The sequence below is a fragment of the Delphinus delphis genome, chromosome 8 (genome assembly GCF_949987515.2).
Source record: "Delphinus delphis chromosome 8, mDelDel1.2, whole genome shotgun sequence".
Taxonomy (NCBI): domain Eukaryota; kingdom Metazoa; phylum Chordata; class Mammalia; order Artiodactyla; family Delphinidae; genus Delphinus; species Delphinus delphis.
The window spans coordinates 64,516,452-64,641,495 of record NC_082690.1 but is presented as its reverse complement, the minus strand read 5'-3'; the positions used below and the strand labels follow the sequence as shown (position 1 = coordinate 64,641,495).

Here is a 125,044-nt window from a genome sequence, read left to right as displayed (position 1 = left end):
CAAGTCATTGGCTACTACAAGGAAGTCACATAAATAAGAATGTGCTAGGGTTCCTCAGTCGTTTGCATTTCTCAGAATGCTGATGACTTCTTTCTGTGTTAGAAGCAAGTTCTGGTTTGAATAGAAAGCACACCCTGGCAGGGTAGTCAGCACCGCTACTTATGCAGTTGTAGACATAACATACTTGCCCTGTACTGGCTTTAAGTCTCGCTGAATTCCCAAGCATCACAGGTCCACCGGAATTCACCAGCCATGGAATATTGCAGACACTGTATGGGAATCAGGCAGCAAGGAACAGCGGACATGCATTTGCTCATACAACATCTGCTCATGGGCCTGTTCCTTCATTCCATCAGACTTCACTTATAAAACACAAGTTCAAAGATAAAGTTACTAAGAATTTTAAGGGAATTCTCTGGTGGTCCAGTGGTTAGGGCTTGGTGCTCTTACTTCTGGGGCCCCGGTTGGATCCCTGTCAGGGAATTAAGGCAAGCCCCACCAGGCAACCAAAAGAAAAAAAAAAAAATTAAAGCCGCAACAGCCCAGAATTAAACCAAGTTCTGAATACAGAGTCCTGTGCATAGGTAGAAAGCCCATGGAAGTCGCCCTGTAATAGAAGGAGGTAAGAATCAATGTTGACTCCAACTATTATTATATATCCAGTATAGACATTTGTAAACAGATGAGTGAGGAGTGAGGATGGAAAGGGAGGGAGAAGAAGGAGCAGAGGGACTAAAAGAAGCCCTTGGTGGGGGGGGGGGGGGGAGAGAGAGAGAGAACAACTAATGTTGACTTGACTTTCTAGTTCTGTGAGGCCCAGTTCTACTTCCTGTGTCTTGCTGTTGACCATCACCATGTTGGGCAATGCAGAGAAAATGCAGTCCCACTGGTAGTTCATACTGTGATTTGGGGTGAACTAGAAAAAGATGCCTCTTTCTTAAGATACTTTACTGCCATCTGTTGGAAAACTGTCGTAATAACTATGTGAATGAATAGTGACCACAATGAATGGTGTCTCTGGGGCAATGCTCTGTCTGTATAGTGAATGGTAGCCCTGCCTGTTACCCTCAGGGTCCCCAGAAGTCAGAGGCACAAATGGGGATAACTTACAACCTGAGCTTAGCAAACTTAGTGGGCGGCAGACAGGAGTTGAGGCAGCAGGCCAAGGGGTGGCCCAGGCACACCTCCGAATCATAGAGGCGTTCAGTTGAGAATCAAAACCAGTAGTTCCTCACTTTTAGTATTTATTTATTACTTATTTATTTATTTTATTATTTATTTTATCGGGTCTTAGTTGCAGCACGCGGGATCTTCGTTGAGGCACTCGAGATCTTCCGTTACAGCATGAGGGCTTTTCCCTAGTTGTGGTGTGTGGGTGTGGGTTTTTTCTCCTCTAGTTGTGGCACACAGGCTCTCTAGTTGAGACGTGTGAGCTCCGTATTTGTGGCGCGCGGCGTAGTTGCTCTTCGGCATGTGGGATCTTAGTTCCCTGACCAGGGATGGAACCTGGGTCCCCTGCATTGAAAGGCGGATTCTTTACCACTGGACCACCAGGGAAGTCCCCCAGGGATGTCTTTCTAATTATAGAGTCCCTGAGGTGGGAAAGCAGTAAAAGAACTCTCAATGATGCAGCTATTGGAAACTGTACTCAGGGCCAAGGTCTTCTCTGTAGAACTGGGTAAGCGGAAGACTTGAGAGAATGAGGGACCTACCAAGGTCACATCATCTGAGTGCATTGCAGAGTTAGGATTTTAACTCGGGTTTCCTGGCTCCTGAGCCAGGCTCATTTACAGTCCCTAGGCGTGGCATCTGCTTCTTTCTTCCTTCTCCTCCTTGTCTTGAAATTTCATGAACTTTTATTCAGACTCAGAAAAAACCCGAACCATTTCACATATATTGTGAGTATACTGCATTTAATAACAATCATTAATAATTCTTTTGCAAGCTCTACAGTTACCAGCAACCCAGTAATATCTCTTCCTTGCCCACAGAGTACATTAAACTGTACTCTTTTTTTTTTTTTAAAAACTGTACTCTTAAAAGAACTTCTTGGGAATTCCCTGGTGGTCCAGTGGTTAGGACTTGGCACTTCCACTGCCAGGGCCTGGGTTCAATCCCGGGTTGGGGAACTAATACCCCGCAAGCCGCAAGGCGCAGCTAAAAAAGAAAAAAAAAAGAGCATTAAAAAAAAAAGAGAACATCTCCCTATGTATGAATAAAGACAAAGTGTTCCCCAAATATAAACTAGGACATAATGCTCTGAACTTTTTTAGAAATTCAGTTTATTTTGATTATAGTTAATTCTTGATGTGTTAAAAGTCTTGTGCTGTTTTAATTCTGTCAATTCATTACTATAAATTTAATCATTTCAGTAATTAAATATTCTTAATTTTTCCATATGTAATTATTCTTATGTTTTTTGCCTATCATACTAAAGGCAAATTGATATAACCTAGAAAACTGATAGTGTGACACTATGTTTTTGTTTATAGTCAGCTGAAAAAAATACTAACATTCAATTGTCAATTGTACAGACTTTTCCATATTTTTTATTAAGGTATCATTTACAGAAGAATTCACTCTTTTTTTAAAAAATAAAGTTATTTATTTATTTATTTTTGGCTGTGTTGGGTCTTCACTGCTGCGCGAATACTTTCTCTAGTTGCGGTGAGCAGGGGCTACTCTTCGTTGCGATGCGCAGGCTTCTCATTGCGGTGGCTTCTCTTGTTGTAGAGCACGGGCTCTAGGCACACGGGTTTCAGTAGCTGTGGCATTTGGGCTCAGTAGTTGTAGCTCACGGGCTCTAGAGCGCAGGCTCTGTAGCTGCGGCGTGTGGGCTTAATTGCTCCACAGCATGTGGGATCTTCCTAGCCCATGGCTCAAACCCATGTCCCCTGCATTGGCAGGCGGATTCTTAACCATTGTGCCACCAGGGAAGTCCTAGGAGTCACTCTTCCTAGTGTACAATTCTGTAAGTTTTGACAAACATATACAATTATGGAACCACCATCACAATTAAGATATATAACGATTCCATCACTCCTCCAAAAACTTTTGAGAGCCCAGCCACAGTTAAATATATCTTCCTTTTGGGATCTGGTCCAAGGGCCTTTCACTTCCCCTCAGGAGACCATCTGGCCTTTCCCAGAAAGCTCTTGCTCTCAAGTTGATGGGAATAGCAAGGGTCTGTGTTCACAGTCTAAGGGAGAGGGCCGGATATAACACATATAAGGCCATCCACCCAGACTCTCAAAATGCTCTCAACCCAGGAGGACAGAAGGGAGGAGGGGACAGAGGGACCACCAGTGAGTCACTCCTAGGTTTGTCAAGAGCCAAAGGTACCCCTTTGCTTATCTGGTCTAGCAACTCTGCCCTGTCTCAGCCTCCTCAGATACATACAACACACACAAACATACACACACTACCCACAACACAATTGTTTACACATGCAAGTACACAGACACACATCTAATATATGTGAGTGCCTACATATACATTATCGACTCTATACAAATGTTCATTCACATACAAATAGACAGACATGTATATAGATAAACACATGCACATGCTCATGCACAACTTTTGGGAAAGTTGCATCACATGTGAACATTATCAGCAATTTGCTCTTCCTGTTGCTCCACTTCATACTTCCCCAGGCCATGGGGCAGCAGATGCTGCTTGATTGCTGACTCTTCTTTGGGGCTTCTTTGTTGCTGTGAGTTATGGTGGCTGAAGGTGATGTCTGATTTTCAACTGATCTAGGGAGCTTGTGTGGTTGAGAGACATGAGGAACCTGATACTGGTTATGAATGAGGTATTGGGGGCTGGTGGGGCAGCAGGACATGGATCAGTGTGCAGTGAGAGCTGACTGCCAGAGGTGGCTGTGGGTGTGTCACTCTACCCAGATGTATTTGTGTTTCTTGTCTTAAGAAAGCCCATACTGTGAAGCTTATGTTTTTCTGTATGATCAGTGGGATTCATTTCAGTTTGCACATGGTGAACTCTTCACTGAGCATTGGAGAGGAAGGGTTTTGAGAACCTCTGGGTTCACCAGCTGACCTTTCTTGAATGCTATGCTGTGAGCTGGGAGTGGGCGGGGTCTCGCTGGGTGGGGTCAGCCCTGTTAGTACAGATATGGACTGTCTCTGAAAGGATAAACAAGGCATTGCTGACATAGACTGTTTTGGGGGAGGGAAACTGAGTGGTGGTATCAAGACCCTGTGTGGTGAGATGCAGAGGGCTCTAGGAGTCCCCAGCTGTGGACTCTTAGAAGAGGTGCTGCATTAGCTGGGCCCCGAGGGAGGTCAGCAGGTGAAGGAGGGCAATTAATCTAATGTTAGCTTGGAGTCCAGCCTTGGCCCTATCTTCTCTTCAGAGGCTCTACCTGAGGCCAAGGCAAGAATGTACAGGTGGGAGGGTAAGGGGGGCTGTCCCAGCCTCCTCGCCTATATGGTGTGTCAGGCCAAGGTCCTCCCATCTGCCTAACCACTTTTCCCTTTCACCTCAGAGCAGGCTTAGTTTGGAAGGAGGAGGTAGGGAAGTTCCTGCTCCTGAGGTTTTCTTAGTGGAAGAGGCCATTGGCCCAGGGACTTTGGGATCCAAAAAGTTCTTTCTCCCTTTCAGAGGTACAGGTCTAAATTGGGTTAGCAGGGCCCCAATCTAAGGCCTGAACTTCTAGGTCGTTATCAGGCTCAGGTAGGGGCAGGGAGGTTTTGTATGTGTTTACTGACACAAATCAGAGAAAACGGGTGAGATGGGAGGTGTGGAGGTGAGACAGGCTAGGACCTGCGGCCTTGGACCCTTTGCCGCAGTGGTTGCACAAGGGACTAAAAATAACTGCATACATGGGCAGTTGGGGCAAATTATGTACAACAGGATACAAAAAACCCAAAAGCCCAACTGTCACTTCTGAGGTGTCAGGAGCAAAAGCAGGGTACGGCACATGATCCCTGCACACAGCACCACCAAGGGGGTGGGCAGATCATCCAAGCCACCCCTCCAGCTTGACCCCTGGACCCGCTCCTACCCTCACCCCATTTAAGGGGTCAACTCATTCCCCTCAGGGAGTGAGCAAGGGCACTTGTTACTTGTTTTCACTCCCTTGTGCTGCAGCATGAGTCCCAATAAAGCTTTGCCTGAATTTCTCATCTGGCTTCTTATCAATTTCTATTGATTAAAGAGTCCAAGAACCCGGGTGGGTAACAGAGGAGGAGCCACAAATAAGTGATTAACTTTGGGCTTTCCAAATGCCAAGGTGAGGATGGGTTATGGGTACTATGGTCCCAAACAGGGTGACTGCTGGGAAAGTAGTTGAGTGAGTAGTGAGGCTTGACTGGAGACAGACTGTGTGAAGGGGGATGTTGGAAGAATAATAGGATGGGTGCGTTGAGCCTGGATCATATAAAGCCTTAGCAGTCACACTAGGAAGAGTTTGTGCCCTACTGAGGATTCTGACTGGCAGGCTGTAGCATGACCAGAGCTGTGTGTCTGGCAGATTAATCTTGCTGTGTGAGTAGGGGAGACTAAAGGAAGGGGATGGCATTTCAAAAAGTTTTAATAATACTTATTTTTTGAGTAGATAATACATTCTTATGGTTCAAAACCCAAAAAGTACAAAACAATGTAAAATGAAACACTTCCCTTCTGTTCCCAATCCCTGTCATTCAGTTTCTGTCCCTAGAAGCAATAAAGTTTAACAGAATAATTTATTCTTCCAAAAATAGTATATGCATATACAAGAAAGAATAAAGTACATATTTCTTTTATTTTATCTTTTTTACACAGATGACAGCATATTACACACACCTGTTTTTTACATGTATCACTTTAATTCACACAACAAACATATGAGGCAAGTAATATCATTATCTCCATTTTACAGATGAAAAAATTAAGGCACAGAGAGGTTAAGAAATTTACCTAAAATTACAGATTTTGTAAATGGTAAAGTTGAGATTTGAACCTTGGGTGTCTGACTTCAGAGATCCATTCAGAGTTCCACTCAGAGCTGTTCTTTAATAAGTGACTTTGTTTCTTCTACATTTAATTTATTTATTTTTAATTTTATTTTTTTGAAGTATAGTTGATGTACAACATTATATAAATTACAGGTGTACGATGTAATGATTCACAGTTTTTAAAGGTTATAGTTCACTTATACTTAGTATAAAATATTGGCTATATTCCTTGTGTTGTACACTATATCCTTGTAGCTTATTTTCTACCTAATACTTTGTATCTCTTAATCCCCTACCCCTATATTGCTTTCTCCTACATTTTACTTGTATTTTCAGCTCAGATCTACTTTTTCATTTTTAAAAGCCAGCGTCCAAGAAGTAAATTCAGAACAAAGAATGATGACTTACCTTGAAATTTTATTTTATTTTTACTGTGGATTTTTTTCTCAATTTGAAAAATTGTGGTAAAATACACATAACATAAAAGTTACCATTTTCATCAAGTTTATGTGTACATTCAGAGGCATTAGGTACATTCATAATGTTCTGCAGCCACCACCACCATCCATCTCCAGAACTCTTTTTATTTTGCAAAATAGACACTCTATACCAATTAAACAATAACTCCTCATTCCTCTCCTCCCATCCCCAGCTCCTGGCAACCGCTTTTCTCTTTCTGTCTCTATGACTTTGACTATTCTAGGTACCATATGTAAGTAGAATCACACAGTATTAGTCTTTTTGTGACTGGCTTGTGTCTCAAAAAGACGTCGCATGATGTCCTCAAGCCTCATCCATGTTGTAGCATATGTCAAAATTTCCTTCCTTTTTCAGGCTGAATAATATCCCATTGTATCTATATACTACGTTTTACTTATTCATTCACCTATTGATGGACACTTGGGTTACTTCCATGTTTGAACTGTTACACACACAGTTTTGCACTTGCTTTTTATATTAGCGATATATCTTGGATTTTTTTCTGTATCAGTACCTAATGAGTCTCTTTTATTTTTTTCCTTGTCTTTTCTTCTTTCCTTGTCTTCCTGTTTTGTTTTGCAGATGCATAATATTTCAATATTTACAAGCTGTAGTTTCTTTAACCCGTTCCCTAAAGCTGGATATTTAGATTGTTTCCAGTTTTTTTTTTGGGGGGGCGGTGAAGGGGGTTTCTCTTACAAACAACACTGCAATACAAATATATATAATTTTGCAGTTAGTGTTGATTGAAGATACGCCATGACCTCATTCCAGCTTTCAAAGCAAGGTTTGGCTCTGTGAGTAGATCTGTGTGGACCTTTCCTAGGGGCTCATTTGCTCTGCTCTTGGGCTGATCTATTGTGATCATATCCTCCCTCCCTTTACTCTGGTGTTGCTTTTGTAAGGTACAGACTTGCAAGGTTAGCCCTGCTGTTCCTGCATTTCTCCAGGGAAGAACTACCACCCAAGGGAGTAATAAGGCAGGTAATCTGGTATCTTTCAAAATGATATTTTAAAAATATTTGTTGAATATATATTAAGCAAAGGGAAAGAAACTGATTTATTAATAAAAATTATATACTTTTTCTTTTATATTAAAAATAAAGGATTATTACATGCACTGTATATATCATTGTATTTTATATAATATGAATTTGTCTTTTTTCCCAGTTTTTCCATTATTAATATCATTATCCAGCAACACTCACTAAAGGTAGGGGTAACTTATAAGATACAGTTACAAAGTATTTTTCAAAACATGGTTAGTGATTTTCTGGATTTCGTGTAACCAGGATGTTTCACACTTTCAGTAACCTGTTCTTTTCCCAGCTTCCTTTTATAACTTTCTGAACCAAACAAGGGTTAAAAGTAGACAGAACTGTGCTATGCTTTACTCATTGTTAAAATTTTCAGAACCAATAGAATTTTCTAATGGATATTACGTGGACTGTGTGTGTGTGTGTGTGTGTGTGTGTGTGTGTGGTGTAGGTGTGGAGAGGGAGGGAAAGAGAGAGAGAGAGAGAAGAATGAGTGTAAGGTTTTTGGCATGAACTGAAAGCATGAAGTGCTTTCACTTACTGAGATGGGGAAAGCATGTGGAAGGGGCAGCATATTACGGGTGTAAATTAGAAATTTGATTTGGAATATGTTAACTTTGAGATGCCTCTTAGACCTCCAGATTGAGATGATAAGAAGTCAGTTGGATATACAAATCTGAGTTCAGGACAAGTTCAAGGCAGAGTTAATATATATGAAGTGCTTAAAATGGTACCTTACATATCCTTTTAAACAAGGCAGATCACGACACTCCTTTGTTCAAAATTCTACAGTGACTTTTCCTTTTATTCAGAGACAAAGACAAAATCTTTACAGTGCGGCTACAAGGCTCTCCGTGATCTGCTTCCCCTACCCCAACATATTCTACTTGGGTGATGGTAATGCTAGCTGCTATAACAAATAAACCCCACAGTACCAGTGGCTTCACACAATTGAAGTCTGTTTCTTGTTCACCAAAGAGCCCAGTGCGGGTATTCTTGGTCAGCTGGAAACTTTCCTCCATGTAGTTGATTCAAAGATCCAGGCTCCTCTGTCTTCTGTTTTGCCATTCCTTAGAACCTCATAATTCTCTACTTTTAGCTGGTGGAAGGCAAAAAAGAGAGAGGGAAGAAGCCTCATTTGTTTCTTAAAATTTTAATTAATTAATTAATCTCATTTGCTTATTTTTTAATTTCTTTTTTTTTAAATTGAAGTATAGTTGATTTACAATGCTGTGCCAATCTCTGCTGTATGGCAAAGTGACTCAGTTATACACATATGGACATTCTTTTTTTAATATTCTTTTACATTATGGTTTATCACAGGATATTGAATACAGTTCCCTGGGCTATACAGTAGGAACTTGTTGTTTATCCATCCTATATATAATAGTTTACATCTGCTAATCCCCAACTCCTGGTCCTTCTCTCCCCCAATCCCCTCCCCCTTGGCAGCCACAAGTTTGTTCTCTATGTCTGTGAGTCTGTTTCTGTTTTTTTTTTTTTTAAACCCCACATTTGTTTATTTATTTATTTTTGGCTGTGTTGGGTCTTCGTTTCTGTGCGAGAGCTTTCTCTAGTTGTGGCAAGTGGGGGCCACTCTTCATCGTGGTGCGCGGGCCTCTCACTATCGCGGCCTCTCTTGTTGTGGAGCACAGGCTCCAGATGCGCAGGCTCAGTAGTTGTGGCTCACAGGCCTAGTTGCTCCGCGGCATGTGGGATCTTCCCAGACGAGGGCTCGAACCCGTGTCCCCTGCATTACCAAGCAGACTCTCAACCACTGCGCCACCAGGGAAGCCCTTCCTGTTTCTGTTTTATAGATAGGTTCATTTGTTCCATATTTTAGATTCCACATGTAAGTGATATCATATGGTATTTGTCTTTCTCTTTATGACTTATTTCACTTAGTATGATAATCTCTAGTTGCATCCATGTTGCTGCAAATGGCAATAGTTCTTTCTTTTTTTATGGCTGTGTAGTATTCCACTGTATATATATCACATGTTCTTTATGCATGCATCTCTTGATGGACATTTAGGTTGTTTCCATGTCTTGGCTATTGTGAATAGTGCTGCTATGAACATAGGGGTGCATGTATCTTTTTGAATTATAGTTTTGTCTGGGTATATGCCCAGGAGTGGGATTGCTGGATCACATGGTAATTCTATTTTTAGTTTTCTGAGGAAGCTCTATACTGTTTTTCATAGTGGCTACACCAACTTACATTCCCACCAACAGTGTAGGAAGGGTTCCCTTTTCTCTCATTTGCTTCTTTTTTTATTTATTTTTTAAAATTTTGGCTGCACTGGGTCTTCGTTGTGGTGCGTGGGCTTCTCTCTAGTTGTGGTGTGCTGGCTGCAGAGCTCGTGGGCTCCAGAGCGCAGGCTCAGTAGTTGCAGTGTGTGGGCTTAGTTGCCCTGCGGCATGTGGGATCTTAGTTCCCCGACCAGGGATCGAACCCACGTCCCCTGCATTGGAAGGTGGATTCTTAACCACTGGACCACCAGGGAAGTCCCTTCATTTGCTTCTTCTTCTTTTTTTTTAATCATTTATTTGGTTGTGCTGGGTCTTAGTTGCGGCCGGCAGACTCCTTAGTTGCAGCTCGCAGCCTCCTTAGTTGTGGCATGTGAACTTTTAGTTGCAGCATGCACGTGGGATCTAGTTCCCTGACCAGGAATCAAACCTGGCCCCCTGCATTGGGAGCACGGAAGTCCACTGAGCCACCAGGAAGTCCCCCCTCATTTGCTTCTTAAATACACTAATCTAGCAATGACACACATAAAGTCCTTCACATATTCTATTGGTGAGAACCAGTCACATGACCAACATGTGAATGCAAGTGGGGTGGGAAACGTTGTCCCTGACCAGGCAGCTGCTTCCTAGGGACAACTCCACACACTGTGGAAGGGGAAACATGATTATTTGGTGAACTACAAGCCAACATCACCACACCTACCATCTTCTCCCACTCCTCCCACCCCCAACACTTCCCAGCCATCCTAACCTTCTTATTGCTCCTTGACCACTCCAGGCACACTTTTGCCTCATGCCCTTTCCTGGATTTATCTTCCCTCAGATGTCGACTTGCTGTCTCTCAGATCCTTCATTCTGAAGTGGGTGCCCCAGGTTGCCGCTTATTAAGAGTATATTATGTTCCAGATATTTAAAATTCCTTTCTTCATTCATTAAAAAAATTAATTTATGAATCTTAAAAGCAATCTTGTGGGGGGAAAGGTTGATTATTCTCATTCCAGAGAAGTTAACTGATGTGCCTCAGCTCATACAGCTAGTAGGAGTGGGAGTGAGGATTTAAACTGAAACTTAAAAGCATTCAGCTCTGTTTTTTTTCTCTGACTCTGGCAGAAGCAATCACTCTGCCAAACATATTTCCTACTGGGAAGGAGATCACTTTACAGTTGAGTATTCTGGGTCTCTGAGCAGTTACATTTCCCAGGGCAAATTAATACAGTCTTTCGTTTCTAACTTGTTTTATGAGTTGAGTTAGTGTGAGAGGTCTCCTAGCACCTGATCACCCTGGACACATTGGATAAAAAGTTTCTGGGCTTCAAACTGAGGATAATTAAGACTTTTTGAAGCCTCTTCTTCCACATGACTCCCAGAGTGATCATTCTAAGATGTGAGTCAGAGCTTGTCACTCCTCAGCTTTATTTTGTTTATTTTTTAAAAAATTAAGTCTCTATTTTTTTTTTAAATTTATTTATTTTTAAATTCTTGGCTGCGTTGGGTCTTCATTGTTGTGCGTGGGCTTTCTCTAGTTGCAGAGTGCAGGGGCTACTCTTCTTTGTGGTGTGTGGGCTTCTCATTGCAGTGCCTTGCACAGGCTTCAGTAGTTGTGGCACGCGGGCTTAGTTGCTCCGCAGCATGTGGGATTTTCCTGGACCAGGGCTTGAATCCGTGTAGCCTGCATTGGCAGGCGGATTCTTAACCACTGTGTCACCAGGGAAGTCCCTCCTCAGCTTTAATTCCTGCAGTTTACCATTCCTCTAACACAGGGTAAATTTACAGGGTAAATTCTTTAGCCTGGCATTGGAAGCCTTTCCTGCTCTGTCCCCCTCCTCTCTCCCTGGTTTTATCTCCTTTTAATTCTCTGTCTCCCAGAGAAGTGAATTACTTGTTGTTGCCTGTATGTACCATTTTAATCTGTCACTCCCTGTTGTTGCACACGCTGCCTGAAACATCCTTTCCTCCCCCTTTTACTTGAGAAATTCTTTTTGATCCTTTGGAACTCAGGTTGGATTATATCTCCTTCTGGAAGCCTTCCCTGACCATCCCCCAACCTGGAAAGATGCCCCTCTTCTGTGCCTTGTAACCATTTAGCTCTCTAAACCTCCTCTACTGTCTCTGCAACCCCAGCATGCAAGATAGGGTGAGGCATCACCCTAAATGCACTTTGTGAAGCTACCTTTTCTACACTTTTCTCTTACTAGTTCAGGCAGGTTACATACAAAGAGGAGCAGGTACTATGGTTCCAAGTGACATTGGCTGTGACCTCCAAGCCACCTCCCCCCCAACCAATACTTAAGAGAGGTACCCAGGAGAAAACGCAGGAGATAGCCCAGGGTCAGCCCTTGGGGAAGCCAGCTGCCTTCTAGGGCCTTTAGCAGCAGCCTGCTAGAGCAAACCCTAGGCACACCTCTTGCTGGAATAATAATATAATCTCTAATATTTATTGAGTGCCTTCTACTTCCAGGCACTATTCTGACTACTTAAACTGTATGCGTATTTATCTCATGTAATCTTCACAGAAAACATGACTGCTGGCTCCTGGAGATTGCCCAAGGTCACACAGTAAATGATAAAGTCCAGATTCAAATCTAAGCATTGTTTCTAGAGCCCATTTTAGTAACCACTATACATATTACCTTCTTGTTTTCTGATCTCCAGTTTCCTGCTTAGCTTCTGTAGGAAACCAAATCGCGGGGTCCCAACACAAGTAACAGGAGGCAAGTTTTTCTCCTCCTCATCTCCCACTTCTCTCAGGAGGACCGACTCAGGGATGGAACTGAGAATTCTCAGAAGCAGAAGGGGAGCTCCCAAGTGGCATGGGTCTCTGGAGGCTCTAGGAGAGAAAAAGGGACAGCCTGGTGCATGGGAAAAGGCCTGGCTGGACTGGGGGGGAGGGAGCGGGGACTAACCACGAGCCCAAGATTCTGGTCCAGGCTTTGTCTCTTAGACTCTATGTAACCTTGGGGAAAGCCCTTGCTTCTTTCTGAGCCTTAGTTTCCCCATTTGTAAGCCAAGGGTAAATATAGGGCGGGCAGATCCACCTCGGCCAAAAGAGGGGGAATCCTCAGCTCTACTCGGGAAAGGGCTGGGCGTGGACGTTAGGGAGCGGGGTCAGGGAGAAGGCGCTATCTGGGATCTAGGCCGGTGGGCTTCCTGGAGTTAGGATGAGGTGAGCTTCCGAGCTCAATCCTGCGACCCTATTGCTGTGACAGGGCCGGTCTAAACAGGAGATCGCCGGACCTCTAGTGGGAGGCGGAGCGTGGGCCAGGGTCCCGGCTCTGCGGGATGCGTCCATCCATCCCGCACCTCCTCTGCCTTCCCTAAAGGAGTCGCAGCCCCGAGGGGGTGGAGGTTGCGGGCGGCCCAGTAGTTGCCCGCCGCGCTGCGGAGACTGCCTGGGAAGCTGCGGCCAGCCTGCCCGAAGAGCATCACGTCATCTTTTCCGCGAGGCGCCCGCCCCCTCCCCGAAGGCGCCTGCGCAGGCGCGGTGGGAGGGGGCCGCGGTGGGGGTTCTCCTCAGCGCTTTACGCCCTTTTCCGGGCTACCTCCGTCCGCGGCGCTCTCGGCTGGCGGCGGCGGCGGCGGCGCGGAGGGGAAGGCGTCCAGGATGCGGCGCGGGGCGGCCCGGTGCCCCCCTGCCCCGTCACGGCAGCCGCGGCGGCCGCGGGGACCGGGCCAAGGCCGGGGGCGGCGGCCGGAGCCGCGGTAGCGTCGGCGCCGGCGGGAGGGGCGGCCTGAGGGCGGGCGGGCGCCCGGTGCGGGGGCTCCGCGCTCCGCACGGCCCGGCCCGGCTCGGCCCCGGCGCCATGAGCGGCGGCGGCGGCGGTGGAGGGGGCTCGGCGCCCAGTCGCTTCGCCGACTACTTTGTCATCTGCGGGCTGGACACTGAGACCGGGCTGGAGCCGGACGAGCTGTCGGGTGAGTGCTCGCTGAGCCCGGGGCTTCTTCCCCGCGGCCGCCAGGGACCCCTGAGGAAACCACCCCACCTCCGCTTTGTCCCGGGAGCAGGGCGAGGGTCGGTCGGAAGGACCCAGGGCGGGCGCGGGGTAGGGGGCGTCACTCTGGAGGAGGGGAAACGGACGAGGGGCTCTGAGCCTTGAGGGTTCCGAACGGCCCCTGCTCCCCGCTGAGCTGTGGCCAGGTCCTCCCGGATGAGGAGGAGAGAAGGGTTGTCTTCACAGTCTGGTGAAGGTTGAGTGACTTAGTATAAAATAAAGGGAAGCTTGTCCTCGAACACCCATTAGGGAGGGAAGAAGATATCCCACGTCCTGGTGAAAGTAAGTTCCACCCAGACTTAAAAAAAAAAAAAAAAAAAACCAAAAACTTGGTGAGTTTATCTGGCCTCTTCCCAAGAAGCCTGTGATTGCAGTTCCTCAAAACCGTTCTAACCCAGCGCTGGGCTGGGCCCCCTGGGTTGATGGGACGTGAAGTAATAAAGTGAACTTGGGCCACACCAAGGAGGGTGAGAACTCCCTTACATCTAGAAAGGGCTTGTACTCCGGGGCCGTGCCATATTTTATTGAAAATAATTTATGTCTTTTATGAGGCCAGCGTCATTTGTGAATAAAAGGGCAGCAGCCTAGTTGGAGAGCCTGGGTTGCGTAGTGATGCTTCTCAAGTCATCTTTCAAAGGGAAGTGGTGGAGAAGTGAAGATAGGGCCCAGATCAGATTTGGCACTAATTGCCCAAGAGTGTCAGAATTGTAAAATCCCATGAATTCCACTGCACCGGTGTCAGAGTTGTAAAATCCCCGCGAACTCCACTGCACCGTCATTGGAGCCTTTGAATCTCAAGGTTTGGAAAAGTTTTTGTCTGGAGTGTCCAGTTTGCACGTTTCATGTGGGTGGCGGTTTGTTGTGTCATCCTGATTTGATGAGAGATACTCCTTTTTACTGTTCTGTCATGATGTGTTTACTGTAAAGTTTCTCTCCTGAAGGTGATTATCCTGTTGACTAATTTTACTTTGCTTCGGAGGTGACAGGACAGGTTTTGTGTGGTTTTTTTCCCCCCATCAGAAAAATTTCAGTGTTTCTTATGAAAAAAAAAAAAAAGGTGCATACTTCGAAATGGACTTTTTTTTTTTAAGTGTGTTGTATCACATTTATTGATTTGCATATGTTGAACCTTTCTTAAATCCCAGGGATAAATCCCACTTGGTCATGGTGTATGATCCTTTTAATGTGTTATCGAATTTGGTTTGTTAATATTTTACTGAGAATTTTTACACCTATATTCATCAGGGATACTGGCCTATAGTTTTTTTTCCTTGTAGTGTCCTTACCTAGCTTTGGTATCAGAGTGGCCTCGTAAAATGAGTTTGGAAGTGTTCTGATCTCTTCAGTTTTTTGGAAGAGTTTGACAAAGATTGATGTTAATTCTTCTTTAAATGTTTGGTAGAATTCACTAGGGATACCATCTGGTCCTTGGTTTTTCTTTGTTGGGAGGTTTTTGATTACTGATTCAATTTCCTTACTTATTATTGGTTTGTTCAGATTTTCTATTTTCTCATGATTCCGTCTGGTAGGTTGTACGTTTCTAGAAATTTATCCATTTCTTTTAGATTGTCCTATTTGTCAAAATGGACTTCTAAAAAAGTGATAAATTGATGACCTTTAGCAAGGTCAGAGCAAATACACTATTTCCTCAAATCAATAGCAGAGCAGGTGGAGAAAAAATCATGAATCAGTAATAGAGTTAATACTAGGCCTCTTGTTGGAGTAGTTTTTCACTTTTTTAGGTCTTCAAATTTTTATAATACTGATGTTAATTTTTCATCTGTGTTTCCTATTTGTTAAATTTGTGACTTTGCGATGTGTCAATAGTTGTTGGAATTCAGTTCATGGTACTGGAACTAGAAGGGACCTCAGAGAGGAAAATGAGGCCCAGGAAGGACAGTAGGGCCTATGTCCTGCTAGTTAATTGCTTGACTTTGATCCAGTGCTCCTCTCGTGACACTAAACTGCATCTCATTGCTTGGCTGGGTCTTTAGAAAACACTAACATGTTGAGAAAGACTAAAAATGACACAGTTCTCCCCAGTAAAAGAAACTTTAAACTGGTGGAATAAACCAGTGTGATTTTTATGTTGTGCTTTTAAGTGTCTATTAAATTTTATAGACATTCGATTTTCAAAAATAAAGAGAATGTTTTGCAAATGATAAAGCTTAGGAGTGGAGCCGGGAAGTGATTTGTCAGTGAGAGCATGGGTTTTGGGGTTAAACATTCTTGCTCTGCTGTTGACTAATTCTGTGACTGGGGGCCAAGTTAGATAACTCTGCTGGGGTCCTCATCTATGAAAAAGAGAATGTAAATAAAAAGTGTCTCATCAAGTAGATTCTCAAAAGGTTAATTCTCTTTTAGTGAATATCTGTTAATTATGTGGCTTTTCAGCAAGCTCAAATTGTATACCTGTGAAAGCTTATTGAGAGAATAAAGAAGGGGGGGGGATGAGCTGTATAAAATGTGTAAGGAAGGGTATTTTTCTATCTTTTTAAGTGTGGTTGCAGTAGTGGAATGTCAAGACTATTTATTCAATAGGTGGCCTTTGTTAGAATAAGCACTGATTGAAGGATTTCTTCTTTTCCTTCATTTCATTTCTGGTGGGTTGATAGGGGAATCTGGACTACCCAGAGGGAATCTTTGAGGAAAACAAAACAGAATACAAATAGCTCTTTGAGGGTCAGTCTTGAGACTCTCCAGGGTGCATTTTCTCTCTGCCTTATAGCTCCTAAACTGATGATAGTAAATGAAACTACAGGAAATTGTGAATTGCACCCAGGTTCTCTAGGGAGGTACCAAGGAGTCTATGTTCTCTCCAAGCAAATTAAGTTATATACATCAGATAGCTTCTATACTCTAGGAGTGAATCCAGAACAAGCAGATCAGAGATGCTCAGTGTTCCTTCTGGCTTTATGGAGAAAGTTTAAGATTCATTTTTTTCTGTTTGCAGCAATAAACATAGAGCTTGCTGTGTTGAATATAGACTCTGATCATTGAATTTATAGGAGTCTCTCCATGTCACCTCTCCCCTTTCCTCTAGACTTAAGCATTTAGGCAAGTCATGTAGTTATTTGTTGTGCAAGGAACACAGGAAGATATGAAAATTAATTTTGTTTTCTCTTCTGGTTAGTTGAGGGAGTACTTTGGGTTGAAGGAGAGAAAGGTAATCTATTGGTGAAGCAGAAGTCTAGCCAACTTTGAGAAATGGTATCTGCTTGTTAGCTTTTTGAGTTTGTCAAGGAGATAAGCAAATCTGGAAGAAACATTTTTGATTTTGGTTTTTCATTATTGTTGGCCCATTCTAAGTGGGGCAGATGGTAGTAGAGTCCAGTCCCTCTTTCTGCCTCTTTGATGGATGGGTGTTTTGGGCATATTCATTTTCCATTTTTCTTCTTATGGTCACCACCAGGTAACTGCAGGAGAAGGTTTACCATGACATGGGACTCCTGAGTTTACGTTCCCTATCTCTGCCTGAGAGTTAAGTTTCCAGAATGCTAGTAACCTATTTCTTACTATGGAATCTTTACGTTCCTCTGCACTGACCTGCACCCAGCATTGAGATATAAGTATCCTAGGTTTATGCATCCACTACTGCAGTTTCCCAGGCTCTGAGTGGTGGGTCTTACCAAGAATTGAAGAGAGGGCTTAGGAACATAGATAGTTGGGAAACTGGCCAGTGTCCTGTATGAACCTGCTTAGAACATTGACATACCCTGAAATCATCTCTTAATGTCACCATTAGAAGAGAGAAAAAATGCTCCCTGTCCAGGAAAGCCAGAGGACTGGTCAGATCATACTTCTCCTTAACTATATTGGGCAATGAAATTAGAACAACAGAATCATGGAATGTCAAACATGGAAGCTCTCTTAGAGACTATATAACCTTCTGACTTTACAGATGAGGAAACTGAGGCTCTGAGAAAGTTGGAGAATATTTGTCTCCCTTGCCACGTTTTATCCTTCTTTTCTGCTACTGGAGTGCTGCTTTGCATGCTTTGCAGTAGTTTGATGAGTGTGGGGGAGACAAGTAAAATACTTGTCTGGCAGGGGTGGGAGCAGACATGGCAATTTTGTCTAGTGCAGGTTTCCGTTTCATGTTAAGCAAGAATACTGTGCATGATTATCAAGAGAGAGATCTTAATTTTTTTTTTTTTGCGGTATGCGGGCCTCTCACTGTTGTGGCCTCTCCCGTTGCGGAGCACAGACTCCGGACGTGCAGGCTCAGTGGCCATGGCTCATGGGCCCAGCTGCTCTGTGCCATTTGGGATCTTCCCGGACCGGGGCACGAACCCGTGTCCCCTGCATCGGCAGGTGGACTCTCAGCCACTGCGGCACCAGGGAAGCCCGAGATCTTAATTTTTTTAGCTTTTTCTTTTTTAATATATTTAAAAAAAATAGTTTTATTTATTTTTGGCTGCTTTGGGTCTTTGTTGCTGTGCGCGGGCTCTTCTCTTGTTGCAGTGAGTGGGGGTTACTCTTCGTTGCGGTGCGCGGGCTTCTCATTGCGGTGGCTTCTCTTGTTGAGGAGCACGGGCTCTAGGTGCGTGGGCTTCAGTAGTTGTGGTGCACTGGCTCAGTAGTTGTGGCTCACGGGCCTATTTGCTCCGTGGCATGTGGGATCTTCCCAGACCAGGGTTTGAACCTGTGTCCCCTGCGTTGACAGGCGGATTCCCAACCACTGCGCCACCAGGGAAGCCTAGCTTTTTCTTTTAATGTAATTTCACACCAAACATTGACATGAATGGTACAAAGAACTTCAGTACATCCTTTTTCCAGATTCACTGTTAACATTTTGCTCCAGTTGCTTTATCACTTATATATGTGTCTTATCTTTCTCTCTCTAATATATAAAAAATCTTTATTGAGATTTAATTCTATTTAAAGTACACAATTCAGTGTTTTTTAGTATATTCACAGAGTTGCGAAATCATGACTAAAGTCAATTTTAGAATATTTTCATCACTCTCCCCCCAAAACCTATACCGTTTAGCAGTTACTTCCCATATCCTTCCAACTCCCTAACATCCCAGCTTTAAGCCACCACTAATCTACTTTTTTTTTTCCTCCTTGGGTGAAAAAACTTTTATTTTCTTATCACCAAATCAGTACTAGTTCACATCATTATTCTTCACATCCATGATAATAAGAAAAACTTAATCTCTTCATAGTAGTTAACATTTTAATATAGATCCTTCTAAACCTTTTATTAAAATGAAAGTTATTTTTGTTATTGTACTTATAATTTCGTAAAAACAGGTGCTGATGAGTTGGAGAAAGAAGAGAGTTTGAGGGCAGTAGGTTGATTGGGAACCACTAATCTACCTTTGATCTTTATGGATTTGTCTATTCTGGACATTACATATAAATGGAATCACAATATATGGTCTTTTGTGATTGGCTTCTTTCACCTAGCATGTTTTCAAGGTTCATCTATGTTGTAGCATGTATCAGTATATCATTTCTTTTTATGGCTGAATGATATTGTATAAATATACCACATTTTACTTATCGTAAGTTGATGGACATTGGGTTATTTATATACTTTTTGGTTATTATAAATAATGCTACTGTAAACATTTGTGTACATATTTTTGTGTGGACATATGTTTTCATATCTCTTAGGTATATACCTAGGAGTGGAATAGCTGAGTCATGTGGCAATTGTATGTTTAACCTTTTGAGAAATTGCAGACTCTTTTCCAAAACAGCTGCACTGGTTTACATTTCCACTAGCAGTGTTTGAGGGTTCCACACTCTATATCCTCACCAACACTTATTATCTTTTTGATCATGGGCATCCTAGTGGGTGTAAAGTGGTTATCTCAGTGTGATTTTGATTTGCATATTCTTGGTGACTAAGAAGGATATCTTATTTAAAAGAAAAAAAAAGTTATCTCTTCTCAGAGATGAAGTGGGTATAAAAAGTTTGATGAGCCAGTTTCAAACAGGGAGTCAATTTGAAATAACCTTAATTTTTATTTTCCTCTACCAGTCTGGTCAATTCAGCACAGATTCTCTCATGATCATTTTATAAAGGCATCCCTGCTCTGAAGCTCAGACTCCTAGCTGAAGCAAAACTCAAATCCTGGTAGCTTACCTCAGGCATCTGTGGATACTTCCAGAGTTCAGGGTAGAAGGGGGAGATTTCCTAAGTTAGGTCATGTGTTTCCTTTTATAAGGTAGAGCAAATAAGAAGTCAAGAGGAGACACTACTAGCACACAGAAAACAATTACAGAGCAGCCCCAAGGTGATTTAAAATTATATGCTAAATTTAGTTGGAGAGGCTATATTTTTAACATAAGAGCACCCTACTTCACACTCTCTCAGGTAGGGAGGATCACACTGAAGGTAAGTGGATTTTACTTTAATAACAATGGGGCTCTGCTCCTCTCTTCTTAGGAGGAAATCCCGAGTCACAGTGTTTCGTGCTTAAACCAAGTTCTTAGACTCTGTTCCGCCCTTCCTTCCTTCTGTACTAGATTATAAATAGTTTTCTTTGCCTAGGGCCTCCTTCGGCAATACCCATTTCTAGTCCTATATCCTTTTATAAGCTTGTTGTTTTTTGCTAACTCTGGAGGAAGGTGTACTTGTACTTGGCTTGGCTTCTCAATTCCTGTTGGCATCTCAATTCCTGTTGCCAAATTCTGGATTTGAATTACTGTCAGGTGGTCTTAGAGGTCTCTTAGGAACCTAGGTACACATGAGGGAACCTATGTTGATATGTTTTAGGTTACTGCTGATACGGCATAGGACCTAGTAAAAGAGAGAAAGCCTTGCCCTTTAGAAGCTGGTGACTTCTTGTGGAATTCAGTGATTACACAGAGACTATCGTTGCCAGATTTTTAGGTTTAGTTCTCAAAAGTTATTAAGTGAGGCAGTTACTGGTCAAATGTCTATGTTCCAGATGTTTTGTAATGACTGATTTTAGTTTAGAGTATACAGAACCCTGGACTGGGTTTGTGAGTGTCAGAGTCCTGTCGTGGTGGAAAACGAGGGCATGTGCTAGCTTTCAAGCTGTTTTCTTCCAAGTGTGCTTCCAAGGGGTCGGGTATGGCTCCAGGAAGTTAGATGGGAACAGCTATGGTTTAGACCATCAAGTTTCTCAAATGTTATACTTAGGATATTTGCTTGATGGTCATCCACGGGATCTATCATAGTTTCTTGTTAAAGAGAGCCAGGTTAGTAATTCTTGTTTGTTTCTTTTGTTCATTAGTATGATGGGCAATTCAGGTCAAAATTTTGCTAGGCCATCTGTGGTCTACTGAATGGGCTGAACTAGCTGCGTTAATCTAAAATGTTTTCATGGAGTGCTGAGAGGCTGTGAGCAGGGAGAAGATGTGTGGAGCTTCCTCTTATTAAGCTTCATCCCTCTGTGAGTGTGGGATTTCTTGTTTTCTAAACTACTTCTAGGTGGCAAAACATAATATAAGTGTGCATTCATTTATATTGGTCACAGAATCAAAAACTGTCAGAGCTAGGTCTGAGATAGTCCAGCCACCACTTTTGACAAATGGTAATGATTAATATTTGTAAATGATTTAATAGTTTTTGGGCTTCCCTGGTGGCACAGTGGTTGAGAATCTGCCTGCCAGTGCAGCAGACACGGGTTCGAGCCCTGGTCTGGGAAGATCCCACATGCCGCGGAGCAACTAAGCCCTTGAGCCACAACTATTGAGCCTGCGCGTCTGGAGCTTGTGCTCTGCAACAAGAGAGGCCGCGACAGTGAGAGGTCCGTGCACCGCGATGAAGACTGGCCCCTGCTCGCCACAACTAGAGAAAGCCCACACACAGAAGCGAAGACCCAACACAGCCAAAATTAAATAAATAAATAAATAAAATAAAAAAAAAAAAAAAGATGTAATAGTTTTAAAACAGTTTTTAATATTTTCAGTCCCATTTGAAAATATAATTTTTTGTCCACTGTTACCCAGAAAGTTAGAAAGAACTGTTAGAATCCAGGTCTTCTGTCTGCTATCTCACCAGTGATGAGATTATTCTTTTTTTTTTTTTTTTTTTTTGGCTGCATCATATGGCTTTTGGGATCTTAGTTCCCCGACCAGGGATTGAACCTGAGCCCTCGACAATGAAAGCCCAGAGTCCTAACCACTGGACTGCCAGGGAATTCCCGAGATTATTCTTTTAAAATGATAGATTTGGGTATATTGAAGCAATGGCTTAATCATCGAGTGGCAGAGCTGTGGCATGGCCTCTTTGATCAGTCCCCAACCCACAATGCAGTAGAGGAACTCTGTCAGGGGAGGAGTCAGGTCACTCGTTTTTTGAATTGTAGTTAAGGCTGGTTGTTATTTTATATATATATATTTTCCTGTCTCCCCATTCTTATCAGTTCTGGAAATGTTTTTCTTAGACCAAATAGTTACTGGGGCTTTGTTTCTAAGAAGTTCTGTTTTTTGTGTGGCTGTTTCAGGATGTTTTATGCTGTTTGTCTGAGGTCTGTTTTCTTTGAAAAGAAAAAAAAGAGGTTTGCACCTACTAACCTCAGAAATCCCTCAGTGTAACCTGCAGGTTGCATCTTTTTGTGGTTATTGTTGGGTGCTGGCTATGACTTCTGATTTACCATATTCTTTATAATGAAAGGTAATGGGAAGCAACTAAGAAACTTTCAGGATTTTTTGTATTTAATTTAATTTATTTTTTTATACAGCAGGTTCTTATTACTTATCTATTTTATACGTATTAGTGTATACATGTCAATCCCAATCTCCCAATCCATCCCACCACCACCACCTCCCCTGCCACTTTCTCCCCTTGGTGTCCATACGTTTGTTCTCTACATCTGTGTCTGTATTTCTACCCTGCAAACCGGTTCATCTGTACCATTTTTCTAGGTTCCACATATATGCGTTAATATACGATATTTGTTTTTCTCTTTCTGACTTACTTCACTCTGTATGACAGTCTCTAGATCCATCCACGTCTCTACAAGTGACCCAATTTCGTTCCTTTTTATGGCTGAGTAATATTCCATTGCATATACGTACTACATCTTCTTTATCCATTCGTCTGTCAATGGGCATTTAGGTTGCTTCCATGACCTGGCTATTTGTAAAGAAACTTTCAGGATTTTTAAAGTCAGGAAGACAGAGAAGGAAATGATTTAGAAATAATAATCATAAGCTAGGATTTATAAGTGGATAAACCCAATTTACAACAAATTACATTCATTAAAAACAGTAATACATTAGAATTACTCTCCAGGAATGTCAAAAGAATTGGTTCCTTTCTCAGTTGTGTCATCTCTGGTGTCCTTTTTTTCTTTATTTTTGTAGTTTTAGAATAATGGCTTTCTAAGAATGTCATGAAGATAGGTATTAATTATTGTTATATTGTTGAAGAAAACCAGAGGTTTTATTTTGAGTAAGTTAAATGTCTCTTTTCTAGTTTTCCCCATAGTCTTTTTTTTTTTAATTTAAAAAAGTTTTATTTATTTATTTTTTGGCTGCATCAGGTCTTAGTTGTGGCACGCGGGATCTTTTGTTGCAGCGCGTGGGCCCTTTGTTGCAGTGTGTGGGCTTCTCTCTAGTTGTGGCACACAGGTTCATTAGTTGTGGTGTGCGAGCTCATTAGTTGTGGAGCATGGGCTTAGTTGCCCCATGGCATGTGGGATCTTAGTTCCCTGACCAGGGATCAAACAGACGTCCCCTGCATTGCAAGATGGATTCTTAACCACTGGACCACTAGGGAAGTCCCTTCCCTGGAGTCTTTATTTGACAATGACCATTACATTAAAATTTTTTTTCCTGATTATAAAAACCGTAGGTTATTATACAAATTAAAAAATTACAGAACTATGTTATAACTTCTCTTGTCCCAGAGTCAGGTAGACAAATTTCTGAGCTTTGCTAGAAGAAATGCTTTACATAGTAGGTATTTGATAAAGATTTGTATTAATTATGAAAAGGTAAAGGCTGCTTATTCAGATTTTCAAAGAATTGTATGTAATCATATATATATGTATTTCTGATATAAGGCATAGTACTTAACTTTTTAGAACTTAAAGAAGCCAGACTTCCACAACTTTTCTAAGTGCTGAGTAATAAAGAAGGTGGGGTCTGTAGAGGAGGAGAGTAGCAATGATTGTTTACCCATACTCAAAAAGCTGAGGGCCAACGTCAGATTTAGAGGTAAGATGGTGATGTGAGAGGCATTTTGTATTGCACTGTGATTATTTTGTAATTTTTAATGTATAAAGCTAAATTTTATAATAGTTCAGATGAACCTTTTTTTTTTTTTTTAAATGAATCTAGTTTTAGTTTATTTAACCAGTCCCATGGACTTAGGATCACAATCTCTTATTGGGAAAAATAAAACGAATACCTAGACGTATCACCTGCTAAACTGACATCCATCCAGTTTTGCTTAGCTCTGAGGTTCTGTATGTTCAAATGGTATTTAATCCCTTTCTTTGCTAAGTAATTAAGCTAGCATTCTTCTTTTACCCCCATTTTCTCACATCTCTGTGAAACACATTCTTTCCACTGCACTTTTATTGTGTGGAAAGTTGGTATTTAAGCATCTGTAGTTTTTTTTTTTTTTTTTTTTGTTATATACACTTACTTGTTTTATTTTCAGATTCCACATATAAGTGATAACGTACAGTATTTGTCTTTCCCTGTCTAATTTATTTCACTAAGCATAATACCCTCTAGGTCCATCGACACTGTTGTGAATGGCAGAATATTTCCATTGTATTCAATATATATTATATCTTCTGTATCCATTCATCTGTTAATGGACAAGCATGTCCGTTTCACATCTTGGCTATTGTAAATAGTGGTGCTATGAATATTGGAATGCATGTATCTTTTCAAAGTAGTGTTTTCCTTTTCTTCAGATATATACCCAGGAGTAGAATTGCTGGATCGAAGCATCTGTAGTTTTATCTTCTAGAAGAATGTTTAGTGTTTTGTGGAGGATTGTTGGTCTCCTGGTCCAGCTCTGTTGGCTGCTTAGCTCAGTTGGTTATGAGTGTGATGAATTTAAAAAGGCCAGGGTCATTGAGTCAGTCTTCGTAAGGACCAGTTAGCTTTGTTCTACCCACTTTTGTACTAGCCTCTGCTGACCATCCCACTCACAAGTACACTGTAGTTAATGGGGAACACAGACAAGGAAATGAGGCTAGAGTAAACTGTTCAATCCCTCATAACTAAATTAATAGCTATTTATTGTTTAGTGAATACATTTCAATTCTAGGTACCAAATGACATTATCCTCGCTTTACGGATTAGGAAACTAAAGTGCAGGGAATTTAAATAACATGCTTGAGTTCCCATAGCAAGAATTAGGAACCTTTTTTCCCTGTCTCTAAAGTCCTCTACCATATACCTTTCTGTTATTGAAAGACCAACTTAGTGATGGGACAGTTGTTTGCATACATGTGTGAGATAGAGTTGCTGTTCTTGTGGAGCTCATAGTCTTCTGACAAGTCAGGCATACATAAACCAATAGCTGTGGAAGAGGATCAGTTCCTTAAGTGAGGAGCAGATAATGAGGTGTTGCTGGGGTTCAGGAGAGGGAAAGAGTATTCTGTTCTCTAGCTTTGTAGTTTATGTCTTGCAAAATTTGCTGTAGAGGGCTTAGCTCTGGCTGTGACCCTGAACAAAAACATGGTCTCTCATGTATTCATTGATTAGTTCAATGCTCATTTAATATGTACAAAAACACCTTTGGCCTATACATAAGTTACAGACTCTGAGGTTTGGAAAAAACATATTTGAAGGTCAACCATGTAAGGAGTGGATTTTCTCTCTCTAAAAATAAAACTTTAAATTATAAAGTACATTTCTTATAGGGAACTTAGAAATTATAGAAAGATACAGAAATAAGTCACTCACGAGTGACTATTCAGAATTAAGCTTGTAGCATTTTGATGTCTTTTTGTAGTTCCTTCCAATTCTTAAAAGTTCGTATTGCAGTCTGCCTTAAGCACAAGTCCTAAGTATATAGCTTGATGTATTTTTACATATGTTTACATGTGTATAGTCATCACCAATATTCTTTCCAGTTTTTACTATATGTGGGTGTATGTGTGTATACTTTTACATACTGTGATAAGGCGAAATGCAAACATTTTATGTTTTGATTTTTTTTTTCACTTAATGTCCTGTCATGAGTATTTCTCAATATCAGCAAGTATTCTCCTGAAATTTTATTGTGCCTAGTTAAGAGTTAATTAATTACAAGTAATAGAAACTCATTCAAACAAGCTGAAGTAAAAAGGGGATTTATTTCAAATTATAACATTCTATATATTTATAAATAACATCTTAAAAAATATCCCACATCAGTACAAAGATCTTTCTGGTGAATATATTCAAATTTTTATTTTATCAAATACCCTTGTACAAGTATTTTTACACTTGTGGGAGTCATTGTATGGGATTAATTGATAAAACTAGACTCTGTGAGTCCAAGGAATAATGTATATTTTAAGTTTTAATAGATATTGCCTAATCGCCCTCTTCAAAAGGTTAGCCTCTCACCAACAATAAGATTCTACCAATTTTTTCTCTATATCTGCAACGAAATATTAACTGCTTTTCTAAAATGTTTTCAATCTGCTGGGAAGAAAATGTGTGTTTTAATCTAAATTTAACTATTTGTGAGGCTGAGTATCTTTTCATATATTTCATGTACACTTGTGTATTTCATGTTTCACTCCTTCAATGAATTACCTGTTCAGTCCTTTTGTTCATATTTCTGTTGTGTTGTTTATATTTTTCTCATTGATTTGCAGAAACTTTATCTCTTAGGAATATTTTGATTCTCAGGAAATACCTCAGAAACACTTGCAGTGAAAAACAATATATGTACACTAATATAGAGTTATAAAATTGAGATCATAAGAGAAAAAAATGTTGTATCCTGCTTTTTAAATTTACTGTTATATGTTGATCATTTTCCCATGTTTTTAAATATGTCTTGAATAGTTTTCTCATGCCATTAAGTATTCTTCATAAACATGATTTTAATTGTTATTTGATTCCAAAGTATGAGTGAATTGTAAAATTTTAATGATTACTTGGCACTTGGGTGGTTTGTTTATACTTTTTTATGATAAATAATTTTACAACGTGTATACTTTATCCAAATCTGTGAGTGTCTGTTGCTTTAGTATATATAACAGTAAGACAGTTATTAAGTCAAATTAGATGAACCTTTAAGCACATTTCATGTGTAATGATGAATTTCTTCTTGGAAGTGCTATACCAATTTATGCTCACTTCTAGCTTGCCATCATTTATGTATATATATATATATATTTTTTTTTGGGGGGGCTTGGTAGATTACACATAACAAAATTTACCATTTTAACCATTTAACATAGTTCAGTGGCATTTAGTACATTTCACAATATTGTGCAGTCATCACCATTATGATATATATAACATGTTCATCACCCCAAAAGGAAACCTGTACTCATTGAACAGTCACTCCCTATTCCTCCCTCCCCCAAACCCCCGGCAACCTCTAATCTGCTCTCCGTTTCTTTGAATTTGCCTATTCTGGATATTTAATATAAATGGAATCATACAATATATGGCCTTCTGTGACTGGCTTCTTTCACTTAGCATAATGTTTCCAAGGTTTATCCATGTTGTAGCATAAATTAGTACCTCATTCCTTCCATTATATGGTTGTTATTGTATGTGTGAATGTTTATTCATTCACTTGATGGACATTTGGGTTGTTTCCACTTTTTGGCTATTATGAATAGTGCTGCTATGAGCATTTGTGTTCAAGGTTCTGTAGGAACACCTGTTTGAGTATACACCCAGGAGTGGAATTGTTGGGTCGTATGGTAACTCTGTGTTTAATCTTTTGAAGAACTGCCAAACTGTTTTCCACAGTGACTGCACCATTTTACATTCAGACTGTCAACACACGAGGGCTCTACTTTCTCCACATCCTCACTAATTCTCATTGTTTTCCTTTTTTGGGATATCATTATGTTTTAATCTGTATTTCTTTGACTACTACTAAGGTATATTTTTTAAAAAGCTATTTATTAATCCTTTGTGTTCTTATCGTGAATTGTCTGTGTATGCTTTTTATAATTTCTTTTATTGCTCTTTTTTTGTGGGGGATTGGGGAGGGTTGAGGTTAGGCTGCTTTTGAAGGATAATTATGGATTTCTTTTGCTTAGGAAAGCTGGTGAGTTAGCTACAGAAGTAAGGGGTAAAAAAATGCGGTTTGGAGGGTGTATTAGTTTCCTATGACTGCTGCAACAGATTACCATAAACTGGGCGGCTTAAAACAATAGTGATTTTTTTTTTCCTCCTCTGTTCTGGAGGCCAGAAGTCCAAATTCAAGGTGTCAGCAGGCTGCATTCCCTCAGAGGGCCTTTGGGGAGAATAATTCTTTGCCTCTCCCAGCTTCTGGTGGCTGCATTTCTTGGCTTCTGGCCACATCACTCACATCTTCACATCACCATCACCTTTGTGTCTTCTCTGTGTGTCTATCTTATAAGGATACTTCTCTTTGGATTTAGAGCCCACTCAGCTAATTCAGGATGATCTTCTCATCTCAAGATCTTTGATAACCTCTGTAAAGATCTTTTCAAATAAGATAATATTCACAGCTTCTGGGGAGTACGATGTGGACATATCTTTTTTGGGGCCAGCATTCCACCCACTACAGAGGGGCTAAAGGGTAGGTTTTGAATTTCTCTAAGTGTGAGCAAGAAGCAGAGAGGAGTAAAAAGGAGAGCCTAGGAAGAATACTTAGGGAAGAAGAAACTAATATCACCATTGCTCTGTACTGTTACTACACTTGGCATTCAGAAATACCATTGGACTTTTTTTGGCTGTGCTGCGCAGCTTGTGGGATCTTAGTTCCCTGACCGGGAATTGAACCTGGGGCATGGCAATGAAAGTGCTGAGTCCTAACCCCTGGACTGCCAGGGAACTCTCTAGGACTGTTTTTTTAAATTACAGTATAGTTGATTTACAGTGTTATACCATAGGATTTTAGGATAAAAATGACTTAGGTCCAGTTATATTTGACAGAAGCCATGTAACTCCGACAAAAATCAAACTTCTGTTTTGGTAGAACATTCTTATCTATAATAAAGTATTTCTTTAGCACAGTGATGTTGGAACCAGTCAGATATGTTGTCATTGTCATCAGTAATCACTGTCTTATCTAGGCCTTGTATTTGTGCTATATTCTTTTAATATAGGCAACAAAGGCTCATAAAAGAGAAGCAAGAGCTGGTTAGACTTTCCAAACCTCTCATTTTACAGAGGAAGAACATGTGGCTGGGAGGGTTTTGAATAATTTGTCTGGGTTCCCGCAGCTGGTTAGTTAACTTAGCACTGAAACTTGAATTTGGGGTCTCTTAATTCTTAGGTGAGTGTTTTTTCCCATGATGTGGTATACAAACTGTGCAAACTGTTAAAGAAGTAAATATTTGTGAATCTATATCTGTATTTATATTGGTCTCCTCTCCTTAAAGCTGAGGTTCTCTGCTGGGATAGTAAAGGATATAGTGTAGCCTAAAAGTTACATCTGTCACCTGGATCAGAATCCTCCATTTACTGTTTGTGTGACCTTGGGTGATTTACTTCTCTGTTTTAATTACTTCATTTTTTTGGTAAGTTTATTTATTTTATTTATTTTTGGCTGCGTTGGGTCTTTGTTGCTACACGCGGGTTTCTCTAGTTGCGGCAAGTAGGGGCCACTCTTCATCGCGGTGCACAGGCTTCTCATTGTGGTGGCTTCTCGTTGCAGAGCACGGGCTCCAGGTGCGTGGGCTTCAGTAGTTGTGGCACGTGGGCTCAGTGGTTGTGGCTCGTGGGCTCTAGAGTGCAGGTTCAGTAGTTGTGGCACATGGGCTTATTTGCTCCGCAGCATGTGAGATCTTCCAGGACCAGGACTGGAACCTGTGTCCCCTGCATTGGCAGGCGGACTCTCAACCACTGTGCCACCAGGGAAGCCTTAGTTACTTCATTTTTAAAGTGGAAATAAAACCTATCTCTTAGGGATTTTGTAGGATTAAATAAGTTAATACATTAAATGGCTTGGAATAGTGCCTGGCACATGATGAGTATCCATTAAATGTTTGCTATTGCTAACATTTTTATTCTTTGCATCACTTAATTTTCTATATAATTTTGACATTGTTGGGAAGTGGAAATGGGGTAATAGTACTACATACATTATCTCATTTGGGCCTGTTAGCAACCATATGAGAGAAGTTTTATTTTTCCCATTTTATGGACGAGGAAACTGAGGCACAACACAATTTGCCTGAGGTTATACAGCTAATATACAGAAAGGCTGGGGTTCGAACTCAAATCTGTCAGAATCTGGAGTTTATGCTTTAAAAAAAAAGTAAAACTTTACTAAGGAAACAAACAAACACAGTAAAGTACACGTCAAAGTGTACACTGTGATATATTTTCACAAACTGAACACACCCATGTTGCCAGAACCCCAGAATCCTTCCTTGTGCTTCTTCCAGTCCGTAATTGCCCTCCCACCCACCAAAGGTAACCACTGTTCTGACTTCTAACAGCATCAATTAGTTTTGCCTGTCTTTGTACTTTATATAAATGTAACCATACACTATGTGCTCTTTTGTGTCTGGATTTTTTTTTGCACATTATGTCTGAGAGGTTCATTCATACTGTTATATGCAGTTTTAGATTGATCATTCTCACTGCTGTGTTTCCTTTTGTGTTAACTACTCAATAATTTCTCTCTCAATTCCACTGTTGTTGACACTTGGATAGTGTCTAGATTTTGAATGTTAACAATAGTGATATGTTATGAACATTTCCTGTATGTGCCCTTTTTGTGAACGTGCACTTTGTCCTGTTGAGTATATACCTAGGAGTGGAGTTGCTGGGTCATAGGTTTATGTTCAGCTTTAGTAGATACTGCCGTGCTGTTTTCCACAGTAGCTGGATCAATTTACATTCTCAATTGCAGTGCATGAGAGTGTAGGTTGCTCCCTATCCTTACCAACACTCAGCATTTTCCTTCCTTTTCATTTTAGCTATTCTAGCGGTTATGTAGTGGTATTGCATTACTTAAATTTGCATTTTCTGGATGACTGATGAAGTTGAGTACCTCTCAAAGGTTTATCCGTTATTTGTATATCCTCTTTATAGAAGTATCCAAGTCTTTTGCCATTTTTCTTTTAGGTGGTCTTTTTTTTCCTTATTGATTTAATGGAATCTTTATATGTTTCTAGGTATGTTTCTTGTTTCAGTTATATGTATTGCAAGTTATCTTCTTGTGATTTGTGTATTTCCTTTTCATTCTCTTCACGGTGACTTTTAAAGAACAGAAATTTTTAGTTATAATATAATCCATTTTATCAGTTTTCTCTCTTTATGTTTCATGCATCTTGTATTCTGTTTAAGATATCTTTGCTATTGCAGGGTCACAAAGATGTTCTGTTTCCTTCTTAAGCTTTTATTGTTTTACCTTTCACATTTAGATCTGAAATCCCAGAGCTAACTCTCTTAAGCACTATGCTATAACACAATTCTGTACTGCCTGAAAAAGCTCCCCCATCTCTGCGTGTGTGTGTGTGTGTGTGTGTGTGTGTGTGTGTGTCTGCGTGCACGGGCGCACACCATTTATCAGCATTCTGTAGAGTGAAAGAGAAACATGTCCATTGCTCTCACAGCTGGGCCTAAAGTACAACAAGGCTTTGAAATGACCAATAACAGTGCTTTTAATACACATTTAGTAAAACAAATGTTAGTCATTGTTCTTTTTTAAAAAAAATTATTTATTTAATTTATTTTTGGCTGCATTGGGTCTTTGTTGCTGTGCACGGGCTTTCTCTAGTTGTGGTGAGTGGGGGCTACTCTTCGTTGTGGTGCGCAGGCTTCTCATTGCAGTGGCTTCTCTTGTTGCGGAGCACGGGCTCTAGGCACGCGGGCTTCGGTAGTTGTAGCTCATGGGCTCTAGAGTGCAGGCTCAGTAGTTGTGGAGCACTGACTTACTTGTTCCACAGCATGTGGGATCTTCCTGGACCAGGACTTGAACCTGTGTCCCCTGCATTGGCAGGCGGATTCTTTTTTTTTTTTTTTTTTTCTTTCAGGTGGATTCTTAACCAGTGCGCCACCAGGGAAGCCCAGTCATTGTTCTTTGATTTAGTACCAATTGGTAAAATTTTAGTAGTTTAGGAAACTCTGTAAAAAAAAAAAAAAGGTTGTTAGTATAAAAGGCCTTAAGGGTGAAGATAATTCTCTTCTGTTATTAAGGGTAACCTGACAGGAGGTTCCCAGATTCTTAAATCTTGGCACTCTGGGAAAGAAGACTGTTGGGTGCTTCCTTGTGAGCTGTGGTTTGAAATTTGAATTTAGGGACATTTTAGTGTTTTTGGTACAGCCACGTTTCCTGCTCTGGGTTCTGCTTTGGTACTCATTCTGTGAAGCAGATAAATGCTGTCACTTTCATGCAGTAGAGGCTTTCTTTTGGGGAAGCATTTGGGAATTTCCAGGGCATTTCTGTGTCTTGTTTTCATGGTTGAAGATTTAGATGTGATTCTTGCATGTATGGCTATTTTTTTGCCTCTTGTGCTCCATACAAGTATGTCCCATATGCTTTACACATATTTACACACTCAGTCCTCTCAATACACCTATGAAATAGGTATTATTATCCCTGCATTACAGGTGAGGAAACTGAGATTTATAGAAGAGAGACCTTAGGCAGATTACTTAAAATTCAACAAGACATGGAACTAGTATTTGAATTTAGATTTGCTGTCATTAAAGTCCTGTTTCTTCCACTATTATAGTATCTATATCACAGGATATACAGCAGTATCTTCCTAGCTTCATCTGGATGAGAGGCCCATTCAGATTTCTGAGGCCTGTCTGCCTGGAGGACGAAATACAAGTTTACTCAAGTGTGTTCATGAATTCCAGGAGGGGTTGATTTTGAATGATAATTTTTAAAAATTAATTAATTAATTAATTAACTTTTGGCTGTGTTGGGTCTTCGTTGCTGTGCATGGGCTTTCTCTCGTTGTGGTGAGTGGGCTTCTCATTGCGGTGGCTTCTCTTGTTGGGAGCATGGGCTCTAGGGTGTGCAGGCTTCAGTGGTTGTGGCACATGGGCTCAGTAGTTGTGGCTCGCGGGCTCTAGAACGCAGGCTCAGTAGTTGTGGTGCACGGGCTTAGTTGCTTTGCAACATGTGAGATCTTCCTGGACCAGGGCTCGAACCTGTGTCCCCTGCATTGGCAGGCGGATTCTTAACCACTGTGCCATCAAGAAAGCCCCTTGAATGATAAATTTTTATGTCTCTATAGCACTTAGCGGCATAGAGTTGTGTGCTACACAGTGGGAACTCAATGAAGATTAATGGATAAATTGCTTGAGTATGGAATAATGTAGTAATGTCACAGAATGGGTGAATGTGGGGTAGACAGGGTCTCTATCCGGTGGCTGAGTGGAGAAAACATCAGTCTGTGCTTATATTTATAGCTTGGATTTGTTGAGAGGGTGTGATTATGATGTTAGGTTTTTTTTTTTTCGTTTTTTTTTTTTTTGCGGTATGCGGGCCTCTCACTGTTGTGGCCTCTCCCGTTGCGGAGCACAGGCTCCGGACACGCAGGCTCAGAGGCCATGGCTCATGGGCCCAGCCGCTCTGCGGCATGTGGGATCCTCCCGGACCGGGGCGCGAACCCGTGTCCCCTGCATTGGCAGGCGGACTCTCAACCACTGCACCACCAGGGAAGCCCATGATGTTAGGTTTTGGATGAATTGTTTTGATTAAATGTCTTGCACAATGCGTAAATATCTGTGGGTTGATATGTTGATGAATTTTGGGGATATTTTCACCTTGGGAGACAATTAAAATTTTTGGCTCGACACATTTTCTTCCCTCTCTGTGGTAGCAGAAGTGTATTCATTTTCAAAATTCTTCTTTAGCGTCATTTGGAATAGGTTGGCTGGTTTGGTTTTTGCTGCTGTGGTAAGAAGAACTGTGTTATAATTACCATCTCTGCTTCCTCTAACAGTTTTATGGATTTGCTTTGAAGAACCCTAAAAAAGAAGAAACTTTTATTGTGATAAATAGTTCTTCCAGAAGGATGTTTTATACTGGGTGATACTCTAAATGTGAAATCCCAAATAACCACATTTGAAAAAAATATCTCCAAGACTGAAATGGCCCCAGAAGCTCCCCCCTCCATTGTCATGGTAAATTATCAATAGATTGGCAAGGATAGAACTGAATTGGTGAGAGACTGAAACCTGAGATCATTAAGCATTTACATAGGAGCATTTAATTCCTCTGAATGAATTCAAGTCTCCTGACCCAGACAAATTACACCCCAGAGTTCTGAAAGAATTTTGGTATGATTATCATTTAGTCACTGTCAATAACCTGTAAGGAATCATAGAATTACCACAAAAGACATATTTTCAAGTCTGAGAAGAAGGTAAGAGCTCGACATATTCAAAATCTAGAATGGTTTATTAAGGATGTAGTATGAGGATTTAGAAGAGGAAACTGATTATTAGGAGCCAACACGGGCCCGCTAGGAATATGTTAGTGACTTAACTAACCACATTTTCTTTATTAAGGGAGTAGACTAGTAGAAAAGGGGAATACTGTCAGCTACCATTTTTTTTTTTACTTTTAATTTTATATTGGAGTATAGCTGATTAACAATGTTGTGATAATTTCAGGTGCACAGCTAAGCGACTCAGCCGTACATATACATGTATCCATTCTCCCCCAGACTCCCCTCCCATCCAGGCTGCCACGCACTTCCCTTGTGGTCAATTGGTTAAGAATCTGCCTTCCAGTGCAGGGGACGCGGGTTTGAACCCTGGTTGGAGAACTAAGATTCCCATGTGCTGCAGTGCAACTAAGCCTTTGTGCTGCAACTAAGACCCGACACAGCCAAAAATAATAAATAAGTAAATATTAAAAAAAAAAAAGAGTAAGGTAGGTTAACTCTTTAAAAAAAACCCAAAAAACATTGAGCAGAGTTCCCTGTGCTGTACAGTAAGTCCTTCTTGGTTATCCTTTTTAAATATAGTAGTGTGTTCATGTCAATCCCAACCTCCCTAACTATCCCTTCTCTCCACCCTTGGCCTCCCCCACCCCCCATAACCATAAATTCATTCTCTTAAGTCTGTGAATCTGTTTCTGTTTTGTAAGTACGTTCATTTGTATCATTTCTTTTTAGATTCTGCATATAAACTATATCATACGATATTTCTCTTTGTCTGACTTTCACTCAGTATGACAATCTCAGTATGACAGTTTCATGAATATGGTAGCTCATGTTGGTAAATGAGCTGCCATGTTTTGATTCAAGAATGTTTTGAAGGGAATGATTAGGATATAGTTGGGAATAAGAGATTTGAGCTGTATGATGAAACAGGTGATGCAGGGAGTTCCCTGGCAGTCCAGTGGTTAGGACTTGGCGCTTTCACTGCCATGGCCCTGGGTTCAGTCCCTGGTCGGGGAAGTAAGATCCCGCAAGCTGCGTAGCGTAACAAAAAAAAAACCCAAGGGGGGAAAAGAAGAAACAGGTAATGTATAAGTGTAGAAGGGAGGTATGACTTAATAGCAACACAAAAATGTAAGGCTTGTAGTTGGCTGCAAGTTGGATTTATGGCAAAAGTGTGGTTTGGTTGACAAAAAGTTGTGGTTTTAGCTTTCATTAATAGATATTGTTGAAAGAGCGAGTGGATAGTGCTGTTTTTTTGTTTGTTTGTTTGTTTTTGATAGTGCTATTTTAAACGATATTAGACCACACCTAGGTAGAGTACTGATTTCAGTTCTAGGATCTAGGGTAGTGAGGGACCTGAAAATATCATATGAACTACATTCAAAGGAGCAGATTTGTTTTTTGACCAGTATATAGCTCTGACAGTAGCTCCCACAGAAGAGCTCCAGAAAAACTTGGAGATGGAGAAACGGCAGCATTGTTGGACTGCCATAGATTTTGATAGCACTCACTTGAATAAATGTAAATTTTGGCTAAGCAGGCAAAGAAGGGTATGAAGGTCATTCTAGGCAGAGAATAGCATCTACAAAAAGAATAAAGGCATGAAAAAGCATGCCATATTTGAGGAACTACAAGTGAGTTAGTACAGATAGTGTGTAAAGGGGAAGAGGAGGGTGGTAGGAGGTGAGACTGGGGAAATTGGCAGGTGCCTTATATGAAGGTGGAGAAACTGGAATCCGGGTGGATAAAAGTGATTGGCATAAGTCTTGATTGTATATTGAACCAGGCCTAGAATTCCAGGCTTTCTTGTGTCATTTCAAGAGCTCTCTCCCTCTTCCTTTTCTTTAGGTATGTTGTTTTACATTTACTTTAAAATAGTCAGGGCATGGCCTATGGTTATGAAAGGATTCTAAATAATCATACAAGACTATCTTTTACATTCTATAGCAAGCTAAAAAAACTGAAGAAAAGCTGTGACCTACAAGCAGTAGGTTCAGCTGTTAACTTTCCTAGTTATCAGTGCCAGATAATCGTTTTAACTTTTAGAGACAGACAGCCTATATTCTAGGTCATGCTAAAATCAAGAACTCTTTCTGCTTTTCCATGCTATTTGCTTAAAAGAGGGTTCTTTCTTTGCCTAGTTCAAATGATAGTTGCTTGAATGAACAGTTGCAGCTGTAGTGATCCAGCAGTTAACAGCTGTGCCAAATAGAAAATATGTTTATCAAGACCTTGTGGTAACTTTGCGTGTGACTGCGGTGTTTGTAGCTTATTGTTCCACTGACGGCAGGGTTGAATTTCAGCATGGGAAGCAGGTTTCTGAGGCCTTTCTGCTTGTTCCTTAGTCAGGGCTCTCTCTATCCAGGGTTGATATCCAGTCTGTATACTATATGTGTATGGCTAGCATTTGTCCTGATTGGTTGGTGCCCACATTGTACTGATTGTTAAATATTTTGAGAATCATGTCTAACTCTAACCATCCCTCTTTCCTGATCTTATGCCAGACCTGAAGTTTCTGTAATTTGTTTGTGGTTTATTCATACAGAGAAATTGCCTCTTTTTCTCCTCATGCTCTTAAACAATTTTATTTAAAAAATTCCTGGAAACAATTTTTTTTTTAATTATTAAAGGCCGTTATGTAGTATTTTCCTTTAAGTCCACTCATTGATTGGAAAGCTAGGTTCAAACATTAGGAGACAATTAAGGAAATTTGAACACTGACTAAGGATTCTTTTGGTCAAATTTTTCTAGGTGTATTAATAGTATTATGGTTATGTTAAAAGAAAAAAAAGGTCTTATTTTTTAGAGACACATGCCGAAATATTGTAGATAAAATATGTCAAGATTTGCTTTAAAATAATTTGGTATGGGGGTGTACAGATATAAAGTAACATTGGACATGCATTGATATTTGTTGAAACTGGATGATGGATACACGGTAATTCATTGTACTTTTCATAATAAAGAGTTAGAAAAAGCTTATGTATTTTAACCACCCCACATTTATAAAATTATAATTGGATTTTAAAAAATTCTCAAAGGTACATTATTGGCAATTATAACTTCTGATTGCCTTGCAATAATTAGAAGTACAACTTGGGGTTAATATGGGTATACCTCATTTTATTGCACTTCCTTTTATTGGGCTTCACAGATATTGCATTTTTACAGATTGAAGGTTTGTGGCCACCTTGCATGGAGCAAGTCTGTCAGCTCCATTTTCCCAACAGCATTTACTCACTTCATATCTCTGTGTCACATTTTGGTAATTCTGGCAATATTTTAAACTTTTTCATTATTATTGTATTTGCTCTGGTGATCTGTAATTAATGATCTTTGATGTTATTATTGCAAAAAAGATTGACTTGCTGAAGGCTTCAATGATGGTTAGCATTTTTTAGAATGAAGTATTTTTAATTAAGATATGTTGGAGACTTCCCTGGTGGTCTAATGGTTAAGACTCTGCGCTCCCAGTTCAGGGGGCCCAGGTTCAATCCCTGATCAGGGAACTAGATCCCACATGCCGCAACTAAGAGCCTGCATGCCACAACTAAAAGATCCCACACATGGCAAGGAAGGTCCCTTGTGCCGCAGCTAAGACCCTGCACAGCCAAATAAATAAATAAATCAAGAAAAAAAAGATATGTACATTGTTTTTTTAGACATAATACTATTGCACACTTACTAGACTACAGTGTAGTGTAAACATAACTTTTATATGCATAGGGAAACCAAAAAATTTGTGTGACTCACTCTTGCTGTATTGTGATATTTGCTTTATTGTGGTGGTCTGGAACCAAACCCATAATATCTCTCAGGTATGTCTGTACTTCAGCCAAAGGCAAAGAAATTTGACCTTTTAGTTTATATAATATTTTTATATAGTATAGCTTTTTGAAGTATTAAAAATGATGCCCCCCGGCTTCCCTGGTGGTGCAGTGGTTGAGAGTCTGCCTGCCAGTGCAGGGTACACGGGTTTGAGCCCTGGCCCGGTAGGATCCTGCATGCTGCGGAACAACTGAGCCCATGCACCACAACTACTTAGCCTGCGCTCTAGAGCCCGCAAGCCACAGCTACTGAAGGCCGTGCGCCTAGAGCCCTTGCTTTGCAACAAGAGAGGCCACCACGATGAGAAGCCCGTGCGCCGCAACGAGGAGTAGCCTCCACTTGCCGCAATTAGAGAGGGCCTGTCTGCAGCAACAAAGACCCAACTCAGCCATAAAGGAAGAAAGGCTTTGTGGGCTTCTAGTTGGGAGCCATTGGCTCTAAAAATTTTGATCAACCTTTTTTGTATTTACACTTCTTAACCCAATTGTAATTAATATTGTAATTGGGAATTTTTTCTTTTCCTATGTATGTTGCTTTAATGGTTAGATTGTATTCCAGTGCCTTAATATACCAAACTATCTTCTTGTTGTTAAGCATTTGCTTTTCTTCTTTTTCTTGCAGTTGTTAATAGCTCTACTATGAGAAATAGCTTTTTAAAAAAATGCTATTTGAGTGCTATTTTAGTGGGTGCCTTTTTTTTTTTTTCCCCTGGTGCCTTTTGGGTGGTATTTTAGCGGATTTAGCAGGTCAAAGGGTATGGATATTTTTTTCTTTTTACAGCTTTTGTGATGTCGTGCTAGTTTGGTTGAGCTTCTTTCAAAGGTGTCACTTAGTGTGTTGGAACCATTTCAGTGTTTAATTCTCTGACTGCTATACCAAAGTTTTAAGGCAAATTAACAGTCTGGAAAAAAGGATAAATTTGGTTCTATTCAGAAGAACTGAGCTTTCATTGGGAACAGGGGGAAGGATGGGAATGTATTAACTAAATTTTGCCTTCAGTGAAGTCAGTTTAAGATACTGCCGTTTAGCTCAATTAGAGAGTTAGCTGCATAATAAAGGTGGCATTTGAATGAAGTCTTGAAGGATAGGAACAACTTAGACTTGATGTGAGTGGGGCAGGTAAAAGATAGATGAGCAGGGAGCTATGGGGAATGTTTAGGCAATGTCGAGTCATCCTGTTTGGCCATAACATATGCTATTTACAGCATGGTAATGGAAGCTAGGATTAAAGAGTTAGAGGAACAAGTAAAATAAACAAGAATATGCCAGACAGACTGTGTGAAAAATAATAGTGGGGGGAAAAAAAGAGAAATGATGGTATTTGACTGTAATAGCTTGAAGACTATCAGCTGCCACTATTGCTTCTATAAATAACTTGCAGGAAAATTGCTACCCTGTTAGTCATTCTGCTAGGGTCCTCATTTTAGCAGACCTATGATTTTCTAGGAAAAGTAGGATCAGTGTTTGTAGGGTTGTTGATCTAAATGGAACTGATTAATTTTCATAGTCTATCCAGATAAGAGAATATGAGAGATGTAGAAGACAATGGACATTGAGAAGGTGGATAGAAAAAAACTGACATAGCGTTTACTCCTTGGGCTTTTTCTAAGAAGCTTTTCATCTAAAGCTTTGGCAACAGTGGTGGCTTTTAGTCTTGGTTTTCTTCCCGGGGCTGATAGAAAGCCCTAGCCTCATGAGTTCATGTTCCTCTTACTAAGCTCAGTTACTGGCAGGTTGGGCCCCCAGTTTAACCTCATTTTTTACTCTCTGTGGATCCCTAGTACCAAGAGAAGGCTCTGAGGGGCCGTCTTTGTCCTAACTGCTAAAGGGTATGGCAACTTGGAGATTGATGGTGCTTGGTGCAGTGAAAGGATCCAGGAGATTTGGGTTGCTTTAGTTGGGGAGGAACCCCTATTATGACCTGTGGCTTGAGGATACTGTTTTGTATCACAGTAGAGAACTTGGGGTTTTATGGCTTTTTAGCCTTCTGATGAAGATTACTTACTCTTACACCAAGATTTTACTTCTTGACTGCTCTAAATTTTAAAGTTCTAAGAGACATACACTCTAGTGTAGTATGTGTAAAGAACATTGGATGGGGTGTCTGGAGGGGTTTCTAATCCCATTTTGCCTTATACCCATTGGTGACTTATTATCTCTGAGCCAGTTTCCTTATCTGTAAAATCCCTCTGAGGGTTGTGGTGAAGCTTAATAAAATAATATACTATGTGAAAATGTTTTCAGTGAATTTCAGATAGTATATGTATTTTTTCATTTTTTGCATTCAAGGTTTCTCATCCTATATAATGCCAAGAGTAGAGGAAATGTGCAAGAGTAATGTGTGGATAATTGTGGAAAGTTTGGATTCATGAAATTGACCTTTTGAGGAGGAATGCTTTTCATTTTCTAAGACTTAAAGAAGATATAGAGAAAACTCTGACAGTGAGGGCTTTAAGGAAAAGATCTGTATTTTCCTCTTTGGAAATCTTTGCAAAAACACAGAGAAAGTGGGTATTGGGTGAGCAGAAATCTGAGAAGGAGGAAATTATCTTGAAATTTTATTTGTGAGGAGATAAATAAAATTTATCTTTAAATTTGTGCTTTACTCACTTGTGGCAATCTGGGAAGGGAGAACAATGCTGACTCAAGTTGGAAACTAAATCTAGAGCCTTGGTAGATTTTTCACTATAAGGTAGTACTGGATTATGAATTTCAAATACTTTTTCCTCCCAAGAGGGCTTTTAGTAACAAGGCAGGGAGTGATGGTTATTCTCCTTTTTGCTATCAATGAATAATGTAGCTATGCAAATCCCTCTGTAGGTGATGAGTCAGGACTCCTACAGTTGTTTTGGCTTTGAGTTAAAGTTTTGTTCATTTCAGTTTTCAAGTACTGTGTTAATATTTTATAACTATTTTAATACATGTTTCTTTGGTTTAAAAGAACTATGTGATTAATATTAGTCTTCTAGTATTCACCTTTAAATTGGTGCATATAAATAGGAAGAGTTTTTTTTTAATCCTTGTACTTTAATATTGTTAAGATATCTAAATTTTGCAGTATAGAAATTAGGAATTAAATTAGTATTCTAAATCCTAGTTTAAAAAAAAATCTCTACTAGCTCGAGAGAATTGTGCCATTAAGTTATGCATATTTTTTAGTGTAATCTTTATCTTGAGATCATACGTGCTCAAGGTAGGCAATATAGAAAGTAGATAAAAGCATAAAGAAAAAAATAGCAATCACCCATAGTCCAGCCTTCTAGAAGTAACAAACCATGTTTAATATTTTGTGTATTTCTTTCCATAATTTTTTCTGTGTTGAATTACTTAAAAATATATTGTAATGCACCCCAGTGTTCATAGCAGCACTGTTTACAATAGCCAAGACATGGAGGCAACGTAAATGTCCATTGACAGAAAAATGGTTAAAAAAGATGTGGTATATACACACAATGGAATCATAGCCATAAAAAAGAATGAAGCAATGCCATTTGCAGCAACATGGATGGACATAGAGATTATCATACTAGGTGAAGTCAGTCAGACAAGGAAAGACATATCCATACAATGGGCTTCCCTGGTGGCGCAGTGGTTAAGAATCTGCCTGCCAATGCAGGGGATATGGGTTTGAGTCCTGGTCTGGGAAGATCTTACATGCTGCAGAGCAATGAAGCCCAAGTGCCACAACAACTGAGCCTGCGCTCTAGAGCCCGCAAGACACAACTACTAAGCCCACGTGCCTAGAGCCCATGCTCCACAACAAGAGAAGCCACTGCAATGAGAAGCCCGCACACTGCAACGAAGAGTAGCCTGTGCTCGCTGCAACTAGAGAAAGCCTGCATGCAGCAACAAAGCCCCAATGCAGCCAAAAATAAATAAATAAAAATTTTAAAAAAGAAATACCATGATATCACTTATATGTGGAATCTTAAAAAATGATACAAATGAACTTAATTACAAAACAGAAAGGGACTCCTAGACATAGAAAACAAACTTATGGTTACCAAAGGGGAAAAGGTGGGGGTGGGGGGAGGGATAAATTGGGAATTTGGGATTAACAGATACACACTACTATGTATAAAATAAACAACAAAGACTTACTGTATAGCACAGGGAACTATATTCAATATCTTGTAATAACCTGTAATGGAAAAGAATCTGAAAAAGTATGTATATGTGTAGATATATATAACAGTCACTTTGCTGTATACCTGAAACATTGTAAATCAACTATACTTCAGTAAAAAATATATATTATAAGCAAACTGTCATTTTTTTGCAATTTATGGGAAATCTATGTTATAGGTACTTATCTATATTTTTTGCTTCTTTTAATGTTCTTCTGATTTAAAATTTTTATATGATTTTTCTTATCATGTCATTTTATTTTTTGAGGTAGGTAGGACAGAAATCACAAAATTAAATAAAATACCATTATCTTCAGGATGTCTTAAGCTCTGTAGGGTAAGGTACCAAGTTTCATCTGAAATCACATTCACAGGGCTTCTTGAGGGCTTTAACTGTGCCTCTGTTTCCTTTCCTTTTATTTGTACATGATCATATCTAGTTAGGAAAACTGTGTTAATCTTCATTACTCTCTATATTTCTTCTCTTTGAGATTTGCAACATCTGAGAGATTCTTTTTGTTATAGGAGTATGTTGTGGTTTGACCCTTGGGTGAAACCTGTAATGGATACTTTGAAGCAGTGGCTTATGGTAGTTTTTGGTTCACAGATCCCTTTGAGAATCTTACACAAACTATGGATCCTTGCTCTAGCTCAATCTGGATCATTTGAAATCTTGGCTTGCTAGGCCTATTGCACAGCTAGTACCTTAGGTTGTCCCTTTATCTTGGAGTTATACTTTGTGATACTTCTCTTGTGATAGATCCAGTTTGCTGCATATCCCATATATACATCTTTCTTGGTTAATTTTAGTTTTGGCAGAGACCTTTTAAATTTCCACAAGCTTGTTGTTGTTTGTCTTTTTATTTTTTTTAAAAACAACTTTATTGAGATATAATTTACATACCATGAAGTCCATATCCCCCCACTGTAGGCAACTACAAATGTATTTTCTGTCTTTGATTTGCTTATTCTGGACATTTTGTTTAAATGGGATATAATTTTTAAAATCTTTTAAATAAACTGTTTTAGAATAGATTTACATTTATAGAAAAGTTGTGAAGATAGTGCAGGAAGTTCCTATATACCCCACATGCAGTTTCCCCAATAGTAGTATCTTAACATTCAATATGGTACATTTGTCACAATTAGTGAGCCAATATTGATACATTATTATAATTAAAGTGTGGGTCTGTTTTCATCCACTGTGCTGGATCGTTGGAGTGTACTTGCGAATTTGGGAATTCATGCCCTTCATTTCTGGGAAATTTTATTGAATTATTTTGTTGATAAGAGCTTCCCCTTTATTTTCTCTGTTCTCTCTTTATGGGATTCTATTATTTGGATATTAGACTTAGTGGACTGACTCCATACTTTATTCATATTTTCTTAGTTTTTGCATAACTCTCTTTCTGTCCAGTATTCCCTATTCAGGATACCATATTATAAATAGTCCTTATGTTTGTTTAGGCTTCTTTTAGCTGTAACCTTTTCTCAGGCTTGTTTTCTTTTTGATGACTTCAGCAATTTTGAAGAATATTGGTCAGCTGTTTTGTAGAATGTCCCTCAATCGGGATGTGTGTGATGTTTTTCTTCATGATTAGACCGGGGTTATGGTTTTTTGAGAGGAAGACTACAGAGGTAAAGTGTCATTTTCATCATATTATATCAGGAATACATACATACTCTCAACATGACTTATCATTGTTCATGTTTATCTTGATCTCCTGATAGTGTTTGTCAGATTTTTCCAGTGTTTGTCAGATTTGGTAGCGTTTGTCAGATTTTTCCTATGAGCAGCCCATCCTTAAGGAGTGGGGAGTTATTTTCCACCTCATGATCTCTGGCTATGCATTACATCTAAGAATAATGCACCAAGGGGCTTCCCTGGTGGCGCAGTGGTTAAGAGTCTGCCTGCCAATGCAGGGGACACGGGTTCAAGCCCTGGTCTGGGAAGATCCCACATGCTGCAGAGCAACCAAGCCCGTGGGCCACAACTACTGAGCCCACGTGCCACAGCTACTGAAGCCTGCGCACCTAGACCCGGTGCTCTGCAACAAGAGAAGCCACGACAATGAGAAGCCCGTGCACCGCAACGAAGACCCAACACAGCCATAAATAAATAAATTAGTTAATTAAAAAAATAAATTAAAAAAAATAATGCACCAAGAAGCTGATTGGGATCTCTGTGTTCATAGGTGGGATTTGGTTACTGAGAGGTTCACTATGGAATGATTTGGCTATGTAGTTTTTCCCCTGTACCATCAGTATCTCTAGGTCTTTTTTCTTGTGCTGGTCGGGTTTACATAAAATGCTCCTTCAGGTCTCTGCCTTGAGGGCATAATCCTAGCTGCTAACTTTCTGAGAGCCAAGTAGTGGAAGAGCACTGAGGGTCTCAATGTTCAGTATGTAAATCTTCTCTTATTTCCCTATTTTTAGAATGATACCCTTGCTCTCAGCTATGTCTGTGGTTTCTCAGCTGTTAATGCTTGATAACTGTACAATCCCAAGTATAGACACCCATTCTTCTTCTTCTTATTTTTAATTTATTTTTTTTGGCTGCAGTGTGCGGCATGTGGGATCTTAGTTCCCCAACCAGGGATTGAACCCATGCCCTCTGCAATGGGAGCGTGGAGTCTTAACCACTGGACTGCTAGGGAAGTCCCTTCTTTTTTTATTTTTAATTGAGATATAATTGACATATAGCAATGTATTGTTTTAGGTGTACAACAATGATATATGTATATATTGTGAAATGATTACATAATGTCTAGTTAATATCTATCACCATAGCTATAAGTTTTTTTTTCTTGTGATGAGAACTTTTAAGATTTACTCTCTTAGCAGCTTTTAGATATACAATACAGTATTGTTAACTATAGTCACCATGCTGTACATTACAGCCCCAAGACTTATTTATCTTATAACTGGAAGTTTGTAGCTTTTGACCACCATCACCCATTTGCCCTCCCCACTCATTCTTTTATTTATCCATTGTAAAGAATAAACTTTGTTTTCTTCTTGAATGGAGGAGGCCAGATGGAGTGAAAAATGTATGGGGTGGGGTGGGGTGGGCTGGGTGGTCCAGCTGGTTCAAAATTGAGATATAATTCATGTAACATAAATGTGGCATTTTGAAGTGTACACTTCAGTGGTTTTTAGTGTATTCACTGTGTTGTGCAGCCATCACACTATCTAGTTCCAGAACATTTCCATCATCCCAAAAGGAAACTGCATACCTATTAGCAGTTAGTCCCCTGGCAACCACTTTTTGTTTCTGTAAATATGCCTATTCTGGGCATTTCATATACATGAAATTATACAGCATGTGGCCTTTTGTGTCTGGCTTCTTTAACTTAGCATAATGTCTTCAAGGTTCATTTGTGTTGCGGGATGTAACAGTACTTCATTTCTTTTTATGGCTGAATAATGTTCCATTGTGTAGTTACACAACATTTTGTTTATTCATGAGCTGATGCCAGCTGGTTCTTAAATAGACTTTCAATCAATTCTTCTGTTTTTAGCCCCATCATAATCCCTACTTCATAAGTACCTGATGCTACAAGTTCCTGAGCTTTTTGGAGGTTATGTTGTATCTCAGTTTTCTCAAGCCTACTGTCAGTAATGATTCATCCATCTGCTTCCCAGCTTCTAAAATTTTGTTGCTATTATCTTCACTTTCATTCTATAGGTTTATGCTTCCCCACCTCTACTACTGTTTTAGTGGGATTTTGGGAAGAGACAGGCAGTAGAGGGAGAACTAACGCATGCCTAGAGCTCACAATTTGAAAGGTAGAATTTCCACGCTTGGTCAGACTGTAGGCCCAGCAGTCATTAAGTCATGGAATGATCGAGCTGGAAAAACCTTTACGGATCACCAACTAGTTCTCTGCTTCTTAATCTTTCAGTTGAGGAAAGTGAGACCCACAAAACTCAGTAAGTTGTTTAGGATCATACAATTAGTAGCCAAGGTGGGACCTTGACCCTCTCTCCTCCCTTCCAGGCTAGTTGTTTACACTTAATTTAGGCTGCTTATTTTAAAATTTGGTATTGAGGAGAGCGTGGGGACCATCGCTCATATTTGTCCTCTGCTATTTCTTACTTAGAGATTCCAGTCCAGTGGGTTTGCCTAAGCCCAGTTTTCCGGAGGGCCCAGCTTATAGAGAAAAGTGCCTGTGTATACACACGTAAAGCCTCTGGGAGCCCTCACTCTATTTAGAACAGTATGTGTATTTCCATCTCACAGGACTGGGTTCGTTAAACTGGTCTGATAGACCGTGAATTTGAGAGCTTTTTGCTTTCCCCACTAAACACAGCAAATTACATATCTTAGTTCAAGATGTTAGCTCAACAAATGTGTGCCCTGCAGGGTATTCAGCTGGGCTGAAAGGGAGGCAGTGTCTACACTTGATGTCTTGCTACCAAAGTTCTGTCTTAGCTATGGTTTGGAGCAGTCATCTCTGGATAGGTTCTCAAATCTCAGTCTCTTGTTAAAATCAGGTACATGAGAAGTTCAGCCATTTTAGGAATACTAGGTTCATGAGTTGGACTAGGTGTGGTGCCTGGATGATATCAAGCAAGAGGCAAAGCATCAATAAAAGTAGTGGCTGTATACACAAATCTAAAGTTATCTGACAAAGAAAATATGTTGAGAAAGAAAGTGAACAAATCTTCCTCAGGGGAACACATAGGAGTAACAGATGGTTTCTATTGCTCTTTCATTGAAAAGCCTGGTAAATAGCTTTCCTGGGTTAGATAGTGCCTTAGAAGAGGCCTTGTGGCTTGTCCAGGGTGGGGGCAGCTCACTATCTACATTCTGGATATTTGTTTGTAAGTGTCTGACTCCTGAGCACCACAGTCATCTTGGTGATGTGGGCCAAGGTATAGGCTGTTTCTTCAAGGAGCAGTTTACCTTCTTCACTTTATGCTGCAGGAGCTGTGAATTTACCTCGATTGTATGTGTACAAGAGAGGAAGAAGACAGTGATGAGGGCAGTGTAAGATGGCTTTCTTTAGCTACCAGAACTCTGCTTGCTAGTCTTACTGTGTGTTTTAAAGCTGTCTCTATTTAAAAAGTGCTGATATTAATGAAGTAGTCATCTAAAAGTAATAACAAGGTTAATTTAGTTAGAAATTTGCATTCCCTTTTCTTACTACATTGTGCCCTCTTAGTCAAAGATGACAGAAGATGATCTCTGATTTGTACAGGGGTTCAGAAATTATCTAGAAGACAAGCAGAATTGAAATGCTGGGGCAACAAATGAATTGAAGATAAAACCAGCTGGTTTTCAATGTGAACTGAAAACCCAAGTATGAGTTGGTAGTGATACTATTCTGATGTGCAGTCAGTTTCGGAAACGTTTGTAATAGGAGAAATACAGTGATGTCTTTTAATGCAGGAAGGAAATTGATTATAGCATGAGTAGCACTGAATTGATGGCCAGTGACACTAACGGGATCAATTGTAGGACATCCCAGGATGCCAGTATGCAAAGGATAGCATAATAACCTGGTTATATCCATTCCCAGAGGAAAAAATTTCATCATTCTTGCTGTAGATAATGTGAACTAGACCTTGTAGGATTGCTGTTGATGTGGTGAGGTGAGGCAGTTTATGTGACACTTCTGTCTTGGGCCTGGAGAGAGGGATAGTTAAGCTGCCTTCAAAGAGCTCTGTCCAAGGTATAGCTTTGAATGCTTCAATTGTGTTGCCTGCAGCCTCTGCTTTAAAACTTTGGCAGGTTGTTAAAAACATTAAAACACTTTTTAAAAATTAAAAATATACTTTTTAAATACATTAAACTTTTTATTTGACATAATTGTAGATTCATAAGCTGTTGTAAGAAATAATACAGGGAGATTACCCTGTACTCTTTACCCAATGGTAACATCTTAAAAAACTATAGTATACTGTCACAACCAGGATACTGACATTGATATAGTCAAGATACAGAATAGTTCCATCACCACAAGAATTCTTAGGGCTGCCTTTTTATAGCCACCCTCCCCCCGTCCCTGACCTTTGGCAACCACTAACCTGTTCGTTTCTATAATTTTGTCATTTCAAGAATGTTATATAAATGGAATCATACAGCATGTAACCTATTGGGATGGGCTCTTCTTACTCTTGTAGTGCAGGTCTGCAGCAATGAATTCTCTTAGTTTTGCTTTACTTGCAGTTGTTTTAATTTTGCCTTCATTTTTGAAGGATTTTTGTTTGTTTATAGAATTCTAGGTTGACAAGGCCTTTTTTTTTCTTTTTTTTTAGTGCTTGTAAGGTGTTGTTCCGTATCTTCTAATCTCCATTGTTTCTGTTAAAAAGGCAGTAGTAATTTCAATAATTTTTTCTTCTTTAATGTATTTTTTTTCCCTCTGGCTCCATTCAAGATTTTCTCCTTAAAATTTTTTCTCTCTTTTTTTTCAAAAATTTGACTGCATATGATTTTCTTGGTATTTATCCTGCTTGGGATTCAGCTGAGCTTCTTGACTCTGTAAATTTATATCTTTTACCAAATTGGGAAAATTTTGATCATTATTTCTTCAAATATTCTTTTTTGCCTCATTTGCTCTCCTTTCCTTTGGGGCTCCAATTATATGTATGTTAGACTTGCTGCCCCACATAACTTTGGGTCCCCCCCACCCCCGACCCCCTTTCTCTCACTAATCTTTTTTCTCTCTGTTCTTCAGATTGGTTATTTTTTGGTTGACCTGTTTTTAAGTTCATTAATTCTTCTGCATCTCCAATCTGCTGTTAAGCCCATCCACTTAATTATAGTGTCTATTTCGTTGTTCTGTCTTTTCATTCATTATGAACATTGCTGTTTTAAATCCTTGTCTGCTAATCCCAATATTTGGATCAATGCAAAGTCATTTACTTTTGATTGACTCTTCTCTTGAGAATGGGTCATGTTTTTCTGTTTTTTTATATGCTGAACAATTTTAGATTGTGTCCTTGACATTATGTACGATATGTTGTAGAGACTCTGGATTCTGTCACCTTCCTCCAAAAACATTGAATTTTGTTTGTTCTGTTTCCCAGCAGTGAGCGGCCGCTTAAATCTCAGTTCAGTTCTGTTAGCCCTAACCTAGCTGCTTGGGATCTGTTCCATGCACGCATGGTTCAGGGATCAGCCAGAGATTTGAGCAGCGTTTATACACAGAGTTAGGGGCACCCCCTCTCTGGCTCTCTCTGGAATTTCCTTCCCTTGCTTCCCAGCTGTTGTGGTTGCCTTTAAATTCTGTCCTCCGGTTCCTTAAGCTAGTATAACTATGGATTTTTATCCGAATTTTAGCCACCTCTCATGGCATAGACTGGGACCTGCCTAGCCAAAAGCCATGAAAAGGGGACATTTATCCAGTGTTGTTACCTTTTTCTAAGAGTTGACCCTCCATCTGCGTTCATAATCTGCCTGCTTTTCATTTATAGTACCTTCAGGTAGTTGTTTTTTATATTTTGTCCAGAGTTCATAGTTATCTGCCAGAGAGTTGGTCTCGCTGGAAGCAGAACTTCCATCAAACTAGATATAAATTATTCTGTTGACAAAGTCAGTTTTTGTTGTTTTTTGTGTGTTTTGTTTCAGTTTCACAGATATTTATATTATCCTCCCTATCTCCTCCAAGGGACCAGATATAAAAATGTCCTTAGCTCTTTTTTTCTTTAATATTTATTTAATTTATTTATTTGGTTGTGCAGGCCCTTAGTTGCAGCATGTGTGCTCCTTAGTTGTGGCTGGCAGGCTCCTTAGTTGCGGCATGCGAGCTCTTAGTTGCGGCATGCACGTGGGATCTAGTTCCCTGACCAGGGATCGAACCCAGGCCCTTAACCACTGCGCCACCAGGGAAGTCCGTTTTTTTTTTTTTTAACTTCAAATTTTATGTAAAACTCCTTTAGTGTATCCAAACTCTGATTACTGATAGGTTTAGAAATTGAAATATTCATTTTATTTGGTATATCTAACCCAAGATGTAGATATAACAGATGTGTCCCATAAACAGTTTCCCAGGAAATGATGGTTACTTTTATTGTGCTTGAATCTAAGCTAGCACTGTGATCTGGAGAAGCTTTGTGTGGTTCAACATAAACCAGGTTGAGATTTAACCATATTGGGTCTTTCTCAGGTAGCTGTTTGGGTACCTACCTTTTCATATCTGCTCTACCATTTAAAAACACAGATGTAATAAATTTAATATAAATGTACAACTTGGAGATCTTGTTGAACATTTTCTGATGACCTTACAGAGGACTTCAGACAGAAGTTTTGAGGATATTTTTTTTCTTTTTTAACTTGTTGACATGTATGTATGAAACAATCAACATAGGTGTCTCATGATAAGAAAGGAGAAAATAATGGTTTTAATTTGGGTCATCATCAACCTAGAAAGCAGTTATTTAGTAGTATGTGTATTTTATTTTAGATTGTATGAAAACCTGCCCATTTAGGTTAACCTTTAAGTGGTCAAAATATTTCTGCCCAAATTAGGATAAACATTTGGAGCTGTGGTTTTTAACTTTTTCGAGTCATGAGATCCTTTGAGATCTGATAGAAATTGTGTTCTCTCCCCAGAAAAATGCAAATGTCTTCATACAAAAATTTGTAAATTATTTCAGAGAGTTTAGGGGTTCCTTTGAAGCTTCTCAGCATAAGCATCCCTCATTCAGGGTTATTCAAATCAAGCTAGTACCAACAGGCTAATAGCAATACAAATACCAGTTTGTTTCTGGCCTGGCCAGAGCAGAACAAGTAAACAAAGAACCTATTAGAAGTCCTTATAAGGCATGCGGGCTTTAAAAAAAATCTGTCGTGATTTTATCTGAACTGTACTTTCCAGGGAGCAAATTCACAAAGACAGACTGATACCTAGTTGACTAATTTTTAAGTTGCCGTTAGAATTGGGCCTTAGTTTTGATATTCAAACCTGCTGACATTTGTGTTGGGCAAATAATTAGTTGTTGTTTCTAGGACAATAGGACAGTAGTTGTTGTGATGTCATATTCCTGATATTGTCTGAATTTCCAAAGGTCTAAATAATTGAGGATTTATGGGACCTGTGACACATGTGTAGGTTTCAGGAGGTGGGGCTATGTAGATGTTCCTGAGGCAATAAGTCTCCATTGCTTATTCTCAAAAAACTCAGCCCTCAGTAAATGATGAGAGATTGAATTGTTTTTTTTTTTTTTTTTTTAGATTGAATTGTTTTAACAAAAAGATTTTAGGTTTGTGATCTCCTTCCTCTATTACTTTCTGACACTTCATAGGGTGATTATAATGAACAACGATTATTCTCAGGGCCTTCATACCTCTTCTTTATACATCTTCTTTCCCCTTGCAGTGAAAAGACTATGTTCCTGCTACTGGTCCAGTCTAATACACAGAAGGACTTTTGTCTGAGATTGGCACTCTCTTCTGTGCCTTTACTCAGAACCTGACTCTTTAACAAGACTTCTTTACTCAGCTTGTTTAAAGAAGGAGCAGGAGGTAGAGAGGTAGTGGTGGGGACAGAGGATCTGAAGGCCAGTTCTCCCTGTGATTCATAGCTTCCCCCACCTCTTTGTCTACACTCCAGGTCAGCTCATCATGTTTACTTCTGGCTCCATTCTACATCTCACTGGTTGTTTAAAATTCTCCCCCTAAATAGTCCCCTGTTCCATCCTTTGAATGCTCTTCATGTCTTAGGGGGCACCTTGTAGCCATCTTAGGAAAACATCTTTCTCTAAAGGCTTCCATATAGGACATTGCTAACTGCTGTGATTCCTGTATATGTTCAAATATTTCGTGGTTTTTACTGAGGGGATTTTCTAGCCTACTAAGGAAGAAATGAGCAAACTGACAATTAAAAATAAAGAAGCTTAGGAGGAAGAAATAGTTATCTTCTCTCAGAACTGAATGCAGTTTAAAAATACATTCTGAGAATGTCAGACTGTAGACAAGATCTTATGTCAGCTGCTTGTTGTTTAATTACTTTCTACAGTGAGTGCAGGCTTGCCATGGGTGGCCTCTTTGCACTCTTTGCAGGTGTTAGTGAAAACTCTGAGACTAGCTCAATGTAGCTGTAGGGCTTTGTTGCTACTGGTATTACCAGCTGCCGGCTGATTTTGCCAATTTTATTTAGTGAAGATTATGAAATGTATTTTGAGAGATGAAATTTGCTAGAAAAGAGTTTCAGAAAAATCAATTTGGAAGAAGGGATTAGAAATTAGAGGAACTGAGTTGTGGAACTTGCTTTACTAACAGAAAGAAGGTTGGGTCAGAAGTTGAAAATTATGAATAAGTGGGCTTCTGATGATGATGGTGGACAAAACCTGAGATAAAATGGAAATGAAGGTTTTAATTGTTAAAAGCAATAACTCTCTGACTGGAATCATTATTAGTTTCTGGAACAGGTGCCTTAGAAGTAATATAATATAAACTCTGTTTTAAACTTTCAAGGTGCCTCTGGGATGATTTAGAGTGAAGGACTATCTGACTTTAGGTTCATCCCAGTCTTGTGTTGGTGAGGAGTGCATCTTCCTTAATAATCACTAGCCCCTTTGGGTTCTAAGCCAACTTATAAAAACTTTAGTTGGAACAGAATGTATTCTATCAACTAGAGCCTGTGAACAGGATCCTGTGCAAGTGTGCTCTGAATGGATAGACCACATAAGCTTGAGCCTCCCAGATAATAACCTTCCTGGGAAATTGTTATTTGTGTATGTTATTTTTCCTATACGTTTAATGGAAAGGTCTTTGAGGATGGGTGTTTCATCTGGTTCATCTCTATCCTCCACAGTACCTAAGGCCCTTGTATAACATGATTACTCAGTAAATAGATATAGAATTCAATTGAATTGTCCTTGATCATGCTTCCCACATATTTTTCCATGATGCCTACTAAATTTATTTGTTCAAAATATTTAGGTGCATTTAATTTGTTCCCTTCTCCCTAATCCCTTGGGAAAAGCAATATTTGGGTGGTATACTTTTAGAAAAAGCACTAGTGGCTTTATAGTAATTTAATACCTGTTGAGCTCTTCATCCCATTATACTATTTTGTAGTGTTTTTCAAACTGTGAATCGTGACCATTAGTAGGTCTGCAGTTAGCCTTTTTGGTTTTAATGATATAGAGTAGAAATTATGAGAACACATTCCATATAGTAAGGGTATTTTTTTGGTGAAATTTTTGTTTTAAGTAAATTTATATATATTAATATATATCATGTGTGTGTTTATTGCTTCATGATATAAACTTTGTTTCATACTGGGGTCATGGTCAAAAAAATTTGAATAACATTGCTTTATTGTAATACTATGTTATTTCATTTATCATATAGCATTATGCCAGTACATACAGGCTTCTAAAGCCAGGGATGGTGCCAGCTCTTTCATTTCAAGTACAACTGAAGGTAAAAACAAAACAAAATTGAGAACACCTAAAGCATTCTGGTGGCTCTTATATAAGTCTCTCCAGTGGCATTTTGTACCCTTTGACCTAACTTTCTTATGCCTTTTTCGACCAATAGATTTTTTCATATTTGTATCCCTCTAGGTGGTGGGTTCTTTGATTCTTCCTCTTTTCTCTTCAGTGTTCTTATTTCAGTATGCTCTAATGTTTTTAGGAGGGGGAAGGGGGAAACAAAGGAGAATTTCAGAAATTTCAAATGATTCTCAATTGACAAAATAGCTCATTGGATTTATCCTGAAATCTGCTTTCTTAATGTTCTTGAATTTTTTAATCCCCTTTGTATTTTTTCAGAGATCATAGAAATGCATACTTTATTTTGAATTTAAAATAATTTATGCTTTTATGATGTTATTAGTTGACTTTAAGCAAAGGAAATGTAGCTTTTAGGGAAAAAAAAATGATGGATATAATCCTTCATCTTTCCTTGTGCTTTCTCCCCTCTCCTCCCAAGAAGATTGTAGTAATGATTTCATTTTAAAGAAAAGCCAGGGTAGCTAACAGTGTCCAGTATTAACCGTGCTAAACTTTTCCAGCTTCTTACTGATCTAATAACTATAATACCTTTCCTGTTCTTAAATGGTTGGCATACTAACCCTTTTGCCTTCATTTCTGTACCTTGCTGGACTACCAAGCTCAGATATTCATAACCTGTGGTTTCAGGGGACTTTGTGGAGATGACTTGCTTCATTCTTTTTCTTGCAGGAGAAAATTTTGAGCAGACACCATTGAGACGAACATTCAAGTCTAAGGTCCTTGCACGATATCCTGAGAATGTGGACTGGAATCCCTTTGACCAAGATGCAGTGGGAATGGTTAGTATTTGTTAGCTATAAGTGTCAGATAATTTACAGAGTAATTCACAGTAGGATTGTGAGTTCAGACTATGGTAGCAGTGGTTCCACCAAGTATCAGTAACTTCTTACATGCATATTGTTTGTGATTCTGCATTTTGATCACTATATCAAATATTTGGAATATATCAGATATACCAAAAGTCACAAGGTGCTTCTGTTGAGTCAGACAAATACATAGTATTGGGTCAGTGAACTTTTTTTGTGAGATTGAGCTATTGGTTGCATATAGCATTGATTTTACACAATAAGTGAGGTTTAAAGCAGTTTTCATCTGTATTGTATATATCTGAGTAATATGATAGAAATGAGTGTTTTTGTTCTATTATAATTTTAGATAGGGCAGCATTTTAAATTTGTAGATGAATACTACCATGAATAAGCTAACGTTTGTTGAGTATTCACTTTGTGCTAGGCACTGTGATAAGTATTATACATGAATTAACTCATTTAATCCTCACAATACCCCTTATGTAGATAATATTAAGTAAACACACACAGACACAGACACATATTTTATGGGTGAGGAAACTAAGATCCAGAGAGGTTAAGTAATGTGTTCAAGGTCATAATGGCTAAGGAGCAGTTGAGCAAGCTTAAATACCATAGTCTGTTTCCAGAACTCTGCTCTTAACCATATCTTTGTACTGCCTCTGTTACTTTTTAATAGCTTTTTGAGGATGATCTTGTTTGATGCATGCAATAACCCTGTGAAGTATGCAGAGTAAACTGTATTATCTTCATTGCAGAGTAAACTGTATTATCTTCATTTCACAGGGGAGGAAACTGAATTGTAGAGAGCCTCAAGTTTTTTGACTCCTAGTCCAGTGCTTATTTCCTTTTAACATACTATATTCTAGAAACACTTAGGCTTTGAGAAGTCAAGTTCAAGGGTAATGGATATACCATAATATAGCTCCTTGTACTTGTTAACCCAGGCTCCTCTTAGTTCCTTAGCCAGGTTTGTGGAAAAGTGGAAAATGGAAACTGATTGATTCAGGTCAGTTAGATTAGCTACCCAAGTTTCTTTATATAACCCATCTGAGTTAAAGTGAAAAAAGTGCATCTTTATCCTAATTATGTCATCTCCTTGCATTACATGAAATGAACACCCTTTTTTTTTTTCTATGAAAAGAGAAGATTTTATTGATGACAGAATCTTGTGAGCTGATAGAATCTAAAACTTTGTTTATTTTTAGGTATGAAGTTGCATCTGTCTGGTTTTTAGATATATTTCTAGCATCATCTCCTAATACATGCTGTCATGCTTAACCACCTACCTAAATTCTCCAAGTTTTCTTTTACCTCCTTTGTGCATTTTCTTCATGCCCCCGAAATACCCTTCTTTCTCTTATCTACCTGATGAATCCTAGCATAAGCTCATCTCTGAAGCCTTTTCTGATGAAGGCTGAGACTGAGTTGTTTGTTCTTTGTTCCTCTAGCACTTTGTGTATATTTCTGTATAGCCTTGATAAATGCATTATAATTTTAGTTACTTGTGTGTCTTAGAATGGGAGGTCTTTAGGGCAGATATTTTGCTGTGTTGGTCTTATATCCCAGGCACCCAGCACAGTAGGTGCTCTTTAAGTAAATAAGTAGTGATGGTGTTCTGAGAAGAGGATAAGCAGTGAGTGTTCTCACCAGTTGTTTCCTTGTGTCTTTTGCAGCTATGCATGCCCAAAGGGCTGGCATTCAAGACCCAGGCTGATCCCAGGGAGCCTCAGTTCCATGCCTTTATTATCACAAGGGAGGATGGCTCTCGGACATTTGGGTTTTCCCTCACTTTTTATGAGGAGGTGACTAGCAAGCAGATCTGCAGTGCAATGCAGACCCTCTACCACATGCATAATGCTGAGTATGATGTCCTCCATGCTCCCCTTGCTTATGGCCGAGACCACAGTGACATGGAGGATGGTGAAGGCACTCCTGGGACCAAGCTGCAGCGCTTCAACTCCTACGACATTAGCCGGGATACGCTCTACGTCTCTAAGTGCATTTGCCTCATCACGCCCATGTCCTTCATGAAAGCATGTCGGAGTGTGCTGGAACAACTTCACCAGGCAGTCACTTCACCTCAGCCCCCTCCACTGCCCCTAGAGAGCTACATATACAATGTACTCTACGAGGTGCCACTCCCACCTCCTGGCCGGTCCTTGAAGTTTTCTGGGGTCTATGGGCCAATTGTCTGCCAGAGACCAAGTACCAATGAGCTTCCCTTATTCGACTTTCCTGTCAAAGAGGTCTTTGAACTGCTTGGGGTGGAGAATGTGTTTCAACTTTTTACTTGTGCCCTTCTGGAGTTTCAAATCCTGCTCTACTCACAGCGTAAGTCAGTGCTTGCTAGAGCTCTCTCCCTTCATAGGGCCTCTCTTCTTTCCATATCAGATACAGTAGGGCTGACTGTAAAGGACAAGGGCTGTTACAGTTTGAGCAAAACTCAGATCTTTTGCAGGTAGGTGCTGGATGGCAAATTAATGGAACATGAGAGGTCTACCATTTCTAATTGGCTATCATCGTGGCCTTTTGCTGGGCACTCCAGTCTGGGAGGGGAACCCTGCCTCCTGACGTCTGATAGATGCTGAAAAGAGGAGGCAGGAGTTGATGGTCATGGGAAATTGACTTTCCATCAGTTTTGTTCTATCACTCTGCAGAGTTATTTCTGCCCCTTCCTCAGCCTGACAATAACGATGATCCTTCCTATATTTGAGAAAATATATTTGAGAAAATGAGGATGTGTTGCTTTTTTCTGTTGTTTGTTTGTTATAACTGAATTGTTTTTATAAATGAGAGGTTAAGTGATGGTGAGCAGGAGATTTGGACAAAACAGTAAAATAGAGCAGAAGGAAACAAATGTTTATTAAAGGAGCCAGATAAGTAACATAAAATTCATTCATTCAGTACATGTTTATTCAGAATCTGCTGTGTGCCAGGAGTTATTCTAGGGGCTAGAGATTCAGGGTGGACAAAATAGATAAAAATCCCTGCTATAATAGAACTTATATTTCAGTGGGGAAAGAGAGGTGATTTTTTTTTTTTTTTTGGCCTCATGGCTTGCGGGATCTTAGTTCCCCGAGCAAGGATTGAACCTGGGCCCTGGCAGTGAAAGCGCCGAGTCTTAACCACTGGACTGCCAGGGAATTTCCCCCCCCAACCTTTTTTTTTTTTTGAGAGGTGATTAAATAAATAAATAAAATATGTAGTATGTAAGGTGGTAATAAGGTCTGTGGAGAAAAATAAAACAGGAAGGAAGATAGTATTGGGGGAAGGGAAATTCCAATATTTAATAGAGTGATTATGTTAGGCCTCTGTGAGCAACTCATGTTAATGTCTAGGAAAAGTATTCCAGGCAAAGGGCACAGGAAGTAGAAAGGTTCTGAGACAAAAATGTGATTGGTATGTTCAAGAACATTGAGGAAGCCTGGTAGATATCATGGTGTGAGAGAGCAGGAGTGTAGTAGCAGATAGTGTTAGAGACTTAACAGGAGGCCAAATTGTACAGAGTCCTGTAGGCCATTGTAAGGACTTTGTTGCTCTGAGATGCTTAGTCATTGGAGGTTTTAAGAGTTTTGACTTTTTGTTTTGAAATAATTCCCAGCTTATAGAAGAGTTGTAAGAAATGTTCAAAGAACTCTTGTACACTCTCCCACAATACACCAGTTATTAACATTTAGCCACATTTGTTTTATCATTCCCACTGTATCTCTGTGTGTGTGTGAACATAACTGAACCATTGAGAGTCATTGTAGACTCCATGTTCCTTGACTCCTCAATACTTCAGCTTTTATTTCATAAGAACAAGAACATATTTTTTACATAACCATAGTATGATTAATAAATTTAGGAAATCTAACATTGATAAAATAACAATACTGTATTCAGGTTTTACCATTGTCCAATAATGTCTGTTATGATAAATTTTTAAAAATTGAGGTATGGTTGATACACAATATTATATGTTTCAGGTGTGCAACATAGTGATTCACAATTTTTAAAGGTTATATTCCATTTATAATTATTATAAAATATTGGCTGCCCTGTGTTGTACAGTAAATCCTCGTAGCTTATTTATTTATTTTAAATTTATTTATATGGCTGTGTCGGGTCTTCATTGTTGCGCGCGGGCTTTCTCTGGTTGCGGCAAGCAGGGGCTACTCTTCGTTGTGGTGCGCGGACCTCTCACTGTGGTGGCTTCTCTCGCTGCAGAGCACAGGCTCCCGGCACACGGGCTTCAGCAACCATGGCCTGCGGGCTCCAGAGCGCAGGCCTAGCAGTTGTGGCGCACGGGCCCAGCCGCTCCGCGGCATGTGGGATCCTCCTGGACCAGGGCCCGAACCCGTGTCCCCTGCACTGGCAGGCAGATTCCCAACCACTGTGCCACCAGGGAAGTCCCCCTTGTAGCATATTTTATACATAATAGTTTTTGCCTCTTAATCCTCTACTCCCCTATATTGCCTCTCCCCCTCTTCCTTCTCCCCTCTGGTAACCACTTGTTTCTTCTCTATATCTGTGAGTCTCTTCCTTTTTTTAAATAATCTCTAGTTTGTTTTATTTTTTAGATTTCACATAAAAGTGAATGATAATTTTTTAAAAAAATTCCTGGTCCAGGATTTAGTCCAGTAACATGCATTGCTTTTAGTAGTAAATTCCTCATGTCTTTAATGACTGACATTTTTGAAGAGTACAGGCAAGGTATTTTGTAGAATGTCCCTCAATTTCAGTTTGTCTGATGTTTCCTCATGACTAGATTCAGGTTATAAATTTTTGGCTGCAATATCACAGAAGTGATGTTGTGGTTCTCTCAGTGCATTGTATCTAGAGGCACATAATGTCTGTTTATCATCATAGGAGGCACATGGTGTTCATTTGTCCCATTTTTGGTAATGTTAATTTGATCACTTGGTTAAGACGATGTCTGCTGAGCTTCTTAACTGGAAAGTTATCATTTTTCCCTTTGTAATTAAGAAGTAATTTGTGGGAGAAACCCTGTAAATATACTGTTTCTCTTCAAAATTTTGCCTAATAGCTTTAACATCCATTGATGATTCTAGTCTGAACCAGTTACCAGGATGGTTGCATTTTACTGTGAGGAAGAACATTTCATTCTCCCTTGTTTGTTTATTATCGTATGGACTCACAGATTTTTATTTTATTCAGTAGGTTATATAGGCCATTACTATGATTAATTATTTTGATGGTCAGATGTCCCAGATTTGGTCCATGGGCAGAGTCTGAATAATGTTAGTTAGGAGGCCATTTTAACAATCTAAGTGAGAGATTATGTTGTCTCTGACTAGGGAGGTAACAGCGAAGTGGTATGATATGGTTGGATTCTGAAGGTGAAGTAATGGAGACTATGTTGAATTGAAGAGCATGTACCCCATCTAAAGTGGACAGCCACTAGTTAGCTCCAATTAATTCCTTGTGGAAATGCTGGCCTAATGTTACTAGGTCTTCCAATTTTTCATGAGGACCCAGATTTTTTTTTTTTTTTTTCTGTACGCGGGCCTCTCACTGTTGTGGCCTCCCCCATTGTGGAGTACAGGCTCCGGACGTGCAGGCTCAGCGGCCATGGCTCACGGGCCCAGCTGCTCCGCGGCATGTGGGATCTTCCCGGACCGGGGCACGAACCTTCGTCCCCTGCATCGGCAGGCGGACTCTCAACCACTGCGCCACCAGGGAAGCCCATGAGGACCCAGATTTTTTACATGAAATTTTTGATTTTTAAACGTTGGTAACAACGTTCTTGTTGAACACTGCAGACTGAACAAAAGCGTCTGTTGACTAAAATGTGATTCCTGAGGTTTTACTTTGCAACTTGTTTAAAATAATGATGTTTCAGATTTGTGTCTCTGAGTGAAGTATAGAGTTGTACAATTCTTGTTGCTTTTTTAGTTACTGTTTCTTGACTGGAGCTGGGCGAAACAGTTGACCCTTGAACAACATGGGTTTGAACTGCACGGATCTACTTATATGTGGATCTTTTTCAATAAATATGTACTATAGGACTACATGATCCATGGTTAGTTGAATCCTTGGATGTGGAACCGTGGATACAGAGGGCCGCCTGTAAAGTTATATGCGGGTTTTCAACTGTGTGGGTGGTAGGCACCCCTAACCCCCCTGTTGTTCAAAGGTCAACTGTACTTTGAAACAGAGACTTGGTTGAGTAGTGAAGACTGTCTGGTTTAGACCAGAACAGAGGAGAAACCAAACCAGATAGGGTATTAAAATGTGCAGTGACATTTTAATACCTATGATGCAGTTGGGGATGTTTAAAGGTGAGAAAAGGAGGATTAAAACCAGAAATATGGTAGGTAACATTTTTTCCTTCAGTGCTCCTTCTTATATTTCCCAGAATATGGGTTATTGTATACATAATGATTTTAAGAGATTTGAAGGCAGTTAAGAAGGTGTGTGTGTAGAATCAAATTGAACTCAGGACCTAAAAGTCATGCTTAGCACAGTTAAAAAAAACTTTTTCCGAAAACTTCCTGGGCATTGCTGAGCATGGCTGAGGCTAAAATGCAGTGGATTGCCTTTTATTGGATGTAGATTGTGTTCTCTATTGTTAATAGAGTACTTGAAACAGTTCAGGTTGGTTTTCTTGAAGTAATTTTTATTTATGATTCAGAGGACTCATGTGGATGGAAATCTCTCTGGCCCTCGAAAAACATGCCATCAGCACTCAGAGTTGGTGTTGCCCACTACATGTCCTGCCTTCTGAATAGAAAAGAGGTGTTATTTAGGGAAAATCTTTTTTTTTAAGATATGTGTAGATCATTTTATTTACTACTGGATAATATTTGTTCTTTGGTCCCTATAGAGAGAGTTTTTCTTTAATAGCATATATTTTAGTGGTTGTTTTAAAATTATACAGAGAGCAGAAGTTCTTTATCTGAAGTGATTTAGTAGCGTAGTGAATTCGATAATTGAAAAAGTCACGTAAGTTTGGGAATCCTAAAAGGATATATACATCCCTTAAACATTTTAATTTAAACCATATGACTGTATAATCACCAATCTTTTGATGAAGTGTCTGTGCATTTTCTTTGATTATGGATCCACTAATCAGGGGTCTGCATTGTTTCTCTTGCATAAATCTCACCCATAATTCATTCACTGAGTTTTCCAGTTTTTAAAGTGGAGCGAGAACTTTTTAAGGACCTTGCAAAAGAACCATAGTAGATGCTAGTTTTCCCAAGATTTTTGCACTTAAGTGATATGCCTAATTCAATTGCTGTATTTTTAGTGACTTTGCTTTGCTGAGTCTTTTTAAAGCATTTAATTTTGTTTTCAGAGAAACAGTTCTTTTTTTTTGTCCTCATATCTTACCATTTATTTACATAATATTTGTTTAAATTATACAACCCAGTAATAAGTTCAACTAGTGCAGACAAGCTTGGAAACAAATGCATAATTAGTATTTTTAATTAATTTTTAATTGAAGTATAGTTGATGTACAATAGTATATAAGTTACAGGTGTACAATATAGTGACTCACAATTTTTAAAGGTTATACCCCATTTAAACATATTATAAAATATTGGCTATATTCCCCATGTTGTACAGTGTATCCTTGTAGCTTATTTTATACATAACCTTGCATTAGTTTTTTTGTTTTTTTTGCAAAAGTAATGCAAACTCAAGGCATGCAATCAAAACAATTTTAAAGGGAATAAAATGAAATCTCCTTCCTCTCTCCTTCCTGTGGTAGCCGGAGATCAAGTTTCTTGTGCATCCCTAATGAAATAATAGTTTTTTAAAACAAATAAATAATGTGTGGACAAACAGTGCAGAGAGAATTGAATGTTTCCCTTATGTTTTTTTTTTTTGGCTGTGCGGGCTTTCTCTAGTTGTGGTGAGCAGAGGCTACTCTTCGTTGCGATGTGTGGGCCTCTCATTGCGGTGGCTTCTCTCGTTGCGGAGCACGGGCTCTAGGCATGCGGGCTTCAGTAGTTGTGGCGCACGGGCTTAGTTGCTCCGCGGCATGTGGGGTCTTCCCAGACCAGGGATCGAACCCATGTCCCCTGCATTGGCAGGCGGATTCTTAACCACTGCGCTACCAGGGAAGTCCCTGTTTCCCTTTCTTTTTGATCTAAAATCCTACCCTTGTGAAATAATCTCTTGATTTTTTTTTCATGCCCTCCTCCTAAATACTTTTATATAATGCACTATTTTTAATGTTGTGTTGCACATGTATTAATTATAATATTCTTTAAATTATATACATTTTGATATACATATGGTGTATTAAAGTAAAACTTGGAAAAAAAGCATTTCAGTCATATGGTAGAAATTTAAAATATTACAAAAGGGTGTATGTACAGTGATGTGTTAAGACTTATCACTGTTTCCTGTTTCCTTGCATATACAGCATGTATACCTTTTAAAAACAACACAGATGGGAGCATACTAATCATTGTTTTATACCTTCTTTCATTTAACAGTTTATCTTGGAGATATCAGGACATAGATTAGGTTGTTTCCTAAGAACAAAGATTGCATGAGAAACATCCTTGTTCATACAATTTTCACAGAAGTGTGAGTATGCAAGGACAGGTTCTAATTCAATTTCTGATTTGCAGGAACTTCCCTGTAGTTTGTTTTAGGAGTGAACTTATCTGTAAAGTGATCCCAAGTCTAATGTCTTTCTCTGCACAGAGAGAAGTCATAAGAATGTGCTGATTATTCTCTCTTCACCACTCAGAAGTGGTTGTAATCCCAGTATGCTTTGCGTTATCTCCTTTTGTTCAAAGTAATTGCTCATTACAGCATTATGGGAGCTGTGAGAAAACCCAGAGAGTTGCCTCGAGCTGAAGTGTTTCCAGTTGATTTTGATTGGCTAAAACTCTTTGGATGCAGATGACCTTCATCTGTTTCCTATTTATTAGTTTCACCTTCTTGGAATGATGAGCACAGAGACAGGCAATGGCAAAGGAGGTACTGATTTTATCGTTTGTACTGGTGTATAGAAATGGATTTTGTGCTGTTGCTTACAGCTCTGGGAGGTCAGCATCCTAGTGTGGGTACCACGGGTTGATGGATCCCGGAGGCATGGTTTATTAGGCTATCCTTCAAGATGAGTTGTTGCTTTTTTAAAATACAAAAATGTAGGGAAAACGAAGTCCACAACTCAGACCAGAGAGGCCATAAAATTCCAAGTTTCTAGTATCTGTAAAACCAAACCGTATAAATGGAAAGCAGTTTAGCCTTGAAAGAGGAGATGATTTCTCATCCCCTAAAGTGTTTTGTTTCTAAGAATAGCACACTTTCAAGTGCATCACAGGGAATTCTTCAGGGATTTCAATCTGAGGCGAATAAGGTTACCCACTCTAGCAGAAATAAGTGGGCCGAGTTTCAGATACTGGATTAGACTCATCCTGAAGAGTAGGGAAAAACCAGAACTAGATGTCTGTGCTATTGAAAAGCCTGCTTTTATGGAGCAGAGGAAGCCCCTTCCTTCAGACTTCAGCATGCCCTGTTTCATGATTAGAGAGTAGATAGATGTTCCCTGACACTGTAACTAGGTACACTATAAGGAGCAGTCCAGTGTCCAGGAAGCCTCATGAGGAAGGCATTTCAGGGACTCCTTTACTCAGTGTCTGTTGGACCCCTATGAGATGTTCTTGTCTCTGAGCAGACCTGTCAGGAATGCCAGCCACGTAAAGGAGTAGCACCTGCTTTATTGACTTTCGGTAAAAGAAGCAGCTTTTTGGTTTTCACATGATTGGAAAGGCCTTGCTCCTTCCTGCCTTTTTAAAAAAAAACCCAGAAATGGTGTGTGTCTATATGTGTGTGTACACTGAAACGGGGGGAGAAATTATTCAGTGTAATATTTATTCAAAATGTGTGTTTAAGTGCCAGTGTTGGGACACAGTAAGACTGGACCTTCAGCTTTAAGTATCTCTTGGAGGTTTTCTCCCACACCTTTACATTCTTTTGATCATCTTAAGTTTGAATTTTAAAGTATATTCTTATCATCTCTGAGATTCTCAAGATTATTGCTCTTAGTAGATTATTTACAGGCATTCATATCTAGAAAAGAGAGGTGAAAGATACAAAAACTGAGGCCTCGCCTAGAGAACCATTAGAATTCTTCTTAATAATAATTGTTAGAATAATCATAGAGCAGGAAGATTTCAACAGAAAGATAACAAGCAAAGTTGTACAGGTGCCCATGGAACTGAGCTATCTCAGAAGAGGCTGAAGATAGAACTTGCAGTGGCCTAAATTTTGTTCCTCAGTTGTTGCTTACTCTCACGTTGGAGTAAATACTTTTTCTGAAAGGCTATATAGATTATCTATTTAATCCTTGAAAGAGTTTCTATTTTTTTAATTGTTTTTTGTAATTTGGGAAATATTTTTGTTGTTGCTTCAATTGGGAGAGGGTCCTCACCAAATAGTCTTTAATATGGGAATGTGCTTTGTGGGGCACAGTGAAAAATGAGATCGACTTTCTTCTTGAACTCTTATCAGTCTGTTCCTGATTTTAGTGAATAGAAAAAGCTTGCGCTCTTTTCTCCTTCTGCTAAATCAGTTGTATTTTTTTAAAAATCATTATTGATGACCAAATCTCTGAGCTCAGTTTTACCCACTGATTGTTTTACATCACTTACCTATTATCTATCAAATGCCTTAGCTTTCCCCGAAGAAGCGTGAGGCACTTCCTTAGAGTGTACTCAAAATGTTTGAGATGATGAAGTTTTAGTCATCAATTTTTATTTATTTCCATTACTAGTTAAAAAAAAAACTATTTCCAGGTCATGCTTAGCCAGGAGCAAGGTGGTAAGCTGCTCCAAAGTTTTACTGGTGAGCACAAAGGCTGCTTTGCTAAAACCTAGTTGATATATATCAGCTTCTGCTCACTTCCTACTCATTCTTCTTCATTCTCTGGAAAGCTTTTTGTTATTTATTACTCATTTATGAACCAAGCTGGGATTTGCTTAAATGGTGGGCTGAGTTTTTAGTGCATAAAACTGTTTAGCTCCTGTGAAAACTCATTTGAAATCAGCCATTCCAGGAGGATATTACTCATATGATTTTAAAATTGATGTTCCTACTTTGTCTTTAAGTGTCTGAAGCCATCATACCATTTGTAAATAGTAATGTGTTAAATCTCAATCTATTGTATTGGCTTTGCTGATGTATTTTTTACTCATTTTAAAAATAAAACAAGTCTAGAAATTGCATTCTGAAGAAAAGCTAAGCTTTGAGCACAAGCTTCTCTTCCAAGATATGCTCTCTGACCTAGAATAAGAGTTTTGAGTAATGAAAGTCAATCTTCTGGGTCTTTCAGGTTCTAGGGGAGCTTTTTATCAAAGTGTTAAAATGACACTTTCATGCTGTTACCATTCAAGAAAGGTTGCCAGGTGGAAGGCAGACTTGGCTAGTGTGGAAAACCAGCCTCTGCATGCTTGAAGGTTCTTTGGGCTTGATCTTGAAGGCAAAGTTCACATCAGCTCCTTGTAGAATGCAGACATGTGAGTGGTAAATGAGGTGTTTTGACATTCATGCTGAACAGAGACTAGACCACTGTTCCTTTTCTTTTTCTTCCACTTCCCCATTCTCCTTCTACTGAAGAGAATCTACTTAACATTCTGGTTTAGTATTCGGAGCAAGGTACTATTTATGATACCTATTGTATTTCTTTTTTTCTAAATTGTATTTCTATATTAAACTTTATTACTAGCATGGACCTGTGTGTGTGGGGGTATACTTCAGCTTGTGGTCCATTGAGGTCTCTGGGTTGTCTCTCTGATACCCACAAGGGAATCATACTCTGAGCATACCCTTGCTGAAGTTTATCCTGTGCCTTTCTAAATGTGAAATTGTGTTGAAGATTTTAACTTACTATTTGAGAAGCAAGTACCTTGTTTTTGACTGGTTTTGTGTGTGTTTTGTTTTTGACCTAGATTACCAGAGACTGATGACTGTGGCGGAGACAATTACAGCTCTCATGTTTCCTTTCCAGTGGCAGCATGTCTATGTTCCTATTCTCCCAGCTTCTCTCCTACATTTCTTAGATGCTCCTGTGCCATACCTGATGGGCTTGCATTCCAATGGCCTGGATGACCGGTCAAAACTGGAGCTGCCTCAAGAGGTAAGAAAAACGTGGAGCTTGGGTGCTGGTGCCTGTGGCCCTGATACAGGATTTGGGAGAGAAGGGCTTTGGGATGAGCCCAGGGTGGTATCACCAAGTTTATTTTCTTTTATTTTGGGGAACACAAACAACTTTCCAGGAAAAAAGTAAAAACAATGAACATTTAGCTCAATTTATATAATTCCAGAAACACCTGTTTCCTCTATCACCTGACATACTTTTATAATAATCTCTGTTTATACTATTGTGAACTGCCTTTTTCAAACATGATATTTTACATATTTTTAAGAAAATCGTTTATTATGTAAAAGTTTAAACTTACACAGAAGAGTAGCATAGTGAATTTCAGTGGTTTCAATACTTAGCTTTAACAGTTATCATACATTTAAATTGTATTTTACTTCTGTACTTTCTACCCCCTATTTTTTAAAGAAATTCCACATAATATAGTTTTATAACTGCTTTAGTAGCCAGACATGTATTAATAAATCAGTGGTTTTGTTTTATAGGCCACAGTTACTCTGTAAAAGTTGACCTGATCATAGTGATTCTTGTAGTACTGAATGTAGCTTTGAAAACTTTCCTTGCTCAAGATAAGGAAGGCCTTGAGAGAATGCTTCTCCTCCCTTGCTGTGAGGATGGCCTGCTCCTCTTTCCTGTTGTTTCAAATACTAAAATAATTGATTAAAAAAATATATTTGTTTATTTACTACTCCATTCTAAAATAGATTTAAAGCATCATCAGAAATAAGATTGTCTTGGTTTTTATTTTCCTAGAATTACCAAGAGGACTGGTCTACCTCTTTTGGTCATTTTGTGGCTTGTATGAAACTAGCTGGGGGAAGGCCTTTCCTACTCTGAATTTCGTAGTCAACAGCAAGGCCTGGGAAGAAGACTTTGGACTATGCACACACTGGTATCAACATGACTCTGTCTCATCCTTCCACCAATGATTTTTGGGGGGAAGATTTTTATGTATAGCTGAGGAATATGAGTAAGAGGACCTCCAAAGAAGAGACCGTTCTCATAGAATTGGATCTAAGCAGCATTCACATTGTTGGGCATGTCTGGGCAGCCATCTTGATGAACATGCCTGATAATGAGATCATACCCATAATGTTTAAGCTATAGTCAATTGCATCTCTTTTTCTCTCTCCTTTGGTTTTATTTTTATTTATTTATTTGTTTGGCTGCGTTGGGTCTTAGTTGTGGTGCGTGGGCTCAGTAGTTGCAACACGTGGGCTTTCTAGTTGTGGCGCACGGGCTCTAGAGCGTATGGGCTCAGTAGTTGCAGCGCGTGGGCTTAGTTGCCCCGCAGCATGTAGGATCTTAGTTCCCTGACCAGGGATCGAACCCACGTCCCTTGCATTGGAAGGTGGATTCTTTTGTTCTTTTTTAAATTTATTTATTTAATTTATTTATTTTTGGCTGCATTGTGTCCTCGTTGCTGCGCGCAGGCTCCCCCCAGCTGTGGCGAGCAGGGGCCACCTCTCGCCATGGTACGCGGTCTTCCCATTGTGGTGGCTTCTCCTGTTGCGAAGCACGGGCTCTAGGTGCGCGGGCGTCAGTAGTTGTGGCACATGGGCTCAGTAGTTGTGGCTCGTGAGCTCTAGAGCACAGGCTCAGTAGCTGTTGTGCACGGGCTTAGTTGCTCTGCAGCATGTGGGATCTTCCCGGACCAGGGCTCGAACCCGTGTCCCTTGCATTGGCAGGTGGATTCTTAACCACTGGACCACCAAGGAAGTCCCTTGCCTTTTGTTGTAGAATCATAATGTCTTCCTTGTAGTTTTTTCCGTTTCTGCCTCCTTTGAATCTATAGAGCTTTGTGCTATTTGGGGTGGGACAACATTAATTAAGGAAGAAAAGATCTAAATAATGTCAACGAAAAAAAATGCAGGAGGCTGCAAAAAGAACAGAGTTTATTTGGGGACTTAAGAATTGCAATTGGGGAGACACAGATTCAGTTAACCCTGAAAGAGTATTCCGAGGAAGAGAAAGAGTCAGGGGCTTATAAAGACAAAAACCACGAGGTTGTTAAAAGTTGCCCTGGTGAGAGTTGTGATCGACTCTGATGCGAGTCAAATTATTTGTCCTTAAGAAATCACAGGTTATTTTAGGGTAGGGGTCTTGTTAGTATATAGACTGTCATGAATTGTTTTAGGGTAAGGGTCTGATTAGTATCTTGAGTTTCTGGCAGGTGTTCTGGTGTTCTGTTCTTCATCAGGTCAAAAGGTCAGCTTCCATCCAGGCTGAGTCATGCAAACATCGTACTTCCTTAATGGCTTCCCGGCTCCAATTTAGAGATATCTCTTAGAAATACTGACTCCATTTTGACTTTCCTTTCACAATGATGGAGAAAACCATTGAGTTTTGGGGTACTGGGTTTTTATATTTATTTGTCTACTGATAAATATGCATAAAGAGTAGATATCAAAGATTAGAGAGTGGGGAGCTTTTTGTTGTTGCTTTAAATGACTGCATATTTAATATTGACACCTCCTTCTGGTAAACATAATTATCATTTTGTAAAAGTCAAAATAAGAATAACAGTGAAAATGTTCATTGCAGCTCTATTGACAATAGTCTGGACATGGAAGCAACCTAAGTGTCCATCGACAGATGAATGGATAAAGAAGATGTGGCACATATACACAATGGAATATTACTCAGCAATAAAAAGAAATGAAATTGAGATATTTGTAGTGAGGTGGATGGACCTAGAGTCTGTCATACAGAGTGAAGTCAGTCAGAAAGAGAAAAACAAATACCGTATGCTAACAGATATATATGGAATCTAAAAAACAACCAAAAAAATGTCATGAAGAACCTAGGGGCAAGACGGGAATAAAGACACAGACCTAGTAGAGAATGGACTTGAGGATATGGGGAGGGGGAAGGGTAAGCTGGGACGAAGTGAGAGAGTGGCATGGACATATATATACTACCAAATTTAAAATAGATAGCTAGTGGGAAGCAGCCACATAGCACAGGGAGATCAGCTCGGTACATTATGATCACCTAGAGGGGTGGGATAGGGAGGGTGGGAGGGAGGTAGACGCAAGAGGGAAGAGATATGGGGATATATGTATATGTATAACTGATTCACTTTGTTATAAAGCAGAAACCATCACACCATTGTAAAGCAATTATACTCCAATATAGATGTTAAAAAAAAAAAGAAAGAATAACAGTAGAAAATGATTGAAGGTAGAAAGCTGAAGAGGCATGCATAATGTGATAAATAGGTCACTAGGCCAGAAGCCAGATTTCTGTTTTATTTTCATCTTTGGCATCAGCTTGCTGTATACTTGGGGCAAGTTCTATTTCCTGTAGGCTCTCTCAGCATTATTTTGTGTGTGCTTCATGTATGTGGGTGTGTGAAGAGGCTTCTGGGAGACCAGCAGTTTTCTTAACAGGACTGAGAAACTGTGGGTTGTTTGAGAAACCCAAAATTTCACTGTTCTGGGATATTGGATTCTCTACTTTTGCAGCCTCCGCCATTGCTGCATCTTTTGTACTCTGCTTCTCCTTGTGGTCTGCTTGAGAAGGAGTGGTGACAGTGGGATTGTAGAATACCTTTGTGTATTTCATAAGCAGTTCTAGGGTTTCAGAGTCCCACTTCATCCAGCCTGTTCCTCTGAAGTTCACGTATTTGTGCAGACAGTTACGTAGCTGGATATTTTCTAACTTGATTTTTAGCAGATAACCTCTGGGATATCTGAGTCTGTGCAGTCCCCATGGAAAACTTTAGGCTGGTGAGAAAAGACTGGCTTTTTCAAGGAGTAAAGCACCATGAAACGTACACATAATGAATGGAGCGTGATAATATCTCTGAAAGACAGCTTTGGAATATCTCAGAAATGATACATTTATAGTTAAAAATTCTAACAACGCACAAAAGTATAATGTAAAAATTACCTCAGATTTTACCACCCAGAGATAACTACTTTCAACATTTTGGTGGCCATCCTGTGGTATCTTTACGATGCTAGAAGGAAGCCTTGAGGCTGGGAAATGCACTTGGGCCTTTGCAGGTGGGCACCATCAGGGTAGTGGGGTGGGGGCACATTAGACTTATAAAAGGGACTTTGTCCAGAGACATGGGGAGTGTACATTCTCTAACCCCCCAAGTCAGAATTCATCAGTTGCTGCCCTATCTTTGGGCATCAAAAGTCTGTGAAAAGCCCTTTGTTTCTTTTTACACCAGCACATGAGCTCAGCTGGCCCTGAGCAAGTGAGAGTGCTGAGCTGCCTTTGTGAGACATTCTTTGTCTTGTGCTTCTCTTTTGGGTTTCATTGTCTGAGCACAGGAAGGAGGCAGTTCTTCCACAGCTATGTCAGGGGAAAGGGGTGTTACTTCTTTCTATCTTGGGCCTCTCTTTCTTTCCTACTTTTTTTTTCTCCTTTCTCAGGATACTTTTTCAATAGCTTTTCCCCAGTTATCTGTTGAGCTCCCCTTCAGTGAATAACTTGAAGATAGACTAGCCAGTGAGGCTGTCTGTGATTTGGTGGTGGAAACTCAGGCCTGGGAAGGGCCATTGTGACCTTTTGCAGGAAAGGATTTGGGAAACTTTTTGTGGTTTGGGATATCCATGTGATCACTACCCCAGAGTAGCAAAGTCTTCCCATGGCCTCTCCCAGCGAGACAGGAGGTTAACTGAGGAAGACTGATCACTTGGGTTCAGTGCCCCTTCCAGGTTGCTTCTTGTCTCCCAAGCTGTTTTGCAGGAGTTGGCCTCTTTTCAGGTGAGGAAGGGGGAGCATGAGGGGTTTGAGGTAGGTTTGTAAGTTACTTCTGTTTGCCAGAGCCCTCTGAGTACCGAGAGGAGAAAGCGTGAGGCTGTTGTATGAGTCTAGTAATTGAATGGCCCCCTTTTCATTTTGCCTTCTTACCCCTACCTGCTTTGGCCCAACTCTGCAAAGAATGGCTAGTAGTGTCTCAGAGGCTCCTATCTTAATATCTGAAGTGTGCCTGAGCTGCTTTCTTTCCTCTGGCCACCTCTATCTAGGAGTATCTACAATATGTGGATACAGCATTTGGAGTTTATAAAGTTCTTTACGGACATTCTGTGTTTGGTCAATAGCAGTGGAAGAAAAGCCAGCCAAGCATTGTCGAGTGGTTATAGTTGTATTTAGCTGCCTTTATGTTTCCTATTGGACAAACTGGTTTTCTCCTCGAAAGAGAGGAGGACCAAGAGGATAAATGATTGCACTGTGTGCTTCTGGTGGGTCACAGTGCTTTTCTTCTGTTAGCTGTATGGACAGGCTCATGAGGCAGGTGAGCTTCATGACTAGATGATTTAATTCTGTCTTTACTATATTTTTTAATTGCTTGGCCTGAAGGCACTTATAATTTTAAAATCTTAGAGGAATAAACAAAAAATAGATGTTATTTTTAGGTGTTCAACATTTATCGTCTCTTTAACAAGGACGGGTTTAAAGTTGTTATCTAGTGGAGGAACTCTAGAAGGTGAAATTTAAAGTGATTCTTCTAATTTTTGAATCTTGGATATGGGAAAGTTCTCTTTATTATAGATTTGTAAATGGAGTAATTTATGCACTCAGCAAATGTGTATTGAATGAATGCATACATGGACATGTTAAAACATGCAGTTTCAATAGATTGAGAGTTTGTGGAATAGTTATATTAATCTGGATTTACTATATGGTCCTCCTGCCTCTTAGAATACAAGACTTACTGGTACAGGGATAAACAGCAGGATCAGTGGAACAGTATTTTGATATATAATAAACATACCATGCCAAAGAACTTTTTAATAACAGAGCTGGAAAAATTGCTTGTCCATAGGGAAAAAAAGTAAAGAAGGATTCCTACCCAATGCCATAACAAAATCAACTTGAGACGGATTAAGCAGTTAAATGTCAAAAAGAAAAATTTGAATCTTCTCGAAGAAAATATTAATATATACCTTTTTGACCTCTGGGTAGGTAGGGACTTTGTAAACAAGATGAAGAAAGCACTTTCCATAAAATAAAAGATTGATAACTTTGATTTTTTTAGTTAAGAAAAAGACATCTTAAAATGAAAAAATAAAAACTAGGAGAAGATATGTGTAGGACACATATAGCCTATGAAGAGTTAGCATCAGGAGGTTATAAAGAACTCCTACAAATCAGTCAGAAGATAAGCATCCCAATAGAAAAATGGGCTAAAGACATGAAGAGGGATTGTACAAAAAATACACATTTCTTCACTAGCAATCAGGGAAGTGTAAATAAATGTACCCACTAAAGTAGTAATATTAAGAAATCTGATGATACCAAGTTTTGGAAATATTTGGATCAGTAGGATCACTTTAGATTGTTGGTAAAAATGTAAATTGTTATAACCACTTTGGAACACAGCTAGGCCTTATAAAATTGAACATGTGCATGCCTCACAACGTAGCAGTTCTACTCCTAGGATATACCCAAGAGAAGATCTTGCACACGTGTCCAAGGAAACATGTATAACAATGTAAAAACAATAAACAGGAAGCAAGTCAAATGCCTTTTGATGGGAAAATTGATGAATAAATTGTAGTATATCCACATAGTGTAATATTATACAAGAGTGAAAATGAATAATGGGTAGCTACATACAACAAAACGGCTGAGTCTTAGTAACTTAATGTTCAGTGAAGAAAAATAGTACCACAAGACTGTGTAAAGAACAATAATCCTTTTATAAAATTCAAAAACAAGCAAAAATTTAAAGGCATGTACTATACATACGTGATAAAAAACAAAAGGCAAAAAGATAATAAACAGAATTCAGGATAGTGATTACAGGGGTGGGACTGTGTAGGTTGAGGGATGGGATTGGGGAGTACATAAGTAGATAAAAATATTGGTAATTTCTAGTTCTTGGGTTGGACTGGTTAAAAAAAAAAAAGAATTTCTTTAAGATTGTTCCCCGAAAGTTGTCAGTTCACATTCCCAATAACAGTGTATGAGTTGTTTGTTTCCTAGTAACTTTGCCAGCATTGGACATTATAAATCTTTTAAATCTTTGCTAATCCAGGAGGTAAAAAATATTTTGTTTGCATTTCTTGGTTTATTAGTGAAATTGAACATCTTTTCATATATTTGAAGGTAATTAAGCGAAACGTCTTCTGTGTTTGCCTTTTATAACCTGTTTCCATTTTTCAGCTGGGTAAATTATCTTTATCTCAATAATTTCTTTGGATGTTAACCTTTTACATGTTATGTATGACAATTATTGTTTCTCAGATTATCTTTAATTATTTTTATGGCAGTAATTACCTTTATGTTTTTTAGCCTTGTATAAAGTTTAGAAAGTCCAACTCTACCCTAAGGCATAATAGTAATCTTTTATATTTTCTTTTAATACTTTTGTGGGGGTATTTATTTTTTCACTTTTTGTTATAGAAAATGTTGAACACATGTAAGAGTAAAGAGACTAGCATCCATCATTACACAGTAATCATCAACTCATGGCCACTCTTCTTTCTATATCCTCCACTCTTTTCCCATTTACCCTACTGGATTATTTTGAAGCAAATCTCACACAGCATTATTATGTCATCATATATTTAGTATGTATCTCTAAAAGGTAGAGATTCTTTTTTAAAACATAAAGTGGCTTTATTTTTTATATTTAAATCTTCAGTCTATCTCAAAGTTATTTTTGAGTATGGTATTATACTTTAACATTTCTAAATGTACAGTCATTTGTCCCCCAAACATTTATTGAATAATTCATCCACAATAAATGGGTCTGTTCAAGACTGTTCTTTTCCAATAGATTATTTTATATTTGTTTTCTTTTAAAAAACACTTTATTTATTTATTTTTAAATATTATTTATCTATTTGGCTGTGCTGGGTCTTAGTTGTGGTACGTGGGATCTTCGTTGAGGCATGTGGGATCTTCAGTTGCAGCATGTGGGATTTTAAGTTGCAGCATGCAAACTCTTAGTTGCGGCATGCAGGATCTCGTTCCCTGACCAGGGATTGAACCTGGGCCCCCTGCATTGGGAGCGCAGAGTCTTAGCCACTGGACCACCAGGGAAGTCCCATTGTTTTATATTTGTAATAGAACCCAGCAAGGCAAGTCTCCCCTCAGAATTTTCTTGGCTATTCTTTTCTTTTATTTTTTTAGGTAAGATTCAGAATCAATTCATCAGATACTCCCTTGAAAAAAATTAAAATCTTTCTGGGATTTTAAAAAAATTTACATTAAATTTACAAATAAATGTGGGGATTATTAGCATCTTTTCATTATGGAATTTTCCTGTTTAGTAATACAATATATATATTGTGTGTGTGTGTGTGTGTTCATTTATTGGAGTTTTATATTCCACAGTGATAATAGCAATGTTAATTGACATTTATTGTATACTAACACTGTCCTAAATCCTTGACATTAATTGTCTCATAATCCTCAAAACAAACTTATGACATAGGTAATATTATTATCCTTGCTATAACAAACACTTAAGCATTTAATAATGCTCTGCAGTGAAGGAAATGACAGTTGTCTTGGCTAGAACAGGTTCATGGTTATAAAATAAATACACAAAAATAAAAAGCTTTTCTAATTAATAGCTGCACTGCAAGAAAATTCCAACAGGGATGAGAACTATAAAATATTTAAGTTAAATTGAACAAGAAATTTGTAAGACCTCTAAGGAGAAGAATGTATGGTTAAGAGCTTGAGGGTATGACTGAAGTCAGGCTAGCTGAGTTCAAATCCCAGCTCTCCTACTTACTAGCTGTGTGACTTTGGACAAGTTACTTAACCTCCCTGTGTCAGTTATGTCTATAAAATAAGGATAGATATTGCCAGGTTATTTTTTGTTAATCCAGATTACCTGCCTCCTCAGCAATGTATGAAAGTACTGTCTCTCTACATCCTCTCAGAAGCAATCTTAAAGCCAGAAGGAAGCACAAAAATCAAGACCAGGCATCAAATCTTACAAATCAGAAATGAGGCTCAGAAAGGGATACTGGTATGCTCAGGGTCATATAGGGAGATAGTGACAGATTCAGGTCTGGAACCTAGACTTTCTGACACACTCCTAGCATTCTTTTTACTCTTGTAAGAATTTGTGAACTCAACAAATATTCTATGAGCACTTACTATATATGAGAATTTTGTGCTAGATGCTAAACATCTATGTCATTTATGTAATCCTTATCAGTCTCTAAGATAAGTTGTTTTTATCACCATTTTATAGCTGAGGAAACAGAGTTATGTAACTTTCCCAAGATCCCACAACTAGAAAGCATCAGGGGAAGACTGGAACTCAGGTCTACCTCCTTCCACCCCATCTTCTTTAACCATACCTAAGTTATGCCCATTGCAGACGTTTGCTCTTTCCTTTCTTGTTCATTATGCCCTCTAAAGCTTCTTCCTTAATACTTTGGAGTTGTTCACACTCCTCATCATGTTTTGACTGCCAGGCTAACCTCTGCTTTGTGGACATTGACAACCACTTCATTGAGCTGCCGGAGGACTTGCCTCAGTTTCCCAACAAATTGGAGTTTGTCCAGGAAGTCTCTGAGATTCTCATGGCATTTGGCATTCCCCCTGAAGGGAACCTTCACTGTAGCGAGAGTGCCTCCAAGCTGAAGAGGCTCCGGGCCTCTGAGCTCGTCTCCGACAAGAGGAATGGGAACATCGCAGGCTCCCCTTTACATTCCTACGAGTTCCTCAAGGAGAATGAAACTATCGCCCGCCTGCAGGCCTTGGTCAAGAGGACTGGGGTGAGCCTGGAGAAGGTATGATGCTGTATATGGGTCTATGCTAAGGTGCTGTCCTGGTGAAATAAAGTGTGGAATGAGAAGGCACCCAGTTCAGGGCAAGGCATATCTGTGAGTACTGAAAGGATGCTCTGTGTGGGAGACTCTGGATTTAGCTCTGGCAAACATTTAGCTCTGCTACTTGAATCTATATCTCGGTAGTTTCTCACTTCAACATCAAGGAGAAGCTGCTGTCATTCTCTGTAAACACTACTGCAGAGAGTCTTGGAGGGATGGTGGTGGCAATCTTTGTGTTCAGACTTCTTTCAGATCCATTGCCTTGTGAATTTCACAGCATCCTAAAGCACATAGAGCAGGAATTGTTGACTTAGAGATCCTCAGTGTTTTACCTAAGATTAAATGCTTCTATGTGGCTGACTTGCGGCTAGAACCTGGTCCTCTTGAATTCTAGTCCTCTGCTCTTCCCAGGGATGTACTTAACTTTGCATTTCCTGACTTTGATGAGACTGTCCGCTTTGTGTAGTTGTTTACCCATCTCTTCACCCTACCCATTCTCACTATTAAATTACTTTCTTAAATTACATATAAAATGGGGTAATGTAATCATTTCGTTGGGCTATTTTTTAGTGAAGTGTGAAACATTTCATTTTCCTGATTTGTTTAGTTAGTAGAGCAGATATTAAAAAAGAAAAATCATGGCCAGTTAAAGAAGAGCAGAGAAATATTTAGAGAGATTAAAAAAGTTAAGAAAACCAGTAAGGAAACATTTTTAGGGAGAAAGATAGGGAAAGTGATATGGGGGAGAAAAATCAAAGAGATGAAGGGAAAACCAGAGTCTGACCTTGTTGCTTTGCATTATCATTTTCTTGTTGACTTCCCAGACTCCTTCCTTTCCCTGACCCTTGAGATAACTGGTGTCTTTTCCTCTATTGCTGAATCTCTTTCTGCCTGTAATGAGTTCCTCTCCACTTTCATTGGGTTGCTGGGTACCTGCAAGTGGAACACCCTGATTTATCTCTTCTCCATGTCAGAATTCCTTTCTTTTTCTTTTCTTCCCATTTTTTTCTCTTTTGTTTATTTTCTCCATTTGCTGCAAAAGTAAATGACCATTGGTGGGGGGCGGGGCAAAGGATGAGTTGCATTTCTTTGGGATAAAAGGAAAAGCTTGCATGTTCTCAACTGTTTTGTTTTGTTTTTGTAGCTGGAAGTACGTGAAGACCCCAGCAGCAATAAGGATCTCAAAGTTCAGTGTGATGAAGAAGAACTAAGGATTTACCAGCTAAATATTCAGATCCGGGAAGTTTTTGCAAATCGTTTCACTCAGATGTTTGCAGATTATGAGGTGTTTGTCATTCAGCCCAGCCAGGATAAGGAGTCCTGGTTTACCAACAGGGAGCAGATGCAAAACTTTGACAAAGTGAGTATAATCCCACTGGGGAGGTGGTAAGAAATGAGAACATGCCAGACTCTCTTAAAGATGTGACTGAAGATGAGTTTTTCTTTCATAATATGTGCTGGAAACAAGTTCATGGTCCTTCTGATGTTGATAAAATATAAGGTCTGCTTGCTTTAGAGCAGAGTGCTGGTTATTGCTATCAGGTGGTTTACCTTCAGTCAAAGAGCTCTCTTAGGCAAAGATGTGCATGCAGGTTGAACATCAGGATTCTGGGAACATTGGTTGCTACAGTAGGTTACCTGAGTAAGTTAAACGGGCCAGTGTGTCAAAGTTTCAGGATATCTGAAATTATATGAATTTTTGAAAAGGATGAAGAGGTTTTATTGTTTGCAATTTATAAAGACCTAGGAAGCTTCAGAGAAGAGTTAACCTACTGAATCCCTTGGGTATGTAGCCATGGTTGATTAAGGCTGATATGCCCTCTTCCCTGTTGATGACTTTTTCCTTTTGGTCCCACCAGGCATCTTTTCTGTCAGATCAGCCTGAGCCCTACCTGCCTTTCCTCTCAAGATTCTTGGAGACCCAGATGTTTGCTTCCTTCATTGACAACAAAATCATGTGTCATGACGATGATGATAAAGATCCTGTGCTCCGGGTGTTTGATTCCCGAGTAGACAAGATCAGGCTGTTGAATGTTCGGACACCTACTCTGCGCACATCCATGTACCAGAAGTGTACCACTGTGGATGAAGCAAGTGAGGCCTCCTTGTTGTACTTTCTAGCCTCTTGGATTATGTCACTAACATATCCCTGTTCCTAAACATGCCAGCTTCTTTCCCTGTTTTCTGTTTTTGCGTAAGTTGTTCCCATTGCCTGAAATGCTTTCCCCTGTCTTTTTTGCCTGGCAGACTTCTTCTCATCCTTTAACACTGTGTCAGTTAGGAATGGGTCCTGCTGTAAGTACTAGAGAATCTAATCAGCAGTGCATGAGATAAATGGGGGTTATTTTTCTTAAATTATCAAGAAGTGCAGAATTGGTGGTTGCTCAGCTGCTCAGCAGTGTAATCAGGAAATGAGAGTCTATCATTTCACTCAGCTGTCCTTAGCATGTTGACTTTTATATTCATACTTGTTGCCTCTTTGTTACAAGAGGCCTTTTATGTTCACATTCAGAGCAAAGGGGAAAGTTGATGCCAGCTGTATTTTCCCTCTTACATCAGAAAGCAAAAGCTTTCCCAGAAATTCCCAACAACTTCTGTTGTCTCATAGGCCAGAACCATGACCACCCTTAAGTGCAAGGGAGGCTGTGAAAGTGAGTATTGACCTGGGTGTAATGTTACCCTGAACTGTATTGATTCTATTAACAAGAAAGAAGGGGCGAGTGAGTTATGGGTAAGCAGCTTATAGAAATCCAGCTGATAGGTCTCCTCCTCTGTGAAGCCTTCTCTGATGTCCTCAGGCTGAGTTGATCCTCCGCTAAGCTCCTGTTTTGCTTTGTTCTTGCCTCCCCTTTATAATCTCTATTGTTTTGAGCCATGATTATCAGGGAGCAATTTAAGAGCAGAGACTGTATTTAATCATTGTCCTACCCCCAGTCCTCTAACATTGTGCCTAGAACATATAGATGTTAAAAGTTGTTTGCTACTTGCATGATGGAATACACCTTTTTGTTCACAGAGTCCCCGTCTAGGTCAGTTTCTCCAGAGAATAGTCTCAGCTTGAGGTGTCAGATTAAGTAGTGTGTTCTCTTCCTTGTGCAATATTCAGTGTCCTTGTTGTAGCCTTTTTGTATATTTTGTTTATTCATTTACCAAATATAAACACCCACTACATGCCCAGTATATGGGAAGTGCTCACCAAGTATTTACTGAATGAATGAATGTGCCAGGCATTTTTTTTAGGTTTTGAAGATACAAGTGGTGACAGTTTGGACAAAATCCTGGGTTCCTCAGCCTTATGCTCGATAGCCTTCTGACTTTATCTTTCAGCTCTTGCTCCAAGCCTTTCATTAAGGTGACAGTCCTCTTGGCCAAGACTTGAGGACGTGTTGCCCATGCAAGTGGAATACTCTAACACAGTCCTCCTTGCCTCCTGGAACACACACATCAAGTTTCAGGTCCTGAACCCTGCCTAAGGCGTTGGTCCTGGAGAGTTTGATGGAGACTTTTTTACAAAATTGTGGGTTTAGAGAAACATCTCCTAAACCATCACTTTAAATCAGGACTTCTCAATCTTTTCATGTTGTGTTACACTTGAAAAATGACAATATTTATGTATTGCTTGTGGGAATAAAGGGAGGAGTCTGTTTATAGCTGGAGACTGTAAAATGAGACACTCTGGTCACTTGAAACCTTGCCCTTCTGCCCAAAGGGTTGAGGCAGTCAGTTCTCAGCCCATCTGTAATCCAACTGTTGAACACCAAATACTGATATGAGTTATTCTGGTCTCATTTGTGGCCAGGACATGAATTCTTGTGGTCCCATTAGAATGTGGAGTTTGGGATATGGAAGGAGGGTTAACTAAACCCTCATTTCTGTGACTCATTTCAGAAAAATGGGTATCACAGAGACCCTCCAGGCAACTACATGCTCTGTTCCCAGGAATCATGCCCTTGGTATAGCCCTTCGGTATTTCCCTGAGATATGTACTCCAAATATGCTAGTTCAGAGTTCTTGCCACTGGCTTCAGATTTCTAGCCTAGAGGAGTAGTTCAGCTACCTCACGCCATTCCTCATGGACATCTTAGCTTCTTGAATCAGTCTGATTGGAAAATGGTCAAAATATAACTAAAGGGGTCTTTCTGGAGATTCTTTAAAATTTACATTTAGAAGGGATCTTGATGGCAGTTAACTCTACTCATTCACTAATTTTACAGGTAAAGATTTTCCTTTGGCCTGCCATTGTATCTGGGGACCTAGAATAGTGCCTAGCACTTTTTGAGAGACTAAATAAGTTCTGATGAAGGAGGGTAAGGGAGGGAGGAAGTAAGGTAGGCCCAGAGAGAGAAGGCCACTTGACCTAGGACACTCAGCAAGGCCCAAAGGTGAGATGTTTTTATATGTATCTAGGCAATACCAGGAGAATTACCAGCTTTTTGGTTCTTACCCTTTAAAATTTTTGAGATACTATTGACATACAGTAAACTGCACACATTTAAAGTTTTGTTACACGTTATATTCACTGACATCGGGAACATACCCATTACCCTCAAAGGTTTTCTCATGCCCTTTTGTAATACCTCCATCCTGTCCTCTCTGCGTTCTCTCCCCCAGTCTCCAGGCAACCACTGATACGATTTCTGTTACTATAGAGTTTGAATTTTCTAGGTTTTTATATAAATGGAATCATGCAGTATGTATTCTTTTTTTTTTTTTTTTGCGGTATGCGGGCCTCTCACTGTTGTGGCCTCTCCCATTGCAGAGCACAGGCTCCGGACGCACAGGCTCAGCGGCCATGGCTCACGGGCCTAGCTGCTCCGCGGCATGTGGGATCCTCCTGGACCGGGGCACGAACCTGTGTCCCCTGCATCGGCAGGCGGACTCTCAACCACTGTGCCACCAGGGAAGCCCTGTATTCCTTTTTTCTTTTTCTTTTTTTGGCTGTGTTGGGTCTTCGTTGCTGCACACGGGCTTTCTTTAGTTGCGGCGAGGGGGCCTACTCTTTGTTGTGGTGCACGGGCTTCTCATTGCTGTGGCTTCTCTTGTTGTGGGGCACGGGCTCTAGACGTGTGGGCTTCAGTAGTTGTGGTGCGCAGGCTCAGTAGTTGTGGCTCACAGGCTCTAGAGCACAGGCTCTGTAGTTGCTTCGCGGCATGTGGGATCTTCCCGGACCAGGGCTCGAACCCGTGTCCCCTGCATTGGCAGGCAGATTCTTAACCACTGCGCCACCAGGGAAGCCCCAGTATGCATTCTTTATTTTAGTCTGTCTTCTTTTACTCAGCATAATTATATTGAGATTCATTCATGTTCCTTTTATTGCTGAGTAGTATTCCACTGTATGGATATTACTACAATTTGTTTGTTTACCTGTTGGTGGGCATTAGAGCTATGAACATTTGTATGTAAGTTTTTGTACAGACATATGTTTTCTTTTCCCTTGCATACATACCTAGGAGTAGAATGACTGCACCATATGATATTCGTATGTTGACTTTTTAAAGAAATTGCCAAATTGTCTTTCAAAGTAGGTGTGTATTTTACATTCTCACTAGCAGTGTATGAGAGTTATAGTTCTTCCACATTGTTGTTAACATTTACTATGCTCAGTCTTTTCAGTTTTAGCCATCTAATAGCTATGTAGTGGTATCTCATTGTGGTTTTGATTTGCATGTGCTTGATGACTAGTAATGTTGAACATTTTTTCATTTGCTTATTTGCCATCCACAGGTCTTCTATGGTGAAGTGCCTGTTTAAATCTTTTGCCCATTTTTTTTTATTGTGTTGTTTTGTTATTACTGAGTTTTGGAAGTTCTTTATATATTCTGGATACAGGTCCTTTATCAGATATATGATTTGCAGATATTTCCCTGTTCTGTGGCTTGTCTTTTTGCTCTCTTAATGGTGTCCTTCAAAGAACAGTTCTTAATTTTGATGAAGTCTGTTTATCAGGGTTTTTTTTAATGGATTATGCTTTTAGTGTTGTATTTAAGAAAATTTTGCCTAACCAAGGTAACATAGTTTTTTTTTTCTATACATATCCTTCTAGAAGTTTTTAGTCTTAGGCTTTACATTTAAGTCTATGATCCATTTCAAGTTGATTTTGGTAAATGGTGTAAGCTAAGGGTCCAGGTTTATTTTTTCCGGATGGATATCCAGTTGTTCCAGAATCATATGTTGAAAAGATTATCCTCTCTCTGATAAATTGTCTTTTCACCTTTGTCAAAATGTTAGTGATCTGTATATGTGTGAGTCTGTTTCTGGATTCTTTGTTCTGTTTCATTGATGTGTTAGTCTACATTTACACCAATACCACACTGTCTTGATTACTGTAGCTTTATATTAAATCTTGAAGTCAGGTAGTGTTAGTCTTTCAACTTTGTTCTTATTTTCAAAGTTGTTTTGGCTATTGTAGGTCCTTTTTATTTCATATGTATTTAGAATCAGCTTGCCAATCTACAAATAACCTGAAATTTTCATTTGGATTGCCTTGAATCTATAGCCCAATTTAGGGAGAATTGACATTTTAACATTATTCAGTCTTCTGATACATGAACATGGCATATCTCTCCATTTATTCAGGTCTTTAATTTCTCTCAGCAGTGTTATATAGTTTTCAGTGAACAGGTTTTACATATCTTTTGTCAGATTTATTCCTAAGTATTTCATATGTTTAGTGCTATTGTAAATGGTATTTTAAAGTTTCAATTTCTGATTGTTCATTGCTAATATATAGAAATATAATAGAGTTTTGTATATTGATCTGTGTCCTACAACCCTCCTAAACTAGTAGCTTTTTGTATATTCCTTCAAATTTTTTATGTAGACAGTCTTATTGCCTGCAAATAATGATAGTTTTACTTTTTCCTTTCCAGTCTTGATATCTTTTCTTTTTCTTGCCTTATTGCCTTATTGCACTGGCTAGAACCTCTAGTGCAATGTCAAATAGAATATGGCATGCTTGTCTTATTTCTGATCTTAAGGGGAAAGCATTCACCACTAAGTATGGTGTTATTACTATGTTTTTTTCTTTTAATTAATTAATTAATTAATTTTTGGCTGAGTTGAGTCTTTGTTGCTGCGCGTGGGCTTTTTCTAGTTGCGGCGAGAGGGGGCTACTCTTTGTTGCGGTGCACGGGCTTCTCATTACGGTGGCTTCTCTTGTCGTGGAGCACGGGCTCTAGGCGTGCGGGCTTCAGTAGTTGTGGCTCGCGGGCTCTAGAGCGCAGGCTCAGTAGTTGTGGTGCACGGGCTTAGTTGCTCCGCGGCAAGTGGGATCCTCCTGGAGCAGGGCTCGAACCCGTGTCCCCTGCATTGGCAGGCGGATTTTTAACCACTGCACCACCACGAAGCCCATCACATGGTTTTTCATGGGTATTTTTCTATCAGTTGAGAATGTTGGTTTCTGTTAGTAGCTTGCTGACAGTTTTTATCAGAAGTGGTGGTTGTATTTTGCCAAATGCTTTTTTGCATCTATTGAGGTAATTATATGGTTTTTAGCTTTAGTTTTATCAAAATGGTGAATTATATTCATTGATTTTTGAATGTGTAAACCAGTCTTGCAGTTCTGAGATAAACTCTCTTTGGTCATGATGTATTATCCTTTTGTTTATTATTGGATTTGCTTTACTAAAAATTTGTTTAGAATTTTTGCATTTGTGTTCATGAGGGATTTGGTTCCTAGTTTTCATTTAATGTCTTGGTCTGATTTGGTATCAGGATAATGCTGGCCTCATAGAATAAGTTGGGAAATACTCCCTTTAGTTTTTTGGAGGAGCTTGTGTAAGTGATACTATTTCTTCTTTAAATGTTTAGCAGAATTCATCAGTGGAGCCATCAGGGCCTGGAGTTTTCTTTGTAGGAAGGTTTTAGACTACAGATTCAATTTAAAAAATAGATATAGAGCTATTCAGGTTATCTGTTTTCTTGAGTGAGCTTTAACAGTTAGTGTGTTTCATCTGTTGTCAAATTTGTTGGCATTGAGTTGTTTGTAATATTCACGGCCTAAGATAGGCTGTAAATCTTTCAAGTAATATTTTAATGACATTCCACAAATTTTGATATTTTGTGTTTTCATTTTTATTCAGCTCAAAATACTTTATTTCCTTTTTTTTTCCTTAGAAATTCTGGAATTCCTTTAATGTTCTCTGACATATATTTAATTCTGTACAATTATTATCAAAATAATCTTTTTTTTAAACATCTTTATTGGATTATGATTGCTTTACAATGGTGTGTTAGTTTCTGCTTTATAACAAAGTGAATCAGTTATACATATACATATATCCCCATATCTCTTCCCTCTTGCGTCTACCTCCCTCCCACCCTCCCTATCCCACTCCTCTAGGGGATCACAAAGCACCGAGCTGATCTCCCTGTGCTATGCGGCTGCTTCCCACTAGCTATCTGTTTTACGTTTGGTAGTGTATATATGTCCATGCCACTCTCTCACTTCGTCCCAGCTTACCCTTCCCTCTCCCCATGTCCTCAAGTCCATTCTCTAGTAGGTCTGCGTCTTTATTCCCGTCTTGCCCCTGCGTTCTTCATGACATATTTTTGGTTGTTTTTTAGATTCCATATATATGTGTTAGCATACGGTATTTGTTTTTCTCTTTCTGACTGACTTCACTCTGTATGACAGACTCTAGGTCCATCCACCTCACTATAAATATCTCAATTTCGTTTCTTTTTATTGCTGAGTAATATTCCATTGTATATATGTGCCACATCTTCTTTATCCATTCATCTGTCGATGGACACTTAGGTTGCTTCCATGTCCAGACTATTGTCAATAGAGCTGCAATGAACATTTTCACTGTTATTCTTATTTTGACTTTTACAAAATGATAATTACGTTTACCAGAAGGAGGTGTCAATATTAAATATGCAGTCATTTAAAGCAACAACAAAAAGCTCCCCACTCTCTAATCTTTGATATCTACTCTTTATGCATATTTATCAGTAGACAAATAAATATAAAAACCCAGTACCCCAAAACTCAATGGTTTTCTCCATCATTGTGAAAGGAAAGTCAAAATGGAGTCAGTATTTCTAAGAGATATCTCTAAAATGGAGCCGGGAAGCCATTAAGGAAGTACGATGTTTGCATGACTCAGCCTGGATGGAAGCTGACCTTTTGACCTGATGAAGAACAGAACACCAGAACACCTGCCAGAAACTCAAGATACTAATCAGACCCTTACCCTAAAACAATTCATGACAGTCTATATACTAACAAGACCCCTACCCTAAAATAACCTGTGATTTCTTAAGGACAAATAATTTGACTCGCATCAGAGTCGATCACAACTCTCACCAGGGCAACTTTTAACAACCTCGTGGTTTTTGTCTTTATAAGCCCCTGACTCTTTCTCTTCCTCGGAATACTCTTTCAGGGTTAACTGAATCTGTGTCTCCTCAATTGCAATTCTTAAGTCCCCAAATAAACTCTGTTCTTTTTGCAGCCTCCTGCATTTTTTCAGTTGACATTATTTAGATCTTTTCTTCCTTAATTGATGTTGTCCCACCCCAAATAGCACAAAGCTCTATAGATTCAAAGGAGGCAGAAACGGAAAAAACTACAAGGAAGACATTATGATTCTAAAACCAAGGCAAGGAACTTCCTTGGTGGTCCAGTGGTTAAAAATCCACCTGCCAATGCAAGGGACATGGGTTCGAGCCCTGGTCCGGGAAGATCCCACATGCTGCAGAGCAACTAAGCCCGTGCACAACAGCTACTGAGCCTGTGCTCTAGAGCTCACGAGCCACAACTACTGAGCCCATGTGCCACAACTACTGAGGCCCGTGCACCTAGAGCCTGTGCTTCGCAACAGGAGAAGCCACCACAATGGGAAGACCGCGTACCGTGGCGAGAGGTGGCCCCTGCTCGCCACAGCTGGGGGGAGCCTGCGCGCAGCAACGAGGACACAATGCAGCTAAAAATAAATAAATTAAATAAATAAATTTAAAAAAGAACAAAAGAATCCACCTTCCAATGCAAGGGACGTGGGTTCGATCCCTGGTCAGGGAACTAAGATCCTACATGCTGCGGGGCAACTAAGCCCACGCACTGCAACCACTGAGCCCACACGCTCTAGAGCCCGTGCGCCACAACTAGAAAGCCCACGTGTTGCAACTACTGAGCCCACGCACCACAACTAAGACCCAACGCAGCCAAACAAATAAATAAATAAAAATAAAACCAAAGGAGAGAGAAAAAGAGATGCAATTGACTATAGCTTAAACATTATGGGTATGATCTCATTATCAGGCATGTTCATCAAGATGGCTGCCCAGACATGCCCAACAATGTGAATGCTGCTTAGATCCAATTCTATGAGAACGGTCTCTTCTTTGGAGGTCCTCTTACTCATATTCCTCAGCTATACATAAAAATCTTCCCCCCAAAAATCATTGGTGGAAGGATGAGACAGAGTCATGTTGATACCAGTGTGTGCATAGTCCAAAGTCTTCTTCCCAGGCCTTGCTGTTGACTACGAAATTCAGAGTAGGAAAGGCCTTCCCCCAGCTAGTTTCATACAAGCCACAAAATGACCAAAAGAGGTAGACCAGTCCTCTTGGTAATTCTAGGAAAATAAAAACCAAGACAATCTTATTTCTGATGATGCTTTAAATCTATTTTAGAATGGAGTAGTAAATAAACAAATATATTTTTTTAATCAATTATTTTAGTATTTGAAACAACAGGAAAGAGGAGCAGGCCATCCTCACAGCAAGGGAGGAGAAGCATTCTCTCAAGGCCTTCCTTATCTTGAGCAAGGAAAGTTTTCAAAGCTACATTCAGTACTACAAGAATCACTATGATCAGGTCAACTTTTACAGAGTAACTGTGGCCTATAAAACAAAACCACTGATTTATTAATACATGTCTGGCTACTAAAGCAGTTATAAAACTATATTATGTGGAATTTCTTTAAAAAATAGGGGGTAGAAAGTACAGAAGTAAAATACAATTTAAATGTATGATAACTGTTAAAGCTAAGTATTGAAACCACTGAAATTCACTATGCTACTCTTCTGTGTAAGTTTAAACTTTTACATAATAAACGATTTTCTTAAAAATATGTAAAATATCATGTTTGAAAAAGGCAGTTCACAATAGTATAAACAGAGATTATTATAAAAGTATGTCAGGTGATAGAGGAAACAGGTGTTTCTGGAATTATATAAATTGAGCTAAATGTTCATTGTTTTTACTTTTTTCCTGGAAAGTTGTTTGTGTTCCCCAAAATAAAAGAAAATAAACTTGGTGATACCACCCTGGGCTCATCCCAAAGCCCTTCTCTCCCAAATCCTGTATCAGGGCCACAGGCACCAGCACCCAAGCTCCACGTTTTTCTTACCTCTTGAGGCAGCTCCAGTTTTGACCGGTCATCCAGGCCATTGGAATGCAAGCCCATCAGGTATGGCACAGGAGCATCTAAGAAATGTAGGAGAGAAGCTGGGAGAATAGGAACATAGACATGCTGCCACTGGAAAGGAAACATGAGAGCTGTAATTGTCTCCGCCACAGTCATCAGTCTCTGGTAATCTAGGTCAAAAACAAAACACACACAAAACCAGTCAAAAACAAGGTACTTGCTTCTCAAATAGTAAGTTAAAATCTTCAACACAATTTCACATTTAGAAAGGCACAGGATAAACTTCAGCAAGGGTATGCTCAGAGTATGATTCCCTTGTGGGTATCAGAGAGACAACCCAGAGACCTCAATGGACCACAAGCTGAAGTATACCCCCACACACACAGGTCCATGCTAGTAATAAAGTTTAATATAGAAATACAATTTAGAAAAAAAGAAATACAATAGGTATCATAAATAGTACCTTGCTCCGAATACTAAACCAGAATGTTAAGTAGATTCTCTTCAGTAGAAGGAGAATGGGGAAGTGGAAGAAAAAGAAAAGGAACAGTGGTCTAGTCTCTGTTCAGCATGAATGTCAAAACACCTCATTTACCACTCACATGTCTGCATTCTACAAGGAGCTGATGTGAACTTTGCCTTCAAGATCAAGCCCAAAGAACCTTCAAGCATGCAGAGGCTGGTTTTCCACACTAGCCAAGTCTGCCTTCCACCTGGCAACCTTTCTTGAATGGTAACAGCATGAAAGTGTCATTTTAACACTTTGATAAAAAGCTCCCCTAGAACCTGAAAGACCCAGAAGATTGACTTTCATTACTCAAAACTCTTATTCTAGGTCAGAGAGCATATCTTGGAAGAGAAGCTTGTGCTCAAAGCTTAGCTTTTCTTCAGAATGCAATTTCTAGACTTGTTTTATTTTTAAAATGAGTAAAAAATACATCAGCAAAGCCAATACAATAGATTGAGATTTAACACATTACTATTTACAAATGGTATGATGGCTTCAGACACTTAAAGACAAAGTAGGAACATCAATTTTAAAATCATATGAGTAATATCCTCCTGGAATGGCTGATTTCAAATGAGTTTTCACAGGAGCTAAACAGTTTTATGCACTAAAAACTCAGCCCACCATTTAAGCAAATCCCAGCTTGGTTCATAAATGAGTAATAAATAACAAAAAGCTTTCCAGAGAATGAAGAAGAATGAGTAGGAAGTGAGCAGAAGCTGATATATATCAACTAGGTTTTAGCAAAGCAGCCTTTGTGCTCACCAGTAAAACTTTGGAGCAGCTTACCACCTTGCTCCTGGCTAAGCATGACCTGGAAATAGTTTTTTTTTTAACTAGTAATGGAAATAAATAAAAATTGATGACTAAAACTTCATCATCTCAAACATTTTGAGTACACTCTAAGGAAGTGCCTCACGCTTCTTCGGGGAAAGCTAAGGCATTTGATAGATAATAGGTAAGTGATGTAAAACAATCAGTGGGTAAAACTGAGCTCAGAGATTTGGTCATCAATAATGATTTTAAAAAAAATACAACTGATTTAGCAGAAGGAGAAAAGAGCGCAAGCTTTTTCTATTCACTAAAATCAGGAACAGACTGATAAGAGTTCAAGAAGAAAGTCGATCTCATTTTTCACTGTGCCCCACAAAGCACATTCCCATATTAAAGACTATTTGGTGAGGACCCTCTCCCAATTGAAGCAACAACAAAAATATTTCCCAAATTACAAAAAACAATTAAAAAAATAGAAACTCTTTCAAGGATTAAATAGATAATCTATATAGCCTTTCAGAAAAAGTATTTACTCCAACGTGAGAGTAAGCAACAACTGAGGAACAAAATTTAGGCCACTGCAAGTTCTATCTTCAGCCTCTTCTGAGATAGCTCAGTTCCATGGGCACCTGTACAACTTTGCTTGTTATCTTTCTGTTGAAATCTTCCTGCTCTATGATTATTCTAACAATTATTATTAAGAAGAATTCTAATGGTTCTCTAGGCGAGGCCTCAGTTTTTGTATCTTTCACCTCTCTTTTCTAGATATGAATGCCTGTAAATAATCTACTAAGAGCAATAATCTTGAGAATCTCAGAGATGATAAGAATATACTTTAAAATTCAAACTTAAGATGATCAAAAGAATGTAAAGGTGTGGGAGAAAACCTCCAAGAGATATTTAAAGCTGAAGGTCCCAACACTGGCACTTAAACACACATTTTGAATAAATATTACACTGAATAATTTCTCCCCCCGTTTCAGTGTACACACACATATAGACACACACCATTTCTGGGTTTTTTTTTAAAAAGACAGGAAGGAGCAAGGCCTTTCCAATCATGTGAAAACCAAAAAGCTGCTTCTTTTACCGAAAGTCAATAAAGCAGGTGCTACTCCTTTACGTGGCTGGCATTCCTGACAGGTCTGCTCAGAGACAAGAACATCTCATAGGGGTCCAACAGACACTGAGTAAAGGAGTCCCTGAAATGCCTTCCTCATGAGGCTTCCTGGACACTGGACTGCTCCTTATAGTGTACCTAGTTACAGTGTCAGGGAACATCTATCTACTCTCTAATCATGAAACAGGGCATGCTGAAGTCTGAAGGAAGGGGCTTCCTCTGCTCCATAAAAGCAGGCTTTTCAATAGCACAGACATCTAGTTCTGGTTTTTCCCTACTCTTCAGGATGAGTCTAATCCAGTATCTGAAACTCAGCCCACTTATTTCTGCTAGAGTGGGTAACCTTATTCGCCTCAGATTGAAATCCCTGAAGAATTCCCTGTGATGCACTTGAAAGTGTGCTATTCTTAGAAACAAAACACTTTAGGGGATGAGAAATCATCTCCTCTTTCAAGGCTAAACTGCTTTCCATTTATACGGTTTGGTTTTACAGATACTAGAAACTTGGAATTTTATGGCCTCTCTGGTCTGAGTTGTGGACTTCGTTTTCCCTACATTTTTGTATTTTAAGAAAGCAACAACTCATCTTGAAGGATGGCCTAATAAACCATGCCTCCGGGATCCATCAACCCGTGGTACCCACACTAGGATGCTGACCTCCCAGAGCTGTAAGCAACAGCACAAAATCCATTTCTATACACCAGTACAAACGATAAAATCAGTACCTCCTTTGCCATTGCCTGTCTCTGTGCTCATCATTCCAAGGAGGTGAAACTAATAAATAGGAAACAGATGAAGGTCATCTGCATCCAAAGAGTTTTAGCCAATCAAAATCAACTGGAAACACTTCAGCTCGAGGCAACTCTGGGTTTTCTCACAGCTCCCATAATGCTGTAATGAGCAATTACTTTGAACAAAAGGAGATAATGCAAAGCATACTGGGATTACAACCACTTCTGAGTGGTGAAGAGAGAATAATCAGCACATTCTTATGACTTCTCTCTGTGCAGAGAAAGACATTAGACTTGGGATCACTTTACAGATAAGTTCACTCCTAAAACAAACTACAGGGAAGTTCCTGCAAATCAGAAATTGAATTAGAAACTGTCCTTGCATACTCACACTTCTGTGAAAATTGTATGAACAAGGATGTTTCTCATGCAATCTTTGTTCTTAGGAAACAACCCAATCTATGTCCTGATATCTCCAAGATAAACTGTTAAATGAAAGAAGGTATAAAACAATGATTAGTATGCTCCCATCTGTGTTGTTTTTAAAAGGTATACATGCTGTATGTGCAAGGAAACAGGAAACAGTGATAAGTCTTAACACGTCACTGTACATACACCCTTTTGTAATATTTTAAATTTCTACCATATGACTGAAATGCTTTTTTTCCAAGTTTTACTTTAATATACCATATGTATATCAAAATGTATATAATTTAAAGAATATTATAATTAATACATGTGCAACACAACATTAAAAATAGTGCATTATATAAAAGTATTTAGGAGGAGGGCATGAAAAAAAAATCAAGAGATTATTTCACAAGGGTAGGATTTTAGATCAAAAAGAAAGAGCAACAAGGACTTCCCTGGTAGCGCAGTGGTTAAGAATCCGCCTGCCAATGCAGGGGACATGGGTTCGATCCCTGGTCTGGGAAGACCCCACATGCCGCGGAGCAACTAAGCCCGTGCGCCACAACTACTGAAGCCCGCATGCCTAGAGCCCGTGCTCCGCAACGAGAGAAGCCACCGCAATGAGAGGCCCACACATCGCAACGAAGAGTAGCCTCTGCTCACCACAACTAGAGAAAGCCCGCACAGCCAAAAAAAAAAAACATAAGGGAAACATTCAATTCTCTCTGCACTGTTTGTCCACACATTATTTATTTGTTTTAAAAAACTATTATTTCATTAGGGATGCACAAGAAACTTGATCTCCGGCTACCACAGGAAGGAGAGAGGAAGGAGATTTCATTTTATTCCCTTTAAAATTGTTTTGATTGCATGCCTTGAGTTTGCATTACTTTTGCAAAAAAAACAAAAACAAAAACTAATGCAAGGTTATGTATAAAATAAGCTACAAGGATACATTGTACAACATGGGGAATATAGCCAATATTTTATAATATGTATAAATGGGGTATAACCTTTAAAAATTGTGAGTCACTATATTGTACACCTGTAACTTATATACTATTGTACATCAACTATACTTCAATTTAAAAAATTAATTGAAAAATACTAATTATGCATTTGTTTCCAAGCTTGTCTGCACTAGTTGGACTTATTACTGGGTTGTATAATTTAAACAAATATTATGTAAATAAATGGTAAGATATGAGGACAAAAAACAAGAACTGTTTCTCTGAAAACAAACTTAAATGCTTTAAAAAGACTCAGCAAAGCAAAGTCACTAAAAATACAGCAATTGAATTAGGCATATCACTTAAGTGCAAAAATCTTGGGAAAACTAGCATCTACTATGGTTCTTTTGCAAGGTCCTTTAAAAGTTCTCGCTCCACTTTAAAAACTGGAAAACTCAGTGAATGAATTATGGGTGAGATTTATGCAAGAGAAACAATGCAGACCCCTGATTAGTGGATCCATAATCAAAGAAAATGCACAGACATTTCATCAAAAGATTGGTGATTATACAGTCATATGGTTTAAATTAAAATGTTTAAGGGATGTATATATCCTTTTAGGATTCCCAAACTTACATGACTTTTTCAATTATCGAATTCACTACGCTAGTAAATCACTTCAGATAAAGAACTTCTGCTCTCTGTATAATTTTAAAACAACCACTAAAATATATGCTATTAAAGAAAAACTCTCTCTATAGGGACCAAAGAACAAATATTATGCAGTAGTAAATGATCTACACATATCTTAAAAAATGATTTTCGGGGCTTACCTGGTGGCGCAGTGGTTGAGAGTCTGCCTGCCGATGCAGCGGACACGGTTCGTGCCCCGGTCCGGGAAGATCCCACATGCCGCGGAGCGGCTCTGCCTGTGAGCCATGGCCGCTGAGCCTGTGCATCCGGAGCCTGTGTTCCGCAACGGGAGAGGCTAGGGCAGTGAGAGGCCCGCGTACCGCAAAAAAAAAAAACAATTTCCCTAAATAACACCTCTTTTCTATTCAGAAGGCAGGACATGTAGTGGGCAACACCGAGTCTGAGTGCTGATGGCATGTTTTTCGAGGGCCAGAGAGATTTCCATCCACATGAGTTCTCTGAATCATAAATAAAAATTACTTCAAGAAAACCAACCTGAATTGTTTCAAGTACTCTTAACAATAGACAGCACAATCTACATCCAATAAAAGGCAATCCATTCCATTTTAACCTCAACCATGCTGATTTCCTTTTTGACCCCTTGGTTATTTTGAAGTGTGTTTTTTAGTTTTAAGGTATTATTGATTATTGTTGGTCACAAGGCATACTTTGTATGATTCAAGTTATTTTAAATTTATTGAGACTTGTTTTATGGCCCAGAATATGGTATGTTTTTTAAAATATTAGACTTTTTCATTCTCATCCAGAGAAAGCAATTGAGCTGCGACTGGCAAAAATCGATCATACTGCGGTTCACCCCCATTTACTTGACATGAAGATTGGACAAGGGAAGTATGAACCAGGCTTCTTCCCTAAGCTGCAGTCTGATGTGCTTTCCACCGGGCCAGCCAGCAACAAGTGAGTCAACCCTAGGATTCCCTGATTCAGCTCCCTAGCCACAGTGGTGAGGGTTATACGGTATCTGGACCTAGACTGTTATCTCCAGGAGACCTTGACATTTGTAAAGCAAATATGGAGAAAACACACACTATCCAGGTTGTTCACTTGTTTTAACAAGGAAACAGGTGACAGAGTATCATCGGCTCCTGTCTCCACTGTGCAAATTGGGATAGCTCCATGTGTCAGGGCCTGTAAAAGGCCGGACTTCAGATGGGTTGAAATCATCTTATTATTGAATCCATACAACACCTAGCTAGCACTGTATCATTAGTAAGTGGTGGTTGAAATAACTGAACTGAAAGTAGATAGCTTAGCAGGATTGCTCTTCTTCGTTACTTTTGGCGATGAGTGTATCAATGCCCAGGCAGAGTTGAATGAGTATAGTTTTGGATCTGCAAGTGAAGTTTTTGTAGGTGTTTCAAGAGAGATATGTCTCTTGGGACTTCCCTCGTGGCGCAGTGGTTAAGAATCTGCATGCCAATGCAGGGGACACGGGTTTGAGCCCTCGTCTGGGAAGATCCCACGTGCCACGGAGCAACTAGGCCCGTGAGCCATGGCCGCTGAGCCCGCTCGCCTAGAGCCGGTGCTCCACAACAGGAGAAGCCACCGCAGTGAGAAGCCCACGCACAGCAATGCAACTAGAGAAAGCCCACGCACAGCAACGAAGACCCAACGCAGCCAAAAACAAATAAATTTATTTTAAAAAAAAAGATATGTCACTGTCCCTGGGGAGTTACCTCTTTCTTGCCCAGTAAGTGATCTTTAAGCTACCCTTCTCAAGGTTTCTGAGCTATCTCTGGTGATTTCTTGGTGGTTTCCCATGGCCACCATTGGTCCCTAGATGTTTAAGTTTTCTCCCGTCAGTTGACCTTACTTTCTTAGCAGAATATTCTTTCTTTCTTCCTTCCTTCTTTCCTTCTTTCCTCCCTCTCTCCCTCCCTCCCTTCATTCCTTCCTTTCTTCATTTATTTTTGGCTGTGTTGGGTCTTCGTTGCTGTGCACGGGCTTTCTCTAGTTGTGGCGAGTGGGAGCTACTCTTCTTTGTGGTGCGCAGGCTTCTCATTGTGGTGGCTTCTTTTGTTGAGCTCGGGCTCTAGGCGTGCGTGCTTCAGTAGTTGTGGCACGCGGGCTCAGTAGTTGTGGCTTGCGGGCTGTAGAGTGCAAGCTCAGTAGTTGTGGTGCACAGGCTTAGTTGCTCTGCGGCATGTGGGATCTTCCCGGTCCAGGGCTCGAACCCGTGTCCTCTGCATTGGCAGGCGGATTCTTAACCACTGCGCCACCAGGGAAGTCCCTTTTAGCGGAATATTCTTAATTGTCTGCTTTGATTCTGTCAGGTGGACAAAAAGGAATGCCCCTGCCCAGTGGAGGCGTAAAGACCGGCAGAAGCAGCACACAGAACACCTGCGTTTAGACAATGACCAGAGAGAGGTAAGACACCTTGAGAATGACAAGGAATGACCCCGTTATCATGCTACACCCTCCTTCTCCTTCTCATTTCCTTGGCCTCTGTTCTGATTCAAATATCCTCCTCATAAAGAAGGGTTAATAAGAAGTTAGTTCCTGATCCCTGATATGGGCCTCGGTTGTGACAAATCCAGGATGTACAGTGTTTCACAAGGGGCAGCAGGGCCACTAGCCATGTGCGTCCTCTCCCTGAACCAGATTTGTACCTCTGTTCAGGAATGATAACCAGTGCTTGGAAGAGAGCCTTTCACTGTCCTTTCAGTAGTCACTCATGCATGATACTCACTTCCTCCCAGGGGTTGGGAGAGTGGGAGGGCTGACAGGAACCTCAGAAATAAGATTCTAAAACTTGGGAAAAATCCCTTTAAAATTTTTGAGGCTTTTGTGTGTGTGTGTGTGGTATGGTGGTAAAGAAGTTAATTTTGTTAGAGTGAGAAAGAGGAAAAGCTGAACTTGGGTTAATGCTGTGACTCTCTGAACCTGGGGAGGAGGAGCCTTTTTTCCTATTTTTTTCTTTATCTTAATTTAAAACAGGTAATCTTGACTTTTTTTTCCTCAGAGGAGCAAAAGAATATTATTATCAGGTGCGTGCGGATTGAGGATTCTTGAATTGACCTGAATCCTTATTGCTTGTAAGCTGAGTTTCTCAGCTCCACTGTAACTTGTTCCCAGTAAAGTTTCTATTATAAACTTCAGGTTGGAGACCCTGCGTTACTGAGTTGCAGAGAACTTGTGAAAATGGAGCTTCACCTTCAGAAACCTATTTCAGAAACTTCTCTTTGAGAAAAGACCCTGCAGTTTGCATTTTATACAATGAAATCCAGTAAAGCATGTTGTTTTCGTATGTGTCTGGCATCTCAATGAATGGGAAAATATTTTGCCTTTGCTGTTTTTTAAAGGAATAAATTAATATTGCAAAATATGGTTATGAATTTTTAACTGCTGGTTTATAGGGTACAATTGTACTTGCCGTTTTTGTGAGGGTGGCCTAATGGATGTTGGGTGTAGGCGTTACTTTAAAAGTCTCCCCTGGGTCTTCCACCTCACCTCCATATTATTTCTTTCAGCAGTGTTTATTGAGTACGTTTTCTTGGTCAAAATCACTATAGTAAACACTTTGAAATATAAAGATGATTAGGAGGTAGCCTTGTCCTCAGGGAATACCAGTTTATTAAGGGAGCAAAGTCCATATGAAAGGGCCATATGAGAGGCACGCCAGTGTTTGATCACTGATTAGAGAAAGCAGAGGTCAGTTCTGTCTGGGGTAATCTCAAACAAGACTGTTTGGAGGAACCAGCATCTGTTTAAGTCTTGAGGACGATAGGATTGTTAGGGACAAAGATGAGTATTGCGGGCTTCCCTGGTGGCGCAGTGGTTGAGAGTCCGCCTGCCGATGCAGGGGACATGGGTTCGTGTCCCGGTCCGGGAGGATCCCACATGCCGCGGAGCGGCTGGGCCCGTGAGCTGTGGCCGCTGGGCCTGCGCGTCCAGAGCCTGTGCTCCGCAACGGGAGAGGCCACAGCAGTGAGAGTCCCGCATACTGCAAAAAAAAAAAAAAGATGAGTATTGCAAATAAAGGAGATGGCAGGATCCAAAGTTTGGTGGTGGTTGTGTGAAGGAGGCTGTGGGCAGAATATTTGGGAGGCAAGAGGTACTGGAGGTAGCTAGCAAGTTAGGAGCAGGTAGCAGTAGTGCAAGTGATAGTAATTGAAGCCTAATCTTAGGGGCTGGTAGTAGGGGCAGATTGAGGGGCCAGAAGATAGAATGGACAGAATTGTACTACTGGAATAAATATGGGGAAAGAAAGAAGTTGGGAGTAAAAATGTTGGTTGTGAACCTGGGATACTGAGAGGATGTCAGTGTGCAATTTACTACATTGATTTGGTTATATGTTAAAACAGACAGCATATGGGGAATCACCAGCAAACTGTAGAAAATCAGAAAATGCAGTTGTTGTTTTGAGTGTACACACATGTTCTTCAGGCCCTAATTCAGCAAGGATGGATATCTTTGATATGAGCAGAGGAATTAAATTCCTCCAAACTTGGTGGGGAAAATGATTTTCCTCAATAGTACTCTGAGATTTGAGTTGGTTTGCCTACTCATAGGAGTTTGCACACTCATACATGTTGCAGCCATATGTTTTTTACCTCTTGTATCATTAAAGCCAAGAGGGCTTTACATTAGAAAAAACAGAATTAATTCATCATATTTTCTCAGTTTTCCCTACGATACAAGCACTGCATTTTAAACTTTGCCCTGAGCCTAGGAAAGAGGCAGTAAGAAAGTGCAGGGTGATAGTGCCCTCTTCAGGCCCCAGCAGTACTGGTTGCCTGTGGTCTGTGTGCACGGGCACTAAGAGTCTTTGATTTTTCCTTTTGCTTTAGAAGTACATCCAGGAAGCCAGGAATATGGGCAGCACCATCCGCCAGCCCAAACTGTCCAACCTTTCCCCGTCAGTGATTGCCCAAACCAACTGGAAGTTTGTGGAGGGTCTGCTGAAGGAATGCCGTAACAAGGTGAGCTGTGGACACTTCTGAATGTGTATTTTCCTTGGCAGCCAAGATGAGACCAAGGCCTAGCTCTGACCACTCTTTTCTTGATTTTGAAAACATTGTTAATATAATGGGATAGTACTAATGTTAAGATCCTTTTAACTTGGAATTAGGTGTATTTGTTTTAAATAAAATATACCATTAATTGAGAGCAAGCACACTTTGCTTGATAAAAACTTAATATGTATTCTTTAAAACTGAGAGACAGATGTAGTTTTTAATTTTAGACATCTTATGTTACTTAAAATCATTAATTTTAAGTAAGTAGTATCTTAAGTAAGTAATGTAGTTGTATTGTCTTCAACAGATTAGTCTTACACGTATGCAAATGTTTTTGCCTCTCTGATTTAATCTGATAGCACTGATCTCGTGTCTAGAAACAAGAATTCGCTGAGTGCCTACTGTGTGCCAGATGAAGGTGTATTATTCAGTTTAAGCTTGCTGTTGGCATGTTTTTCTTCCATTCTACAAGAAGAGTAATTTTTTAAAGCTATATTAAGGTATAATTGATATACAAAAAATTGCACACATATATTGTATACATCTTGATGAGTTTGGACATATGCATACACTGGTGATACTGTTACCACCAATCAAGGTAGACATATCTGTCACTTCCAAAAATTTCCTTATATTCTTTTGCGTTTTTTGTTTGTTTTTGGGGTAAGAGCACAACATGAGATCTGTCCTCTTAACATTTTAAATTGCACAATATTGTATTATTATAGGTGCTATGTTGTACAGCAGATCTCCAGAGCTTATTCTTCTTACCTATGAATACCGAAACTTCATACCTCTTGAGCAACAATTCTGTTTTTCCCTCCCCACAGCCCCTAGCAACCACCATTCTATTCTCTGCTTCTATGAATTTGTTTGACTATTTCAGATACCTTATATAAGTGGAATCATGTAGTATTTGTCCTGTTTGGCTTATTTCACTTAGCATAATGTCGTCCAGGTTCATCCACGTTGCTGCAAATGGCAGGATTTCCTTCTTTTTTAAGGCTTTTTAAAGGCTGAATAATACTCCATCATATGTATGTATATACAACATATTGTTTAGCCATTCATCTATTGGTAGATACTTGGGTAGTTTCTATATCTAGGCTTTCATGAATATGCTGCAATGAACATGGGGATGCAGATATTTCTTTGAGATCCTAATTTCAGTTCTTTTGGATATATACTCAGAAGTGCGATTGCTGGATCAAAAGACAGTCATTCTTTTTTTTTTTTTAATAACAGATTTGTAGAGATCTGCTTTCTTTTATTTTTAAAATTATTATTTTTATTTTTGGTTGCCTTGGGTCTTCGTTGCTGCGACGGGCTTTCTCTGGTTGCAGTGAGTGGGGGCTACTCTTTGTTGCAGTGTACGGGCTTCTCATTGTGGTGGCTTCTCTTGTTGCAGTGCACGGGCTCTAGGTACGCAGGCTTCAGTAGTTGTGGCGTGTGGGCTCAGTAGTTGTGGCTTGCGGGCTTTAGAGCGCAGGCTCAGTAGTTGCGGCGCACAGGCTTAGTTGCTCTGCGGCATGTGGGATCTTCTGGGACCAGGGATCAAACCTATGTCCCCTGCATTGGCAGAGGGATTCTTAACCACTGTGCCGCCAGGGAAGTCCCAAGATAGTCATTCTTAACTTTTAATATTTTAGTTCAGAACTTAAATTTCTAATAAAAATACAGCCTTTCAACCAAGTCAGTATACTGTGCTTTTTAGGACAGTTGAACTAACTTGGCCCCTACTACATCCTGTTTATTCATCAATGGAAAAAAAAGGTTTTCCTGCATTTCAGTTTCTAAGTGATGCTCATTTATGGGATGAAATCAAATATACTTTCTCTTGAAGAAAAAATTATTACTGTTACAAGTTAGGTTGATATACCAGTACTGATATTTTGAATTCAGGCATCTTAAAAACTTCATCAGTTCATTCTAAGTCGTTGATATCCATGATTTTTCCCAATAATGTTGTCTTTTCTCCCATCAAGAACATTGGTGATGCTGCCTTTTTTGAAAGAGGGCTTGTCTCTTGTCTCTGGGATTTGTTTTCCATGCCCCTTGCATTCATTTTCAAGTTTTGAGATGCATGCTCTGGCAGTGACAACTTTCTTATGTCTACTGCCTGGTCAACAATGATGGTGAAATATATCCTAATTTCAGATTTGTTGTTATGTGGAAAAGTGTACATGTTAGAATTGAAGAATAGCCTAACGCTATCAACTGTTGGCTAGCATGTGGAGCAACAGGGAACTCTGATACTGTTGGAAATGTAAATTGGTATGATTGCTTTGCAAAACAGCATAGCATTTATTATCCAGTATTCTTCTCCTAGGTATACTCCCTAGAGAAACCTTTGCAGCATGACCCAGGAGATATGTACGAGACGTTTACAGCAGAATTCTTTGTAATAGTCCCAAACCGGAAACAACCCAAATGCCAGTCAGTAGGAGAATAAATAATAAATTGCAGTATATTTATACAGTGGAATGCTATACAGTGTGGAAATAGACAACAGATATATTGATCAGTGTGTATGAATTTCACAAACATAAAGTTAAGTGAAAAAGAAAATAACAAAAGGGGCTTCCCTGGTGGCGCAGTGGTTAAGAATCTGCCTGCCAATGCAGGGGACACAGGTTCGAGCCCCGGTCCGGGGAGATCCCACATGCCGTGGAGCAGCTAAGCCCATGCGCCACAATTACTGTGCCTGTGCTCTAGAGCCCACGAGCCACAACTGCTGAGCCCGTGTGCCACAACTGCTGAAGCCCAAGAGCCTAGAGCCCGCGCTCTGCAACAAGAAAAGCCAGTGCAATGAGAAGCCTGCACACTGCAACGAAGAGTGGCCCCCGCTCGCCACAACTAGAGAAAGCCTGCACACAGCAACAAAGACCCAATGCAGCCAAAAATAAATAAATAAAATAAATAAATTTTAAAAAGAAAATAACAACAAAAAAACCATACTGGCAAAACTAAACTACATTGTTTAGGGATACAAATATAGGTGTTAATCATTTCCTTGCATTTCTGTAGTTTTACTATGTAAGTCAGAACAGTGATCACTTCTAGAGTGGGAAAGGTGATTGGAGAAGGCACATGGGATTCTTCAAAGGTATAGATGGGCAATATTTTTTTTCTTAATCTCGTTGATGGTTATGATAGTCTAATAGTATACACTCCCATACACACATATGTGTCTGTATATGAGATATATTTCACAATAAAAAATTAAAAATAGTAACACTGGAAAGAAATATGCCAAAGTGTTAAGAGTTGTTGCTTCTGCAGGGTAGGGTATGGGGTGATATTTTTCCTTGCTCTTTAGATTCTTTTTTTTTTTTTATAAATTTATTTTATTGATTTTTATTTTTGGCTGTGTTGGGTCTTCGTTGCTGCGCGCGGGCTTTCTCTAGTTGCGGCGAGTGGGAGCTGCTCATCGTCGCGGTGCGCAGGCTTCTCATTGTGGTGGCCTCTCTTGTTGCGGAGCACGGGCTCTAGGCACACGGGCTTCGGTAGTTGTGTCACGTGGGCTCAGTAGTTGTGGCTTGTGGGCTCTTGAGCGCAGGCTCAGTAGTTGTGGCACACAGGCTTATTTTCTCCGTGACATGTGGGATCTTCTCAGACTGGGGCTGGAATCCGTGTCCCCTGCACTGGCAGGCGGATTCTTAACCACTGCGCCACCAGGGAAGCCCCTAGATTTTTATATGTCACAAATTTATAACATGATTAAATCTTCCTTAAGAACTTGGATTCAATATTCAGGCAGCTTTAGGTTCAAAGACCAGATTTGCTGCTGCTTTGCTGTGTGAATTTGGGCAAGTTACTTAAGTTCTCTGACCTCAATTTCCTTATCAGTAAATTGTGAAAAATAGTAATACTTCTCATAGAGTTATTAGGCTTAAATGAGATAATGTAATACTTAGTACAGTGCCTGGCACAAAGCTGCAATTATCATTATTCAGTGTGGTTTTTTGTTTTTGTTTTACAATGAGCACATGAAAAATTTTACCTAAAAGTAAATTATTCCTCCTCAACTTTTCATTCCCTTGATGGATACTTTAGATATATTTCTAGGATTAAATGCTGAAAGGTTTGTTTAATAGGGTCAGTTAAGCAGTCAGAATCAGAGAATATCAGAGATGAGCATGACCAAAGGGTTTTATTCAACTCTTTTCATCTCATAAATGTAAAAACTGAATCTAGAGTGATGAAATCACTTGCCCAGGGTCAAATAGTGATTTCTGTGTTTTTATCTTCTTTGAAGAAGGCCCTCTACTATAACCTGACCTCAGTGGTGGAGAATAAATACACTCTTTATCTGTGGGTCTTACTCCCAGCCCAGCAGATATGCTGGGCAGTTGGCCACAACCCTGTCTAGTTGAATGTGATCTGGCTAACTGTGGGTGTCTAATCTTACCGACTGATTTCTTACAGACCAAGAGGATGCTGGTGGAGAAGATGGGCCGAGAGGCTGTGGAGCTAGGGCACGGGGAGGTGAACATCACAGGAGTGGAAGAGAACACCTTGATTGCCAGCCTTTGTGACCTCCTGGAAAGGATTTGGAGTCATGGGCTACAAGTGAAACAGGTAATGAATGTCTGGCCTCTCCCTGTTGAGCAGACTGTCTTCCTGTTTTTGCTTACTAGCTTTCCCACACTTTTCCAGCTGACTGGCTTTGAAGAATGGTGCATGGTGCTTTTGGAGTGAGACTTGAAATAGTTCAACAAATAAGTAAATAAATGTGACCCAAGCTATCTTCTTTAAAAATAAGCTTTATAAATCTGTGTATTTGTCAGACATTTTAAAAGTGGCATCTTTTTTCCTGCAAACAGAGCTGAAAGCCAAACTGATAGATCCTGTTTGGTAGCTGGTCCTAGTCTGGAGATAGAACACAAAAGAAAGAGAACTTGGAGCTCAGGAAGTACCAAATGTATTTTAAGGGTCCTTCACTATTTGTATTCCCAGTGGGAAAAGGTCTGTCATTAACATTTCTTTTATAATCAGATAGCTTAACCTTCTAAAGATTTGAGAGAATACCAAAAAAGTTGAGTAAGTTTGATTTTTACTGCTCAGTACCAAGAGAATCTCCTTATTTCAAAATACTGTACTTTGAATAACTAGGCAAGATGGACAGCTTACACTTTCATGCATTTTTAAATTTGAAAAGAACTTGAAAAGTTTTCAAAAGCAGTTTTATTATGGAAAAATTAGGAAATATATGTAAGTATCCAGCAAATATTTATTTAGGGCCTGCAGTGTGCCAGGCACTGTTGTAGGTACTTGAGATACCTCAGTGAACAAAGCAGACCAAGATCTCTGCCCTCCTGGAGTTTTCATTCTCATGGGCATAGAGACAATCTACCTCATCTGTCCTTCAAAACATTTTTCTGTACACGTATGCCCATGTACAGCTGTATATTTAAAAATCCAACAGAACTGCAATGAGATACCTTTTCACATCTACTAGGATAGGTAAAATAAAGAAGACAGACAATAACAAGAGTTAGTAAGGATGCAGAGAAATTGGAACCTTCAGATATTGCTGATGGGAATGTAAAGTGGTGCAGCCTCTTTGGAAAACAATCTGGCAATTCCTTGAAATGTTAGAGTTATCATATGACCCAGCAAGTCCACTCCTAGCTATGTACTCAAGAGAAAGGGAAACATGTCTATGTAAATATGTGTATGAAAATGTTCATATTCCTAGCAGCATTATTCCTAATAACCAAAAGTTGGAACAACCCAAATGTCCATAAGCTGGTGAATGGATAAACTGAATGTGGTATATTCATACAGTGGAATATTTTTCAGCAATAAAAGGAATGAAGTGTGGATACATGGTACAATATAGATGAAATTTGAAAACATACTAAGAGGAAGAAGTCAGTCACAGAAGACCACATAGTATATGATCTCATTTCTATAAAATGTCCAGAACAGGCAAATCCATAGATAGAAAGTAGGTTAGGGGTTGCCACAGGCTAGGGAGGGATAAGGAGTGACTGCTAATGAGTTTTTTGGGGTGGTAAAAATCACCTAAAATTAGGTAGTGGTGATGGTTGCACAACTCTGTGACTATACTGAAACAGATTTTTTTTTTTGGTACAGAACTTTGTACACTTTATAAGTATGAATTTTATGGTAATGTGAAGTATGTCTCAATAAAGCTGTTTTTAAAAAAAATCCAAATGGGATCATACTGTACATAATGTTTTGGAACTTGTTTTTTCTTGCCTCAGAATATCTTTTCCATGTCCTTAACTAATTAGGTGATAGTATAGTAAGTGTTTAAGAGCTGAGACTATAAATCAGATAGTCCTGGGTTTAATTCCTGCTTTAAGTTTACGAAACTGAGCATGGTACCTAGCTTCTCTAAGCTTCTGTTTCCTCATGTGTATGATGGAATTTTAAAAGAACCACCTCTGTAGGATTCTTGTGAGGATTTGATAAGATAATTTGTGTAAAGCACTAAGCTCACAGCCTGTTATCTGGGAGTTTCTCTGTAAATGTTTGTGGTTATTCCTCTAAAATCTCAGTTTTAATTGTTTCCATTGTATAGATGTGCAGTACTTGAATCAATCCTTTATTATTGGTTGGTTGAGTTATTTCTGATTTTTCAGTATTACAAACAGCACTGTGATTATAGATTTTTTAAAATGTTAATAATTGTGTATCACATCCCTAAAATGTTGAGAGTCTTATAGTATAGTAACAACACTGTGAGCTAAAACCTAACTTTCAGGATTGTTATGATAATTAGATGTAGTAAAAAAAAGTACCTGGCATGCGGTGGGTATGCAGCATATGACAGCTCTTATTATGCTGGGTTCTACATGAAGGATTTCTGTTTCTTTCCTTTTCTCTGTAATAAATGAGTAGAATATACATAATCATTTTATCATTTTCTTTGAAGTTTAGCAAGCCTGGCAATATAGTTGAGCTCTTTCGGTTTTTTGGTAAAACATATGCCTCTCAAAACTTCTTGATATTCTCCATAAAAGTCTTCAGGGAGTTAGTGAGGCATTAAAAAAATGATAATACCATATCATCATAGGTGTTTTAAACCTTGAGGCTTTGCATCTATATCCTTAAAGAATTCCCATAGCTTGAGGAATTTCTTTTGGAGCCCATTTGATCCCCCTCTCAGTTTGGATAGACAGAGGCTACTTACTGGTGAGAAACCAGTAGAGAGATAGTGGGGGCTTTTCAATTGAGGTTACATTTTGTTCTTAGTCCTGCTTTTGGAGCTCTAAAAGTGAACCACTGACAGTGTCACAGAAGGAAGTGAGGGTCTGTGCCTGCTGGTAGGGATTGTTCAGTTGGGGATTGAACCCTGACTGTCTTTGTGGGGTTCCTACAGCATGTTCTCCTTAGGCCTCCATTTTGTTAGCCTGTGTTTAGACTACTTTTCTCCTGCTGAGACATTCTTCAGTTATGTTGCAGTCCAGGGATTATAACCTGGCTCCCTGGTCTCTTCCATCGTGTACCCGATTGCGATCAAATTCACTCTCAGAGGGTGATCTTATCACCCCTCTCTGAATCAATCCTTTATTATTGGTTGTTTGAGTTATTTGATTTTTCTGATTTTTTGGCCACGTCACTGAGCAACTACCCATTTTCTGATTTTTAGGGCACGTTACTGAGCAACTACCCATAGTATCTGCTTAGAAAGTAGAGAGAACCCAAACCGCGGTTTTTGCTGCTGGCCTCCTAGGTTTTGTTATTAGCTGCCTGCAGGGCTGCCTGCCGCAAGTCCTCATAAAAACCTCTGTTATCCTCACCATTTTCTTTGGCTTTCGGTGACATTTTCCGAGGACATGGACTTTCTCCTTTAGTATATTTTCTGACAATTAAAGGTGAGGTTTGTTTTTTTCATACTGTTTTTGTAACTGCTGCCATTTGAGGACTGGTAAATGAAAAGGGGTTGTTTCTCATCTTTCATGCATGTGACATTCTTGGAGAATCTGGTGCTATATATTGTGTGGCCACGTTCCCAAATGGGTAGTGGGACTGCATTGAATCTTGCAATCCCAATCAGCCCCTTTGCAAAAGAGGAAAAGAATAATCCATGTCTCTTGAACTAGAAAACCCCCAGTGCCCTGTCACTAGGTTTCAGCCCAGCTGCTGCTCTCTCACTCTTGCCCTGGCTCTCCGTCCTCACCAGTGCAATCACTGAGCACCCGGGCGTCCTTCTGGCACAGTGGCCTGGTGTTGCTCTTGCCTTTGGCTCTTCGGTATCATTGCATGTGAGGACTTTCTGGTGACCAGCTGTACTTTACTTCCAGACAGTTCTGTTAAGGGAGGCTGCTTTCCTCGTCTGCCCAGATTTTGGGGATACAGTGATGAAAAAGGCTGTCTCTGCCTTTTTAGGGGCCTATGCTATGGTTTCAGTAAATGGATGGATGAATGGGTTTCTAGAAGTTGTATTACTAAATCAAAGAGCATGAATATTTTAAGGTCTCGTATTGTCTTCTACGTACATTGTATTAATATACCAGTTAGTAACAGTTTAGGAGTAGTCTCATTGATGTTGTTGAACAGCTGTTTTCTCAAACATTTGGTAATTCAGTGAATTTAAAAAAATGGTCTTGTCTAGTTTTAACTTGTGTGATTTTTAAAAAACTGCCATTGGGGTTGTTGGGTTTTAAGTTGGTTAAATCTTGTAGGAAAGTCAAACTTACAGCAAGTTTATGTCAACAGCTTGCTGATCTATAGATGAGGGTTTTTTTTCCATTCAAATGCTTGATTTTTTTCCCCCCAAAACAGATCAAGTTGGAGGTTAAGAATAAAACAGATCCTCAATATCCTCAGGGGGAAAATCTTGAGAACTTAAATCCTCACATTCATTCCAGAGAATAAAATTTTCTTCAGAAAATATAACTTCAGAAGTTAAATGCTCTCTTCCAGAAGCAGCCATATAGCATCATTATTAACAGCAATGGTTCTAATATTAGATATACTTAAGCTTGCCCAACACTCTACTTCCTAGCTGTGTGATCTTTTACAAGTTACTTAGTCTTTCTGATCCTCAATTTGCTCTTTTCTAAAGAAAATGGGGATAGAGGTATCTACCTTTTAGGACTGTTGAAAGCATTAAACAGAGTAGTGTATTTTAAACATATAACATAGTGCTTAGTTCATAGAAAAATTCAAGACATGGTAGCTTCTGTGCTTATTATTACTCTTACTTTTATGAAATACAGAAACTAAGTGACTTATAAAATGATCATAATAAATCCTACTATTAAAACAAACTTATACTACATTTATATTATATCAACTATATAGGAGCATTTACCATGAATCTGAAATAAAGTTTTTAATCCCATAACAAGGGTCACTGTGTACTGAAGGATGACTAGAAAGAGACAAAGCAGTTGCTGGGTGACCAGCTAGGCTTATTCACTATGTAGGCAAATTGCTTCCTTATGTCAGGCTTGAGAATGCTGTTCAGATTTGTGCCTTGGTAAAATGACAAATCACTGCGTGTCTCCAGCAGTTTAAACTGCAGCTTTTATATTTTCAAATGCCAAGGTTCTGCTGTGTCGACTATAGTATATCTCAGATTTGCAGTTAAGTACTGGCCTCCTTTCCTGCAGGCTTCTTCAAAGTACCTTCCACAGTAAATCCCCATCCTTGTGATGACTTACCCTCCCTAGGCTGCACTAAGGGCAGGAATGCCTTTAAATATTTTAGGAAATTCGGGAGCTGTCACAGAATCTTGTAGGCTCGGTATCCATTCCTCTGTGCAAAAGCCATCATGCACTACCCAAGCTGACCTTCAACCAACAGACCATTTAGAGATTGATAGATTATTTGCTTTTTTCTTTCTTATCCACTGGTCCATTCCCAGGCTCTTTTTTGGCCACGTCCTTCCTATTCCCAGTGGGGGATCATTTCTTTTTCTGTTCCCTTCCATTCTTCTTTATATTTCTCCTGGATTTTAGTAAGGGGATATATATTTGTATACATTGCATCTGGGTGTACATCGAGATAACAAATAGGACAGATACTTTTTAGCAAAAGCGCATATCTATATGTTCAAATTATCTCTGACTCCGCTCACTAGATGCCTTGCCCTTAGAAATCTAAACTGATAGATATTTCTCCCTTGCATTGGTTCCAGGGGAAATCAGCCTTGTGGTCCCACCTGTTACATTATCAGGAAAACCGGCAGAGAAAACTCACATCAGGAAACCTCAGTACCTCAGGTAAGATGGTCTCTGCACCATTGGCCAAACTCCCTCCACTTACTTTCCCATCCCCCACTGAAGTGATCATCTGTAGCAGACTGTTCCAGGTCAATGAAGTCTTTACTCTGTAATGTTTAAGCCACAGGGCTCTCTGAACCACAGAGCATGCCAAAACCATGGGGTTTGCTTTTATTATGTGTTTCTATACACTTGATCAGTGAGATAGAAGATTTATATCAGCAAGAGGCCAGTCTTAGAATAAATTTGGGTTTTAAATGAATTTGGATTGATACTGATGTCCTGTGTTTAGAGTGTTTTCAGAGTCTTTTGTTTTATTTCTCTGAGATGAACATTGAGATGATCTATCCTATCAGTTAAGAGAGCCTGTTTGTCAGTGTCCTGCCTTGGAACTGCTCAAAGTCAAGGCCTGGTGTGCATGATCCCTTCCATTTGCTTTCTGTTTATATTTAATAAAAATATCAGAGTTGGCAGGGACCCCAGAAATCATCTAGTCCAGCCCCCTTTTTTTACAAGAGGAGGAAACTGGGATCCAGAGAGGAATTTAATTTACTCAAGATCACACAGTGAATTGATAGAAGAGGCCAGATTAGGAGCCAGGCCTCTTGTCTCCTGGTCTACTGTTCTTTATAACATCCTGCAGTGTCCCTTCCAGGACAGTCTCCCTCCTTCCTTTTCTTCTTGGCAGCATCTCCCCTTCATACCATCCTTCATTCTCCTCTCTCTGCCAGGGAGTTTGTTTAACTTTCTTAGATGTTTTTGTCCTAATGGTAAAGATAAGTTTAAGTGGGGGCGAAAAGGTAGGCATATACTCAGTGTTGTCTTTGGCCTTGAATTAGTTGATCTCAGCTAGCACTGAACATGGGGAAGACAGTGGGCAAAAAACTAGGTACAAAAGCTCCCAAAGTAGCCTCATAAGGAGTTTTTTGTCCACTTTCTGAGTATGAGAGCAGAGTCTTCTCAGGAAAGCTGTAGAATTTATTGCCAAGGGATAAACTGTAGCCAAAAATTATCAGCAGCTGAATGATGAAGATACTAATTTTAAATGTTGGGCCAAACATGAGGATATAAAGGTGTTGTATCTAGAGGTCCTAAGCATTCTGGATCATGTTCTTTACATATTCCCTTGGCTCTTTTGTAGTCCATTTTGAGGCAAGAGCAGGACATGCGTAGTAGCTCCTAGTGGAAGCACTGCTTCCATGGATTATGATGAGAACACACTGGATTAGGAGCCAGAGGATCTGTGTTCCTTCCAGTCCTGACTTTGCCACTTGGTGATTGGGGCAAAGCAGCTAACCTCTCTGAATTTCAGTTTCCTCCTCTGTGATACCGTCCATGGCTATCTTATAAGTTGTTAGAGAATTAAGTGAGATAATATGCATAAAAGTATAAAATTTGATACCTGGTAGGTACTTAATATTCATGAAATGATTGATCAAAGTGTTACCAAAGTAACCCCAGCTTTTTTCTGTAGATATTTGTGATTTGAGATAAGAAGGGTAGTCAACTATTTGGGTATACAGATCTCTTTGGACTTAACCAACTTTTTGTTCTAGGAATATTTCTTGATTCAGAACGGAGGAAGTCTGATGCCAGCTCAGTCATGCCTCCCCTGAGAATCTCCCTCATTCAGGATATGAGGTCAGTCTGGGCTCATTTGTAATAAGACACTAAAATCCTGTTTTCAGTTGCTGCTTAGGTGTCCACTTTATTTATTTATTTTTGGCTACGTTGGGTCTTCGTTGCTGTGCGCAGGCTTTCTCTAGTTGTGGCGAGCGGGGGCTACTCTTCGTTTTGGTGCGTGGGCTTCTCATTATGGTAGATTCTCTTGTTGCAGAGCACGGGCTCTAGGTGCATGGGCTTCCATAGTTGTGGCATGCAGGCTGAGTAGTTGTGGCGCACGGGCTTAGTTGCTCCACAGCATGTGGGACCTTCCCGGACCAGGGCTTGAACCTGTGTCCCCTGCATTGGCAGGTGGATTCTTAACCACTGCGCCACCAGGGAAGTCTGAGGTGTCCACTTTAAATAGCAGGGTCTCAGTGACCTGGGCTTCTACAGTGTCTCATTTAACCAGGAATCCCTCCTCATTGGTCCTGTGCTTCATGATGCATTTGTAGAGCTGTACAAGCAATTGTGTTTCCTGACATTTTTGGAGAATTACACCAGAGTATTTCAAGGCCTGAGACCTCTGGGGTTAGCCTTGCTTTTTAAGAGCTGTACTGGCTTCCTCCCAAGCCCCCCCAAATTATGCTGAGTCTATCTGGCAAAGTTACATGGAAGCTCAGGATTTAGAGAACAAGAGAGATGGACTCTCTCAGGATGCAGTAGGGCTTCCTGGCCAGGCTTCCTTTGGTGTTACAGGGGAGGTATTGATAGTGAGTTAATCTCCCACCCTATCCTCCACTCCCCTTTTCCCATTCCCCCTTCAGGCACATCCAGAACATTGGGGAAATCAAGACTGATGTGGGAAAAGCCAGAGCATGGGTGCGACTGTCCATGGAAAAAAAGTTACTTTCCAGACACCTGAAGCAGCTTCTCTCAGACCATGAGCTCACCAAGTAAGGCCACTCCACTTGGAGTATAACCAGCTCCTGGGAATGGCGGGAGGGATTGGAAACCCCCGTGGGAAGGGAAGGGTATTCAGTGTATCATTACTGCTGAATTCAGCTAAACTCAAATTGCATATGAAGGTTTTGCAGCATTTCTTCTTTTTTTCTTTATTCTTTTCTTTGTAGAACACTGTTGTACACTTACACTGCAATATTTTTTATATTTTCCTGTAGATGAATTAACTCTTTTGGCGCTGCTCAACACAGCACACTTGTTTTAGTAGGAACATTCAGACATAATCAGTTGACTTCATGCTCTCTAACTTAGTTCTTTTTTTTTTTCCTAACTTAGTTCTAAAGGCCTGGATTCTTCGGGCCTCTAGCCACAACCACTCCAGGAAGCAGTGGTCCTCCCTTTTGGCTGTTGGTTTCTCTTCTGGGACTTACTATGGTTTATCCAGGCTCTTTCAGCCATTGGTCAACCAATGAACTCTTGCTGTGCTCTACCTTGGATCAGTTCCCGTAAAGAAGATGGGAGGACTTTTCTTGTTTTGGTGATATATTCTTCCTGAAGTTTTTGGTGATGTAACATTTCTTCTTCTCTTTCTTTATCTGTAGAAGAATAATTCTGTTATATCTGTTCTCCCTACCTTCTTGGTCTATATCCCCGCCCCCCCAAATAGCTTTCTTACAGACGTAGTGAGAAGGATGGAATCCTCATTGGATACCTCAAAGTTTTGGGGGGTCCTCCTCTCCTTGTGGCACTCAAGTGATCTGTATACCTGTTGGGCATAGGGCATTTTCTTGGTCTCTTTCCTGTCTTGAGGAGGAAAGGATTGGAGAATTAAAAAGAAACTTCTAAGATATACCCTATATCTTTTGTTCTCTCCTGAGCCTAGGCCAGCCCAGAGTAACCAGGTCCTTGCTCTTCCTCACTCCTAGGAACCACTAAATCTACAGTTCCCTTCTCTTGATTTTATATCCTTTGCATTCATTCCATACCCTAGTTACTAGAGCAGGAGTGGGGAGGAAGGCTGTCTCCCTTCTCTGCCTCTCAGTTACCACCTCTCTGTCTTTTTCTATATATAATATGTTTGGTTCTTTCTTCATTGGCAAGCCTATTGGGCATTTTTCTTTTTGGCATTTCCTTGGGCATCTTTTCATGGTATCCTTTATTATGTGACTTTCCTGTGGACAATAAAGCAGAGAAGTGGACCTTGGGGAAATTTTGTGTAAGTGAATTGATTAAACCTGAAGAATCTGTTTTTATTTAAAGTGAAAATGTAATTTTTTAGACTTTATTGTGTGTTTAAACCACAGCAAGAAACCAGTTTCAAAATGTTGATAGATTAGAGAGCTCACTTTGAGAGGTTGCAAATAACAACTCTTAAAGTGCTTACATTTGATTCCCTTTAGTGGTGAAAAGGTTTAGGAATAATATTTGAAGATTGGAAGGACAACTAAAAGAGAACAAGTGGACATTTAAGCCTGGAGTTTGGAAGGGAATTGTTTGCATACCAGATTCTAGAGGACAGTTGTGTGTCCTGGGAAAATCTGTGGCTGTGTGGGCACTAGGGGCTGACAGGGCAGAAGTGATTCCTGTTGGCCGGTGTGGGCATCGTCTGTCAGGAGATGCTGCAAGTTGGCAGGAGGACATGGCAGAGAGGTAGCCAAGAGGGAGTCAAGCCCAGGATCTTTATGAAGGTCTAGGGCAGTGGATAGGTCTAGGGCCTGTGAACTTAAGGGCCTAGGCAGGAGCAAACAGGGCACAGACTTTGGTGAGGAGACTAATTTTGGTTTCTTTAAACTGTAGCCCTGTTAGAGGACAAAAGCTTAGAATTTACTCCAGTGAGTATAAAATGAGAGTTTTGCTGCCACAGATTGCGTTTTGGGTGGGATATAGGGAGAGAGAAAGGTGTACTTCATCAAAACCTACCTACTACTCCATCCTACCCTCTCTCACCTTTCTCCTAAGTTTGCTTAAAGCTCTAGCCACATCAAACCCCTCACACTTCTCAGGATGTGTTCAGCCCTTTCAGGGCCTAGTCAGAAGTCTTCTTTGCCAGAGTTTGCCTAGACTACCCAGAGACTTAGTCCATTCCTCCTCTGGGCACCCATAGCATTTGTTACAGTATTTGTTCATTCCTTTTTTTTTTTTTTTTACCACTGGTGGTCTGTGTTATCATTATCCATTTGTTTTCCACTTATTAAAATTTGCTTTCATTGGAGGCATGAACCATGTACCTCTCCCAATACTCCTTCTCCCTACCTCGGTTCACACTTTGGAGTTCGTGTGACTCCTTGCTTAACTTTACCTCCCACATATACATTTCAGGTCCTTAGCCGCTGTTCCATCTGTCTCCTTATTTACTTCCACTCCCTAGGTTTCATCCTCATGCCCCTTTCACCCTTCAGCTGTACTAAATTCAAATTTCTTGAAGTTGGTTATGGCTTTCCCTTTACTTCTAAGAAACATATTACTTGTAGGGCAGATTACAAACTCTTTAGCCTGAATATTTAGGGCCTGCCTTCGTTTTACCCTAGCCATACTTTTCAGTCTCATTGCTGACTGATCACTTCTCTGAGCCCTCAACTCTAGCCAAACTGGCTTTTATACCCTGTCCTTCTCCTTCTTCTACAACCCCTGTCTAAATTTGTGCCATCCTTTAGGCCCTCCTGTTCTAGGACCATCGAAACTTCTGGGTCTTTAAATTCCCAGAGAGTGCCTTTCATTTGGCAACTCATTATGTCTTATACTGTGGCCTTTATCAGATTTATTCATCTAGACTGTATGTGAGGATAGGTGCTTCCCTCTCCAGCACCTGCACAGAGTAGGTTTTGGTTGGTGAATTTTCCTACCTTATAAACTGTCTAGGTAGAACCTCACAGGTCTACTGAATCCCATACCTCTCTGGCATGGTGACTGCAGTCTGGGCAGGCAGGACAGGGACCTTCCTTTGTTCTCTGTGTGTTTCTTGTGCTGGGGGCCTGTGCGTTTGGCTCTCTGTGTCCCTGCTACTTGGGGAAGGTACCATTGCTGTGCAGGCCCAGAGGCCTGCAGTGTCAGGCAGAGGGGTTGGCCTTTGATGAGTGAGCAGTGGATGAGGGGTGGGGATGGGAGGAAATTTGAAAAGAGGGGAAGGACATCGTCTGCACAGCTCTTCGTTGCCTATGACCTGGATCATTCCATTCCTTGCCTCTGAAGCTGTCCTCAGCTTACATTCATGTTCAGAGCAGTGTTCTGACTTGTGGATCTCAGGTCTGCTGAGGGTCAGAGACTAGCTCTGGTAACAACCTCCTGCTGTTGCTACTCCTACACCATACACTGGGGTGTATGGGCCCTATAGAAGCCCTCAGGTTAGGAAAGAAGATCCCATGACGTCTGACACTTTACATTATAGTAACGTCAACTCTTGGACACAGGTGGAGTTTGGTTTTTGTTGTTCCTGCTGTAGCTAAAGCCACTTTCCCTCTAGCCTTCAGTTGGAGTAGCTGGCTTTGTTCCTTTTTTCGGTGGCCCTAAAGAGCTTGAGGCTTGACTCACATTCTTCCCTTAGCTGTGTCCTTTCAGAACTGAATAATTCTAGCCTCTTATCCCTCCTTTTGTCTGGGAGACTGATGTATTGCCTCTTCTCCGACAGAAAGTTGTACAAGCGCTATGCCTTCCTGCGCAGTGATGATGAGAAGGAGCAGTTCCTCTATCACCTCCTCTCTTTCAATGCCGTCGATTACTTCTGCTTCACCAATGTCTTCACAACTATCCGTGAGTAGCCCTGTGCTCCCCACTAGCCTTCCCAATGCCAGTCTTCATGAGCCTGTCTGAGGCTAACTTACTGTCCCCTTTTTAAAGAAAGATTATCACTTGTACTTTCTTCTGTGGGGAGAGGTGTACTTGCCCTCCTTGGAGGTTGTATTTTCTCTCAGGCTTCTTACTCTTGTTCTGAACTAGGGAGCTGAGCGCTTTTGGCCATTGTGTTGTTACTGTGGTCCTGGGTGCTGGGGGCCTAAGGTGGAGTGGGGTGTGGGGGGTGAAGTTCACTGCCCTCCCTGCACACCTGTAAAGAAACCTCCCTCTTGTTTTGGGCTGAGAGAGTCATTCAGCATTACAGAAAGTTTCAGAGTAGCCCCCAGGGAACAACAACTCTTCCTGAAGTAGCAGAAAAAACTCCAGATGGCAGTGGGAGGTTTGGGTCCAGGCCCTGTTCTGCCCTAACTCATTATGGATCTGTGAGCAGTGTCTACTCCTGCAGTGGGGCTCGGTCTCCCTATTTGCAGAGCGAGGAAGAGGGTTTAAAATGGTCTAAGGAAGGCCCTTGGAGCCTCAACTTTCTTTGGTGCTAGGATGCTTTGTTTGGTGGGGGATGGTCTGAATTTGCCCCATGACTAGTTGTTTGGCCAGTGACTCAGCAGCTTCAGCAATGGTGGACTCTTGTTCTATATGACACCCATCCTCCCTCTCAGAGAAAAGGGTTGTAGGCTTCAGTGGAAGCAGCACTGGACTGGAATATAGGAGACCTGGGGGAAACTATTTCCCTCTCAGTTCCTCAGAAGAGGCATTGTGATACCTGCCTGGCCTCTCTGGAGATTGTTATTAGAGTCCTTGAGATGATAGATAGAAAAGTGCTCTGAAAAGCAATTCAGTGCAGTGTTGAGTTAGTGATATTGTTTAAGGAACAGGTTTACTTAACTCTGAGCTTGCAGATGGGCTTGGATTTGGATGTTTGGGTGATAACCCTGGGAGGAGTGAGATTGAGGGGAAGATTGGCTAATATTCTAAGCCAGCCAGAGACTGGGTCCTCAGGACCTGCTGCTCCAGGCTATGTACCAGGAACCCCAATCATGCCAGCACACCTGGGGCAGGTCAGGGCCCTCTCAGGTATGGGAGGGATTCCCGATCCCCTCCAATGCCTTTGTGGCTTCCCCTAAACAGTGATTCCTTACCACATCCTGATCGTACCGAGCAAGAAGCTGGGGGGCTCCATGTTCACCGCCAACCCATGGATCTGCATCTCGGGAGAACTGGGTGAGACACAGATCCTGCAGATTCCCAGGAATGTGTTAGAGATGACCTTCGAGGTACGTGTTATCTGGTGACCACAGCCCCAGGCTCTATGGGGATCTGAGTTTCAACAGCTACTTTGGGAAGCTTTCTCCAGCGTTTTAGAGGCCTTGCTCTATGCAGTGTTACGCTTCAGCGCAGCTGACCTGTCTCAAGACGATCAGAGGCCAGAGCCAAGGGTTGACCTGAGGACGGGGGAACCTGCCCTGTCTAAGTGGTTTCTGGCTGGAAGGCACCCATCTGGACTTGCATACCTCCTTGTCCATGGTGTATTGAAAAACTCCCAAGAATTCTTTCAGCTGCTGAGCCCAAATGTTCACAGAGAGCTCAGACTGCTCTGCCATTTCCAGAGCCTTCTGCTCCCAGGCCCTAGTCTTCCTCCAGGTAGTGTCTCTTTCTTTCTTGGCATCGTGCCTCATGAGGTAGTACTATACTGCCAGCTTTGGCAGTAGGTGGAGCCATGAGCTCTGCCCCTGCAGATACTGGGGGGCCACGTTGCAGGGAGCCAGTCAGATGTGTGCCTCTGAGGAGTGTGGCGCTTTTCTTCTGTTTTCTTGACCTACCCCATCTTCTTTGTTTGGCTGTTCTCTCACAGTACCAGAACTTGGGGAAGCTCACTACGGTGCAGATAGGCCATGATAACTCTGGGCTGTATGCCAAATGGCTTGTTGAGTATGTGATGGTCAGGAATGAGATCACCGGACATACCTACAAGTAAGTGTTCCCTCAGCTATGCCCAGAGACAGTGGGGCTAGGTGTACCACCAGGGGCTGTGTTTGATGCTTGGGTATGTGGGGTTCTCAGGGAGACCTTTTAGGTTGTGATAGGCGGAGGCAACTTCCTGTTTGGCTCTGCCTCATGCCCTGAAAAGAAATAGAAGGAGGGCTTTACAAGTGAAGGTGTATGACATCGCTGTGCACAGGTTCCAGGCCACCTGTCACTCGGGTGGCTTCCCTGATGCCGCACGGTGGGATGAGGAGCAGGGCCTTGAGGATCCCCAGCCCGGTTTCAGAGCCTGTCCTCAGGGATTGGCTTTTTGATGGCCTTTGCTGATCAGGGACGCTGAAGGAGCTGGCAGTTCTGACAGGCTATTGCCTGACCCTCAGGTTCCCGTGTGGCCGGTGGTTGGGGAAGGGCATGGATGACGGAAGCCTGGAGCGGGTCCTAGTCGGGGACCTGCTCACATCCCAGCCTGAGGTGGACGAGAGGCCATGCCGGACCCCGCCCCTGCAGCAGTCTCCCAGCGTCATCCGGAGGCTCGTTACCATCTCACCCAACAGCAAGCCCAGTAAGTGGGAGATGGGGCCGGGCCCTCATGTTGCCCTGCCTGGGGAATGGGCAGATTTCTGGAAGTACTGATAAGGGAGCCCAGATTCCCCGCAGCCTGTGCAGCTGCCTCAGGAACCACCTCTGCCGACAAAGACAAAGCAGCCCCAGGCATTTGTCACCCTCTTCTCATGAATCAGTTGTGGGGGGTTGGCACTCTTGTTAGAGGACTGGAAGGAGAGGGGAGAGCTCCTGGATCCTGGCCTGGGTCCTCTGTGCTATTTGTATGTGCCCCTATAGAGGAGAGGGGTTTACTTTCTGCCCTTCCCCTTCCTGGTTCCTGAGCTTTACTGTCAAGTCTTGGCACTCTTTTGGTTGCCAAAAGTTCCAGAGAAAAGTGGAGAAGAAACTTGACCAGCATCTTCTGGAGACAGAACTCTAAGATCCTAGCTTTTGCTTTTTGTCCCAAGATTTTAGGAAGAGCTAGCTCAGCAAAATTGGGTGGGCAAGAGCCACTCTTCCCAGGGTCCAAGCTGCCCTACCTCTCCTGTGGGTCTTCTTATGTCCTCAGTCTTTTGCTCAGTCAACTAAGTACTGTTAACCTGAGACTGGATATCTGCTTGATTTTTATCAGAGCTGAACACTGGGCAGATCCAGGAGTCCATCGGTGAGGCAGTCAATGGCATCGTGAAGCACTTCCATAAGCCTGAGAAAGAGGTGAGCCTCCCTGCCCTCCAACCCAGGGCCTTATATTGAGTAAGAGAGAATAATCTTGTTCCAGGCCCATGTGCTGTGGACAGCCCAGCACACGGAGTGTGTGCCTCAGTTAGTTTGAGATTCAGCAGATTCCTTTCTCTGGGGGCCTGTGCCTAGGGTTGCCCTGTTTTCCTTACTCACTGACAACCCAGCAGAGTCCCTGGGTCTCCAATGGACAGTGTATTTCTGTCCTCTTCTGAAATTGTCTGGGTCTCCCTGAACATTGGCCACATGGGCTTTGTCCCCTGCTGGGGGCCCAGAACCATCATCTGTTCATTCAATAGCTATTTACTGAGAACTGCTCTAAGTCAGGCCCTGCCAGGTGCTGGGGAGACTAGACAAGGTCCCTGCATGTCTTTTGCTGCCCTCCCAGGTGTGGGCAGTGGGCTGGGGATGCAGTGGTGGGAGGGCATCTTGGCTGAGGCAAGCCTGGCATTCTCTCCTGTTTCCTTATATAGCGAGGTAGTCTTACGCTGTTGCTTTGTGGAGAATGTGGCCTTGTCTCGGCCCTGGAACAGGCTTTCCAGCATGGATTTAAATCACCGCGGCTCTTCAAAAATGTCTTCATTTGGGATTTCTTGGGTGAGTTGGGCTAGGGTGTGAGGGTGGGAAAAGCATGCAGAGACGTGGGGGAATCATCAGCATAATGTGGGTGCTGACCACTGGGGTCTGAGGTACAGAAGCCAAATCAGGTGACTCTCAGGTTAGATGTGTTTGTTTGCCCTGGCTTTTCTCGGAGGTAATAACAGAAGCCCTCCCACCCTTCGCCCCTCATCTCCTGAGAATTGGACAGGAAGGGTTCTTTCCAGGCATCTGTCATATATAATACAGGCTTAGTCATGACTCCTCACACTTCCTGCTCATAGGTCCAAAAGACCAGTTGCGTTGGAGTCCAAGCCCTGTGTTACACCCCCTTGGAGAATTTGATGCAAGAAGCTTCTCCCTCAAGAGTTTTGTTGAGAAAGGACCATCTTTATATCAAGGGCCACATAAAGAAATTTAAAATACAGAGATAGGGAACATAAGGATCATTTTTTATTTTTATTTTTTTTTTAAAGTACCAATTGTTTTAATTTATTCAAAGTGAAAATAAATATCCATATGGAACATTTTATAAAGTAAATGGTTTCAAAATAAAACATGAAGACAAAATGGCCAGTTAAACCATACTATCAAAGTGAATGAAACACAAATTTTCAAATTTTCAAAAATTTTCAAATTTTTCAAACTAAATATACATAGTCTCTCTCATTTTCAGTTGAAGATGCAATGTTGAACGTTGGTCAGTCATGTGTGATTTTTAGGATGCCTTTAGAATTGAAGTCTGAGACCACAACTAACAAAAAGCAAGTACTTGGCTGCTTCACAGCAGGATGCAGCTTCCTCTTTCTCAGCAGAATTCCAGACATTCATAAGGATCATTTTGAAATGTGACCAGTGGCCTCAGAGCACTCATGTTATTCCTACTAAGTTACTTGTGTTGACACGGAGGTAGGCCTGTGGCAAGTGGCCTACAGGACAGTCAGGGACAGGTTGGTTTTGAGAGCCTTTGTCACTGGCAGGCTTGTCTCCTCTTCACAGAAAAAGCACAAACCTATTACGAGACTTTGGAGCAGAATGAACTTGTTCCTGAGGAAAACTGGCATACGAGGGCCCGGAACTTCTGCCGTTTTGTCACTGCGATCAACAATAATCCCCGGAACATTGGCAAGGATGGCAAGTTTCAGATGCTGGTGTGCTTGGGAGCCAGGTACTGCAGCCTCATGGCCCAGTGTGCACACGGCCAGCCCTGAAGATGGTGCTGGAGGCCCAGTGTGGTGCGGGGGTGGGGAGTGGCTAATGGCCAGGTGCCCTTGGGCAGGTGAGGCCTTGGTAGAGGCCCTTACTTTTCTTCATGCGCCACGCGTGTGTGTGTGTGTGCGTGTGAGAGAGAGGGGTAGGGTGGGGATGAAAGTGTGTGTGTAACTGGGGAGGAGGGGCCACATTTTGATGTGAAGGAATAAAACTGTCTCCCTGACAAAATTTGAAGTAGAGGGTATATATCTAGTAATTTCTTTAACAAACATTTGAATGTGCCAGGCCTCATGGAAGGTGTGGGAATAGAGCTGAATAAAATACGGTCTCTACCATTTAGAAGTTCACCTGTCCTGATTATTTAGTACAAGGCAGAAGTTTGGGAGAGTTCAAAAAAGTACGCATTCGTAACGTTTGCTGAAAATGTAGAGGAGAAGGATCAGAGGAGGCTCAGGGAGTAGGTGGTATTTGAGGTGAGCCTTAACGGGAGGGTAGACGTGAGGAGGGAGCTTGAAGCAGACAGAACTAACAGAGAGGCCCTAAAGGAAGCAAAGCATGTGGGGTCAGGAAATAACAGGTGGAATGTGGGAAGGAAACACTTTAAGGGATAGGGGCCATGAGGAGCTGGGACAGAGTTGATTTTTAATCAGGGGACTGAAATGATAGTGATTTGATATCATGGATGGTATTCATGGGCAAAATTGTTAGGGGTTATTCCAGTGGGTCAGGTGAGAGCACGAAGCCCAGATAAACAAGGCAGTTTTTATTTAGGCCGTGCAAGGGAGGGAGTTAGCATAGTGGTTAAAAACAGATTCAGGAACCAGATTCACCAGGTTCACATCGCAGATCAGCCACTTACTAGCTGTGTGCTCTTGGACAAGCTGCTTAACCTCCATCAACCTCACTTTCTTCATCTGTAAAGTGGGGATAATAATAGCACCGATAACACCTACCTCACATCATGGGGTTGTCATGAAGGTTAAATCTCTTATAATGGTGGCTGGCACATGCTGAGTGCTATGTGGATGTCAGCTTGCAGTGTTATTCCTGGTGGTGGTCGCTGTGGGGAGGAGCGACGATCTAGGAGAGATTGGCTGTTGAGATGGAGGAAGTGCTGCTGACAGGACATGGTGTCTTGTTGGTGGGGTTGTCTGGGGGGCTAGAGGGGGAGGCGGAGCAGGCCTTCTGGCAGATGACAGGGCCTGTTTGGGTCAGGTTGGATTGGCATCCCTAGGGCTCGGTAGCCCACAGTGGGGGCCTTTTAAAGCTGTGTAAGACATCTTCGCCAAGTGCTCTTAGGGGAGGGAAAGGGGGCTGCGGGGAGATATCTGCTTCTCCAGCTTCAGACTTTGTTCAGGGTGTGATGGAGCAGGTTTCTCCCTTGGGCTTTCGCTAACCGTGTCCCTTCCCTTTCCCTTCTGACGCATCTGGACTGATCCTTCCCTGCCAGAGATCACCTCCTGCACCACTGGATCGCCCTGCTGGCTGACTGCCCCATCACCGCACACATGTATGAGGATGTGGCGCTGATCAAAGACCACACACTTGTCAATTCCTTGATCCGCGTGCTGCAGACACTGCAGGAGTTCAACATCACGCTGGAGACATCCCTGGTCAAGGGCATCGACATCTGACTTCCCAGCACCAGCTAGCAGCAGGACCCAGAGACTCGCCTGTAGCTCTCCCCCCTTCTTCCCAAAGGGACCTACGCGAGTTGTGCAGGAGATGAGAGGAGATGTACACTCACTGTAAAAAGAAAAGTAGAGGATTTTTGGAATAAATAATCTATTTTAGAGTTTATTTGCTGATTTGCTTTTTACACACTTTCATGTGAAAGAGTGATAGGGAGAGGGAGACGAGGTTGGTGCCGCTTATTTTGAAGCTGGTGCCCTCCCTCGCCGTGGCCACGCGCTGGAGCCTGCGGCCTCCCTGGACTGAGCCTGCGGCACGTGCGGGGCAGTTCTGCTTCCTCGTCCCCGCCGCGTTAATGAGGCCATTCCACATGGTTTTTAAACTGATGTTTTCTATATTAACATTATTATGGATATTTGGCTTTCACGGGCCACATACAGGTGTGCTGAGCAGGAAGCCCCAAGCTCCAATCAAAGGGATTTTTAGTAGTGCCTCTACAAGCACTGATGAGTCAGCTCCATGTCTTGTCTTTTTTTTGTCAGTATTATTTGGGAAGGAGACATGCCAGGATGTATCGTCGTGCAGAAAATCAGTTTCCTCTTGGCACACAGTTGCACAGAAGTAAACATAAGCACGTTTTAACAGGTTTTCCTTTTCTTTCTTTTATGTATTATTTATTTAACCCTCCATTGTGTGTTTTAAGTCTTTTTCTTTTTTCTAAGGAAAGAAAAAGCTGTCACAGTCTAACTGGCTATGTTATCATTGTTAAATTTATGTTATTTTGCGACTTAGAAACCAGCTGCAGTATGGCCCACTTAATAAAACACCTGAAACAGAACTGTGTGGGTCCCTGACTTTCATGGGGTATTGTGAGGAGTGGGTAATAGAGGGTGCAGCTGGGTCTGTCTGAGAGAACCAGGCTGTAGCATCGCCTCCCAGGCCAGGACTGCCCAGAGGGCCTTGTGTGTCCTGGGTCCTACCCACTGCGGCACCAGGAGCTTTCCTGGCTGTTTGAGAGGGATGCATCCCAGGGTTAATTTCCCACTACCCAGAGGAGGAGGCTGAGGCAGAGAGGGGAAAAGACCTGGCCAAGGTTGCAAAAGTTGTCACTTGACCGAGACGGGATGGGCCATTTCTTGAAGGGTAAGAAAGACCAGGTGTGGGAACACGGCACAGGAGACCCTGTCTGCCCTCGGGAAGGAAAGCTTTTTCTTGAGAGAAGATTTGCTTTTTCCCAGGATGGCAGGTGATAGAGCTTTATAAGGGTCCTGGGAATCAGCTTCCTTTGGTTTTATTCTTCAACCAAGCTGCTTTGGCAGGAAGCTCCAGAAGTGTAGCACAATCAAGTACAGCACCTCAAGCCAATCAGTGTCCTCTTTTATGCTTCCCTGACTTTGCATGTTCTGTTCTCTGCGTGGAATGCCTCCCCTCTTGTCCACTTATGTTCATTGTTCAGGGTTTCCTTTACCACCCCCCACCCCCCACCCCGGGCACGGTTAATCATTCCCTCATTGTGCTCCTGTAGTTTCTTAGATGCTGGGACTTCCTCTCTGGGTTGTTATTACCTGCTTTCATTTTGGGCCCACTCCCTAGACTGAGCTCCTAGAGGGCGGGGAGGGTCTCTTGTTCATCTCCTTCCCTGATGACTGACAGTGCTCAGGTGAGGCTTTTTAAAGAGGTGAGGAAAGCAACTGGAGGCTTCCGGGACAGCTGCAGTGCGCCGTCCTGCCGGCAGAGGGTGTGAGCGGGTGGTGGGAGTCTTCAGGTTCTTTTGGAAGTGGGGCAGGTAGGCAGTGCCTCTGGAGCATGTGTATGTTGTGGGCCGAGATCAGAGATGACCTTAAGCCAGGTGCTTTACGCATACCTCTCCCTTTTACTCACAACTCTGCAAGGCAAGTTTAGATTATTCCCAGTTTATAGGTGAGGAAATCGAAGTTCGGAGAAGGTTAGTCACTTGCCCAAGGCCACACATCATGTAAGTAGTTTGCAGTTACCAGACTGTTTCACTCCAAGCTTGTGGCTTTTCCATTGACAACTACTCCCTTATTGGATTCGGGTCTCTGCTCAGATGTCCTTAGAGAGACCTACTCTGACCACTCTAAAATACCAACGGTCACTTTTTTCCCCTATTCTGCTTTATTTTTCTTCCTAACATCGGCAACCATTATACTAATTATTTGGTAATTCTAAATGTAAGTTTTATGAGGGAGGAACCCAATCCACTTTGTTCATGAAGTAGTAGCTGGCACAGGTTATGTACCTAGTAGGTGTCTGTGGAATACATGAATTCATTGGCACTGGTTAACATCACAGACTATACTATGGGCCAAAGTCCTTTGGTTGAATTCTTGCTCTGCTACTGGGACTTAGAGCAAGCTATGTAACTTTTCCGAACTTCAGTTTACTTACCATCGATGAAATGGGAATGGTAATAGTGGCTGCCTCATAGGTTTGTTGTGAGGACTAAATGACTCTGCATATATGCCTGGAATAGGTCAGCTGTGTGTAAATGTTGGTCATTGTTATTACCCCATTGTATCAAGCTCTGTCCTGGTTCCTGACTGAGACCCAGACTCTCTGTCCTTGAGGAGCTCAGAGGCAAGTGCTGCAGGAGAATATGACATCAGGGAAGATACTGACCATAGTGAGTTGTGCTTACGGTGGAGGATTGTCCCAAGAGTGGACATTGCATGTAGACTGAACAGCATGTGCAAAGGCATGGCGATGTGAAGGTGCCTGCCGTACTGTGAAGCTTGGGGAAGTCTAGTTCTAGAGTCAAGTCTGAGACAGGGAGGAGAGCGTATGTGTGGGCTCTGCATCCGCAAAGCGGGAGACAAGGAAAAGGCTGACAGGTATCCCAGGGCTTCGAACATTGCTGGTGCTCAGTAGACGTGGACTGAATGAAAGAATGAACCCATGCTGCAGGCACAAAAACCAAAGCCATACCACCAGTATGTGGCATTCCTTGTGCACATTTACACCTGTGAAGAATGTTATTGATGCTCTGGCCCCTCCTTCTCTGACATGAGAAATGGAAACCTGTGGTCAGAGCATAACTGCTGGGCTGAGACATGACAACTGTGTGGCCTGAACAGGTCACTGGCAACATAGGCTCATAACCAACGTGTATGGTCTACTGCCTGGCAGATTCACCCATGACCGGACCACGTCTCAGAGGAGCAAGGGGAGGATACTGTTTAGGTAACCTGGGAGTATTTCTCCTCTGCCTTCAGCCACCGGTCGAGCCGGTTAGAGTTAAGTGACCTTCCTGGATGTGGTTATGGGTCTAACTTGTAAAGTGGTCCAGTGGGTCCTGGCTCTGTGTGATGTGTGCACAGCATCCAGCACTTGATTATGTGCTTTGACGGAGGATGCTGGTGGCCTCAGTCAGCCAAAAGCAGTAGAGAAGCAACACCCTTTCCAGCAGACGCTGCTGAGAAGGTAAGTGTGAATCATGTTTTATAAATCAGGGCTCTCCTGGAACCATCTGTGTTCTGCTCCTTCTAACAGCCGATTGTGCTATGAATATGAATGTCTCACTTTCTACTGCGTTTTGTTTTATAATCTGCAGCAAACCCTTTTCGGAATGATGTGTGATATAAGAGAACAGACATGTTCAGTAGCTCAATGTTTCAAGGACACTCGAGTCAACTGCCTCTCAAGCAGCTCCGGGTAGTTCAAGTGCAGTCAGTGTGCTCAGTAAGCAGCGCTTCCTGCCTCGACTTCTGCACCCGCTCTCACTCAGTGCTTCTCAGACTCTGAGATTTCAGGGACTGGTCAATAAACAAGCAGATGAACTCAGTGAATTGTTACGAAGTGAGCACCCTTATAACCACTACCCTGGCCAGGAATAGAGCTTTACCAGTCTCCCCAGCGTCCTCCAAGCTCCCCATTCCTGTCCCAGCCGCCTCCCTCCTTCCAACTTCTTGACCTTTACAGTAAT

General features: G+C 40.6%; 1 protein-coding gene and 1 long non-coding RNA gene across 5 annotated transcripts; one reads left to right on the top strand and one right to left on the bottom strand.

The window, feature by feature from the left end:
* Positions 1 to 7,944: 7,944 nt before the first annotated feature.
* Positions 7,945 to 13,121, bottom strand: LOC132429108 (uncharacterized). Its single transcript, XR_009520287.1, has 3 exons — positions 12,959 to 13,121; positions 12,355 to 12,551; positions 7,945 to 8,573 (listed from the first exon to the last, which is right to left on the bottom strand). It is a non-coding gene; the product is annotated as an uncharacterized lncRNA (long non-coding RNA).
* Positions 13,122 to 13,227: 106 nt separating this feature from the next.
* On the top strand, positions 13,228 to 121,939 carry DENND5A (DENN domain containing 5A). 4 transcript variants are annotated; one of them, XM_069540944.1, is made up of 23 exons: positions 13,238 to 13,636; positions 53,433 to 53,504; positions 54,266 to 54,375; positions 56,082 to 56,739; positions 66,327 to 66,514; positions 75,943 to 76,260; positions 77,444 to 77,659; positions 78,159 to 78,393; positions 93,629 to 93,779; positions 95,156 to 95,249; positions 97,673 to 97,804; positions 102,269 to 102,421; positions 107,961 to 108,045; positions 109,602 to 109,686; positions 110,475 to 110,603; positions 114,236 to 114,357; positions 115,525 to 115,670; positions 116,249 to 116,367; positions 116,760 to 116,941; positions 117,554 to 117,636; positions 118,134 to 118,257; positions 119,257 to 119,391; positions 120,920 to 121,939. In XM_069540944.1, the coding sequence occupies exons 1-23, from the start codon at positions 13,525 to 13,527 to the stop codon at positions 120,997 to 120,999; spliced, it is 3,729 nt and encodes a 1,242-aa protein (XP_069397045.1). In that variant the 5' UTR covers positions 13,238 to 13,524; the 3' UTR covers positions 121,000 to 121,939. The 4 variants fall into 4 exon arrangements, with proteins under 4 accessions (XP_059874448.1, XP_059874450.1, XP_069397045.1 ...); XM_060018464.1 differs by having other exon boundaries at positions 13,242 to 13,636; positions 119,257 to 119,425; XM_060018467.1 differs by lacking the exons at positions 53,433 to 53,504; positions 107,961 to 108,045; positions 110,475 to 110,603; ... (6 more) ...; positions 119,257 to 119,391; positions 120,920 to 121,939 and having other exon boundaries at positions 13,229 to 13,636; positions 109,602 to 109,661.
* Positions 121,940 to 125,044: the final 3,105 nt, after the last annotated feature.

Coding starts and splice junctions, on each gene's coding strand:
- DENND5A (XM_060018464.1), top strand. CDS start 13,525: ATGAGCGGCGGCGGCGGCGGTGGAGGGGGCTCGGCGCCCAGTCGCTTC. Junction 66,515..75,942: donor AACTGGAGCTGCCTCAAGAG/GTAAGAAAAACG, acceptor TTTGACTGCCAG/GCTAACCTCTGCTTTGTGGA. Junction 116,368..116,759: donor ATCACCGGACATACCTACAA/GTAAGTGTTCCC, acceptor CCTGACCCTCAG/GTTCCCGTGTGGCCGGTGGT.